A 144,179-nucleotide genomic window follows, 5' to 3' on the forward strand; every position below is an offset into this window, starting at 1 on the left:
TTGATTATATTTTTAGAGAGAACAATTGATCTAAGGTGAGTTTGCAATGATGCTGCTTTAGGATGTGCCACCTCAGCCCGAGGATGGAAACAAGCAGGGCTGCTGTGCAGGCTGAGGGTTTGGCAGTGAGGGGCTCTGAAGAGCTCACAGTGGAAATGGAAGGGAGAGACAAATGGATTTCCTCACACAGTGATTGTTTCACTTATCTGCTCTAATGTCCTGGCAGAAATTTAGGAGTGATGGTGGGTGACAAGAGCTGACACAACCAATGAATGTGACCAAAATCCTCTCCAGGAAGCCTGAGACCACCTTGACCAAATAGTAGAAATTATGAAAAACTGATAATCAGAGGTGTTCCTTGTGATTAAAAACAGTTATTCCTGTTATAAATGGAAGGCAAGAAGGGAGACCAGAGTCCCTCAGGCATCGACCACATCCATGTAACCATCAGGAATGTAGCATGCCTGTGCAAAAATCCAGCATGATGTTGGGAGGTGTCAGGTGAGGCATTTCCACCAGAGCTGGGGGGAAAGCTTTGGGGAGAAGCACACAGGAACAAGAAAAAAGGGGTTTTGAATTGCTTTGCTTAGAATTTGAGTGAGTCTGATGATGATGGAGATGTAGGAAGAAGTCAGGGAGTTGTGAAAGAGGAAGGGTTAGAGATGGGCCCTCTCATCCTTGTGTGCATTTACACTGGTCAGTCACACCACCCAGGGAAAAACAAACATTCAGCAACACATCACGTCTCTCCAGGAATTTCAACAGGTTTCACACTATCTCTACAGCTAATTACTTGGTACTTTAAGCAGTGTTTTGTCACCATGATATTTTATGAAAAATCCCTTTGCCAGGATTTCTTCTCCTGGGGAGCTGGGAAGCTTCAGCTTCTCCCTGTTTTGCTGCTTTGGAATGTGACTTGGAGAATTGCTTACCCAGCATGTGAATTGTTTTTAATTAATGGCCAATCCCAGTCCAGCTGTGTCAGGGCTCTGGTCAGGCACGGGTTTTTATTGTTCATTCTTGTCTAGCCTTTCTCTTTCTTTAGTATAGTTTTAGTATAGCATATAATGTAATATAGTGTAATATAATATAATATAATATAATATAATATAATATAATATAATATAATATAATATAATATAATATAATAATATAATATAATATAATATAATATAATATAATATAATATAATATAATATAATATAATATAATATAATATAATATAATATAATATAATATAATATAATATAATATAAATCATATCATAAAATGATAAATCAGCCTTCTGAGAACATGGACTCAAATTCTCATCTCTCACTCATCCTGGGGACCCAACACCACAGTGTTTATCTTGCACTTCCATGTCAGGAGAGGTTCCAGGGCTGACCCACAGCCTGACCTGTGGGTGTTGGGGCAGCAGGCAGGAGATGGGCAGAGGTCAGGGTGACTCTGAAATACCCATCCCCACCCAAGCTCTGGCACACCAGCCCAGGGGACAGGGGTTGGGCAGGAAAGAGCCCCAGGACAGATGTGCACACCTGGATGGGCTGTCCAGGGGGGGTGCCTGGGAACCCTCCCTTGTGGCTGGTGGTGTTTTTGGTGGCTGATGTGATGGGGGCAGAAGTGCAGCTGTGACCTCAGCCAGGGTGGGCTGCCCAGGCCAGCTCAGCCCCTGCCCAGGAGCATCAGCCCAGCACAGAGGGGTGCACAGGGCAGCCCCTGGAGGAGGGTCCAGTTTTGGGCAGTTCCTGCATGGACAGAGTGTACAGCTCAGAGCCAGAGCCCAGTTTCTTCCCAGTATGATGAAGGAACTTTTGCCTGGCCAAACTTGAAGCCCACACCCAGCTTTTCCCTCGTCCAGTGTGGTGCCCAATTCACTATTTCTTATAACAAATTTCCTTCAGTTCAAGAATCTGCTCTGTAATATATCCCCAGTTATTATTGAACTAAAACCTTCCATTTTTCCAGCTTCATTCCAGGTAAAGAAACTGACAATTAACCTGATCCAGTTGTGAGTTAATTCATTTAATCTCCAGGTGCCCTTCATCTTGAAATTAATACCCCTAAAACATGGCTAGGCAGCATTCAACCTTCTTCCTTTAATTATGTGTATAATGAAGCTCATTGAGAGAGCAGCCAGCAGTATGGAGACCACACTGCAGGTATTGCCCCTTTTTCCCACTACAATCCAAATCCCCTTTTCCAGGTGAGTATGACAGCCAGGACTTCACTCAGCACCAGCTGACAGCACTGGTCCCAGAGTGGCTCACCTGGCACAAGGGCCTGGTAAGTTTTGGTTCTGTGAAATAAGAAGAAGAATCAGTCTCAGTGGACCCAGCCTGTGGTGTGCCATGGTTTTTGCTGCCCTCTGACTGCAGCTAAAGAGGTTCCAGGGGCAGCAGTCTCCCCCTGCTCCTCCCACCTCTCCCTGTGCTGATCTGCTCTGCCACAGAGGACCCTGGCATCCCTCAAACGCCGCAACTGAGCAAGAAACTGGAGTAAAACGATTGTTTTCTACCTGATCTCCTGAATCTGGAGGAAAGGAGGCTCAGGAGAGACCTCATCACCCTGTACAGCCACCTGAGAGGAGGTCACAGCCGGGTGGGAGTTGTTCTTCTCCCGAGGAACAAGTGGTAGGACAAGGGAAGTGGCCTCCAGTTCAGCAGGGAAGATTTATTCTGGATTTTAGGGAAGAATTGCCTCACAGAGAGGGCTGTCAAGCACTGGAGCAGGCTGCCCATGGCAGTGGTGAAGTCCCCATCCCTGGAGGTTTTTATGAGACATGCAGTGTAGATGTGGCACCTGGGGACATGGCTTAGTGCTGGGTCACACCTGGACTCAGCATCTTGGGGGTCTTTTCCAACCAAAGCCATTCTGTGGCTCTGTGACACTTTGATTTACAGCAGGAGGAGGGCATGGCACAGGAGCGTGGCAGGAGAGCCCAGACTGCAGCAGGCTGCCTGTCCAGAGCTGCTGTTCATTCTGCTCCTGTCCAAAGACTGTTGGGAATACCAGGAGGAAAAAAAACCTTAAAAACCCTACCCAAACCACTGGTAATTAGTTCCTGTAAATGAGTTTCAGTCTGGTTACGTCTCTGGCTCAGTCTGGTGTAAGGTTTTTTCACGCCCTTTCCAAAATCACATGTTAAGACTGGTTCTCTGAGAATATCCTGGGACAATTGGTGTAAACAATGATGTAAAACTGCAACAAGGTGTTCTTTGGGTTTTTGGTTTTTTTTTTGTTTTTCCTTAGGGTGTTTCAAATCATGGCACAAGGACCATGCTCCTGTGGGAAACATGATTTTCTGTCCCTGCCCTCTGCTCCCTGGGCAGCTCACCCAGCACTGCACAGCTCCCAGCACACCAGGCACCTCTCCTGGCACTCCTGGGCTTGGCAGGAGCTGCCAAACCTCCAGCACAAGCAGCACCTCCTTCAAATCCCTCCTCCCCAGTTCCTGTGCCCACCCCACTGCCCCTCGTGGGTCCTTGTCCCTCCATCATCAAGGAGGAAGGGGAAGGTGAGCCCCACAAATGGATCTCTAACCCATAACAGGGCACAGGCTCTTCCTGGCTCCCTTCTGAGCTGGGTCCAGGCTCTCCCATCCCTGTCCCAGGTTGGGTAGAGGGTCAGGGAGGGACTGGGAGGTCCTGGGGAAGGATTTCTCAGGGAATTGCATCATGGATTGCTGGCCTGGGGATGGGCAAAGGTGTGGTTAAAGGATGTGCACCCGACTTATTTAATTTTATGAGGCTGAGAAAGAAGAAAAGCCCTTGTGCCTTCATGGCCAGCATGAGTTCTGGAAACCAGGGCCAAAAATATCACAGAGCTGGCAGCAGTCAATCACTGTGTCACACTGGCTCACCCTCCTTTGAAAAAGATTCACTCACCAGCAGAAGGCAACCTCAAAAGGAATCTGAGGGCTTTTGTGGCACTTGGCTTTCGTGTATCTTGTCATGGGTACCTTCACACCTCACCCAGGAAGCAACCCCAAATATCTTGTAAACAAACACCACCTTATGGAGAAGGTTCCCATCCACTGTGCTGCCCTCTCTGTGCTTTTAAATCAAACCCAGGAGATTTGATTAGGACATGCCAGCATTTTTTAAATTTGTTTTGATATTTCTGATGTTTCAAAAATGTTTGCCTTTGATACCTTGGCCCCCTGGCCTGTGAGGCCTCCTCAGCTTCCCTCAGGTCTCCTTCTGATCCTTGGGGTCAGCTTCACCTTCCCCCTCCTGCCAAGACCCTGGGATGGAGATCCAGGTTTGTTCCCCCATGGCCAAGGATCAGCTGCAGCAGCTGAATGCTCCCAAGTCCATGGGACCTGCTGGGATTCATCCTGGAGTTCTGAAGGAGCTGCCAGATGTTATGGCAGGACCCTTCACCTACCAAAAGTCCTGGAAGTCTCTCCTGATGGAGCTGCTCAGTAGGAAAAAGGTGTGTGAGGGAAGACCCAGGCAGCTACAGACTCTGAGATCACCACCAGTTCCTGGAAAAGTTATGGAGAAGTTATGAGTGCTACTGAAAGGCATTTAGGAATGATACAGACACCAGGCACCATCCCTGTGGGTTCACAAGGGGAAAGTCCTGCCCTCAGTGCTCGTGTTCTAGCAGGCAGTGAAGCTGGGAGAGCTGCTGGGCCACGCTGGCGACCAGGAGCTTGTGAGGGACTGATGTGGGTGGGAAGACAGAGGGCAAAACCATCATTTGCTGGGTTTGCTGGGTTTGCTGGGTTTGCTTGAGGGGTTTTTGGGTTCTTTTAGGGTATTTTTAGCCTTTGGGGGGTATTTATTGACACTATTTTAAATCACCTGCTTCATTAAAGTGCTGTGAGAGGAGGGGAAAGCGAGGATGCAGCTGCTGCCAGGTGTGAGGTGCTCAGAGGATGCTGCCTCTGGGCTCAGCAAGCTCTTATACCCTGCCTTGTGTGCCCACCCTGTCAGGACCCAGGACATTCATCTGGCTGTTTCTTGCATACTCAAAATATTTTGGGTTTGGTTTGTGTGGTTTTTTTTAAGGCTCCAGCACAATCCGTGAAGATGCAGGTTTACAACAGGAGCACCATAAGCTCCTTTCCTTTCCTTTCCTTTCCTTTCCTTTCCTTTCCTTTCCTTTCCTTTCCTTTCCTTTCCTTTCCTTTCCTTTCCTTTCCTTTCCTTTCCTTTCCTTTCCTTTCCTTTCCTTTCCTTTCCTTTCCTTTCCTTTCCCCTTTCCTTTCCCCTTTCCTTTCCCCTTTCCTTTCCCCTTTCCTTTCCCCTTTCCTTTCCCCTTTCCTTTCCCCTTTCCTTTCCCCTTTCCTTTCCCCTTTCCTTTCCCCTTTCCTTTCCCCTTTCCTTTCCCCTTTCCTTTCCCCTTTCCTTTCCCCTTTCCTTTCCCCTTTCCTTTCCCCTTTCCTTTCCCCTTTCCTTTCCCCTTTCCTTTCCCCTTTCCTTTCCCCTTTCCTTTCCCCTTTCCTTTCCCCTTCCCCTTCCTTTCTTTCCCTTTCCCCCTCTCCACCTTTCAAACAAATGCACTCATCATATTTGTTCCTTGCAATTGATTGGACAAGAACTGAAAAAAGCCAGGTGCTTTTAGATCTTAATGCACATCTCTGCAATAAGAGATTCTCTCACTTTGAAATAAAACAGGCTGAGAGACACTTGCCAGTTTTAATCAATAATGCAGGGAGTATCTTCACTCTGGACCCATCCCTGCAAGAAGTTGTGTCAGGTTTTGAACCCCTGGGAGCAGAAGGGCAGGAGGGATGTGCTGAGTCACTGAAGGACATCACATCACCCTGTGCAAGAAATCCCCGGAGCAGGATGTTGGCACGGGGCTCAAGCTGCCAAGATGTGCCACAAAACCGGCCAGAGAGGATCCTGCCCGCCCTGGGACAGCCCCTCCATCACAGCATGCACAGGGTGAGGGCCCATCTCACCTCCCTGAGAGGGGGTAATTATTCCTTGTCAGTCAGACTCAATCACTGAGCTCCCCACAGCTGGTGGCAGAGAACCATTTAGCCTCATTTACCACCCTGATGGCCTTTCAGCTCTCCCACATTTCACACGGGCTCTGCCATTCCGCCCGTAAATTCTCTTTAAAAAAAAAAAAAGAAATCATAAAAATTTATGAGGGGAAAAAAAAAAAAAGGCATAAAATGGAGGCAGCTAAGAGAAAAGGTACTAAAATTTTCAAATGAAGATGAGGTTATGTACCCCCAGCTGTTTCAAGTGCAGTGATTGAGGGGCTGGCTGATGAGGGATGATTACATTCCTCCTGCCCCTCACCCCCATTAAAAGCAGTGTGCATCCTCCCTCTGGATAGGGCTGATTAACAGCAGCACAGGGAAGGCTTGGAAACAACAACATCTTCCTCATTTTGATGCAATCCTTGAATTTTCCTGACCCAAATTAATGAACACAAGCCCTTTGCACAAAGCCAGCACCTTTAAACAGTCTGAAAGGTTTGAGGCAGGAAGAACCGTGGGTACCACTTGGCAGAGAGACCCTTTGTGGCAATATTTAAAGTGGAGAATATATAGAGAAATTATCTTCTCATCAGTTAATTGGGATTTGGCTTCCAGGACTGGTTTTGTCACACAAAAGTCCAGGCTAGAAACAGAAAAGGACATATTTACAATGCCAGGGTTCTCAAAATGCATCCAGTCCCCGTGACTCAGATTTTGCATCCAGCTGCTGTTTGCAGAAGTGTCAGTTTCAATAATAATGTTAATAATTATAGCAATAATTAATTTTTTAAATTAGCAAATCATAAAAAGTGATGAAGAATTGACTGAGGGCTGAAAGAGCAGCCAGGCATCCCAAACCCCTGAACACCTTTTGAGTCTTATCAAAACAAATGAAAGAGCTGCCTTCCACTTCTTTCCTTTGAAGTTTTTAGCTATTTCCCCATTTCTCAAGTCCTGCAGTGGGATCCATGCTGATGAAGGCTGTGGAAGGCACCTGACTCACTGCATAGATAAATGTAGGAGAAAGTCTCCCAAACCCCCCTCCCTCTGCTCTTGCTGGCTTTGCTGCAAGTAAAGACTGTGTGCTGCTGTACAGGAGCACCACAGTCACAGAAGGCACAGCCTCATTTGTTTGGGACCCTAGAAAACATTCTAGACCCTAGAAAACAGGATTGGAAAAGGCTGTGGGGCTACCCAGTCCATCCTCATGCAATCTAAAAATCCTTCTTATCAAATGAGAATCGTCTCATCAGTAATTTAATGAAAAGATTGTTAATTAGGTAACAATCAGCGGCATACAGGACTAGAATCAGAAGAAATAGAAATGCTCAACTCCCATGTTCTCCCCACAGCATCTCCACAGAACAATTTTCCTGGACAGCATCTTTAATTTTTCACCAGTTGAAGGCACACATTCCCCTGGGATCTTTTCAGAACAGCACACATGGGTGAAAGTATTTAATGTATATTCAGCAGTTACCAGAATTGACATCTGAAACCAAGGAGCAGTGGAACTGTGTGACCAGTCAATTCTCATTGAACACAACTAAGGATGTTTTCTGCAGCTTAAGCCCTGATCTTTGAAAGGCTGAATGGGTAGAGGAAAAGCAGAGGAAATCTTTGACAGATGAACCATTCAAAAAACCTTCCCAAAATAAATATTCACAGGCTGTTACTACTTAGGGCAGTAGGGAGGTGGTTGATTGGGCTGCAATTTTTGAAGTCCAGCATTAAATCTTCACACATACACATGCTAATAACTCAATTCTGGAAGTGCCTGATGCATACAGCCTAAAAAGGCAGTATCCTTTTTCCTCATAGATCACCCCATCTGTAGCTCAGATATCTGCAATTAATTCACTGCTCTTCCTCTTTTCCCAGTGACTCCTACAGCAAAAATCCTTATTTATTAATACCAGAGTGCATAGCTTTGCACTTTGCAAGATTAAATTTAATCTCACCTCTATTATTCTAATTCTCCAGCTCATCCAATTCCTCTAAGATACTCTGATCCTCCTCCTCAGCTGAGCCCTCCCTCATCTGTCTCCCAACACGCTTGGTGAGCACGCTCCAGCCCGTCCTGCCCAAATCATTACAAATTAATTAAGGTCAATCAAGACCAATTTCTGAAGCACACAACTAGGCATCTCAAGATTTGATTTTAAAGGTTTGTTTGCACCTCCCTTGGTCACTCCCTTTTCATCCCCTCAGTAACCATTTTTTAGCCACATTGATCTCATCCCTCTCTCCCTGGCTGTCAGCCTTCCAGCTCCCAAAGCACATCCCTGCATGAATCCTGCAGTCCTACAAAATTACAAATTAAACAGCAGAACATTTTGACTTCTGAGGACCAACAGACTTCTATGCCCAATCCTCACCTGCCCTCTGGTAAAGGGAGCTTGTTGTTCCCCTGTGCTGGGCAATGTTCAATCCAGTCAGTTAAGGGCAGGAGTGGACTGGAGTCAGTGCTCAGTGCTGCTTCAACTTCACTAAAACACAAATTCCTGCCCCAAGACTACAGACTGATAGGGGCAGAGAAAGGTGGTCCAAGGAAGTGAGGAGATAGGTCTCATTAAGTTTGGGTTTTGAGGGATTTTGGTGGGGTTTATTCAGGTTTGGAGCCTTGTCCAAAAGAGGAGATGTGGAAGATGTGATGCTGCAGTCAGATATTTAGTGTGCCCCTACTGTTAATACATGACAAAATCACTAAGCAGTAACTTTGCTCACAAAGGTGGCTATTTTTATGTATTTATTCTGGATACCCTATTTAAATCACTGAATCAGAGGCAATTTTTTAACCCTGCTGAGCCTTCTGAGGTCACTGTGTGGCTGGTGCCCTCCATCAGGCTAACTTGGGGTGTCATTAGTCTGCCCACATAACGAGGTTCTCCTGAGATGCACCCAGTGATATGTGACAAGCTAGCAATGCTTCCCTGGAAATGCATACACTGCATCACAAGTGCCACTTGCAGTGATGCCAGGATTTTTACATTTAACTTTGTGAATAATGTTAACAGACTATAAAAAACCCCTAGGAAGTGCAAAACAGCTGATTCTGACCTCTTTTCTTGATCTACAGCAGACCAGTGGAATTAGCCTCCATTTATGTTGATATAATTGTGTTTGGGAAGTAACTGCTGGTTACCAAATTCAGCTTGCCAAGAGCTCCTCTTTATGGCATGAATAAAGATAAGCAATATTTGAAAACAGATCTTTCATTAGACATGTCAGTATGGCTAAAAAGCAGCAGAAAAGCTTTAACACTCACAGGCTTTCCTCCTGTGTGTATGTTCTCTCTTTAAAAAGAGACCCCTCTTATTTTCCAGACCCTTTGAACCAGCCACAAAAGCACAAGTTCCTTTTACCCTCAGCCACTTTTGTTTCCATCTGGGGCACCTTTGCACAGCTGGTGAAGAACCCTGTGCTCCACTGCTGATGTAAAAGTAAGCCCAGAGATGATACCATAATAAAAATGGTAAAACAAATCCAGGTGTGTGAAGCCTTTTTTGACAAGTTTGAAGTTGTACATCACGCAACAACAAGCAGGAAATGATAAAGATCAGGTTTTATTGACATATTTTAGGTACAATAAATATATTTACATGTTCACATTTCAAACACGGAAATACATGTAAAAAAAACTTGTACATGACATCATCTTTGTGTTTCCATTTTTACATTCACCCAGACAGGTATGACAAAGTTCTCTTATGCACGTGGAGGATTTGGTATAGTCCAGTATTACACTCAAGCAGCCAGGAGTGCACACCTGGTGCAGATGATGCTGTAGGAAACATGAGGCAGGTGCACTCCCAGTGCAGTCAGTATGATACAGTCGGCTGCTGAATTTATATCCTGAACTGCTAATAAACAAACTCTGCAATCCAGATTAGAGCAGTACATTTGAAATGATTCTCAAAACACCCAGATACAGATAAATATGTATGTATATATATATACACACACACTGCTTAGGACTTTACAGGTTAGGAAGGATCACATTCAGTAATAGTAATAGGAGGTAGAATCATGTCGACAGTGTTGGTATTTCTACGTGGCAATAACAAAAAGTGCTATTACTATCACTGAATTCAAGAACAGAGCTCCTGGAAAAGTGAAAAGGATAAAACAGTTGTTAATCCTGTTTAGCCTGGCTAAGTGCTCAAGCATGTAAAGGAAATGTCTACATTCCCCAGCATGGGTAAAACTGCAAAGCAAAAGTGTTAAGTGGTGCTTCTCCGGGCAGCACAGCCTAAGGGGTGACACCTGTACCAAAGCAACCTCAACTTCAGGCACCAGAGTCTGCAAAGGAAAGTATGGTAGGGTGGATTTCAGGGCAGGACATCCTGGGCTCAAGTACCCACAAAAGAGCTGGAAGAACAGAAAACAGCAAAAGATTGAATGCAATGCACTCAGAAAAAAAAAGCAGAGAGATGAACAGGGAGTGAAAAGGGCAGAACATAACAAGGGTACAAATGGAAATGGAAAAATGGGGGCAAATGAGATGAAAATGAGAAGAAGCATAGCAGAGAGGCAAAGGGTACCACAGGAAAAAAAGAAGGCTGACTTAATCCAAGGGCTCCTTTATAAATAAAATTATATGCAATGGTACAGAAGATCAGCTGTGAATAAATAAGGGTTAGCATTTGGTCTCTGCTGGATCTGTAAGTAAAAATGTCTATTAATTAGAAGTTGAACTCCTGAAAGAAGTTTCATCATCTGAAAAAGAAAACCTGCAAACAAATGGTTTTGTTATTCTCAAAAATAGAGAAAAAACTGTACTGTTCCAATCTCAGCCTGACAGACACTAGGAAAAAAAATACCATGCATACTAAAATCCATTAGATGCACACAAAGAAAAACAAACACAACATCAGTACAGAAGGGTTTGAAACTGTGATCTTCCATGTGACTACACACAACATTGCAATACACCTACATTTAACTGTACACAGCTTCTTTTACAAAAGTATTTTTAACCTGCAATACTGTTTAAAGTTTAGATGCTAAAAATCACTGAACACAAGTGCTGTTACATAAAATAAAGGCAGTGGAACCTGTTGAAAAAGTGTATCTATAAAACCCATTTCCAGTTAGTTAGAAAAATCAGTGACCCAAGAAAGCAGAGAGCAACACAGGCACCTAAAAGACCCCGTGAGATAAACCTTTCCCTCAAGGTTTTCTTTAGTGCAATAAGGACCACACTTTCCACCAAAGTAGAGAAGCAGAAAAGGGAGTTTGTTTGTTTGTTTGAAATTAAAAAACCCAACCCTGCCAAAAGCAGCATTACAAAGAACAAAATGATCCTTCCCAACCATATGATACCAGAAGTTGGCATACGCAAGGATCCAATATGAATCTGGTTTTGTACACAAGCCCCTGTGCTCATGTGGACAGTAAGTGCTTAAAAATCAGGTTACAAAAAAACCTTACAGAAAATCCTTAGGATTTGATACTAATTTAAGATAAAATACTTTCAAGTATTATGTTTATGAATTAATTAGAGGACAAGGCATGATTTAAGGTAACATTGAAACAAAAGCTCTATGTTACCCTAAATGACCTTCATAATACAGCTAACTTTCTGAAATCTGTTTAGGATTTTTTTCCTTTACATTTAATTTCTCATCTGTCATGATGCTAAAAAAGAAACAAAAACAAAAGCACAAAAAATGCATTAAAAAAAAAAGGTTTATGTCTCTCTGAACAAAAATGCCTTTTTGACAGCGAACAGGTGACACAGATTTCTACCTTCAAGTACCTTGACTTGAATCACAGACACAGTACTACACAAAGGACAGGAAAATCACAATACTATGCTAGAGAACAAATCCAGGGTATCTCCCAAGCAGGAAAAAAAAAAAACCTCCAAAAAAACCCAAAAAAAACAAAAACAAAAAAAAACCCAGGCAAAAAAAACTCTCAAAAGAACCCCCAGAGGCTCCCACCCCCCTCTCAGGCCAGGTACAAGGGTGACACACCCACACACACATACAGCCACGCAGTTAATGAGTGCAGGAAGTGCCTGCAGCAGCTTCCAGGGAAACTGCACCATTTCAAGCTACACAGATAAAAAATACTATGCTTAAAAAAAGATAAAAAATACAGCACCAAGTAAAAGGTTTTTTCTTATCCCCAGTAGCTGATGTTAAATAAAACCAACTTTGAGGACCTCCAAGGTTATTCTGAAATAACCTTCAGTTTTACTCTCATCTGTGTCCTTGCAGAGGAAACCTAACATTAGTGAATTAAAATGCTCAGTCTGCTGGGCATTTTAAAGGCTAGAAGGACTTCTTTAGAGAAAATCAGAAACCTGAAGCAAATCTTCAGATTTAAATGGGGCGGGGGGCAGGGATAAACTAGACATTCCAAGGATACCATGCAGAGGGGGTGCCTGGATCCACTCCTCCTTCCCTAAGTCACACTGGACATGTGTGGGCTGAGGACAGCATCCCCCTGGCCATGGAAATGCTACAGAGCTGTCCTGGTGCCCCTGCCTGCAGCAAGGACCCTGAGTGTCCCCAGCACCACAGCAGAGGCTGGCGTGGCACCGATCAGGTGTGGCACTGATCACACTGGGATGCACCAACGTGCCACCAACCTGCCCCACGTGTGAAACCCAAACTGGGAACCCAAAACAGCCCCAACTTTTGAGGACAGTATTACACCACAGACCTAACTGGTACCTGCAAACAGCACAATGGAACAAACCCAGAGAGACCCCGTGCCTTGGTCTGACAGTGCTTCCCCTCAGGAGTTAAAGGACAGAGTTGTTTTAGGGTTTTTTTAATTTAAAAAAAAAAAAAAAAAAGTAGAGCATTCAACTAAAATACCACAGATCATATGGGTACTTCAATATTTTAGTCAAGGCAAAATATGAATAGTTATAAAGTGAATTTTCCAGTGGTACAAGATGGAAATGAAATAATTTGAAAAAAAAAAAAAGCTGACTTCATATAACCACCTACTGGAGTTGCCTATTTAAATAATTATAAAATTATGCTAATAAAAACTGAACAAATAATACACAGATCAGGATATATGTATTGACTTACTAGCATCTTTATAAAAATTTGAAGATATACACAAAAACACATCAACATTTATGGAACCAGATCCATTTAAATTTAGATAAGACAACACAAAAAACTAACAAATAGCTAAGATGTGGTTGACTGTAAGCACTCTGAGTAGCAATTTAATTTTAAAAGGTCAATATTTACATACTACATTAAATGCCTTCTCTTTTTTTTTCCATTTTGCATCGTATTGTGAATTCACTACAAAGAAAGAACAAGATAATGGTTGCAACAGATCTTCCAAGAAAGTTAACTTAAAATGCTCAGATTTAACTCTGTGCTGGAAGAGAACACATCAAGAACACGTCTGTCTAGCTTTACCTCTATTTCCTCTGGGTTTTTTTGGGAGGAGACAACAAATGGATCTAAAGGAGCTGTATCATCCAAACCAATCAATGCCAAGAGATCCACTTTTGTTATGATTTGAGAAATAAGAGAACACAAACATTTTAAAAAATAACTCACCTAATTGCTACTTTTGCTACCGAGTTTTTTAGGACATTAGAGAGATATGGTGACAACACAGGGTGTGAGTATGTATGTATGTGTATAATAAAACAAATATAGACATACATACATATGGTAGGTTTACATATAGGAAGGTACCCAGGTACTGCAGTAAACAGCTGAATTAATCCCCAGCAATCCACCCATACCCTGTCTATGCACAAGCATAAATCTCCTGCAACTGCTGTTAAAGGGATGCATCTACTCATTAAACAGGCATTGCTCACGTCACTCCTTCATTTAAATAGATATGAGGACATTTCGTGTCTTTATTCCAAAGCCACACATTTGTCTCAAAAAAAAAAAAAATTTAAAAACCCAAGTGAATAAAAATTTTTAAAACTTAAGTTGGCTGAACCTCAGGCTCTTTGGGATGGATTCAAAACCCAAAGCAGGAGCGTTTCTACAAACTTCTTTGACTTTTGAATCAAACCCATATTCTTAGGCTCCAAGAAACCCTCTAACCCCAATAATGTTTGCTTCTGACAGGACAGCTGATCAACTGCAGATGTTCCTACTGCTGAACTCAGCTGCTGGCCTGTCTGGAGTTTGCATCTATCCCACATTTCCAGGCACGCACTACTGGAACTCCAGAGATGTCTCCTTGTCCTGCTCACTGCAGAGAAGCTGCTCCCTGACAGTGGGATGAGCAACTGTTTAATGCCTTGTTTTAAAGATCACCAGTTATTTCTTAGGGATAAAAGTGACACCACCTGAGCAGGCAGTGCAGGGGTCCCAGAGCTAATGGTGTGAGCAGTTAAACAGCCTGGGGCTGATCACTCTGCAGGTCTTTGAGGTCGGTCCCACTGGGCACTTCCTACCTGCAGCTCTGTCCTGAGCTGGGCTCTACCCTGAAGCACTAACAGCCCTTCATGTACAGCAACTGTGGCTGTCATTAAACACTATGCATGCATTACACAGGTGGGTGTAAACCCCACCTCCATGAAAAGATTCTCATTCTGGTACTGTGTCTTGCCACTGAGTTTTAAATGGACTTAAAGAATATTTCCTAAGCACCATGTTACTCTATATTATTTAAATGAACAACAGGTCTACCTAGAAGTCTTTTGACAGTACTTATTCCCTCAATATTTTTGGTAACTTTTACTTAACTGAAAATCAGGATCAAAAGTGGAAGAAAGCCAATTAGGTATCTGTGCCATTAAATCGCCCAAAACCAAAAAGATACTATTTAAAAAAGGTACTATAAATTTGCTTAGATCATTCCTTCCAGCTTGGCATGCCTATTTTGGACCCCATTTGCAACTCTTTTATTTCATACCCATAGTGTTCTTCTGCAGTTACTCAGGTAACAAACCTACATTTCTGCAAGTCCCCCCCCCCCCTTCAAAAAGTAGGTGGACTACTTAAGAGTATTCCTAAAATAAAGCATGAAGCAAAACATCATGTTCTAAAAACTAAGGAAATGTTCATAAAAACTGGAATCCAATATAAAGGTGACATTTTAATAAGTTTATTCAGAAGTAACTGAAAAAATTGTTACTTTGGCAACCCCGTCTGGATGGTTCTAACCAAAAGGAAATATTACGAATTTTACTTTGAATAGAAGATAAGCTCCTTAATGTTTGCATGGCATTTTTGGGAACTGACACGTTCATCAGGAGATTCACAACGTCCTATAGTCCTTTATGTATCAGGAACACCACATCAAAACAAGTCCCTTCAGTTACGGGTTTCTTACGGTTCAGCATTCATGACAAAATAAATCTCAAAGAAAAAAAACCTGATCAAAATAAAACACGAGGCAACCATGAAACACTAGGCCAGAAAAACTATCAGGAATGCACCACTCTTCCTGCATAACATTTTTGAAGTGACCCACCAAATATTTCTTTTTCCTTGCATCTAGCAGAGTTATTTAAAACAACCTAATTACAACTTGGAGTTCACTACCCCACGATGCTACTGAAGGGCGAAGATCCTTGTTTTTAAAAAACAAGGGGAAATACAGCAGTGTTATTCCTCCTACACAGGGTTTTATGGAATAAGTGGAGTTGGAAAGAGAAAATGGAAGTCTATGTTGAAATAGAAAAATACACAGACTTATTTACAAAGATCAAAACTACAATTTTCCAGTGTCACCTCCAAAGCTTCTCAGCAAACTGCTATTCAGCAAAGCAGACCATGTTCAAATCTATGCAAGAATACCTTCTGTGCTCTCAGGTAAACAATGCAACTAATTTGTTTAGAAAAACGAGTTTTCATTCAAATACCTTGCATTGAAGATAAGAGCAACCATTATCAAATATTCTTTGCTATTCTTTGAAAGTTTTTCAAATCTTTCGCTGTAACCATTCTCTCTCAAGTCACTGTGGTCACACAGTAGGATCCTGAAGAACAATGTCTACATGCATCAAAAGCATTTTGGAAAAAAAAAAAAACCTCTATAATTCCATGTGGTTACAACAGAATGTGAAGAAACTGAACAGAAATTCCACCTTTGCAGATCCCTCTTGAATTCACCTCTCCTGGAGGTCACCTTGGTGCTTTCTGGAGTTCAACAGAGCAGTTACAGACTGAGCTGACAGGGGTCCCAACCCAATGGATTTTCCTCTGTGAGTCTGTAGCTCCACAGTACACTGAGGCTGGTGCAGGGGCTTCTCTGCAGACATCATTCCACAATCAGCGCCACGTTGATGTGGGACAGATCTATCATGTGCCTGTTAAAAGTTAAAAGAAAGTTAAATGTGGTGCTCAGAGTGATTCAGGCATGGAGCTTCCATGAAGGTCACTAATCAACAGATGCTTTATTGGATTAAAGAAACACTGAGCCAGAGGAGACTGATTTTATCTTCTGAAAGGAGGGAAGGAACCATGGTGGCAGCAGTGCTTAATTATTTACCTGTGGAATTTCTGTTGAAATGCTAAAGCATGTGCTGGCTCCTTGAACTTTGCTATGGCTTTCCGTTGCTGAGGAAGCATCTGTAAACTCTGCAGAGACAGAAAAGCCAAAATGTATTTTTAATATTCAAGATCTACTTCACAACAGCCCCTTATTTTGCATGAAACCGACCGAAATTTTGCTACATTCTTTATTCAGAAACACATTTCTGTTCTCTTATTTGTTGCAATAAAAGAATAGACTGGAAAGAGACTTCTGAGACTGCAGTCAGGGTCCCAACTGATGGTGTTTGACTTGGTGTTTTAAGCAACTGTACCACCTGGAAAACTCAGACTTGTTAAGCAAGGGTGACAACTCTTCAATCCACGCACATGAGCCAAACCCCACAGCCAAACTCCCACCAAGTAAGAAGCATTCAACTGGTCAGGGCTCAACTGCCCACACAAACACCTGGAGTCATTTACCTGATATACATTAAGGGATCAGGGCTTTCCTGATATATTTCCTATATATAATGTACAGGTTAAGCAGGGCAGAAACAGAAAAAAGTGACAAGTTCTCTCAGCTGCACATTCCCCTCGCTGTTTTTATAAAACAAGCGGCCAGCTTTTGGCAGACACCACCACAAAACCCCCCAGAGATGACTCAGGTCACCACATCACACAACACACATCTCCCCAGACAAGTCCATCCTTCCTCCCATACCATGAGAGCAGCAGTTCACAAAGCTTTGGCTATGACAAACCCCCTACACACTACTGAGCTCTCCAAAACTACAGCACACCTCAGCCAGGACTCTGGAGAACTCATGTCCTGATTCCCTGCTTGCAGCAGGTCAGGCTGACCCCAGAGAGCAGTCCTGTGGCCTTGCTTATGAGGTGTAATCACACTTAAGAAGATTAAAGCTTATGCTTTGAGTTAGCACTTCAGTTATAATAGAATAATTTTCCAAAAGACACTTGAGAAATTCAAGAAGATGAAGCTTTACACATTAAATAGCTACACATCCAACAACCAGGGAGAACATCCAGCAAGTATTCAGCATCACAGAACACTCAGGATGGAAATATGATCCTGAAATCCTGCTGCCTGTGAACACAGGCCAGAGTAATGAGCTTAAAACAGATCTGAAGGCTTCAATCGAAATTACACAGTACCACAGTGATTCCAACATCTCACAGAAAGTTCTGGATTTTTAATAGCCTATGCTGCAGCACATTAAAGACAGAATTTTTCTGATTCAACTTCCAGTTGTTCTTACAGCGTTGGATGCAGAATAAAGAATTATTAACATTCTACTTTTCTCTGAGTCTCTACATAATGGCAATACAGTTTTACACTGAGATATATATCACACACACAGAGACAAATGCATGTATATGAACACCTTAAAACTGTTCTAGATTATGACCTCCTGATGGATAATATAAACCTAATTCTTTGCTCCAGCCTTTTGCCTGGAACTCAGCTGCATCCCCCACAGTTGGATGATTCCAGCCCTCTGATGGTCAATCTTCAGGATTTTAAACTTTACCTTCAGAAATTCTGCATCACCATCTAGACTGTTAAAAAAGCACCACAGATCTTTGGAGAAATCAAGGATTCCTTGGGAAAAACCATACAACCCCACTCAACACATTTTGAGGGTGACACACTTTGGTATCTTAGTGAAAGAATTTTTAATCCCACTAATCTGTTCCCTGTTCATTCAATCTAATGGAGCATTTTAAGCAAGATGTCATATGCCTAGAGGAAATTTCTTATTAAAATTGTCTACTTTTATCTTTTTTGAACACGTAAGGCTCACTTGGTAAATGTGTATTTAACAAGAGCCATGGCACCTGATAAGTCCTATTTCTTTGTATGTAAGCCTGACAATTCAGCTTTGCCACTTTCTGTAACTTACCTATCTGTGATTTTGAAGCAATTAATTTTGCTCCTTCTTCTAACTGACAGGAAACTTTCCTCTCTCCAGGAAAATCACAGATGTTTAGTATTTCCACCAGCCTGTGATTTCAAAGTGAAAGCTGAGTAAAAGTTAAAGGATTCAGCAAATCTGATAAGCATCAGTAGGTTAATTTTAATTTTATAGTTTTTGGAAAGCTGCTATGATGAAAAGGTATAGCTAAGTCACTGCAACTTCCCCATTTCTGAGCTGGTAGAAATAGGATTTAGCTTAAAAAAAACACTCAACAGATGATCTTTATTTCTTTTTAAATCAGAATGCTCTTGACATAGTTAAGCACATTTTACCAACAAGAATGAAGTCATGTTGCAAAAAGCAGTGGTGAAAGACCCTGGATAAAGCTGAATTCACCTGCAGGTTTATCTGCAGGAATAAGTGACAGAGATGCTGAAGTCTGTGTTCTCCTCCCTTACTAATCTCACTTTTTTATGATTTATAGAACTAGACCTTAACACATGTTTTCTTGACACCACTTTTCTTGCTAAAAAAGAAAGAACCATGAACTAAGTAAGTCCTATCACTGAGGACTATGCTTTGAAGACTAAAATTTAAACACAGCCCTTAAATAAGGTTTGGAAAGAACAAATGTTAAGAGCTGCCAACAAAAGTATTTGATTTACAACTAAAAACAAACAAACAGAAAATCTGTCCTGTTCAAAGAAGTCAACCCTTTTAATAAGAGAAAAACCTGTTTGAATCACTGAAAGGATGAATATTTCAGTGAACAGTTCAACAAGAGGAGCTGTACAAGAACCCAGGGATGCATCCTTCCAGCTGCACCCTGCATGTCCTCTGCCAACTGATCCTCCCCACAATGCCAGGTCTCACTCAGCTACCACAGCAGATCCTCCCAATGCTTTATGCTCTTGTGATCAACTGAAGAAGAGAAGCTGCTTTTGGTGACTTTTCCCACAAGAACTGAGATATTATTGCATTAATATTCTTGAGAGACACAAAAGTAAAATTTGATTTTGCAGTTTATACAAGCACGATGATGAATTATTAACAAGTTTCTCAGTAATTAGCATGTAAAAAATTGACTAAAGGAAGACATTCTGGTGTAACACAGACTTATTACCAAAATTAGTCAAAGAATCTAAATATTATTATAGACAACTTATTTATACTTTCTTATGAATTAATAAGCTTATTAACTGACTCATTTGGGAACTGTGTTCTTACACTGTATTACTGCTTTATTTTCCAAAGCAAAAAAAACCCCAAACACTACATGCATTTTAATACTCAACTGCTTTTGCAACAGGGCATCAGTTCTTGGCTAAGTTTACTGAAAAGCATCTTTATCAGATTTAATTTCACTGGTCAATACAACTATGGAAACAAAAAAAACCACCCATCTGATCCTTCACTGAACTGCCTAAACATAACCCATCACCCAGCCTGAGGTAAGGTAGCATCTTCTCAACTGCTGCAGTTACACATGCCTAGATTTAAGACTGAGAATTAAGGACTGAAAAATAAGGGATAAACTAATAATAAATAATAAACAATACTGCTCCAGTTGGAAACTATGTGAAAAAAATAATTTAAATGGGTTTACTTCAAATTCTCAGCCTCTGCTGCACTCAGATTATGTCAGCAAAAATGATGCATAATCACTTCATGTTTGTTAAGGGATATGAGGTATATACACCTTCCTTGGGTATAGATAAAAAAAAAATCCTTCTGGTTCTGTTTTAACAAGAGAGAATTACTAATTTAAGGTACTCTGAGGATGTGACCAGAGTCTGAAATGCCACCATCTTTGCTGTGTTCTCAAACAAATCCTCATCTATCATGACTTGCAAGTGTGAACACTATGCATCTACCTAACACAGATTTATTTATGTTCTGATTTTGGGACAATACCTTCCTACTCACTTAACTACCTAAGCCCTGAGCTTTATGTTTTAAGAGCACTGATGAAAAGGCACACAACACATTTACCATAGGTGCAGGGCCTGAGCTGCTGCCATCCCATCCTGAGCAGACAGGCTATGGGCTGGGCATAGAAATTAACAGTTCCACTTCAGCAGAAACCTGAAGTACAATTTTTATTATTTTAATTATTGCATACTCATCCTACTGGATTATTTCTGTCTTTTTGAATTTGGGGTGATTTGCAGTTTAGAGCTGATCCTACATTTGGAAGATGTGAACAGCTACAGTCAGAAGAAAACATTCCTTGTGTACCCTGTGGTATTTTATTATCCCAAAATATTCAAGGCATTATCTCAAAGACTTCATCAGCTTTTGCTTTTGTTGATTCCAAACAAACAAGCTAGGAAAACACATCCAAAAATTAATCCATCTTACAAATCTTAATCATGTTACCTTGCTAGTTTAACACACTTAAACTTTGTCCTTTTTGAATAATTTGGCAGCTGGTTGTTTGTTTTTTTTTAAAGTTATAACATTCAATAGCCCCTCTCCCCTTCTAAAAACCCATTATTATTTGAAAACAGAGGCACAAACACCACTGCTGATGGGCTCAGCCTCAGCCAGTGGTGGGTCCGTCCTGGAGTTGGGTGGCATTGGCTCAATCAGACACAGGGGAACTTTCAGGCAGCTTCTCAAAGAATCCACCCCTGTAGCCCCCCACTACAAAAACACAGCCATGCAAATCCAACACCCATTTCTCAAAAAGTAATTCAGTGTGTTGTTCTTAGACCTGAGGCAGCACCACACACAACTAATGCCAGCTGCTCTCTCCTTTTCAAAGAACAAACATTCCTACAGCAATCCTTGGTCTTATGATCTCCATTGTAATGACAAAACACATGGTTCTGTGTTTCCCAAAGCATGATACCTCAATAGGAATTTGATCTGAGGTTGGTATTATTCTGTGACCTACAGATTTTGAAAGGCCAGTGGTGGGAGGCAGGGGAGGATGCAGCTCTGCCTCTGGAGAGCAGCTGGTTCCAGTGAGCATTGCTAGATTTACTGGGAGGGCCCCCACTCTTCCTCCACAGGAGACTTCCCTACTGCAACACCAGAACCTCCTATCATGAGCCCCTAAAGTGAAATACCACAATCCTCCCAAACGTCACAGCTCTGAGAAAACAACTTCATTCACATCTTCTCTTTAAGTTGACCTAGTCAGATGCTCACCAGAGGATGAAAACCTCTTCTGGGACCCACTCAGGTGGAAAGGATTGACAATACACACAATAACTTCCAAGGGATTTCAAATGACTGGTTACTTCACAGATTTGCCTGTACAGATCTACTGTGCAGCAGTTCCTGATAGCAGCCTGAGGTCACAGGTATTCTGAGCATGTTTGACTCTGGAGGACAGAGATTACATTCTGACATATTTCTAGCATTAAAAATAAGAAGCTCGTTTAGAGTGAGGAAGAGTATTTTACATGGAAGGGATTTAGGAAGCACAGAGCTCATATTGATCTTGATTGTCTTTTTCTGCTCAGAAGCTGCCATGGAAAGATGCAGCTCTTAGGCTGAATGGAAAATTCAAGAAGCTCAGTATTTCATAATCATACTTTTGATTGAGAGTTTGTTTACAAGCTGTTTTAAAGCATACTATTTGACTCAAAAATTTAAAAAATAATCAGCAGCTCCAGGTTTTTCTGCAACTGTGAAGTTTAGTCACTACCAGTGACTAAAGCATGAATATCATAAAAGGAGTATTCCTTCTCTGAAGGTATTTCCTTAAGCCTGAAGATCCACACTGCCCTCAAATTCCTCCTCTATCCAAGCTCTGTAATTAAACCTGCACTTACCTGTACAATACTGAAATAGCCACAGTATGACCAGAGCAGCACATTAATGTCTAGTAAAGCCTCACTGCAAAACCAAGGGCCTTGAGACAAACAGCAGGACATCCTCAGGTACAAAGCAAGAGACTGTTTGCAGAATGCAAACACCTTGGACACCAGAACTCCCAGAGGTTACACACAGAGAAGTAAAAAGGGAGAAACAGAGCACTGGGAGATAGAAACCAAGCAGGCAGGAATGAGACTGGAGCAAGCACTTGTTTCAACTACAGGAGACACATCGGAAATGAAAATTTCCTCCTTTACTTAATTTATCTCACTAAGGAAATGTACTGCCCACACATTCAGTTCACCAGTGGGTTTGGGATTAGGGGTGGGTGCCAGTTCATATAAAGCTGCTAAAAACCAGGTCTGTGCAAAGAGGAAGCAAACTTCCCCAACCAACATCATCTCTAGTGTGCGATCCGAGCTGTTCTGCAACAAGTGAAACAGCAGCACAGCAGGCACTTTCTGAACAGAACAACCAGATTCTATTTTTGCTTCCCTCCCATCAATAGATGAAGACATGTTTTTATTGTCCTCACAGTCTCCTGATACCTGAAGCATCCTTCCTGGCAGTGACACTTCCCAGCCACTACCAGCAGGCACAGAGGCTGGCACAGAATGTATTTATTTCACCCTCAGCTGTTGCCATTGATCTCTTCTACCTTCTGTTCCTCCTTTCTGCTTTTCTGACACCTTTAACTTCCTACTATCTGCCCTTAAAAGTACTCAGCTTTCTTTTTCCATATGCAAGGTGTCACGAGGGGAAAGGCTGTTCTGTCCCTGAGCTGGGCATCTGTCACTCCCACACAGCTCTACATCAAGGCTGAACTGGACAGGTTCATGATGGAGCTGCTCTTCTTTTCCCCCAGCCCCAAGGATGGAGCAGGACTGGCCACATCATCTCCCATAGCTTCTGCAACAGCTGAAAATGTTTTCACAAGCAGAAAGACACAGTGGTGCCTTGGACAGCCTGAGCACCTTCTCTCACAGCAGAACCCCCTGCTGCCCTGCAGGAGCACCCTTGTTCTGGGTGTGTGCACCCATGGCACTTCCCCTGATGCTTCTGGGAACTCAGATAAATCCTGGGAATGCAGGCAGGGCAGGGCTGGCTGGGGCTGCCTTTACAGCAGCCCAGCACTAGGTAGCACTGTCACTCCAAAAAAGCAAAACCAGGCACATCAGCACTGGAATTGCTTTTCCGGACCAGAAATGACAGTGTTAGCAGAGCAAAACCCTCATTTGTAGAACTACTCACAGTACACCTACAATCCCAACATTCTCCTCACCTCTGATACACAACAGTGTGTCTTCACAATTTCTCTTTTCTTAAGAATCAGAATTTATTATCTTAAATCTTCAAATACTGAGATTTTGCACTGATGCTTTATGTTTGCATCTATCTGATGTAAGGAAACATGATTAAAGATTATGATGATGATGGAATACCTCCATAAAACAATTCCCTCAGAACTCAAATTATCTGAAGATCTACAAAACAGTCTATTCTACCTGCCACCATCCCAAAAAAACTCAATTCATCTGAGGGTGGCAATAACTAGCTGAACACAACTCTCTCTAGACAATATAAACATTAAACCTGAATTCAAGAGCACAAAAAAAGAAAAATACAAGTGCTGTTTCTCATGACCTTTACAACTTATTAGTAATCTACTATATCAAGTTGTTCTGGATGGATGTGCATTGAATGTCACTGCTCCACCACCATCCTCAGGAGGCTTTAGTTTGGTGATGTGCACAGAAATCTCCTGTACTTTCCAATGCTTTGGAATTCATAATTTTATTGATAACACTTAATTATTTTAGAATCAGCAGTGAGATTTTACTGGAGGTACATTATTTGCTTCTGAAAACTCATCCTTCTCAGAAAGAGTATGACAGCAGAGTGTATGCTGGAAGGAATCACTTCTGCTAATTTCATTATGTTTGAGTTGTAAAAGGCAGCTGTTCCTGGAGCCCTAAAGATTTTCTTTTATTCAATGTCTTGAGAATCTTAATGGCATTTTTTTTTCCCTATGTGAATAACAGAGCACCTCTAGTGAAGCAGGGATGAGAATGAAAGAGTTTTCAGCGATTAGGCAACAGAAGGTATTTCAAAGGTTATACATGGGAAAAGATAATTTTCTCCATTTCTAGGGTATGGAAAAGGAAAAATGCCAAATTTCCAACTTCAGCTCTAAGCTTCCCCCATCCTGTCTTATGCATGCCCAGCTATTCCCAAACTGTGACTTACTGACACCTCAGTGAAAGCCGATGGCAAAGCTGGGAGCACTGGGCATCATAAACTGAGGGAAGTTTTCAACTTCCCTTCCCAAGGTTTGTGCAAGGTGCTTGTACCTCGAGAATGATACTGACAAGAAAAAGCTAAAAATAAAACCCCAAGAAAGCAAAGTAATCTCTTCCTCCCTGTTAACTCCATTGATAGATTACAGACTTTTTCCACAACTTAAAACTGTTATGCCAGCAAAGATTCACTTTCTGAGGAAAGGCACACAGGATGATCACATGAACAAATTCAGGATATTTGGAACCAAGAGCTGGTGTGGGCTCAGCTGCTTTATAGAGGTCCCAGCATGGAAGGTGAAGATGAAGCAGAGGTCATCTACCAGCTGGGACAAGAGCTCATGGTCTGTTCTTCTTGTAAAAAAGCAAGGAGCTCCTTGGATTTCTTCCCCCCTCTGTCTCAGCCACTCCCACCTTCAAATCTTGACTGCAGCAGAAATTGATACATGAGATACTCAGATTTCTGAGCTGTGTCTGCATGCTGCTTTAAAGCAAGGTTCTTGTTTAACATCAGAGGTGCTTGTTGAACTGTGTGCCACAGTTTGTGAATCCTTACCTTTAACCAGGCATTTGGGGGGTGGATATGTGTCATTTCAAGACACTATCCAGGCATGAAGAGAACTCCCCAAGTTTTGATTCAGATTTAAATTTCCTTTACAATTGCAAAAAATAAGCATGAGTTCCAACACACTTATTTCCCCTGGAGACAAATAAAATGAAAAATCTTGATCTCAAAAGAGTTCAGTTCCTTCAGCAAAATTTTGGTCAATAGAGTCAAAAGCCAAAGACAGGATATTCTACATCTTAAAGACTGAGTCAGACAGAACTGACTCTCCTTTCCCCTCCCTTACTATTTCTTCAGCTCCATCTGAAACCAGCTAAAAACCTGGGCATCTTGGTCTAATTTCAAAAAAAAAGCAGCTAGAATTTCACCCCTTGCTATTTTCTCACAACTGCCATCTCCCCAAATCCCTCCTATTTCACTTCAAGAAGCTGCAACACTTCATTTTAGAGGACCAGAACTCTGCACTACCCAAGATCTGTTTGCTGTGGTCCATGCCTGTCCTCACTGTCCTCACACAGGAACCCCCAAAGCCTGCATGGGAAGAGCTCTTCCAGCCAGTGCTGGGCTCCCTTCAGCACTCCTCCCTGCAATGTCCCTTACATGAAACACATATTAAAGGAAGAATGAGGAAATAATTGAGTCTCCCTTTGCTATCAGAGCCTCCTGACCCTCCCAGCTGCAGGGGATTTTGTGCAGCACTGAGCACAAGCAAGAGTTAAAATATTAATTTACAGCCAGGAGAAAATCTACTTTTGTAATTCAGGATATTGATCTCTTTGAAAATCTAGCACCACCTGTATAAAACTAATTGCTGTGGGCAGCAACAATGCAGATTTTCAAACATTCTGTTTTCCATTCTTGTCCTCCAAGTCACTTAAAATTGTTACTGCTTCTTCCTCATTTGGTGCATTAACACTTCTGTGGTGCCACTTGTCAGGGTACCATTGAAAAACAAAATCAAAAAGCTAAGTATTACAAATGGTGGAACCAGTCTCACATTCTTCCTACAAAAGCATTGCTTTTTTCCTGCATATCTCACCATTTGTACTTGTGAACCATCATTTAGTCTCACACAAGCCAGGAAATTTCTAGCCTTCTACAAGTCAGACTTGAAATTCAAGTGCAGAATTAGCACAAGAGAATTCTGCATCATTAGCTAAATTCAAGCATCTTGTTCAAGCACTACTTCTAGATTTCTTGTAAGGAAAATGGATGATGATTCAGAAAGCATCATTTCCAAAGGTACAGTTGATGCTGCTACAAGAATACAAGTTCTGGAGGGAACAGATATGCATCAAATCCCAATAGAAAATTAGTCATTGTTTTTTCTCCTGTAAGTACATCCTCCTAAATTGGTCTGTGACATTGAATTGAGAGACCAGGGTTGGGAGTCTGCTATGAAACAGCAAGTACTGAATAAATTTTTTAGCACATTCTCAATAACTTCTCTCAGTTGTGAGATTTCATTGCAGGGTTTCTATTAATCTCCTTCTAATATTCTCATGCAAGATTTAGCAAGTAAACACTGAATAAATGTGCTTTGGAACTGTATGAATAATTTCCTAGAGTACTACAGAACACAAAGGCACAAAGTATTTTGTGAGGGTAGTTTTGCTTTCCCAAACAAATTAAACCTCTCTGAATTGATGACGTAAATAATTCAGCATTATTGCATTTACTAAATTAGGAACAAGTGAGGCAGAGTGTTCATTTCTAGGAGAGCAGTCTGTTTTGCAACAGAGAGATGATCCCAGTAATAAAGAAATCTCACAGAACACCTCCAATACATGCATTGCATTTGTCTGAAAATGCTGCTCCTGTCAAAAGGAAAAAAACTTCTCACCTGTATTTTTCATTATTCATTGACTGATATTTTTAAATGCAGTAACAATAAGCCAGAGAGGGCCTCCTAAGCCTTTCACTGCTTTGAAAACCTCCTGCTTTCCTCAAGTCATTTAACTGACACATCAGTTCCAGGAGGCAGTTTGTGAACAGAAGCTGCACAGCAGATACAAGTGTGTGCATGTCATAACCTTGCCCACAGGCCACTACAAAGAGAACCTTCTAAAAAATTAAGGATCAGTAAATTCCTCCAAAGAAGACTGAAAAAGTAGAGGATGCTACACAGTATGAAATGTCCTCTGGGTCATTAGGTGCTTGGACCCCCAGGACTGCAGTGACAGGAGAAGGTAAATGTCAAAAAGGTGCAAGTCAACAATAAACAAGGACAGCACCCAAAATACATCTGCTCTGATATGACCATCTGGCTTTAACAACCTCACAGAATGGACAGGCTTGTATTGCCTACAAAAACAACACAGATAGCACAGGAACTCCAAAATGAAGGTGGATTTTGCAGCAGGAATGTGATGGTTAGCAAAATCCTACTGTGCCTCCTGTGCTGCAATATCATCACGTGCTTGCCTTTGCTACCAGGTGTAGCTTGGTGGGTGGGGTGCCTTCAGACATAAATTACCAATAAACACGCTCTGTATTTAGTGTCAGGGAATTAACTGAGCTTTCCAGAATGAAAGCCTTTTGGCACAAAAATGATAAACCAAGGTTGACCTACCTGAATGGGTCCCACTGACATCAGCAGGTTTTTCAGTTGGACATCAGTAGTTGATGAAGAAAGCCCTTCAACTGACACAATACAGGGCTGAGGTTTGCACTCCACCACTCGCAGGTTCTGTTTATTTGGCATCAAGCGTCCTCGGCCCATCTGGCCTGCTACTCCTCTGCCTCTGCCATGCATAATGACCTGCCAACAACAAAAGTAACAGTATTTTGATTTACTTACCCACTGACTCTGTGTGCTGCACTTGACAGAGGATAAAAAAGTTGGCTATTTACTTGAAGACTTGATTAAAGTCTTGATTTAAAACAGCTTGTTGCTGTTTGCCAGTTTGAAAGGCCACTTACTAACATATTCCTCCACTGCTTATGCAAACCTCTTCTAGCAGGATAACAAGTTATATATTGAGTTATATATACTGCATTTATCCTAGAAGCCTCAGCTCTAGCACAGATTGATCAATCACACAGTGGAGGATCTCAGACAAAAATATATAACCTAGTTTTCAACACTGATCACATCATTTAGCAGCATGTGTTCAGCTTCCACATTTTGAGTACGGACAAAAAAAACTCCAACAGGTGATCCCTCTCCTTCTTCTATTCTTAACCCATAGTTAAATTTAAGGTATTCACAAGATCAGCAAAGTGCTTCAAGCACCTTCAAATCTCTACTGCTACCAACTCTTGGTTTTATTTGCATAAGGCTAAATAACTTTAAAATAACTATTTTAAAAATTTCTCTCCCCTGTACTCTGGAGCAGGAAATGCATGGATTTAATTCTTGCAAATTAAATGCTGAACAGTGAGAGAGAGGAAAAATAACAATGAAACAGAGTAACAAACATTTAACAGAGTTAACACTGAACACTGAGTCAACATTCAACAGAGTTTCTTGATTCCTACTTGGAAAGCCTATGATGGGTAATAACTTTTCATACCCTTCAACATCTGCAACAAAACTTTATCCTTATATGAAGCAGAAAGATTATGGCCAACAGTTCAAAACCAAGAACTAACTTAAAAGACAAAATGCCAGCTACCTTCAAGGAGTGTGCCAGCTTGCAAATGTAGAGAAGTCACATGCTGCTGCCACCCTGACTCTTCCCTGCCTCCTACCAGTGCATGATCAGGGCAAAAATCAAGTTACAAGATCACCAACTGTTTTGAGTGATACCAACTTTGGGGATCCAGCAAAGAGCATCCTGAAACAGTTGCTGTGTGCTCCTACATAAGCAGGAAACTGCCAAAATAAAATCTCAAGCACAACTTCAAAAACCCACTTGGTTTTAAAGCTAAAAAGCACACTGGTTACCATCTCCTCCAGTAGCTGTCTCGGGACACATGCACTTCCCCAGGGAGTGCTGAGCTGGCCAGAACATCAGCAGATGAAGCAACCTGCAGGCACTGCCAGTCTGTGCTGGGTACAAACAAGTCTCTCTAGATTAAAAGCTTTATATGCAATTATGCATCTCCTGGGTCATGCAGCCCTGCGCTAGCAATTGACAAACAGAATGCCGGTTATTAATAGAGCAACACAGCTAGACAGTGAAACTTCTAGCACCAATATGCATCTAAAAATCACCTTTTTAGGCTGATGGATTCCCTGGATGTTTTTGACTCCTTGAGGAGCTGGTGAATGGATCTGTGCCTGCTGCTGTTGGTGCTGCTGCATTCCCTTTGTCAATGTGACCTTCCGCACTGGCGGCTGTTTCGGCTCCGGGGGTTGCTGAGGCCGCTGGGGTTGGCCCTCTGGGTGAAAAAAGCCAGCATCCTCTCCCCCCTGCTGAAATCAACAACACAACAGCGGCTCAGTGTCCAGGCACTGCACACCCTTGCCCTGAGCAGACTCCTGCCACATTCAGCTCATTCAGAGTGTCCAGGGCTTTGCCTGCTAAAGCAAACTGGTGGCTGTGGCGGGCGCGCGCAAAGGCTCAGCCTGGAAATTGCACCTCAGCCTAAAATAAATCCGTGCTAGCAGAAGAACGGTTTACTTTGTTCAGGTTTTGTTATAATTACAATGGTCAATCATGTCTTTTCATATACAAAGCAACAAGATGTTTTCACTTCCCAAATCATTCTTCCTTCCAGGTTACATGTGAACTGTGGAGTGTGTTATACTTTTATGACTTTTTTTTTTTTTAAACATAATTAGAGACACATTGCAGAAGGAGGAGCAAAGAACTGTGAAGAAGTTTCTGAACTGGAAGAATCAGGAAAATGCTCTGCTCATCTTTAAGCCTCCAACCCTCTTTAGTTAAAAAACTGGTACTTATTTTGAAGTGCATACTCATTCTCTCACTTCTATACCAGCAGCTTTTTAAGCAGTCCCTTTCCTTGGATACTGTCTGTACTTGGAACAGTTCCTCAAGGTGTTTTTTTGTTTGCCTTACAAAGATCTTATATTTGTAATAATAAACACAGTGAAACACCATCTCAGTGTCTCTCTCATCCAAGGTAACTCTTGCCACAATATCTCTTGGTGCAATCAGGCACAGTAAAACCATGAGCTTAAAGCACTGAAATTATCCCCTTCCACTGCCTCTACCCAACAGTTCATTTTTTTCCTAGAAACAGGTGATTCTTGAATTTGTGTCTGCCTGTCCAGATTAGAACAATCACTGAAAATTCCATGGAGCAAGAACCAGCAGAGTCTGACAAAGTATCAGGTACTTTTATATCCATGACCTGCATTGTATTACTGCATGGTTTCAACAGCAGTATCTATGCCTTGACAGGACTTCAACTTTAGACCTCAAATACTAATGAACATTTTATCTGCAGGAGGAAGGCTTTGACTAACTCCCTAACCAACCCCTGGTAACTGCATGAAAGCTCTCCAATATAATGCATATCTAAGGGGAAAAGTAAAATATTATGAAAACACCTTTATTTACACAGGATTTTCTTTTCCCCTTCCCTTAAATATTCACAAGCCAAAACTCTTTTTGCACCTGTAACACATCACAAACTAGAGGATTTCATGCTAACTGGCACATTTCTTGTGGATAAGGAGACAAAACACAAAGGTGCAGAAGAAACAGACTTATGGTCAAGATAATTTTTGTTGAGAATACAAATTAGTACCTCTCCATTAAAGAAAAGCAAAAGAAAAACCTAGTGAGGACTGGTTACTAAGCCTTGTAAGAAATAATCTATCGTATGTGGCCAGTCTTATGTTGGATGGTTCAGTAGTTCAGAATTTACACCTCAAAATCAAGGCCTCAGCATGATTAAGTATATGCAGGCTACAATTTCTCAAGAACTCAAATCCCAGACAAAGGAGCTTCAAACCTCCTTGCACTACAACTCAAAAGCAGTTTGCCACAGGGAAAATCCTAGAGCTCATCATGGCATTTGTCCACAGTGTCCAAAACAAGAAAGTAACAGAAATGTGCATCTGTCTCTTCCACCTCTAATGACAAACAGGTTTTTTTTCTCTGCTGAACTGAATGGCACCAAGTCTTCATGGGAAGTTTGGTATATAAACCTTTGAGAGCAGCAATTAGTGAGAAATTACAAAGCTTTCCCTTCAGTTTTTCTTCAACTTGTATTCAAAAATACAAAAGCAAGAGCACTCCTGAAAAACCCAAACATATGCATAAAACCTTACCAACATTAAATCCTTGTTTTAATATTAGTTCTGATATCAACATCACCATAAGCTCTATGGCTTGATCAGATAATTTCTTTTATTCAACCCTACAGCAGCTGGAAGATGATGAAACTAAAAAGAACAAAAAAAATTCTAGGAGGAATTTAAATGCAATAACTGGGAGTTAAAATCTAATCTCTGCTAAATGCCTGCTGTGAGAACCATAAATATTTGCAACCATTTCTTTCCAAACCAAAAAAGGATCCCAGCACATCGGAAGAGCATCTGAGAGCAAAGCCCTCAGGTACAAAACACATCCAACATGCTCATTACTGAAACTTCAAAAGCAAACAATCATTTCACATAAAAGTCTAGGATGGCCAACAACCACCCAATATTTAACTACCAAGTTCAATTATCACCAAATAAAACTGTATAAACGGAACAGAGTCAAAGGCATTAGCACACCACATTGGTTTGCACTGATGAAAAATCTGATGGGGTTTGCTCCCTGCTGGGGTCTCAAATGCCACCACTGGTCTTTGCTGCTACCAAGATTCTTCTGTGAGCCAGAAAAGGTGGAAAGCTCTGGACTTTTTAATGACTTGATCCATTTCAGAAATATGAAAACCTACAGAAAACAATAAAGAAAAGGGATGGAACGAGTTTTGCTTGTTCCTGAAAAAAGAATGAAAGGAAAGGCAACTGGATCAACCCACCCCTTTTTTAATATTACTGCTCTGAACATTTACTGGTTTTGAGACCACTTGAAGAGGGGAAGCAGAGACAAAAGTGCAGCACTGCTTCTCCAGAGAGGTCTGTGAGTCAGACATGGTGCCCCAGGTCTAAGAGAGCTGAGCAAGTCAGCGAGACATAATTCCTGTTCCAGGTAGTCTGGTTTCAACTGTAGATAAAAACCTGGTGGTTTTCTTAAGAAATAAAAACCAAATGTGAATGCTAAGTGACATGTACAACAAGCAAAATGACCCAGAAGAAGCATTTCAGCAGTAATTCCTTTTTCACTGGTTCAAGACACAACTGTGCAAGGACAAACACTGTCCAAGCCAAAATGAACAACCTGAGTAGTACCATGTAGTGGTGAATTACTCTCACCACGACCACCACCATTCTTTACACTTCTATGCAAGACAACAAGTGGCCTTTCCAGGTACAACAATGAAGAACCAAGTAAAGCAAAACACCTGAAAAAAGCTTTTTAACTTCTGGACTTAAAGCTACAAAACCTCAGAACGTTATGGACAGGTGACCTGCTGATAGGAGTACACTAACATTTTGGAGGAAAGGACACACAGCTGTAAAGATGACTGTACATATGCTAACTCCTGCTGTTCCCTCATCACACAGCAAATTACAGGCAAGCAGGTAAGTCCACTAAAGCTGTGCTGCAGTAGCTACCCCAAATGACATCTAAATCACAGAAACTAAATTGCTAACATCTCTTCTACTTAAAATGTCTCAGGTCTAGATTACATTAAATCAATTTTTGCTTTTCCTAAAGACAATTTCTGTATTGTTATTTTTTATCAGCTTACATTGCTGCCTTCCCCAGATTTAAATATGCAGCAACAGACGGAGGTATTAAAGTTTTAAGCCTTCTCATGTCAAAATACATTTTCTTTCCTAGAGTATTTCACAATGTGCAGGGCTGCACTAAATTTTTCAGAGATGCATCTATTCATCATCATGACCTGTCTCACACAATTTGATGTACAAAATGCTGAGCCCAGGTAGAAGACCTTAGTCGACCACAGAGACCAGGGACTGATTGATACAAGCTCTGATTTTATACTTCAAATTTCTTCTAAAGTCCTGAGCAGAAAATAAATTTTCATTCTTTGTTTGCAAATCAATGATGGAAGAATGCTTTCCTCTTATTGTTTACTCCTTAATTTCTAGATTAAAAATCATCCAGAGTTTTAAGCTCTAAATTCTGAACTTTACAAAGAGTCTGCCTTCCTAGGATCTGGCCAGGAAAGAGTTCTCTAAAAAGAAACTTTTCTATTATTCAATTAAAGCTGGAGTAATGAAAACACCTTTTTTTAGGTTGCAGGAGTTCTGTCCAGTGGAAAGTATAAAAAGTATCATTCAAATTTCAAGTACTGAAAGACTGTGAGCAGCGCCAAAACAAGTTAATTTCAAATACTGTGTATAAACAAAGCTCAAAAGATTGAGGTAAAAGGATTGGATTTACATGGTGAATGTTTTTCAAACCTCTGCTCTGGAAGAATCTGCAGTTTGACCTAAAGCTAGACTAACAAAAAGAACTGATGCCATTCAATGGCCATGACTTTTAGAACCAATCCACTGATACCTATCAAGGCTGTTTTTCATCAGCCTCTCAATATACAGACCTATATATAGTCAGTGTTGTGTTTTGAACAACTTAGAAAGAATTCTGTCAAATATGAGATCACAAATTCTAAAAGCAGAATTCTATGAAGGACTGCTTGAATTTAGCAAGCTGGAGCCTCTGTCATAATCATCATGACAGTTTTATGATGAAGTTGAAGTTTATTTGCCACCAACATTAGCAGGACAAATTTATTTATAACAAATGCTTTAAAATGTACTGATAAAAATGCCTATTGATACTGTCAGAGCTGCTTGCAATTTGACAGATCAAATCTTATTTTCATTCTTAAACCCCATGAAGGAATGGTATCACCAACTTGCATTCTGTAGTGAGCAAATTGATTAATCCCCCTCTATAGAAATCTCAACTCTTGATTACACCTATCAGACGTTAAGCAGCATTATTCTAGAGTGACAACACTTGACAAATTCCCAAACCATTTTTCTCAGCCTTTGTGGCCCTGCTAGCTTGTATTAACCCTGATGAAAAATTAATTTTCCTTATCTTCTGCTAAACCCCAAAATCCAAATCCGCCAAACTGGCAACTCTTTCTGTAAAGGTATTATGAAAACCTCTAAAAGATTAATTGCATGTCTTCAGGTGACATTAAATTAATTTCTGTACTCGTGACAGACATTTGATACTCCGTACTGAGAGGACAGATAACATTGTCAGGATACACAGAAGGACAGTGGTGCAGTGTCCCAGGGCAGCCTCTTATGAATTCTCCTTTCGATAAGGCCATACTTCACTGTCATTGGTACTGTTAGTGATCTTGCAGCCCACAGACCTCACTGCACAGGTTTCTATTAACCACCACAATGCTGGCTCTATCCATGTAATCTTTGTAAAGCTAATTCAAAATTGGCCAATAGCAAAGGGATGTGCATGCTGGATAAGGGAATAAATAAACTCTGGTTGATTTGTGTAAAAATAACACAGAGAAGCAAAACGTTGTCAGCTTTTCTAAGATGCTTTACAACTCAAATTCTCTGTAGCACGATGAAGACTTAAATCTAGTAGGGAAATCTCAGTCCAAAACTGTACTGTGACTGATTACTTGTAAGAAAGGAGAAACCCCTCATCTGTTACCAGTTTAAGTCAATATTTCTAGAAATTAGTACCTTTAAAGTATCACAGCAGTTGGGGAAGGAAAACATCCTTTTGGTTATTAAATTCATCTTTACTTTCAGGAGAAGAGAAATGACTATTCCTGAGCAATATAGGTTTGCAGAGGCAAACTTGTATTTTACTGATACTGCAACTGACTGTAGTGAAACAGACATCTACAAAGACAGCTGAGATCTCCACGTAACAAAGAGAAAGAAATGTAAGGCAAAAACCACATAGAACAACAGTGACTTTCATCTAATATATACAAGTATTTTTTCACTATAATTATCAGGAACACATATTAAAAGCAAACCCCTAATAATGAGCTATTTCTCTTTGACTGGTGCTCCAAATGCTTTACCACTTTGATACAGCTGGCTGACAGACTGGGGACCTGGGAATAGGAAGCCTAATCACTTGCCAAATATCCCACAACCGAGTGACATGACCAAGCACTGTTTCTGAACACTTGACGATCTGTTTTCAATCTGTCAAATGCCAATGAGAAACACCTGGAGACCTTTTTTTTTTCCCAGGCATTCTAGGACCTTTAAAAGGTTCTTTTTTTTTTAAGAATAGCAGTAGTTAAGAAAACTGCTCTCCCACCAGGCTAGAAAATGCCACTCTATCAATAGACAACTCATCATTAACAACTGGTTTAAGACATATTAATGGGCTAGTTTTGACTCGAAGTACACACAGCAATAAGCTACATCAGACTTCAAAAGTGATGAAAGAGCCAAATCATTCCCAGTTCACACCAGAGAAAAAAAGACACTTCTGATGCTGGTCAGCGATTCAGTTACTTTTCCCAGCCAGAAATTTTTGTATAGGCTGAACTTGACCCAAGCAAGAGCACCCAGACTAAGCAATAAATAAATATAATGCAGAAATAGTTCCCTTCCTGTGATAAAAAGACACTGCTACACTGTTTCAGTGAGCCATGATGTGAGGAGCATCTTCTGTGCCTAATGGTGTATGAAAAGCCAGAACAGGAAGAAGAAAACGTCCTGCAGAAAAAGCAGCTAATTCCATTTAATATCATGTACTAACACAATTCTTAACTGAAGCAGCTCCTCATCCACCTGAAAGGAGAACTAAGGCATGGAGAAGGACTGGCCAAAGAGAGACCCAGCCATACACCCATGCTGCGTGAAGTTTCACTGGGAGTGACAAAAGCACAGCTTTTGTAACATCGAATCAGTGTCGAATCACAACTACATGGTTTTTAGTTAAAGCACCCACCTGCTCATTATGGAAAAAAATGAAAAAACTGTATGTCAAATCTACAGCAAAATCAAGGTTCTGAATGGACATGTCTAATACTCTCAGAAATACCTTCATTTTTATGTGTCATCTGCAAGATATATAACCTAGCTAAACAATGCTTTAAGCAAAGTTTCCTGGTTCACTTTTCAGCTGCCAGTCTGAGAGGTTTTTGAACAGGGAATTTTAGCAAAGACTGGACATGCAGAGAAAGACCAAGAGAAAAAGCTCCTGTTGGAAAACATCAGCAGTACAAAACTTGTGATGGCCCTTGGAGCACTTCCCAGCTGCACAGCAGTTATGGCACAGAAAGCCAGTACTGGATATCAGAAACCTGTACAATTAGAACTTCCCTTCTTGTGCTGTGTCTGGCCTTTCTAGTTCATGTTCCTTGAAGCTTGAAACTACTGGCAAGTCAAATTCCTCGTGTCCTCCCTGAAGCTCCTGGTAAGTCTTTATTAAGACAACCCCCACTTCCTCCCACCCCAAACACTCCAGACTCTAGAGCCAAACTTCTGCCCTAAAGGCCTATTCCAAGTGGTCCAACTTCTCAACAGAGGATGTGACTTCTCAGAATATTAAACTCTACAGCTCTGCAAGCTTGCCTCCCACGTTAACAGACTGCATTTTCATACAAAATCTGACTTTCTCTTTGTAAAGCACTTTAGTGCTGTAACAGCTATCCTTACCAGGAAACCAGGCTCCAAGACAATCTGTAACACCAAAATCTCTGTAACACAGACAAGAATTCTGCACTGTAACATTTAGCATGGCAGAGAAACTCTCCTTTGAGACCTAAAAAGAGTGACAAGCAACAAAGCTCTGCTTTCTGGGTGTTCAGGAGCAAGCTGCACTCTTCTTCAACACACAATTTAAAAGTCTCCTGAGGAAAAGGAGAAACCTGCTCTGCAGTCAGTCTACAATAGAAAACACTTTACTGCACTTTAGATCCATGTTATCCATAGCAAAGTCAGATTCAATTTAGGTAAGCATCTCTTCCCCTTTTCACACGTTTTATGAGAAGCCCATAAAATGTATTACCTGTGTCTGGGTTGGCTGTCACCCTAATTCTCACGTTTTAAGTGTGCCCACACATGTCCCTTTATTTCCTTTCCCCAGTAACCGAATATGTGCTAAAGAGTTGAGCACAGCCCACCTCCTGACCCCAATGCATGAAATAAGAGATTCTGTTCTGTCTCTACAGGGACCATCTTCACTGGAGGTCTGGGAGGACACAGCTTATTACACATTTTCAAATCTTCCTGCCATGGGCAGGAACACCTTCCACTAGACCAAATTGCTCAAAGCCCTGTCCAATCTGGCCTTCAGCACTTCTAGGAAGGGGCATCCACAGCTTCTCTGGGAAACCTGTCCCAGTTCCTCACCACACTCACAGGAAAAAAATTCTTCCAAATATCCAATAGAAATCAACCTTTCTTCAGTGTGAAGTCATTGCCCTTGTCCTGTCACTCCATGCCCTTGTAAAGTCCCTCTTCAGCTCTCTTGTAGCCCCACTAGGAAGGTTCTGTAAGGTCTCCTTGGAGCCTTCTCTTCTCCAGGCAGAACAGCCCCAACTTTCTCAGCCTGTCTTCAGAGGGAAGGTGCTCCAGTCCCCTTACCAACTTTGTGGCCTCCTCTGGACACATTTCAACAATTTCATACAACCAAGAAAAATAATGTCCACTTGTGAAACATTTCCAGAGTGAAATCTTGCAGGTTATGGCAGGCAGAGTCCTTCTTCAACAGCACTGACATCAATGCTGCTTCAGAGGCCTTGCTCATTTTGCCATGGTACCTGGGCACTCAGATATGGCTCCTGCAGCTCCCCCAGCCCACTCCTAGGTGGGCTCCATCCATGCCTCCTTCAAACTCTGGGATACAAATGAACACCAAAGTCATTCTCCTGTTTCTTAAAAAGTTATAGGACCATACAGGGCAAGAGTTCCTTTGTCTAGGGTTGGGGAAAGGGCTTCATGTACTTCCCACACAAATGCCACAATTCTTGTGTTTGCAATTCCTGACATATTTAGATGAAAGGCGCTAAAGAGCTTTCAAGTCAAATATTTTTAATTAAACTTGAACACATACATGCAAGTAGAAACAAGTACAAACATTAAGCAAAGTTGGTTGATAAGGTTACATTATCAAACAACAATCAGCTCAATCAGTTTTTTTTTTTTCATATTTTTAACTCCATATTCATCTCACACTTCCCAGTTGCTTGAAATATGACCGAAGTTCTCTATCTTCCATTTCCATCTTGTTTTTGCAATCCAAGGACATTTTTTTGTGACAGGCTTTTCAAACAGAAGAACTTGCCAGCTCTTTTGTCAAGCTCTTCAATACGAAGCATTTCAGGTTTTCAGGAATTAGGATCACTTAAGGATACTGCTTGTAATGCAACAGGGAACACCAAGATTTTAATGTATTTTTATCTATATATGAAAAAACCCTCACTGTGCAGCTTTCCACAGAGACAAAGATTGGTGTGTTCTTGGTGCAGCATAAGAACCAGCATTTTCAGGCCTTTGGGACAGACACACAGCTCTCTGAGCATGGCAGGACATTTTCTGGCTAAGAGAGAAATCATCCAACAACAACATAAGATGACAATAACACACAGATTTTACGATATTGTAATTTACCACAGAACTTCCAACTAAATATAAAACATGTTCAGCACATATTTCATATGATCTTTAGATATCTATGCTTATAGCTGGTACAAACCTGTTCTTCCAGGACGAAAACAACTCTGAATATATTGACTTAAGGAATTCAATTACATTTGGTACTAGAGCTCTTAACAGACAGATTGATGGCAGAGAGCCCAAAGAGCACCACAAACAGCCAAGGTGTTAAAAAACATGACTCATCAAGAGAATGAAAGATATTAGAGCACAGAAACAGTTAAGATATCCTTAAAAGGAGAAAGAAATTCTCCCTCATCTCTCTTCATGTACAATACAAACAGTCAGAAATCCAAAATTATAGCAAGAAAATGTAATTTTGTTACTAAGAAAATTCTTCTAAATATACACATTTGATATTGGAATAGATGACCTAGGAAATCTGCAATAATAAGATCTCAGAAAAATGCTGGACAAATCTGTCAGGAATACTACAGAGTTCATCTCCTCCTTTCAAGACAAATTACTTCAACAGTCTTTTCATCCTTATTTTCTATAATTTTATTATCACATTTTCAAGTAATTTATTACGGTGTTTCTTTCCTACACTCTGACTTTATACTTACAAGTAACTTTAGGATTGACTTCAGGCTTCTCAGCAAGCCCAGCAATTCTCAGATGCTTTATTAGTAAAATTTACAAGTATGAATACTCAGTGAATACACTGAGCTCTTGTATCTGAAAAGGACAGCTCTGAGGAAATGCCACAAAAACAAAGCACAAATTGAAAAATATCTGGGCCTCCTTGGAAAAAATAAAACCAAGAACAAAACCAAAAACAAAGCAACAACAACAAAAAAAAACCCCCTCAAAAATCCCCAAAACCCACTCCCCTTCCCCCCCAAAAAACCCAATCCAAAACCAAACCAGCAACAAAAAAATTCTAAGTCCACGTGCTAAACACTGCCTTTTTTTCCAGGAGCATAACATTTACAGGAGTAATTAAAATTATTCACTTTACTGCCATTCCTGTATAAATTATATGTGTATTAGAAAGGGATGGGCAACGTATTGGGGGGAAGGTGAAGGGTGGGATTTATTTAAAAAATAAAAAAGCATCAACAGACAAAATCATTACTGACAGTACCTAATGTGTCACCTTGACACACAGACTTAGTCTGACACACTGAAAATGCTGAATCATTTTCTTTCATTTTCCTGAAGAACAGAAATTGTAAATTAAGGCATCTTATGTATCAGGAAAGCTGAACAAGTTAAAATATTCTTGGAATTTACATGGTAGTTCTTAAAATTCCAAAAGTAAAACCTTCTCACAAAAGAGTACTGTGGAAACAGATGAAAGACCATTTTGTCTTCTAAAGACCCAAGGGACATTTCTACCTGCAGGTCAGAGATCTTCAGTAGCACTGCTGTGCCCAGCAACACAAACACACAAAAGCTCAGCCTAGTAAAGACACTGCCCTCAGGAAAAGAAGCCATTCTCTTCTGACTGTGTCTGTACTCCACAGTTTTCACCAACACACCACACTGCCTAAATGTTGCACAAAAAACATCAGCAGCAACACCAAACCACTGAATCCTGGTTCTACAGATGGCCCTACTGAATTAACAACAGTCCTTTGGGCCAGCTTGGTCCAGAGAGAGTGAGAACAGCTGTGGGCTGAAGCAGCTCCTTCAGCTGAGAGCTCCCCAGTGGTGCTGGGCAGCAGGAGACACTTGAGCCCAGGAAGCTCCAAAAGGGAACCTGCATTCTGTCTGATCAGGAGCCATCTCACCTGTACAAATGTATTCAAAACATCTCTGCACAAAAGAGCCCAGGAAAGGAGAAGAGTACAAAGAATTAGACAGAGAGCAAGGCCAGGGATGCTGAGCTGCAGGATAGAGCCAGTGCATACAGATAAGAGATACCAGCAACCCTTTGGCCAAAGGCAAGGAGTAAGAGGAAGCACTATAACATGCTAAGGAGAATGGCTAGGGAAAATGAGATTTGGCTTTTGCATTTAGTGCTCAGGCAAAAGTTGTGAAAACAAATTAAGCATGTGGCAGGACTAAAGCAGTGGAAACTAAGCATGATCTCCAATCATGGTAGTATTTGGAGCCTAAGCACATTTTAACTCTTCTTTTAAATCCTGTCAAAAACGGACTAGATGACTGCCTGTCCTGCTGCTCACTTTATATTTTTTTTCCTTGTGTGGTCAAAGAAATAAAGTCACAGATTCAGTCTGTCACTAACTGATTAAAAATTAATCAATTATATTGATCAGTGTTAACAGCTAATTGCAATGCTTGCTTTCACTCTCCCACAGCTGGAAGGAAACTTAAGAAGTCCATGGCAACATGAAAATAGTGACAAACGCTACATGTAAAGAACCTGCTTCACCTCAGTATCTGAAAGTTAAGGAGGACAGAGTATACCTGCTTCTGTGCACAATTAAAGAGGAGTTACACATGCATTTAATTAAGCTAATTGCTCTTGCTTACCATGACACTTATCTGAAACAAATCATTAATGGTCTTCTGAAATAGAGCACGTGATAAAACCAATTTCATTGTGAATGCTGCTGTGGGCACTGATAACTATTTGTTATGAGGAGCTGTATACAGTTGTGACTGGCATTGTTTTGTTTCATCACATAATAAAAGAAGTTGTGCATGACTGCTTTATTCAATTATGCATGAATCACAAACCTGTCATACCTCTTGCAGGCCACTGGGATTCCTGCAGACATACTTTTATATAAATATTTTTAGCTCAACAGAATGAATTCCTTTCAGTTTCCTGTACTTTATTCTGCTGTACTTAAGTTACCATGTCTGAGGAATTAGAACTGACAACAACCTGACATACAGGATGTCTATGTAGTCAATAATGCCCTATATGTTACTGTTTGGAAAGACCATACTGTCATTATGCAATTCACAACTGAGTGCAATTAAGTTTTATGAACTGTAGAAAAACATTCATAAAAAGTAGTTAAGACTTTGGCATTTCAACTTCCTCCCCATTTCTACAGAGTAAAGGCTAGCCTCCAAGGCCTTGTTCAGTCCCTGTTACACATTACACACTGTTTTGTTTTCCCTATAAAATTCTTCAAATAATTTAAAAGCATTCTTCCAGAAAAACACCTCCAATGTGCTGCTACATCACATCATTCTTTCCTCCACAGCATAAACCCAAGGACAGACTTCAAACACTGACAACATGATCTCCATGTCCCCTCATCTTAGTTTCTTTAAAGCCCTAACAGTTAACTTGTCTTTTCATTAAGACAGAGGAAATTTGATCAAGAGACTTTCTCACCAAAACACCAGATTTTAAATAGGCACACTGTCCTCAAGACCATCATTGTGAGTCCTCCACACCAGTGCTCAAGGGACACACTGCAGATAAAAGACCCCTCATCAAGAGATAAGGAAATCTCATTTAGATGCAGAAGTGAAATGGTAACGTTTTAAATCCAGCCTGTAACAGAAAACACCCCCCTCCAACACACCGCTTAAATTAGTTTCAGAACATGCTTCCTCAGAAAATAAAAACCATCTTCCACTGAGTAGAAACCATACTAAGACCAACAACTGCACACAACTAAATTTGGTGGCGTCACTTACCAAATAAGCGGATCCTTTTTAACCAAACCTTAATAATTAATAGTTACGTCACCTAAATTCTTTTCTCTGAGCAATTATCAGACCTATCAACCTTAAGCAAAAGGAGCTCAACTGAGCAGTCTTTCAGATTTCAGACTCCAAGTCACAACTTAAAAGAAAGGAGTATTTCAATATGATTTCATTGGTAACTGCCTGGCAGTAAAGCATTACAGGAAACACTAACTGTTTAATAACTGCTAATAAATTACAGTTCTGAGAATATAATATATAGACTATTAGATATGCTAAACCTGCTACTTCCCTCACCAGCTCAGGCCCATCTTTTATTTGGGGATTACACAGAGTCAACCACACAGAAACAAACCACGAGGAGACACAGAGATGAGATGAGCCTTGTACACTTACCCCTCCTGACAACTTAATCACCCTGACTTTGCTGCTGCCATGGGGCCCATCACTAGCACTGTTTGTCCGCTGCATCACAGTCCTTTTCACGCCCGGCTTCTGCTCCTGGGGCCTGCCGGGGACCGAGGCCGCGCGCGCCGCCTGCGCCGTGGGCAGCGCCGCCGCGGCCGCTTTGCTCTGTAACACTTTCTGGGCTGCCTGAGGCTGACTCGCAGGGATCGTTCTAGTTTGCCTCAGCTGCTTCACTGGCTTCATCTGCTGTCCTTGGTACTGCCCGTCCCCTGCGCCCTGGGGGAAGTCTGTGGGTTTGGGGTGGATGTTTGCGACTACCGAGTCTTGCTTTCTAACAAGGAGTCTGCTTTTCACGTTGTGCCTGGTCTGCAAGCCGGAGTGGGGGATGTAGGGGCTGCCGTTGGTGGGGAACTCGGAGGAGTCCTCCTCGTGCTGCATGTAGGACTGCTGGGAGCAAGGCTGCTGCTGCTGCTGCTGCTGGGCAAGTCTCTCCAGCAACTCTCTCTTCCGGGCCCCAGCCTGCTGCTGCCGTCTCAGCTCCTTCTGCTTCAGGATCTCCTCTCTCAGGCGCTTCTGCTCTTCTATCTTCAAACGGTACAACCGAGTTTCTTCATCTTCGTCTGGGTACTACAAAGGAAAAACCAAATGAATTTATAAAATTCTAAACAGTTGCCCAGCTTGGTCAAAACAACGTGAGATTGTTTCAGACGGAGAGCTTTTTACATTTTCCCTGATACCAAAGCAAGGCTATTAGTAGAGTGTATCTGCTGCTAGGGTTTATTTGCTATTCATTACAGACAAACATCTCAAATCTGGTTTAGGACTTAGATATACTACTTCCTAGACAGAAAAGCTTTCATTCCACTTGAGAAATCTGATCAGAATACTAAAAAAAAATAATAATAATAAAAAAGTTTGACAAATTGGAATTAATTTAAAAGTTTCCAAAACCAATTAAACTATTAATATAATTCAAGATATCAAAATATGTTTCAAATAGAAGGTAACAATACAGAGGCAACCCACTGTCACACAGGTTTTATCTTGCTCTTTTCTGACAAAGTAACAAAAGGTAGGGTGGTAAATGACCTGAAAGGCCCTGATTAGAACTATTGATTTTTCTCACAGAATTTTAAGCCTGATCTCAAACTCATTTGTCACACAATAATTGGTTATAATGAACAGCACAAGTCAATCTCTCTGACCTTGAACTCATGCACTCTCTTCAGAATCAAAATGTTGCCAAATGCAGTGTTGGAATATTAATGGTATATAGAGAATGCCTTTAATATTCCAGCCCTGGGCCCCTCTGAAAGTACTACACACCATCAAATAACCTTCCTAAAGATTCTTCAACTCTGGCAGAACACATTCTTATGAAAAGCTGTATAAAAATGGACAAGAGTCAAGGAAATGCAGATTCTCATCACCCTGGAAAAGAAATCAAACGGCTCTTGCAATAAAATCACATATATTTTTCAAAATTAGGAAAGATACCTTTTTATTATTTCTCTCTTTTTAACCATTTGAAATATTAAGTTAGACTTATAGAGAACGCTTACTAATGGTAATGAGCACAACATTCTACTCAAGATGCATCAATCACTCCTAACAACAGACTCTTCAAGTAATGATACTTTGCATGCTGGTAAATTAATGCATAAAGAGTGCTAAAATATTTCTCAAAAACTGGGAATCTGTGCCAAACCTATATGTATCTTGCAGCAACTGGGTACAAACTGTTTTTGACACAACTGCCAGTTTTTGAACATATGTGACCCAAATGTGTGACTTGAAGTTTTGGGGTTTTTTAAGAGCTTTTAATTCTAGTGTACCCTAGAATCCTTCCCAACCCAAGAAAAAACCCAGCAGAACAGATTCAGCCATAATGTTGGTTCATGGATGTAAAAGCCCAGCAGAGTCAGATTTGCACTCACAGCACCCAGATGCACAAATCCTGAATGCTTGTTTCCTTCCGCTGTAGCTGATTCCTCCCTGAGCAGTTATTGACAGGGATTATTCTCACAGTTACTAAAAACCAGTTCATTGTCTCAAATTAGAAGTCCAATTACAAGCATCTAATTAGCACTCTAATTAGAAGTCAAAACAGTGGCTAAATAAGACTAATCAAATTGCATTTTTAAAATTTGTGTTTATTTTTTAAGTATAGGTTGTAGTTCAGGGATGAGATCTAACACAGTCCTTTGGATAGATGATGCTACAACCACCCCAAAGTTCTTATCTTTATCTATACTTTGTGGAACATGATGGTGGCGAATAATAATCACTGTGACAACTAAATTAGAGGTTTGTGTTGATAGATGGTACAGAAACATACTTCTACAGGAGGAAACCCAGATATTTCATCTTGTATTGATGACTGGAGATGCTGGATTGTAGAAAAAAAAAAATAGAATATTACCCTTATGAAATACAGGGAAAGATTAAGACCCTTAAGAATAGTTTGCACAGGATGAGAAAACACACAAGCTCCAGCTAGGAGGAGGATGTGCTGTTAGGCAGATCCTGATGCAATTAATAAAATTTTCAGTAATTTTCAGAGACACTAAGCATCACAATTACCACAATTGTTCAGAGGGAAAACTTGTTTCACTTAATGAATTAGTTTATTCACCTGCTTTGGTTTAGAAGGCAATATTCTACAATTTATCTAAACAAGCCTGATGAATGCCATAAGCCAATACCAAGTTAACTTTTGGAGGCAGTCCTGCAATTTTTTTTTTTCCTTTTTGTTCAATTGGAACATTGCAGCATGAGTCTTCAGGAGACCACCGCTTCTACCAGTGCCCTTTATTATGAGGGATTTGCCTGCTCATTTTATCACCTAACAAGTTCTGAAGGCCTTGGGAGACAGAGATCACGATGTGGCAGGCTCAGAACACCAACTCAAAGGTTGCACATAGCACAGAGATGTGTGCTTTGCAGCACACTCAAATGAGTCCTGCCAGCAGACAAGGAATGAACATCCCAAGGGACTCTGACTAATACATCCCTGCAACAGCCCTTGGACAGATACACTGATTCCAACTATGCCAGAATTAAACACAGAAAGAGGTCTGACATAAACTACACATAAACTCTATTATCAACACATATGCAGTTCAAAGAATGCTTAGTAGAATATTCAGGCATTTTGACCTCAAATATAATCTGAAACTTTCCTTTCTGGAACTAGACTAAGGAAATTAGTAATGATCCTAGGAAGTCAATCCCTTCCTAATAGTTAAAATCAAGCATCAAGAGCACTGAGGTTATATGACAACTGCAGATCAGTCTGTTAACAGGCTAGAGGTAGACCTAAATCCTTCAAAAGCAAGGAACTACTACTACTACTGTTAAATTCCAAACAAAATACCCACCCCCAGCCAGAGGAAGATAATATAAAGACCCTGTGATGATTAACAAAATATCTCCATTAGAAGTCAGCTTTAACTCAATTTAGTTGTACAATGGCCCAAGAGTACAGACTGAGAAGGACAGCAAACTCCTTATCAGGATGAAAAGAGGGGCAGTTAAATCCCCTTCTCCTCAGCTTTAAGAGCGCCTTGTATACACCATTCTAGAGAGTGGGGGTATATATGTGATGTATAGTACATATAAATGACCTAGAGTAATGACCTATAGTAGTAAGGACATTCAGCATATGGAACAGGCAAGACAGGGTCAAGATGAACACAGGACACAATGCCTATTGCTAATGACTTCCATCCCATTAGTTTAGTAAGCCCAGTATAGATTTCTCCAACCAGCAACAGCACTGCCAAGGAGAAAAAGAAAAAGGCAAGAAAGCAAGCATTTTGCCTACAGAATCAACTGGGAGAAAGTACACATCCTCCAAAGTTCAAACCACTGCAATTTTCACATCCTGTGTCTGAAAGCAACATTATCTGTAGGTAAAAAAGCAGAAAAACATGGAGCAGCCTTTTCCCTAGATAAACCATTAAGCTTCACATATTTTGAAACTCCCCAACATAAAGAAATGGTACACTGTGCACATATATGGCTCTTCCTTTTACAGGAGGCTGCAGAGTACAAAAAGGCACTTGGTTTTGTGGGGGTGGCTATTTTTCTGACAGGCTTTGAGTTTGTTTTCTTTTCTTTTTCTTTTCTTTTTAAAGTGGAAATTCTCATCCATCTTTGAACAGCTTTAACACAATGCATTTCACTGAGGTTTCAAGGAAGACTGAGCCTTAGCTGCAGGTTTTTCTTCTCCCTTAAGATCCAAGGCAGTTTTGATGGGAAGCACCAAAAGAAAACATTACAGGCTGCTTTCCTGAATCTAGGTGAAGAGCACCAGCAAAAAAGAGAAGCAGCAGTCCCACATCCTTCTTCTGGGGATCCTAGAATGACACTGTTGACTTAGGAACAGCAAGGACACACTCTAAATCCAGGGATTAAACTTTCTACTGAAATTTAAGTCCTAGTACCAGTAGCTTGCTTTTCATGTAGTGAATTAAAAAGAAATAAACCCAAACCTTTTCAGAAGTCTGCAGGATTAATTGCCAATTAATAGAACTAAATGCTGAGTCATAAGAACCAGACACTGTTAAAGTTCTGGTTGGCTCCCAAGGAACAAAAAAGGAATCATGCAACCAGGATCACTTATGTGTCTCAGTAGAATGGGTGCAAGAATAGAGCAATCAAAATGGTTTGATCTGTGGCATAAACAAACCTATTCAGCAGGCTTGTCTTTATTTTTTTAATCTGTAACATTAAAAACATAAGAAGCTAAGATAATTTGTCTAAAAATTCATACCAATTGTTTGCAAAAAGCACAGTCAGATTCAAATTGCATCATTTGGATGCTTGTGTTCAAACCTACAAAATACCTGAATTAAAGGGTACCTACATATACACACTGCACATTTCACATTGCTGATAACATCAGCTCCTGAACCCAAGGAAGGTTTGAGACACCCTACAAAGCAGAGGTGCTGTACATCTTGGACAAACAGGGAGAGGGTGAAGAACGAGGATACAAGTTACTCCAAGAAGCACACCACCCTCTTGCTAAATTCCAACTGGAAACAAAAACTGTGATAAGACTCTTACAAGCACAAGACAGGAAGCATCATTACAAAAATCTGGAAGAGAATATTGTAAGTCTTGTTAGAAAAGACAGCAACATAAAATCCAACAAAATTCACAATTTACTAGGTTTGGAAGAATGGAATACAAAGGTTTTCTTTCAGTACATCAAGGACATGATCCCCAGTGTAAGTGCTAACATCAACACACTGATGACTCCACAGTGCTCTACTAATTTCCCTCCTGTTCTGAGCTCCAATATCCATTTCTCCTACAGACACATCACCTTTCTCCATTCTTCCTCTTCTTTAAACTCAAAAATGCTTAATACTGCCTTAATTCCTCTAATCCTAAACTGACTTCAACAGGAGCAGAATTAGGCCCACATCATCCAGACTTTCCTATTTCAATGACAAAATGATGTTTCAGACTAAGGATATACAATTTAAATCCTGGAGAGTAAAAGCTATTCTGAACAGGCATTTAAGGTCAGTATTTTGCAGCCTCACAGGAACAGGAACACAAGCATTCCATTAATATACAGTTTTAAATCTTCTATTCACTCACATTGCAAACCTTTCAAATATCTATATTTAGGGTGAGCAAAACCTCTAACAGCCACTATTGCTATTTTTTTGGTGCATCCTGAATGATAGGCCACTCATAAATACAGCCACTGACTCTTTAGGAAGAAAGATGCAAAGAAAAGTCTTAATTTTCCAGTTGAAGACACTTGCAAAATAACCTGCCCAATTCAGTTATGTACCATACAGCTAGAAAAGGTGACAGAACTTAACTCTTTCTCATCATCATCAAAAGCAAAAGAACAGGATGAAGTCAGCTAATTACAAGAAAAACACACAAAAAAGATTGGAAAACATTACAATTTGCCTTAGGAGAGATATGCAATAACCACCATTACAGAAACAGTGAAGGAAATTATTAAATGCTTGTAAAAGAACATTTTTAGTGCAGCATTCCCATGTGTAAGAGTAACAATAAGCAGCAGCAGCCGTGACCAAGACCACTGCAGTGGCACAGCAGAAATGGGACAACTGCTACTACACTGTTTGCAGCACCAGGCTCTGTTCCAGGTGTGCTTTGGAAGGACAAAGCTCTGCCACACTCTCCTAATGTCTGCCAAATATAACTACAAGGGCTTTACTAGGAGACTTCATTTGCTCCAAGACAGCCCTGGTTTTTTATCCTGCTTTGCAAAAACTTGCATAAAACAGGGCTCCGATTTTTTTCAAAAACAGTTTTGAAAGAGAAATAAAACTTTATTTCTAATACACCAAGCATTCACACAGGTAAGATTAGGTGGTTTGATAACCAACTAGAATATGTTTAAAATGGAGACAACAAGTTGACTGCTTTGGGGTTGGTTGTTTGTTTAGTTTTCCATTTAATAAAAGAAATTTTTAAAATTCTTATCTTTTTTCTAAATACTGCCAGAAATACTTTGGAACTAATGCCTTAATTTTCATATGACTACACTACAGAATAACTTCAAGATGTTTTAGATGGGGAAGCCTGTGGCTGATTTTTCAAGACTTACCTTACTAATGGCCTGAAAGACAAGGCTTCTCTATGAAGCACTGCATTCTGCATTTTCTGTGACAGAGATTATTCCAAGAGACTGAACTGAGAGGAAAGAGATTACTTAAACTTTTTTTTTAAAGGTGAAAATTAAAAGCTAAAAAAGGATTTTTTTTATTTCCATTGAAAAGCAAGTGCACAGGTCAAACACTGATAGCTTTAGGTTTCTTTTGTGCCTCATTTATGGAAATTAGTTATGACCATCCCTAATTCCAGAACAAGATGAAAAGCTAATCATGAGCAGCTTAAAAGGAAGACAGCATTATCACAATTAAAGCTTTCAATGGTTGTTGAAGAAAACCTGGTCCTTGAGACAAGATTCATGGTTAACTGTAACTATGAAGATTTACAGTTCTCCACAGAATAGCCTGACAAAGCACACAGGGTGCATTTAGCCATCATGCTCAGGCTATAAAGAGCACCATCAGTCCAATCCTACCCACTCTCTCAAAGTAACAGAGCTCATGGAGAGTCTTCTCTAGCTTCCAGGAGATCTGTGCAGGGAAATAGTCATCTGTTCACATGATACGATCCAGTGGAGCTGAAAACACTGGCATCTGATTTTTTCAATTGTGCAGAATACCAGCAGAGCAAACAGCATCTTTCACCAAAATGGAAAACTTAAAAATACCTCCTCTTTTCCCTCACATGAAAAGATTTCATAAAAAAGAAATGCTCTTTTTCAAGAGCAAGAAGCTCCACGGACAGCACAGCTATGATCTCCTGCATGAATGCTCAAGGCCTAGTAGAAACTGAACAGCCTAAAGGAAAACAGCATGAGGAAGACAGCTCTCCAAATAGCCTTCTTTTCTTCCTTTGAGCCATACAGCATCATACAAAATGACAGAGAAGAGGCTTTCAGGCTTAGAAGAATATGATCACCTGAAAATAAATTATAATTCCCAAAGATAAAAATGGGCAAAATGAGTATTTCAGAGACTTGTATCACTGATCACCTTACTCAAATTCTGCCTTTTCCTAATAGAAATAACTCCTCCTCCTGCAAAACAAATTCACCACAGCCTTGCCAACCTTCCAGACCTTCTATGCCAATGGAAACTCTTTATGCTGTTACAATAAAAAAGAAAAGTGCAATTCAGAAGGGAGGCCTCTAGTGGCACCTGAAATATTTGGTGGATAATACATTAAGTGAGCTTTCAAGTCATAAATCAGACTAGAAAAGTCTTTTAAAGGTGGAAGCTTTGTGGTGGGAGCCTTGTTTCTCGTTGCTTGGTTTTTGATGTTTTGCGTAGGAGCGTCGGGGGGTAGGACAGTCAGGACGGATGGACACGAGAGATCCCTTAAGTCAGGTCGTGGAACTTGTGGTTTAGTGCAAAGGGTGTGGGTGCAGGGGCCCTGCTGGGAGCTGCCAGCCACAGCTTGGAGCAGGCCCGAGAGAAGAGAGGGGTAAAGAGGATAAGAGAGAGGATGAGAGAATAAGAGTGTAAGAGAGAGAGGTTCTCTTTACAATACAATAAATCATCTTCTGTGTTGAATATTTTAATTCTCACTAATTTAGTACAATATACAAATCTTACAGCATTTACATACAGCTTATAAGAATCATTACATTACTATACTGTGTTACATTTTAAACTCTAAAACTTACTCTTTGGACACCTTCTGCTAAGCTAGTAGGGTCTGCTCAGACCCTTGGACTTGTCTGCAAGCAGAGGGTGTTGTTTCATCAAAAGGGGATTACCTTCAGCCATCCACACCACTGTTTTCCAATCGTTCAGTAACTAAGGTATCTCAGAGCTTGCTTTCATGTCAATCTCGCTTATAGTTTCTGTATTCTCAAAATCTTTTGCCAGGCAATCATGTTTATAAGGCTTTCCTGTTTCATCTTCCCCAACACTTTTGTTTAAGCCAAACAAAAAATCCCTTACCTCTGGTTCACATTTTCCTTCGGACTTTGCCTGGCCCACCGGAGTGATTGCTTTAGCTTTCACCTCAGGCCTTCCCTGGGAGTTGGCAGCAGCAGTGCCAGGCTTGGTGGCAGGCAGGGTGCTGGGAATGGGTTTGACCTGGGCAGCAGGGGCAGAGCTGCGGCGGGTGCTGCCCATGTCCATGGCGTGGGCCGGGGCGATGGGCAGCTCGCGCAGGTTGCTGTTCCTGGGAGCGGCCGACTGCAGCTGCTGATTGGAACGCTTGACAATATTCTGGGATGGGGTACTCTGAAAAGAACAAAGGAAAAGAACTGCTGACTTCTGCCACAAACCAGGCTGAAGTGATTTTGGTTTCACGTTTTCCTGATTTAGCTCAGTTTGGGAAAATGAGCTTTGTGAAAAGGCACAATATTTTTAATGTCAGGGAAAAAATACAGAAATGAGAATATTTTAATAACCTTTCTATCTAATTAAAAGCAAAACTTAATCTCACTTGTTAAACACCATTCTCAGAAACTGGATTCACTGTGTGATTTCCTTTCCTAATCAAAGCAATTATGCTAAACTATAGTAATATTGTCTTGAGCACTGCTCCAGGCTGTTGTCCTACCCAACCTACCAAACAGCACAATATGCTGCATTGGAGGAAACTCACAAATCAGGAGAGGCATAATCTGAACCAGAAAACTGATCAGCAGAGGTACAGAGAGTCTTTCAAATCAAAAGAGTGTCACAAAAGTGGGCTCCCACACAATAACAGACTACCAGCAGTTGTAAAGCCTTATAAAGCAAACCTCTCCTTCACCACCCCTTCATTGCTAGTTCTTGGGCAACTGCAACATCTCCTATTGGACCCAAATCAAAAAGAACACTGCAGACCAGAGGAGAAAGATACACATCATATTTTTCAATGTAGATTATAAAATGATCAAGGCCGAAAATGAGCAAAAAATGGTAAAAGGAGAGGAAAGAGCAGGAAGGGAATAAAGAGAATTGAAAACCCACGCTGGTGAGTTTTGAAACCTGTGCTTACATGCCTGCTACTCATGGAGGACACTGTTGTATGTGGTACTTACATGCCTTGGCTTCATTGGACCCTGTCGTGGCTGACACTGCATCCTGTTGTTATTTGGCTGCTGCTGTGTGGCTTGCATGTGAGGCCTGAACTGTGGCTGGTTCATGGGCATCAAGGGCTGTGGAGGCCCTTGGAGATGGTGATGCTGCTGCTGCTGCTGGTGATGGTGCTGCTGTTGCTGCTGGTGATGCTGCTGATGAGGCTGAGGTTGTGGCTGAGGCTGTAATGGAGGATGCATGGGACCCTTCACATGGAAAAAAAAAATTTTAGTTTCAAGGTAATAATCTCTGGAAAAGCAGCTCCAGCCTCCTGAGTCCTCAGGTCAGTAAGCAGCTACAAAGCAGGTTACACTAAAATCATACAGAGGAAAGAACAGACCAACCAAAGAGGTGCATGGTCGTTCTACTCTTAAACCTGTGTAAGGCAACAGCTGAAGTAAAAAGAGAAAGACGAATTCAAGGGTTGCTGTCCTCTACCCCGTTTTCTAATGAGGTTTACCCCGGCCCTCTGCACACCCCCGAAGCGCCGCCCGCTTCCAGCGGCCGCAGCCCCACGGCCCCGCTGCGCGGCGGGAGGAGCCCGCGGCCGGCAGAGGGCGCTGCCGCCCCGCGCTGCCCCGGCACCGAGCAGGACCGGGCACGGCGGCGGGGAGAAGATGCAGAAGATCCATCGCTCCCCAGGCACAGCAGCGACGGCACGGCGGGGCCACCCATCCCCCTCGGAGCCGCCACGCTTCGGCTCCGTTGCTCCCCCAGCCCTGTACCTGCATGCTGGGCTGCGTGTGCGGGGACAGGAAGGGCTGTCCCGGCGCCTGCAGGAACTGCTGCCGCGGGGGGATGAAGGGCCGCGGGGTGGCAGAGCCCGGCTGGTTGAAGTGCAGGATCCCCACCGGGCCCTGGGGCTGCATGCTGGGCCGCACCGGCCGCTCCCGGGGATACACCGGCTGCTGTCCCTGCTGGTTAAAGGCGGGCCCAGGCGGGCTGAACGGCATCGGGCTCTGCGTAGGAACGGGATGGGCGCTGTTCAGAAGCGGGGGAGGCGGTGGCGGTGGGGGGCTGCGCTGCTCAAACAAGGGGTGACCCGGGAACCTCGGATCTGTGGGAATGAGAGAATTCATTCAATTATCCAACCTGGTCTCAAGAATCTTCCTCAATATTAATTCCTTGCCCAACCTTCCTGAGACACAAACATATTTCAGAAACATAAAGCTCTAGTCTGATTCGGAAAATAACCTGAAATTTGCAGAATGCAAAACTCTACGGGATGTTTTAATTATAAGAGCTACCCTCAAGGTTATGTTTCTCTTGTTCCTGTCTTTTGTGTATAAAAGGAATTGATCCTTGAAAGACCGGCACAACCGGTACTCTGCTGGAATCAGCAATACCTTTTGGAAATTCTCCTTCAATAAAATCAATGAAGGATTCCAGTGATTACAGTTTAAACCACAGAAGAACTCATAAAGCACTGACACCATTTGCTGACCAGGTATTTAGCTTATTTTTACATCTTGTACGTGTGTAAAATATTTGCAAAATATTGTATATATACACATTAAATATATGTGGTATAAATATAAACATGCACTTATCCTCTCTTTTGTTTGCTAGACTGTATCATTTTATCTAACCTTAACGAATTTCTTACACTACACACACATGGTCCAGATAGTTTAAAGAGTTACAAGAAACCCAAGTGTATGGAGAGTACTTGTTATCCAAATTATAACAAAGTGCAACAACCTCACTGCAACAATGACATAGATATTATTTTTGTGTCTGTATAAATATCTGGATTTATGGCAGTTACAGGTGAAGATGTATTAAAAAAGTAAAAATCCACATCAAAAAGAAGTAAAAATATACTAGACAACCAGAATTTCTAGCATGGTCCAGCCTGACTACATCAAATGGGATCTCCCAGCCTTCAGGTTCTTCTGAACACTTCATGTTGTGGGATATGCAGGGACAGTGCAGTCACTTTACAACAGGTGGGTATTAATTGTTAATGGGATTGAAAATGCTCACCTGCTAAGAAGAAAGGATCTCTGTCCTGAGGAGGTGGAGGAGGGAGTGGTGGAGGTGGTGGGGGTGGCCCTCTCCACTGGTCCTGGATTGGCAGCCTCGGGGCTTGGGAGAAGTTGGTAGGAACTGGTCCAGGTGTATGCTGCTGGAAGTCTGGAGGGCCCTATTTAATAAAGCAGAATTAAAATTAAGGCTACCATCCAGAAATTTATGTATTGTCTGCTATAACTTTTTTTCTCACAAAAATACAATTGCTGTATGAATTATCTCCCATCACCTGTACAAATTGACAGCCCTTACTGAGTCATTCCTGCACAATGGAAGATATATTAAACCCGAGTAGAGTATCTTGAAATGAATTCACAATGTTTTAATAATCACTAGCACCACAGGAATGCCATTTCTTCTCAAGCTTATTGAAATCCATGCAATTATTGACCTTCTTTCCCATTAATCCAAAAAAATCTGAATGTCTACTTTAGAAGACATTCCTGACATTTATCTTCATAAAACATACTATTCTTCATCGTCAATTTAGCACAATGTAAGCTACAGGAGGGAGCAGCTTTACTTAAAAAAGAAGGGGGGGAAGGAAAATTTATGACATCCAGATAATTAAAGAAATCATCTTTCTAAAAGAATTAAGAGGAGAGTAACATTTCTGGCTATCCACAGTTTAGCATCTGAAGCATTTTAAGAAAGAAAATTTTGTACTCTTTCTTCCAGTAAGGCATTGGATTTTTTCCTTTTTTTAATGTCTTTGCATATTGCAGGAAGCAGTATGTTAATACAAAACCAGAACTCTGCAGAAGACACATTTAATTGCGTAATTCACGCTATAATTTTTTTTCCTTTTATATCAAAAGTTGACAAAATACATTGGCAACCTCTGATATACAGAGTAAGCTTTGCTTCACATAAATTATATTCTCAACAATTTCCTTATTATGTGAGTAAATCAAGTAAGTAATGAAAATCATCTGTGAACATCCTTGCTTTCTATAAAGATTCTGAAATCAGTGGTGAGATCTGTTCTGTCTACATGTGATGCTCACCTTGAGGCTTTAAACTTGCATTGCTAAAGACAAGCTTTTCAAAACAGATTCCAGACCAAAAGCTCCCTGCTAGACTGAAGTATTGTCATCAGGAAAGGACCAAACAACTAAAGCTGCAGTAGCTTATCTTTTATCTCTTGAGTTGACCTCACCAAGGGTATGCACAGTCTCACCCTATGACATTTGTATTGCACAAAGACTGGAATTTTAGGATAAGAATTTCTCACACAGCAACAATGGCCCTGGAGCATACTCACTATCAAAGCAGCACAAGACAGAGCTGCTTTTACAGCCTTCTACCAGCACAATACAACTGGGATTGGCAAGGCCCAAATAAGTAGATGAGAAGCACCAAGGATCAGATCCATTATTAAATCTGTGGCCTCCTGGAACACCTGAATGGGGATATGTGAGATACTGAAACCTCTTATTTGGGACCAAGACTGTGACTACTTATGTCATTATACAGCCATCAACTGTAAATACATTATCACTCCTAGAGATTAAAGGGTCTATATCCCCTTGCTTCCAGTCAGCCAGTCTCCTGTGGGTATTTCATTCAGTGAAAAGACATTATATTACACTCAAGCATGACAGTCCTCATAACATACACACTATTTGTAGGAGGAGCTCTACACTTCTGCAAGTGAACAGTCACAGCACACAATATTCCTGCCACCTTAGAACTGACTACTGCCTTTGAATTTCACAGGCTGTCTGCAAACAACAGCAGCTGGAGCAAGATAGAGCTGTTTGGGATGGAAAAAGGTAACATTTATTTGTTCCATAAAAACCTTTTCAGGTTTAGCTGAACAAGGATGTTGAACTGCTTTGCCCTTCCCTCATGTTGAGCAGGGCAGCACTGGCTGCCTGCCAAAAGACCAGCTGAACACAAACCTTGAGGATCCTGACCCTTCACTCCCAAACCACACCTCCAGCATCACTGCACACAGGAGCTGCCAGAGCTACTTTCAAAATAAGGTTAGATGCACACCCTCAGCTCAGAAACTTTGGTGACAAAAGCCTATTTCTCAAAGTATAGAGAAATTTCGCTCCTGCAGCAATACACACACAGCCCTTCTACATGCTACACATCCTTGAGGGAGGCACCCAGCAGACCCACTCATTTTTAGCTATTTATATTTTAGCTGTTTAGTTATTAGTTTACCAGTGGATAATGCCAAAGGTCATTGCAACAGGAGCAAGGCAGAACCCAGTCCAACAGGGCACTTGCACACAAGATGGTTTTAACCTTACATCTGATTTACAGCACACTCATCTTGCATCTCGGGACAGAGCATGGTCTTGACAACCTTTTTTCCCCATTTTCAGAGAGCTTGACTCAGAAGCTCTCAAATTCCTCATAGTTTTCCCTAGACATATGCCTACACATATCTTAGTAATTTGTAAATCAGCCAGCAAAAAACAAATTACGTGGAAACTTACTGAAACCTGGGCTAATAAATCTTAAGTGTCACATATCTGCCACCCGAGCTGAAGAACTGCAGCAGCAATGATGTGTCTGGGCTTGGTTCCAAGCACCAAATGGCAGGGCAGTGATCATGGTCTCCTCTACCTGCTTCTTCCAAACTCCATGTATTCCTGCCCTGGCTGAGGTAACAGATCCTTATCAGTCTCTCCTCTCACTCCCAGACTTTGGTTTTAGTGCTAGGCTGAAAGGAAAGAGGCTTTGGCTACAAACTAAGCAGCCATCTCTGCTTCTCAACCACATTTGTAACCTGGCCTCAAGCATTTCCTCAACATTAATTCCTTGTCCAATTTGCTTTTTTGTTCTCTTGGCCCTGCTCACTCCTTCAGATATATTCTATCATCCCCATCATGTCTTTCACTCTGGACACTGGTTCCTAATCCCAGCATGGATCCAGATTCCAGCTTCCAGACTCCAAGCTGGTGGTCTTGTGTTGTGGCAGCTGGTCAAGAGCTCCTGCTTGCCCCCCTCAGCCCCTGATTTCCTTGTCTGTACACTTACACCAGGCCATCTCCCCTCTTTTTCCTGCCAGGGAAGCAGCAGGCACAGGTTGAAAAAAACCCAGTATGTTTATTTTAAATAAACAATTCTGTACCAGCCTTCCCTCTCCGGCCAACCTGTACCCTCATTATTATGCCCAGATTTGTCTCCTCCTAAGGCAGCCCTGAATTGCAAATGCATGGAAAGTCCTGCTGAATTTCACACAACTCTTATGTACTGAAACATCCTCAGTGCAGCAAAACTCAGTTTTCTTCCCTGGAAAATGAGCAACAATAAAACATTTCTAAATAACTCACTTGGGCAAAAAAGTATTTTTCCACCATTTCAGTTTTGGAATGAAAGTATATTTGGAAAACTTCAACCAAAAGGATTCAAAATGAGGCCAGCAACCAACACAACATCTTGGTTTAAGCCAACAAAGTCTGTTAGTATTACACACACTGAGAGTGGCTTTATATTTCCCATTATAAAGAAACAAAGAAAAAGCTTATTTATGAAATAAGCTTTAGGTAAGTTTTAGAACTGAGTAATACAAGGTCATTTTAAGTCCAAGAAAGCTCACACTTAAAAACAACAACAAAAAACCACCAAAAAAAAAAAAAACCACCCAAAAACAAACAAACCAACACCCCCTCGCCCCCACAAACCAATAACCAGCAAGACATTTTACTATTAAAAATAGTAGCAATGCTGATTTCAAGCTCCCTGTGATCTTCTGTACCAAAGGTGTCCAGCCTTTGGTACAGAAAAAGATCCCAGGGAGCTTGAAATCTGCTTTGATTCTTGTTTAAGAATCAAAACATTTAGTGTTCTCTAAATATCTACATTGATTTAACACAAAATACGTATCCAACTGTTATCCAAAAGCTGGTGTCAAAAGATCTCAACAAATGCTAAGATACATTAAGAATTTTTTTTCTCTAGTTAGCAGTATATGTCATGTAAGTACATGCCACAACCCAAGTTAGGGTCAAAATAACTCTTAAAACAGTCCAAGAAAGAACAAGAAGGAAATATGGAACTCTTCCTATTGGCCTCTCTTTTTTCTGTCCCTAGCAATGAAGAACTCTGGGTTTTTTTCCACTTTTTAAGATTCCAGATTCACTAACAAATATCTACTTATTTGACTGCTGAGCAGATTTTAACTTTGTGTCTGACATTTCGAAAAACTATTAAATTATGACTGATCACATTTCTTGGCTGATAACCAAAGGCCAATCACGAAAAATTAATTGCAAAGACATTTGTTATTTGCTGAAAAACGAATTACTAATGTTTGCTTCTTAAAAAAAATAAAAATTAGGTTGATTCTTTCCCTTCTTACAGACATAAGATTGACCTCCACTTCTTTCCTAAACCAGCTTTGCTTCCATATCCCTAAAGATAAAAACTTCTCTGCTAAATAACAGTATAAACAGGGAGGGGGAAGCTTATATTTTCATATCTTACATTGCTGAGATTTTTCTTCTGAAAAAGCTCCCAGGATAATTCCAATAGGAATTCAGTTGTGCAATTGATTCATATCACACACTCCATGTGAAAACTCTAACATTCAACTACTTCCAGACACACTTTACTCTTTTTAAAAAAGACAATACATAAACTGTGATGGGTATTTTTCTAATTATGAGGTCTTTGTCTATTATTCTCACATGGCATTATGTTTTTTTCCAATTCAATAGAAATACAACACTACTACCACTTCCACTTCTACTTATGTCAAATTCAAATTGTCCTAAAAAGAAATATAACAGTTCTCCATTGCTTAAAGCTTTTGAGTGTGGGCTTATTTTTGGCCTTTTTTTTTTTTTTTGGTGTGTGTTTAACAGTAGTTAAACTATAATTTTAGTAGTGGATTATTTTACCATTAATGTTAAACTCTACATTCAGCAAGTATTTGTTGCTAATAACCCCCAAGTGCCCTCTGGTATTTGGTGGAAAAGACCACTCAGAGCTATTTAACTTCAAAAATTAATGAAGAGCAGGTGCAAAAGCCAGGTTTCATAATGGTCTATTTTTGATAAAATAAGCATACTGTAACATAGATGCATAATAAATCTTTATATGCACAGTAGTTACTCCCATTTTTCATGGTTTTGCTATCCGGACAGTTTCAAATTACACCCAACTATTCAGTACACACATCAGCAGGAGTCCCTGCAAAAAACATTTTAACTATTGCTTCACCATTATTACATCCTTCAGGAAACTTCCTTACTCAGTGTTCAGAGCACCTATTTTTAAGCTAAGAGATTCCAACTTAGAAAAGAAAATTGCAAATTCATATGATCAGCCAGTTCTACATCTCAGTCCAACATTGGGGCCAACTCTAACACGGAGGGAAAGGACAAAAATTTATGTGCCTTCCCAGTGAGATCCCACAAGGCTGGTTCACATTCATACAGAAATGGTTACCATGACAGCTACCAAATGTCCATAAGAATGACCCAGCAGACAACAGCATCTTCTCCTGTTTCTAAGGAAAGCTCTGAACTCCATAATTTAATTTATCCTCATGCAATTTTATTTTGAAAATTCAAGAAGAAAAAAAAAGATGGTGCTTAAGAATACAAGACCTGAGGTCTAGAAGGAAATTACACTGGAAATAGGATTCTGTATGGATTTTTTTAAGAGAACACCATCCCAGACATTTCAGAAATACTTCAAAAGAGAAGGTAACACCACAGTGAAGCACTACTGACAGATATTTTGTCTTAAATCTTTGATTTGGTGATGTTTACTCTTCCTCCCACACACACCATAATTTACTGCACTTCAGACTGACATTTTTATACAGTTCTGAATAACTGCATGTTGTACAATTTCCCCTTTTACTAATTTCAATTACTCAGTATAGCTAAGGCATGACCTACACCTTATCAATCACTTTTGGAAAAAAAAAAAGGCAATGCAAACTTGTGTCTACAATTCATTAGAGTTGTGAATAGCTCATTGAACATGACTTTCACACACTCATGCAATCCCACCTTCTGAAAGAACATGAGATAAGGTTACTTTAATCCTTTCAAAGAACTGCACTATTTTGCCTTCCTTTTATCCCTTTAAATATCCTTCCTAGTTAAGAAATTAACATTTTCTCTCATACAATTCTTACACAAATTGTACTTTTACTTTTCTGCATCTCTTGTTAATTACATGATGTTATCTCCAATAATCTATTCATGAAGCACAGATAACTTTGGTTACCAATAAAAGAGAAAACTTAGCATAAATTGCTTAGCACAAAGTTAATCTTATAAAGCGAGGAATAAAGAGGATCTAACAGCTATTATATGATTTATCAGCTTCTCTAAAAGGGTCAGTCCACTTTCTTCATGAGACTAATTAAATACCTTAACAATGTCATTGAAACGTCATGAATCTTTCAATAAAATACACCCTGCCTGTACAACATGTTTTCACTTATTAATCTCACTTAAAATGCAAAGAACTAGGAGAACCCCATTGACAGTTAAGCAGGGCCACAGTTAATTCTTCTTATATGGCTTAAATGCAAAGAATAATGACCACTATAACCTATGACAATTAAAACTATAGCCATCTGTCACAAGATGTTAATCCTCTTATTTCAGCAGCCCCCAGACTTTTCAAAAAGCTTTCCTAAACTGCCTAACTCCTGTGCAATAAACTGACTTTTCATCCTCTTGTGTAGGAAACCCTGCTCATATATCTTGGATATGGTTCAAAAATTTCCAAGTAGAAATATGTATCTGTATCTTCCATGAAATATGGGTCTTCAAATTTCCCAGTATTTTTTTTAGTTTGTACAGCACACAGAAAGGAATGACTGATGGAAAATTTATTATAAAATTAATTTTGATACTTTTAAAATACAGTTTCAATGATTCAGTATTGCTCTTCTGATGTCTATAACAATCATATAAGTCCATCAAGGTGAAATAAAACCTAGCAAGCACCAACGGTTTTCTCAAATGATTTGGGAAAAGATCACCTAATATAAAAGACACACCTTGAATTCATGCTAATCATGGACAAAAAAGTTCAGAACGCCCATAGAAGTCCAGACAACAGTTTTATGCTACCCACATATGAGTCTTTTCAAAGTTTCTGGAATATATTTTCTGAGGGGAAAACATATAGAGATAGCCAGGCACTGGTTCCAGTCTATGGACTGCACAGATCCTGGCACTACAGGCAGACTGAGTCACAGAGAATGGGTTGATATTTTCAACTGAGCTGAAAGTACTTTTTAATATTAAAATGTACCACACAACTTGGATAAGCTCCTCTCTGACTCTACACAACTCCAAGAGATAAGAAAGAGTGTTGGGAGGCTTATGTAGAAGTCCAGGTCATCTGCAGGAGAAATCACCAATGCCCAATTTCACTGCTTAGGGCCTCAAAGTAGAATTCAGCCAACATGGTAAACCAGTACAAGCAAGGAGGGAAAGACATGGAATCCCCTGTTATTTAAGCCAACTCATGATGATCAAATAGTTAAAATAAGTTACACAGGCAATGCAGACAAAGATTGCTATTCCCAGCAGAATGACAATCCCTAATAGTTCAGGAGACTAAAGCTAAAAATTTTAACTGCTGTATACTAAAAGTGTCCCTTTTCAGCAAGTTTCAGGGCATCCCTGCAATACATCCAGCAGAAAGAGATTCATGTTGCAAATGGAGACAAAACCACTCCCAGCTTCAGTGTGTTTCTAAGAGAAGTACCAAAGCAGATGGGCCCATAAGCAACCATATCTCCACAGGAGAACTTCTGCTTCAGAGTCCTTAATGAAATACAGACATAGAAAATGTACTGGCAACAAGATCTCAACTCTAGATTTTCATTCCTAATTTAAAGTGCTGATGTGCAAAAAAACCACACTCCCATCCACCTACTTGGTATGGATGAAGGAAGAGTGCCCCCAGCAGAGACAGGCCATAATGAGAAATTGTGTGACAGACAAGCCTGTTGCAACTTGCACAGACTGAGGGGAAGAGTAAACCCAAACTTCTCAAACCACAAACCTAAGGAAGTTCTTTAACACTAAATTCTTAAACTAATTCTTCTGGAAGATTCAGTTGCACTTAAGTTTGCATCCTGTGCAGGAGTGGGGTGTAGAAGAGTGCATGATCATTTTTGTTTTGTGCCATCTAACTTTTACGGTTAAGTACAACACAAACTGGGAAAAGAGTGTAAGAGACATTAATGTCATTTAGAACAATGAACCCTCCCTTGAAAGATGAGGATTTCATCGTCATTTAATCAGAGATTAAAATCCTTCTGCATACATTTTGTGCTGACAGCCAACAATTTTATGGATGTGTAAAAAATTAGGAACCCCTCCTGCTGTCAGAACGAAAGAGATATGGTCTTTCCCTTGGACTTTGCAGAAACTAAGCCACAGAAATACTATCATGGTGTTTATGTGTATCTTGGTGGCTTGCAAGTCACTAACAACTAGAACAACTTGAGGCTACAATTAAAATGGATCATGAATATCAAATTCAAGAGTTCTACATTACACTCCAAGGTTGAAGTTGCAGTTACAGTTTATTTAAAAACAATCTCAGAACCTCAATGGGACCTGGGGAAGATGCTTCTTTCTTTAACAAGAAATGGTCAGATTGATACAAAAAAAGTCAAGAAGCAGCCAACTTTACAGAAAATAAAAATGAGAATTTCTGCTACCCTGGACTTTGAAAAGGCCCTGATTACTTAGTAATCAAATTACTGGATTGATGGTTTTTAGTTCTGTTAGGAAATTTCATTTCCGAGATGTTTTGCACATCTCTGACCTTACAAACACACAGATGTGAGAACTTCATATACTCAAGAGTTCCCAGTATGTCTGCAAGTACTATTCATGCATTGGGTAAGAAGGCCTGAACATTTTCAAAATTTTTGAGTACCCTACAGTCAACCCATAATATCTCTCTGAATTGCCTTATTTTATTGTAACAGTAGTGACTTACTGCTTCATAATAAAACAAAGCACTTTAACATTCTAAAGAAGTAGCAAGAAATGAAGGCACAGAAGGTGAACAAACACCAGTTTATAGATTTACTCTTTTTCATATTGTGATGACACAAATGTACTGTTATCTTTTAAAAGGACATTTACTCATCTCAGTGAAATAGCTTAAGATAACTATACTAACATCTAATACTCTCTTGTATTACAATAGACACATTTTTGTTCTCTATTCAGTGTTTAAGCTCTAGATTACTCTTACTGTACTGTACTCACCAGACTGTATATTTTAATTGGATTTCTTTATAAGTCTTGATTTCTGCAAAGTAACTCTTTAATAGTGCTTAATTAATGGCAAAATAGCACATGCATAACACTTTTCCCTCTTTGCACTGATAAAAGTTTGTGCTTTGTTTACAATGGCTTTTTTTAAAGCTTCACATTTCATTCACAGAAATACACAAAAACCAAAGTACAACCTACATATCTAGATAAACAAAAACTTTATTACTGTAAGGGTGCCTAAGCACTTGCACCATCCTTGGAGACATTAAAAAACCGTCCACACATGATCCTGGGCAACTGGCTTCAGGTGGCCCTGCAGACCAGGGGGGGACAGACCAGGTGACCTCCAGAGGTCCCTGTCAACCTCAGCCATTCTGTGACTGTGTTTAACAGGTATTAAAGCTGAGATTGAAGAAAATCTACCATCATTAACACAGGGGAAAAAAAATCAACAACACTGCTTTTTCTTGGCTGTGCTAAACAGCAATCACCTTACAGAAAGATAAATGACAGTAAAATATAAATGCACAAGTTTTCTGCTCCACTTTACTGCCTACAGAGCATGTGCACAGTGGAGCCAACATGACAAGTTAAAGGGTTACTGCATTTAGAAACCAGCTATTTCTCTCTTATTTAATAGCTGTTACCATCATGTTTAGCTGCTGCTGCTCCTCCTGCAGATGGGAATTCATTGATATGATTAAATTTGATGGTATGATAATGTATGGTAATCGTGATTAATCAGAAGCCCACTAGCAAATGGAGGATGTTGGGTATTATGTCACCTGCATTTTAAACTGCTTTCCCTCCATGGCAGCCTGACAATACTTGACAGCTGGAGAGATCTCATGCTGCATTTGCTTGCTACTACTTATAGATCTGATAAGAGAAAGTGCCCATCATTCCTTCACTATCTTAAGTGCTGTAATTACAGAGCTTTGCAGTCAAGTTGTGAAAACTGTACCTGTTAAAAACCAAAGCCTTTTGCTAGCTGCTGAACAAGCTCTGTCTCACATCTGCAAGGGCTATAATCTGAAAGAAATGTAATTTGATGCAGCAGTCTCATTCAAACATGATTTGCATGAAATGCTGTGTAAAGCAGTATCCAAGAAATGTCAATCAACGCCACCTGATACCATGTATTCTGTTAAATGGAAACAAAATGCTTTCTACACTACCTGTGATCTGCCACTACTACACAGCAATAGAGGGAAAATTTCATTTACTGTTACTCATTATAGTGAAGCCATAGCTAAAGCAAAATAATTGTGAGGAAGTAAGAGAATCATTTACACAAGTGGGTTTTTATTTCCATTAACAGTTTGTCTCCTACACATGTACTGCTGCAAACGTGTACTAAATATCAGTTAAATGACTGCCTGTGGTTAGAGGCAGGACTCTAAAATTTGTCCTTCTATGAGACTATGAGTCCACATTAATAACAGTTGCTAAAAAACCCTTACCCACATGTAGCAACTCATGACTGAATTTGAAAAAATGGGGGGAAATTCCGTCCCTATTTGCATTTCCTACAACACACAACAAACACTTTTTCAAGGAGTTTTGTTTTCAAAAGCACTGCAAATTTCTGCCTCCAAATCCTGTAAGAGGTGGTGCAGCCACAGACCCAGGCCCACTGTAATATAATTAAGCCAACCCATGTTTGCTAAAATGATGGTGGGATGATCCATGTCAGTCCCAGAATCACCTGAGAAAAAATAAGTAATGTACCTTTTATAATTAATTTGTATAGCACTAATATATTGTTTTTTTAAAAGAAATGTTTCAAACAATTGACCATGAAGGACAGCAACTTCTGTTTTGAGCAATGACTAGTCACTTGTTTAAAAACATCTCAAAATGAAATCAATAAAGAAGTGTTTAAAAACAGTGTCTGGAACACAAACAACACTTGAAAACTCAGAAATAAAACTACTGATTCCAGAAATGATGGGAAAATTAACCAAAACTACCTTCACAGCAAGGAAGTTCAACTACCCTTCACAGCATCCATTTGAGACACCACCTGATGTGCTGGAGATCAAATGGAAGCAAGCTGAATGAGAACATGAAGAAAGTTTACTAAGGTTTTTGCTGTTTAAGGAAAAAAATGTATTCTTTGAGATAAAGATTATTTTAAAAATAATTTCCAAGTTCCAAAAGCAAATAATGTCAAAAACCCCTAGGAATAAAGAAGACATACAACATAGGCTATTCACAAGGGCCTGAGGGAAAGTCACCTGATAAAATCTTAAAAATACTAAATAAAACATTTATGTTTTACAATTCAGCTTCTTCAGACATGAATCCAAGAGTTATCTGAAAGACACCCACCCAGTGCACTAAGGGGTTTTATCAAAAGAGGAAAGCTTTGTGCATTAAAAAACAGCAAAGCCTTCCTGGCACAAAATAGTCAGGTAGACACTGGTGCCACTTCATCTTGTGCTTGGTGCCTCTTCAGACTGTTCCCAACTTCAGCTCTGAAACTCAAGCTGACCAAAGTGGACCAAAGGTGTCTGTAGGCTGAGCACCTGCCCAGCTCATCCCACACCCAGGGTGACAGCTTAAGGACAACAGCTGAATGAGAATTCGTCCCAAGTTCCTGAGAGCTTGCCTGGCCAAAGGCACACAGCTCCATTAACAGGCTCTGCTCTCTCTGCAGCTGCGGCAAAGGAGGATCCAGGTCCTGGACAGAGGGGGATGGCCTCAGACCTGAGGAATCCCTGTCTTCTGCCTTTAGCAGTGAGAGGAAGGTTCTCCCCAGCTCCCTCTTCCCTCCAAATGCCCCACACTCCAGCCACAAATCTGGATGCTAGGGGTACCTCACAATTTCTGGCTGAAGACTGACACCCTCCTTCTGCCACGTTTCATCCCAAAGTGACATGACAACACTTCTTTCACTTCTGTGTCCATAAAGTACTGCACACATGTGTCAAGTAGTATTATTACTTTGGTGTCCATAAGTTAAATAATTGGTGTTTGAAGCCAAAAACTTCTATACATTTTTCTTCAGGCAAACACTGAAATATTTCAGACATGGAATGTGCTGGTGGACTCAGATAAGCTGACGGTCCAGATTTTTACATCCCTTAACTTCCAGCTTCACACTCACTAATGCTCTGGCCTCTGTAACAGTCAGTGCCTTTATATAACAAAAAGTGTTTTGAAATACCTCTTTCATTTTCTATTTAATCTCCTCTTCCCCTGTTTTACCCCATCTTTCTTCACAGAACACAGGAATTGAAAGAGAAATTAGCCAAGATAACAAACACTGGATGAAGGACAGAAATATGTGTAATATAAAACCCCCCAGTTCCTTCCCCTGCACTGGGGCATCCACAAAAATTAGTAAATTGGTCAGAAAACACATGAAAAGTTCAGAAGAGCCATATGAGCAGTATGTGAATAAAGTCTTCTGTGACCTTCCTGTAAATGGACCAGTCTGCAAAGCAGACTGCTGTTTGTGACATACCAACTGTGACACAGGGACAGGAGCTCTGGAAAAGGCCTCAATCACTTTAGAGCAAAGGCAGAAGATAAAGCCAGATCTTCAGAAGGACTCTGCCAAAGAGGTTATTTAATCTATTCTTTAAACTCTTGAAAGAAAACATGCAATCGGCATTTGCACAGGTCCAGGTTAATTCAAACCAGGCTTTTAGACTGGATTACTATGAACTACAGCCACAAGAACAGTACAATTCAGACAAACAGAATTCACATCCTTAACTCCAGATCCCACAAGTGCACTGTGTTTCTCAGCTGTGACACACCTCAGATCCACCATTATTCAGTCCTTGTCAGTTACAAATAGCTCTCAAACACCATTCACACCAAGTCACCTCAAATGCTTAGAGAGTAACAGGGGAGACAACTTGATTACTTGATTGAAGATTACTGTAAGTGTTAAAGTAACTCTGTGCACACCACACAGATTCATTCCCCTGTATCTTTTCCAGTACGCCCTCTCTAAACATTCCAGGAGTTAAGTTTTAAGAAAGAAATAACTGAACAATTACTTCAGTACTAAAATTGAGATTTAAAATTAAGGGAATTTAATCAGCCCCCACTCTAAGCAGGTTCAGTCCTGATCAACACTAGCCTGACATAGCACTACATTATTTCCTACAATTTAGGTCTCACACCATATGTTAACACGCTCATTACGACTTTGTTCAACCCTTCAATTACATCCTCCTGCAGAAGGTTGTAAGAATTAACCATTACATGGTTACAAAGTCATTTCATCAGCCCTGAATTAACAACACCTGGTTTCCAATAGATTTAGGACTGGCAATTGATTAGCTCTGATTGAAGCTCTTCCCATATTTGGAGCACACAGGCTCTCTGCACTGAGAGGTTTCTCTCCTAGATAAGATAGAAACTCAGAGACAAATTTTTCCTTCAGTCATGGCATTGCCCATTTCTGGTCTCTTCTTGCAAGAATTTAATTACTCTTCATGTTTCCACCTCTGTCACATTCAATGAAAAGAAACCATCCAGTTCGAAGTTCAAGGGGAAAGCAGACTGCAAATATTTAATTCTAACCCCACTATCTTTTAGAAGCAAAGCAATCAGAAAAATCAGTTAACTATTATCCTTTGATTATGCAATCTTAAAAACAAAAGCAGACTCAAGTTATTACATATCCAGAGATTCTTCATACAATGAAGAAAAGGCTGAATGAACTGTACATAGTCTGGAGTAAGTCTTTGATCTTTTTCAAATGGCTTGTCAAAATTGTCTAACCACTGCTGCATTGCTTTAAGTCAACATTTATACATAAACAAGTGAATTATAACAGCACAAAGGCATCTGACATGTAACAGCAAAAAAGGTAGTTCTGCAAGATAAAACGTTAGTCAGAAAGTAAATTTGTCTTCAGCTCAAGAGCTAACATACTACATTTAATAAAACAAACATGAGATATGTACACAATGACACTTAATTCCTAATCCTAATATGACTGATAACCCATGCAAAATTCATAAAGTACTTCATAGGGGAAGTCCACTTCATAACTCAGTGAGCCATGGAAAGATGAAGCAACTTTCTCAGGGTCATGCAGCATGTTACTGCTGAAGTCAGAGCAACCAAATGACAGTGCCAGACCCTTGCAGTTAAGTCAGCCCTCCTCCTCCTCCTCATGAAAATTTAATTATACTGACTCTTTTCTGGTGCACTGCTTATATAAATAAAAAGACAGCAAGCAGCCAAGTTTTTCCTGCAGGCTAAAGGAGCAAGAGTCCAACCAAAAAATGTTCAGTTTACTTTATTCCCTTTTAAAAACTGCTGCATTTAGATTAGTTGGGTTTGTAATACTTCTCAACTTGCAACCCCAAAAGTGAACAGAACTAAAATCTAATTTCACACTCAATTTAAATAAAAATTAATTTCCAATTTTTCTACACTGATGTAAACACACTTCAAAGATGCCAATTACAATGCCTTTACAGATATTCCTTATCCTCCAATTTATTTTCCATCCCAAATTGAGTTTACTGGCAAATCAACTTAGTATCAAAGAAAAACAAATGCAAGACACTTGTTTTCATAAAAAATAACAATTAAAACTACTTTCAAAATGTAAATAAGGTCTCCCCATAATACTAAAGACTGCTGAAGAAACTATTTCCTCTGAAAACCACAATATTTTTTAAAAAGCTCAAAAATATTTTCTTGAAGATATAACATGAATATACTTAATGAAACAGTGGGTTTACAACTTAATTTTTTAAGACTTCATAGAAGAAATGCAGCAATGTAAGACTGTTTCTCTGCAAAACACAGATATCACAATTCCTCAGCCATAAGCTCTGTATGAAAAGTATTCTGCATTAAAAACAACCAGGTCTGCACTGGGCAATCAAAAGTCACAGCAGGTTTCTGAAATTTGCTTCTTTCCAGCACATCTGATCTCTATGCCAGAGATACAACACAGATGTTCAGACATCTATTTTCCTCCTTCAGCACTGCACACATCAACACATTTTTTGTGTGTTTTATATATTTAGGAAGTATAATATACAGATGTTTACTTGAAAATACTTTAGGTAATATTGCAACCTAGGTCTTTTCCTTATTTTGATACCATGCTAACCATTTCAACTAGAAATTTAGTATAACAAAACTGAAATGATGAGAAAAGTTCTAGAAGCATATACTCTTTCCAATCATAGAGCTTAAAAAAATTATGAAGTGTAATTAGCCGAGTGAAGCAGCTAAGTGTCTGATTTGTTTTCAAAATTAGAAACATAAAAGAAAGCAAGGTCATGCAATGCCAGTTCTATTTTTTTATATAAAAAACATGAGAGTGTTGAAATACCTTTAGTAATGATAAAAATGATTGCTGCATTTTACAATAAATACATATTACTGCTTTTTAAGCTTAGGGATTATTTCAAATAGCCTTTTATTATATCAAATAAAATAAGGATTCTATTTATACAGAAAGAGTCGAGTAATAAAATGAAGCCCATATTCCTTAAGACAAGATGCATTCATGCCTTTCCCACTGGAGAGACTGGTTCAACAATTTTACAGTTAAACAGAATTAATTCTACTCTCAAAAATCCATTGACCTTAAGCTTTTAACAAACATTTTCAACTGCAGAGTGTATTGTCAATATTTACAAATCCTTAAAATTATATTTCACTAGAACAGCTTTTATTTGCTGTATTAATATTTCCTTGCAAATGTATGCTTATCCATATCAGAGAAGAAGAAACAGCTGCTACTCACAGGAAATCTCTGGGGTCCCACAGCAGGTCTTGGCTGGGCAGGAACTGGCAGCAAGGGCACTGAAACAAGAAGCACCTTTTAACACCATTTGTTTTACCTAACAGTTGTTGTAGTTATTTCCAAAAGCATTTGCAATAAAAAGCCATGATTTTACTCTCACATGTCACAGTTCCTACAATTAACTTTAACCAACCGTTCCCTCCCCTACAACATGCAACAGGGCAATTAGGATTCTCCTAGTTAATTTACATAATTTAGTTCTGCTTTTTCCAGAATTAAATTGCTCCTTGTTGCAGGAAGGCAAACTAGAATAGTTATTCAGCCAAAGACATCCCTTAGACAAAGCTGACAGAGACACTAACAATAATTTCACGTTTCAAATAGAAGGGTACATGATTAATTTGCCTTCTCAACTTCATGCCACTCAACATTTCCTAGGCATCTCCCAGTCTCACCACCAAACTACCACAAGAAACATGGACATGAGAGACACTTAACTGGTAAAAATCACTGCTCATGAGGGTAAAATTAGGCAGGCAGCTGCAATTAACAGCACACAAAAACTACTTAGTCTGTCTGGCCTTGCCACCACAGTGGTGTGTGCAACTGTGATCACAGAACTGCTGATCTCAGATGAAAGACAGTGATTGCATAGGGATACCAAGAAGAATCAGGAGACCTTTTGCTGAAAAAATAACCTCTAAAACTAGTATTTCAGGGGGATTAACATGGATGATTTGTCCTTACAACTGCACTTTGAAATGCTAGTCACAAAAAGCTATTTCCCAAAACATTTACTTAATGTTATGGCAAAATGCACGAAGTGCTACAGCTGGATCACCTTGGGAACTGAACCTATATTCCGATCTCAACGCAAAGTGTAACAACAGTTTTCCTATTTTCCAGAGCATTTTTTATTTCCTCTCGCAGTTGTGTAAGTGGTTAAAGATACAAACATTTCCATGTTAATGAAAGGCCTAGAGAAGTTCAATAAACCATTTCCAACCACACAATGTGTTTGCTCATTTACCAAAAGCTTCTAGTAAGATTCTTCTCCAGTTTGTTTTTAGCACTTCTGAAAGTGAGAGGAAACCATTTCCCAGGCACGGTTAAACACTGACTTTGCAGACAGCTACTGTGTCACACTTCAGAGCAGGAAAGATATTAAGAAATGCTTCTAGTTTGAGAGAGAAGTTGGGTGCATTTCCCAACACAGAAGTTGGCTAAGATGCCTCAAAAATCCCTTTTCCCTTGGCAAGCAAGGCACAAGAACTAATGCATTAGTGGTTTTTTTTTTAGTTATGTCCATGTCTGGCTTCTATCCACTTTCATTAAGAACTTGTGGTTTGCTGGTTTAGAGACTGATGGGGTAAACTAATTGCAGCAGTCTTTCAGCACAGGAGGACTGTGTGCAAGCTTTGTATCACATTACACCAGAAAATGACTGGAATATTTTCATCCTGGCTTCTAATGAACATCTGTCGGTATCAAACAGCCATGGCCACACAGAAAAAAACTGGTAAGATGCTCTTGACAGACCTAGTCCTAAAATAGTTCAGGTATTACAGGTCAAAGAGGCACTGAGAAAAATAGCATAAGGTGGGAAATGTAGAGAAATGTCAACTGAACTAGAGTCTATTTCAGTATCCTGCCTCCAGCAGTAGCATATAAATTCATATATTTATATATTTTCAACAAATTAATTTAATACTCATGAAAGATAGCAGTTCAAACTCTGTGCCCTTTCAATCCTTGGACACTTGCTTAAGCAGCAAAGAAGTCTCAAGCCCTCATTTTCTTGATGTCAAATATTCCATAGGTGTGAAAAGTATGTTTCAAAAATAATACACAGCATGTTGTAAGACACTATTTTAAGAAGATTAAATTGCTTCTTGCTATAAATTCCAACACTATACTGGAAAAGATGAAGAAGCAATTCCCACACTGATTATTCAGGAGAATTACAATGTGATTGTTCCCAAGACACCAAACAGTTTTCAAAAGGTAAATGGCATAGTGAGCTGCCATAAACTGCTCATTAGTTCATGTCAATTTTGGCAGCACCACAGGATCCCTGAAATAGTTACTTGTGGTATAAACATTTAAGGGGAAAAATGCAACACCTATTATCACAGGTTAAATCAGTACTTCACAATGCATCTAAGTACAGTTCTCCTGCACTAATAAATTGATCATACTCAAGCTTGGACACAAATTCAGCAAAAATTACTACCTACAACTCAAAAGTAATTTGCAGAATAAGACACAAAGAAAAGATAAAACTATGAGACAAGCTAACAGATACGGGATTTAAATGCCACAGGAGGCACAGCTGAACACCAACTGCACAGTACCTGCAGCAGGTATCCACAGAGAATCATCTCCTAGGGGTTTGATAGACCAAGTCTTTAATCATTTATGAAGCTTCAAAGACTAAAAATAGTACCAATCCATTTGAAACAAAACTGACTTGAAAGTAACTATTTTTTTTGAATCAGGATTCAAGGCTGGGCAGGGAGATGGTGGCCACTGTAAAGAAATTTGCCTTTGAAACATCAAAGGAATAAGCCAATGATAGGATTCTTCAACAGTGTTTCTATTCCTTTTCAGGCTGAAGTAGCTGTCTACTCAGAGCTTTATACATGGTATTTTATTCACATGAAAATTTTGTAACAATTTACAGGAGGTTTAAAAAATACTGATACAGTCGATGCATTTCAAGACTAACTCAAACCAAAAAGATATTTAAAAAGTGTATTTCTATGATCTGCAGTTAGGAAAAGTGTCCCTGGTGCTGACAATTAGAAGTGTGTGAGCTTTATCCTGCCATAAAATTAGAGAGGAAAAAATGCCAGTCTACACTAAAACATGACAGCACACCATTAAAATTACCAGAACCTAAGTGTGCATATCATGCACTTCCAGACATGGCATTTTTAGCTTCTAGGCATCACATTTTCAACAAGAGAATCCCAATAAACTTTGCACCTATCTGACTGTATTCTGCAATGTATAAAGCCCCTCACGTATCTACAAATATGTTCAGCCAAGAAGGGGCAGGCCATCATCAAGAACACAAAGTCAATCTGATCTCATCTTTCCTATGAGCCTGAAAGAAATAAGGCTGCAAGTGAAACACATCCTTTTGTTGCCAACCACCAGTTGAAGCCTACTGGGGCTTCAAGTAGATGGATTAAAGGAAGACTTTTTAAGAGGAAGCTTGAACAGCACTTCTTACACTGGAATTTCCATCTACCACTTGCCTGCAGTGACTGCTTTAAAATTCACCTTAAATGCAAAAACCATGAAGATGTTAGAATTATGCTCATTTATCTACAGAAAGATCCTAATTTCCAACACATTTTCACATTTTCCTTACGTGTGCAAGTGTTTACTTTCATGAAACTAACTGTACTGCTACAGATGAAGACTGAGATGGCCACTACTCTCAGTCACTGCAGGAAACTCAGCTTCCAACACATGTTCTCTAATCAAGAAGATGAAATTTCTACAGTGACTTAAAAGATTGTATTTAATAGTATGCTGCATACCTATTAGCAGCAAAATTCAGCAGTCTTGCCAAGGACTCTTTCAGTAAAATGAATGGCACAAAGGGATTTCATATGAAGCAGCTGCCATCAATACACAGAGCAAAGAATGTCCTTGCTGAATGCAGCTTTTAACACCATTCAACAACTGATCACCCACTCTCCAGGGCTGCTCAGTCTAAGAGAACACCTGAACTTTTACAAGCCAAGTAATGAATGTGCACATAAAATCAGTAGATGTAAGACCTAAAAAAACCTAAGAACACCCTCCCCTTTACAAATCCAATACTACGATCTCCTAACCTGCAGGAGGTACACAACTTTCTGGAAATGAGGATGTACATAAAGACTGAAAAACAGACTGTGAACAAGATCAAGCAAGAGACCTGCAAGCTACAGTGCCACAGACATAGTGGTAAAGCTGAGAAGAGCCTGAAGCTGCCCAGCAATGTCAAAAAATACTCCTCAGACAAAGGGAAGAAAATACACTGGGATACTTCTGACATTAGGCAAAAGCACAAACCCTCAGTAGCCATTCCCAGGATTATGATCACATTATTGCTTACCTAGATAGGAAAGATTTGGTATTGTTTCATAGGGACAGAGAAAAGGTATCTAGAATAGTCTAAAAGCAATTTTTGGTTCTCATTAAACAGTAACTTACTTTGGTAGTGCTAGAAAAATGCACAGAAGGCACAAATCCACAAGATTCTTTTGGAGTGTTTCCAGATAATCTGTCCTGATGCATAATTTTGTGGGAAGCACCACAGGGAAAAGCAAAATAAATTCTCTGACAAAGCCATATGTGAGCAGCAAAACAGACCTCCATACACTAGCAATATTCTTCCCTACCAAATTCCTGCTTTTCATTGGTCAAATCAATGAAGCAAAGATAGCACTGGCTTGGAGTTCTGCTGATGCAAAGGAGGGGAAATACAGAAAACCTAATGGCAAATATGTATAAATATTTATATATTTCTTTAGTCTGTCTTGTCCCAACATAATCAGAAATCAGTGCTATGCAGGTATCTTTTTTAACCCTCTTTGGGATTAAAGACTACCTAAATAAGCAATACCATGAACAGCTTTGCTGAGAGCTGCCCTAAGAAGCATAGCCCAAATGTTTGTGTTAACTTAGAGAAAACACCTGTCTGCAAATCAAAACAATTACAGATGTGCTTCTGTGAAAGGAGAATTGCGGGCATGTATCTTGTCAAGAAAGGACAGCAACTGGTACCTTTCACAGACCAATTACATTGCAAGGAGTGCCTCAGTACCCTCTCACCGAGGTACGCAGTCCTGGGAAATTTACAAATTGCAGTACTTTCCTAGTTTTGAAAAATGACATTTATTGTTTTTTGAAAAGCACATTCTCTTTTCAGTTTCCATTTTTCCTGCTCTTCTCAGGCTTTACATTAGAATAGCAAACATGGTAAAAGCTGAAAAGGCTTTGCTTGTTCAGTTGGCCACAGTCCAACAACATTATGTCTTACTTCAGGCAAAACATTTGTTTCAAGCTTCAAGAAAAAAACTAGCAGCCTGAAGCACATTTCCATGAAGTGATAAACAAACAAATTGTTCCATCTCTGGCAAAGAATGAGATGAGTCACGCTTGCATGACTGGCAAGGCGTTCAGAAAGCTCACCTTGTACAGGCGTCACCACCGTCCCCTTGAAATGCGGATTGATGTGGATGTTCTTCGGCTGCTGAGGGGTCACTGGAGGGGGAGTCATCATTATTCGAGGTGTTTCTATCTGAGGGGGCATATGTAGCCCTGGAGGAGGAGAAGAATGATGCTGATGCTGCAAAGGAAGCAGAGATTGTAACTGTTGCTGCTGCTGCTGTTGTTGCTGCTGCTGTTGCTGTTGTTGTTGCTGCTGCTGCTGTTGCTGCTGGAACAGACTCATAACAGGTTGCTGGTGTGTTGGAATTAACCTCTGTGAGTGAGTCTAAAGTCAGACAAAAGAACAAAGTCACTAGGTTTTAAAGTTAAAATATCCTGACATAAATGAGCACAAAACCAAGACATCTCTGGAGAACAATTAAGGCCAATTATGAACAGAGAAACTTCTTTTCCCTATAATCAACTGGATCCACTAAAAACCATCAGCACAGGAAAGCAAAGGAGCAATCAAAAACATTCATGTGAAAGAGAAGGGCAACAAAGAGCAAAGAAGCACAGGGAATGCAGACACATTCACTCATTTTGAACAGTGAAACTGACTAGTTTCATATATAGTCAGGGCTCTGCATATGTCAGTGTTATTAACTGCAATAAGGTTTATGTGGCAATCACTAGAAATCTGAGTCCTAGTACCAAAACAAATCCACTACCTCTTGTATACAACAGCCTCTCTCAGATAACAGACCTAAAACTAGCAACAAAAGTCAAAACACAAATTCAGATATCAGTGCAGCACAAATTCAAATACTGCTCAATATCAGTGCAGCACACCTATCCATACTGATTGAAGAAAAAATTCATTTGAAAATATCTTTCAAAGGTATCCTTCCAAACATAGAAGAAAGTCTCTGGCTGCTCAACTCTCAGAAAGAAATGGCCAAAATCAGTGCTAATAAAAAAAACAGTGTCTCTTTTCAGAGACATTCTTCTGCCTCTCAAGTCACTGTACTAGATCTCAGTCCTAGACCAGCAACATCCAAGTGGCAGTGCAAGAGACCCAGAGAGGCAACCTTTTAGCAACAAAGGTGTGACAGACTGTTTCTTCTTTCTTTCAGTATACATAAAGCAAAGCAGCTACATAGTATGCACAAAAAGACACTGTGATGAACACAAAAATATTTAAAATCAAAAGAGCTTGCCAAGGACTGCAGCAAAACAGAAAAAAAATATTCAACTTTCACTGCTTAAAAAGCACAAAATTTACTACTGCAGGGCTCTCAAGCACTGAGATATCCACTGACTCCTGCCGGTGACCAGCACCTACTTACTGCTGTTGGAAAAAATCACCTTTAACACAGATAACCTTGTCCTGCAAAAATATATAAAGACCTTGTTCTACAATCCTAGCTTCCAGTATATTTTATGATAGTGAACAAAAATAAGTGTTGACCTCTTGATCACTTGCTGGAGATGGTTTTGGGTTTTGTAAGTTTTTTTGATGGAAAAAGTAAAGTCTTGTAATACAAAGCACAGCAGAGAAAAAGAAAGTAGTGACAAAGCTAAATTTCATTTGAAATCCCAAAATAGTAACTTATCTAGTAGTCAAGTGCAGATTACTGTCCTAGGGTTATTTACCTCCATAGTAGCATAGCTTATATGCAAATAGATTTTTTTAAAGAAGTATCAGCAAAAATATTACCTTGACAGAACCCAGAAAGTATTTTATAAAATGATATTTTTTAAACTACATTATTATAAAGAATGGGGGACTGAACATGTTTCCACGTTGCATACAGACTCCCCAGAAGAATTCAGTTTCTTCTCCATCCTCATGCAAACCAACAGATAAGTCTGACTTTGATTCATCAGTCAAAATGCACTTTTCATTTGGAGGTCTTGAGATTGCTCAAGGTGAAGGCAGTAACAGGACTAAGCACATATTTTACAATCATCATGTCACACAAAGCCCATACTGCCTAAGAGTGCCCTGAAAGAGCAGAAGATCTACACTGGAATATATATTCCATCTGTGCAAAGATTCATGATTTAAAATTATTTCTCAACAACTCCTGCAAGGATGCTCAAAGAATACTAAGGATTGAAAGGTACCATTGATGGCTGGTTTGGCAGCAGTGCAGGCCTGTGATCCTTCATTCTTCCCCTATCATTATTGTCTCTCCTTTGTTCTCCCATTCCGTGGCACATAACTGAGCCTCCTCTTCTCCCTCCTCTCCTGGAGCCGTATCGCCCCTGCTTAAGCTGCCTTTCCCTCTCTTCAAACTCACGTAGTGCTGCTTGGGCTTCTGCAGAAAGCTCTGTCAAGAAAGAAATGGGGAAAATTATTTTAGCTTTGTGTTGAAAAGGTGGAAAACACAATGACAAATAAAACACTGGAGAGCTACAGAAGAATCCCTGCAACAATTTGCAGGCACTTTGATCTCCTTTAGGTGGCATGTTAACATTTTGTTAAAGACATCTTTAAAAGGAAAAAGCACAGATACTTCTGTCCTCTGCACAGGTAAAAAAGCAGCAGATAAATTAAACAAACAAGAACAAAAAGGTTTGGTTGTTTTCTTTTTCAAGATGGTATTGAAGTCTGCCTTATGCTCTAAGAGGAGGCTGTAGCTCCCCTCAAACTATTGATATCTTTAACATCTCACTTATCTGCAGATGTCAGGCAAGATAATGAATCTGCAGCAAACTTTACAGTAAAGGATCTGTTGAGTCTTACATATAAAGAGATTTTATGCACCAGACTCTTCTGCACATTGGCCTATTCCAAAGAAGGAATTTCTGCTTGCTGAAGTGTTTATAGCACATAACTACTTAATTTTTGTTTTACTGCATGTGGTTTAAGAACCAACTGTACTTCACAAGTAGGAATTCCACTGAAGAGAGAGCACACATTAAAATGTGTGCTCAGGTCTAGTCAAACACATGGCTGCTGGTAACACCCACCCAACTCACATCATGGGTAAACACCAGAAAACACATGGTACTCAGCAAAGATGACAAATTTGTCCAAATTTGCTTGGACAGTGCTGACAACATTAGGCAAGAAATGATGCAGTAATAGACCCAGGTAATGAAATCACTTGAAAATACAGAAAAGATCTACAACAGATTTCAGAAAACACACCATGAAAGTATAAGCAGAACCCTTCACCAGGTTTCCCTCACTTACAAGGGGTAATAAACTTTAAATCAAACATGCAGCTGAATCTTTTGCCATGTGCTAGTCAGATCCTTTGTTATCCCTGGTACTGACTGCTGCCTCTAACAAAGCAAAACTAAACTACTAAAAAAAACCCACACTCGTGACAAATAAAAGCATACTTTGAATTAATGTGGTATTTGCTTGTCAATACTACACACAGTGGCCATAATATCAGAATTGAAATAATTAGTACCTGGCAGGAGACATTACTACTCTGTCTCCACGAGATATCCTCTCCCAAGAATACATAACTAAATCAATTAGACAACTAACAGTTTCTTGTGAGTCTAAAGGCCAAAGCTACTTAAACCACCACCATCTTAAACATCTTCATAAGTAATCTCTCTTAGTCTTTGAAGTCGAGGATTGACAGAAGGGCAGAAAAGGGTGAGCACTGAGCATTCCCTCTGCAGCAGTTGTTCTTACTTTGCTACAAAAACTACCTGCATGACTGAGCTGCAAAGACTGTAAATTTGCATGTCCCAGTTTTCAGAAGTATTTAGTACCTCCACAAAGCAGGAGCTTTTCAATTTTTAAAAGTTCTGAACTTGCCTGTAAGAACACAGCAAACATGACAGAGTTCTAAAAGCCCAGGATCTGCCTGAGTTTCCTATTTCATTTTTGCACATTGGTGATGAGACAAGTTTCTCTGCCTCCTTTTCTCTCCACTCTGACACCACCACTGAATGGCATAAAGCCTTAACAAACACTCTTATGAAATGCTACCTTTGCCCTCAAGGCACAGCGCAGCCCAAGACAATCAGGCTTTATCAGGAAAATCTTACAGAATGAGGGAAGGAACCATAGTCCCTCAAATCTTAGTATGAAATGTGCATTTCTGGCAAAAATTAAGAGAAATGTACTCTTGCCCAAAGCAATTAAAAGCATTAGATTCAAGTAAAACAATTGCCACAGCCATCTTTGGCTGCCAGGGATCAAAAATGCTGGTTAAATGGGAAAAACCATCTAGGCTTTTATTTCAAGTCTTCTTCCTCTCCACACCTGAAGCAAGTTGTGTTTCTTCAGAAACCCACAAACATTGAAGGGCAAATGTGGGCCTTGACCTGACCTGCCTGGAAGAGAGACCCCTACTCTCCATACACCCAAAGGGGAAAATAGTGCCACTATGCTGCAAAAGATTAACACTCTACCCCTTATCCAGAAATGATCCAAGTCCTGCAGGGCATCCTGGGTGTTCTGCTGCTTGGACAGTTGTTTTGTTTTCCCAGGAATAGGACAGGCAGGGCAATTTCTCTGACATCTTCCACACTACAACCCTGAACTCAGCAAGGCTGTAGTCTGGAAAATAGAGTTCAGTCAGTGCAACAAGTACCTACCAATGATGGTCAAGCAAGATAAGAAGCAAGTCCCTATTAAATAGCTTAGAAATCACATGCAGGGAAAGCAATTTTTAATGAACCCAAGAACACAGCTAGGCTTCATAAAAAGCAAGACTATGGCCAAGTCTCTCAGCCTCTTGAGCACACAGTGAAGGTCACTGAATAGAAACAACTCTGGAAGAAAGGATGGGCTGCCCCAAACATAATTACGTCAAAGCACTGTGCTGATTAAACTTGGGGAAGGGATGACAGCATCCATGCAAAGTCAAGTCTGTCAATCTTGGATGAGCAGCATCACTCTCTTTAAAATACCTAAATTGTTTTCCTCCTCACTTTACTCACTTTCACTCCTCAAATTTTTAAGGCCATGTCCTTAAAGGCACAATCCACACTCTCAGTTTTTCAGCCACAGTGGGGACCAACTTCGGGGAAAAAAATCCCAAACAAACCCACACACAAATTCACATTCATCCTACATCTATGACCACAGAAGTACAAGATAACCATTGGATTTTAAAAATAAGATTATATCAACATCAAGCATACTTCCTCCACAGCATTCCTATGAGGGCAACTGTCCAACCTGTGAAGAATTTTGCTTAGACACATAAGTGCAGGTTCAGAACCCTCTTGCAGAAGTTAAGACTGATGCCATGAGCACCTCAAGTGCTGCACGTAGCTACACATCACCACACAGCAAAATATAATCAGCTCTACTATGAGGAGGCCTGCATATTGAATTTGAGAGCACTGTGTCCCACACACAGAGATCAAGCAGAGAAGAAGGCATGGGAGATGGCTTTGCAAGGAGGGAAGCAACAGAAACAGTCCCTGCTTCCCTGAAAAATACCTCAGACTGCTCAAAAAAAGAGGGGATGAGCAGAGGAAGAAGAGATTCTCTTTCCTTCCCTGGGCTCTTCCAAGCAGAGCCAGGTATTCAGTCATGAATACAGCTCCTCCCTGGCTAAGAACTCGTGCACAACTACAAACACATTCATTTTCATATATATGCAGTATGCTGCCATTTCTCCTCACCATCCAGATCTGCAAACTGATTTTACTCTGCTTCTGGACACAGAGCAAGTGGACCTATTTAGAACACTCACTTTAATTTCCCAGCCCTGCCTGAAATCTCAGACATGAGGCATCACAGTGAACATAAGCCAACTAAACAGGGCATAACAAGAACTACTGCCACAGCCAACTGACCTTTGTTAGCACTTTGCAATTGGTTCTGCACAAGTCTAAGGGTTTGAGTTGTGTATTTTTGAATAGACAGAAAGGGAATACTTTAGTTTGGTAATACCAAAGAAATTTTTCCTCCACATTCCTTAAGATCTAACTACATCCAGAGAATAATAACAATTCCCACTCTGAGAAGGCTTCACCTACAGGCACTGAAAGAAGGTATGCACTTCTTATCAAAGGTGACAAACTTGGTATTGCTAAAAATCAACTCAGAGCTGTCCTGCAATACCCATCTTCTGAACTTTGAAAATCCATCCTTTACATTATCTTGGATGAAGAAAATGTTTAGGAAATATTTTAGCTACATTACTGAGAACACTGTATTTTTACATCTTTTTAACCAGCACAAACTTGGTCTCATCTTGACTGTACAGTTCTCACACACACAGTTAATGCAGTGAATCAGCAATTATTTTTCTAGTGTCTCTAAGTGTCAAGATTAATTTCACTATTGCTGGTAATAAAATGGTTTCAAATGACATCTTTAATCAGTAAGTAAGAATGCACTCCTCCAATAGAGACAAGCTGTCACAAAAGGTCACCAAAATGTGACAGGATGGAAATTACGTTTGTAACTTCAACTGAAATGTTAATTCCTCTTTAAGTGTTTTCTGAACTACTGTTCATATTTTAGAGTAAGGAGATGTAGGTCTGCAATGAAATTTCATTTTTAAACCATAGCAGCTGCAAAAATTTGCTCTATAATCTTCAAAGGAATCAGATATTTATAGACGCAAACAGAATTTTTTGTGGTTTAACCTTCTACCACATGGTCAGTTATCTGTCTCTATCAACAAATTATTAAGAAAAATTAGTATGAATAGAAACCATTTCACAACAGCAATATTGTGGTTTTGCCAAACATTAGTTTAAAAACCTCTTGATAGAATCATCCACATGTGCACTCATCTTTTCCTTATATCTCAGAGCTGCATCCCAGATCACTCAGAATTACATTTAAAAGTCTAATTCAAATCACTGTTCCTTTAACAGTCAAGCTCCACTATAAGGTTCTCTCCTTATTGGCTGGTCTTGTTTTTATATTAAACTAAAGAATAAACCCACAGATACATAAAAACAAATGCAACTGTCCTTTACCTTGCAATTATGTGCAGAAATTTAGTTATTCCAGCGCACTCTTGTTTTTAAAATATTCTGTTTTGTCAAGCCACCTTTTGTAAAAACACAATTCAGTCTCTATGTGGTTTGTAGAAATATGGTCTCATGGTTGCAAACCCATTTGGAACGCACCTCAGCTAAAACACCCTTTGCTTTCCCTATCATTCATTACAGCTCTGCAAAACAATCCATTGCCACAAAGCCTCACCCAAAGTTTCTGGAATGTTTCTCCTTTCTCTTGTCACATCTGAGAGCCTGATGATCGTTCCTTCTTTCCGTTCAGTTTTGAAACGTAATCGTCCAGACTCTTCATCATCATCCTCCTCCTCATCAGACTCTTCTTTTGTTTCTTCTTGAAGTTCCAGAGACCCAATAGCTGCCTAAATCACAAAAACCAGAGGACATGCAGCCTCAAAAAACCAAGTCTCTTGTAAACAGTATCAAAAGCAAAGCTTTCTTTAAAAGGCCCCTTTTACAAACTTTGCTGGCATTATACATTGTGCTCATATATAATTCTCTGAACATTTAAGAGTGGGTGATTTTTTTGAAAATAAAAATATATGTACTACATAATAAGCAATAAAGTAAAATATATTTAGAAAATAAATCTGCTGTAATATTTAAGGGATTATTCAAACTCTAGTTAAAACCTCCATCTGATTAGTAGGTACTTCTGCACACAGACTTTTATCACTGAATTGACTATGATGCAAACCTTGGTTACTACCAAATTCAAATAACAGAAACAGTAAAATCCTATATTTTTTTCATCTTTTAACAACTGTCAGTACCATGCTGTTAAAAAAAACCTAACCAACCAACAGCAAAGACAACCTCTCAATCCCATTCCTCTAGGTATGTACGCCTTTACTCCTCAAATACTTCTCTGTTTCAATTCAGTAACTGATGGGTAGAATAAGAATAGGATTGGATAAATTTGAAAATACTAAATTTGTATTCTGGATGCTATTGGAATGCTTCTAGAATTTATTTTCCAGTTCTCTCTAAAACAGAGAACATTTATTTAAACAAAACAATGATCCAAATGAAAATGGGTCCCTCTCCTTCAAATGAGAAGAAACTAAAAAAAAAAAAATTCATTTTCACATGGAGGCCTGATGAAAATGTCCAGAGTGTTACACAAGTTATAGTGGATTTCCACAGTATTAGAAGTGTTCTAATATCATGTGATTCTCCATTAAAAATTTTGGTTATTGTGTATTTGATTATTTCTTGTACAAGCCTACTTGTTAATTTCTTAGAGCCTGTTAAATTAGAATGCACATGCATTTTAATTCTATGCAAAGCCACTAAATCCATCATAAATTTAATGCTGCTTGAGGACAGTTAAAAAATGAGCCAAATCTAACATGCAGAAATCATTTAATCTTCTAATTAACCAGATCAGTGCAGAAATTTTTATGAGAAAGGCACAGCAAGTGTGACAGTCAGGTGGACAGATATTAAATCACAAATCAAGAAAGAATTAATGCCATAATTGTGCAAGAGATTGCAAATTTCCCTATCCAGCAGCCAAACTTCATCCATAACCAAAATAAAAATGTGTGAAGCAAGATCAGAGACAGGGTGACCTGGCAAAACAGTTTCTGCTTTATAAAAGACAGCAAACCTGATGAACTCAAGCTCCAATCTACTCCAGCTTTGGTCTGGTGAATAAATGATCTGTATACTTAGTTACAGGGCTTTAATGGGCTACTGATCCCAAGTTGTGTGTTATCCATTCCAGACAAATTTTTAAGCACTCCATCTCCTGACCTCACTAAACTGCTTTAAGATATACAGCTAAAAGTACAGTCAAATTTTACAAAAGGTTTCAAGGCTTTCACGTTATAAGTACATTTATTTTGGTGTAACAACTTGATCATATTAAAAAAAACAAGTAAAAACAACAGGGAAACCAGGAGGAAAAAACCACCTTCAACAAGACTGAAAGAAATCCAAACCTCAAAAGCAAACCCAACTGAGCACAACTGGTCTAATTAACATATCCACATATAATCAAAATACCTTTGAGGGCAAGCATTTGATACTCGTGGAACAGAGGAGGGATGTTAGCAAGAAAAGAGATGCTAACATGGTTTAATGAAAACAAACAACACCAAGAGAAAGACAGGGTTGGCATTTTACTTTGAAAAGAGGGACTCCCAAAAGAGCAAGGAGTAGCAATATCTCTATTAAATCTGTGTTTGCATAAATATCACAAACCCCACAATTTTACTGTCTCCCTTCTTTTTTTAGAAACTTTTCCATCAGGATTTTGAAGTCAGAACTGCAGCAGCTGTTTTTCAAGACATGCTTACTCTACAATGAGCCTCCTTATTTACTCTAAAGCACAAAACCCCAGACACATCCAGGGCCCTTAAAATTTACATTGGAATTCTGGTTTTTATTAATCAAAGACTGGTCTCAGTCATGTAATCTCATCTGTGAGTGCTAAACTTAATCGTGCAAGGCTCTATGTGTAGCTCAAACTTCAGAATCAGAACTAGAAAGGGTCATGACAACTTTCACTGTCCTGGAAATTTCTGCTGTTTTAATTAAATGCTGTTAAAAAACCCCTGAAACTCTGTTGCATTTTGACAATTATTCATTCTGGGAAAAAAAAATCTATTCTAAAAAGAAAACATCCCAATTTCTGACAGACTATCAGACAACTACTTACTTACAGAACAATAAAAAAATTCCAAACTTTTCTAGACTAGCATTATTCTACTCTTACCCACTTACACTAATTCTGAAGTCTTGGTCTGACTCACTTTATTCATCAGCATAATGCTCCTGCCACCCATTAACCAGCAACAGCCATACAAGCATTAAATATCAAAGACAAAAAAAATATCAAAGGAGCCAATGAAAAAGGGGGCACCAAGACAAGGCAGTGCTGGAGAATGGTAACTGACCCATGTCCAAATCTGATTACACCTTTTATTGAGGGATTTATGCAATGGAGACACAAACATGTCTGACAGTCACCCATATGTTCTCTCCACAGAGCTCCAGGAAAGGTTGGCTGAGCAGGGTAGGAGCACACATCCTTCCCCTGCAGTTTGTTCTGCAATTGGAAAATGCAAGATTCCTACATGATCTTTTCTATCTTCCAGCTGAACAGAAGATGTTTTGCCAAGATTCTAAAAGACACAACTGCAGACACAGAATTAAGCCATATTATTACTTACAGGATTTGCCTTAATACCTGCTAATGATGAATATCTCTGCACAGATATTAAGAGTCCCTGAATGGCTACTCGAGGTCACTGGACTGGACTCAACAGCCCAGGCTTCCCAAAGGGAGCTTTACATTTCCCACTATGACACCTTGCACAAAGCTACCAAAGAACTTTGCTGCCCCTTACACAGAAACAGAATGACCTTTCTGACCATGAGGTCAGGGGCTCCTGCCATCCTCATTCAGTAACTATGCCTTAAATCCCAGCCACTGAGCAGGACTCCTCACACTGGGTTATGATCTGCTGTGGAGAAGGGCTGAGTGCTCCTGCCCTGAGCAGCTTACAGGCAGCTGCAGGAATGGTAACAGACACAGGCCAAGGCAAGCTGCAGAAACACTGACAGCATGATCTCCCCAGACACGGGATCCCCCCAGACACAGGACCCTCCCAAAGTGTTCAGGAGAGCTTTGTGCCAGACATTCAGAAGATGTGCAAAACCAACTAAATTAAAGGTGAAACAAAGAACTTAAATTAACAAGCCATAAAAAAAGGAAGCGGAGACATCTGCTACAGGTTAACACTGAAGAAGCTGCAATTGTTCAATCCCAGGGATCAAGAAATAACAGAGCAGATAAGAGGAGATTATACCTATTCCAAGGGCACCTCAATTCCACAGATGAAAAATGGAACCAAAAAACAAATTTAAGTGCTTAAAAATATGTTTAAAAATTGGCTGTTTTGATTTGCACTCTTTTCACCACTTTCTTCCAGGCTGGTAGGTCGTGTTTTAAAACTTGAACAACAGAACTAAAATGCAGAAGTTCTGGCTAAGCAAGGATGCAACATATCAGACAGACTGGTCTTTTTTTCCCAAGCCTTTATTCTGTCCAAAGAATGCAGCACTTCTTCATGAAATGCTTTCTTGACTAAAGTACTCTTCATTTCTTATCAGCATAACCCAAGACACAGTTTAAATAATGCAATGATAAATCCTCTATCATTGACTTCACAGATTACTTTCATTATAAAACAAAGACATTATGAATTCTAATTTCATGAGATTTAATTTTTATGAACACTTAACAGAAATAATTAGTTATATTTTCCCTCTAATATATTTAGGACATAATACATCATGTGGCTGTTCTGTCACACCTATTTGCTGCTGAAACTTCTGGGTGTTGGGTTTTGCTTTGTACCTCAGGAAGGCAAAAATCTTTTCTGAAGCACTGCTACAGTTTTCAAGGGAGCCACACAGAGTGTTGTTTACTTATTAATCCAAGTTCTCAAATTTTAAGCACTGTTTCAAAACCAAACTTTAGCTGCCTATTCCTCCCACCTGAGTGTCCCTTGTAACAATTGTCTCACCTCCCTTATTCACTTGTTTCCTCCCATCATGTCCCAATTCCCCAGCAAGTCAGATTTTCTCTTGGTTTACAAGAAGATTTCTTCAGGCAATATAGTAAAAGGCTTTAGCTGGTTTTACTGTGGTAACTGTTTAAAATAAAACACCACCCAACATCCTTCTTTGTTATTCAGATGCCAAATTTCAACCAAGAGATAATAATGCTCCTTCTTTGTACCACACCCATTACTGCTCCACTGTTGTGTTGCAGGAGAATGACAACCCTTACCCCTGTTTGCAAGCCCTGAATGTTATGAGATTTAGGGAAAAGTGCTGTTAAATAACACTCAAATGAAGAACAAAACTCTTCAGAGCTGGAGGCAGGTATCTAACCATGCAATGAACAGGAGTGAATACTCTACAAAGGCTCTCTCCCATGGTGGTATTGTTTGGAGAGTGCAACTGTGAGCCTACTGCCAAATGGAAGTAAGATCCATACAAAATAATGATGGAACAAAAAGATGGTACTGTTTTGGAAAATCTACCAACCATCAGAATAAAGCCAAAATGTAGAGTAACTGCAGGTATGACCAAAACTTTCACCATATATGATGAACAAATTCCATAACAGCTTCCTTTACAAAACTTGCATCGATGGTACCTTTCGAATGAAACAAATTTAATTCTGAATTAGACAAATTTAGACAATTTGATTTTTAGAGAATTCTCACTCTGAAGTTCATACTCCCAAAATGAAGCTGTGATTTTTTACAGCAATAAGTTTGGCAGGGAGTCCCAGTTATGTATTTAATTTTACATGATGTGCATTGTGCCCATTATCTCACACTGTGGCTGCAGACACCACAAATGCATCAGTTCACCTCCAAAACAACAAAACAAAGTGTGTATCATGAATCCAGTGAAGGAATAAAAAGTGTTCAAGGATTTCACAGTTCTTTTGAAGGCAGATTTTAACACCTGGGAAGTAGGAAATTAATGACATGAATGTGTATTTGGTACAAGATGTACACTTGCAGCAGTGGAGGCTGAAGGATGCAGGTGGTCCCTTTCAATGGAGATCTCCACCTATCAAAAAATGTTGTTTTACCAAGATAGGTTTCATACAACTGGAGCATCACAGCACACCCAGTTGTGAGAACTTCATACAGTAATGCTGCTCTGTCTTTGAGGAATTAATTTCCTGATGAGTTAAAGCTCCAAAGAGGAAATACACTCTGACTACACTTCTCAGCAGGTAATCCATTCAATCCTACTTAATTAAGAACTGGAATAAAAGTAATATTAAAGCAGATTCCTGGTGGGGAAAGGAAAAAAAATCTTACATCAAAAACTTGCTGCAAATTAAAAATGGTTGTGATACTCTTGCCTAATAACAAAAGGAAAAACCTTGCCACACAGTTGAAGTGGTAAGATTAAAAAGCAATTCTTTTATGAAAGCTTGCAGGTGCACAAAATATGACACTGCACATGCATGATACAGGATTTCTGTAATTTTTGTAAGGTTAATTAATCAGTTTACCTAGCCAGTACATCCGATAGGAAATCAGTTATGCCAGTAACCCAGCCCTGGGTTCACTTGGTCCAGGCACTTCTTTCCCTTTTTTTTGTTATGTCTCTTAGGTTCTGGTAGAACATAAGATAACTTTGTCAGGAATTCTCTTCTTAAGAATTAGACTAAATAGAATTTCAAGAACGTATAGTAAAGGTTTGTTCAACTGGGAGAGAGGGCAGGAAAAATACTAGAACCTACACAAATATGTATTAAAAATCTACAAGTCTGTAGATATATGAAAAATATATAAAAAGCTAAAAAACTTTTAGGCATCACTACTGGGCTATAATTAGCGAATGCATACTTGGCAGATTTCAACATAAGCTTTCTTATTGCAAATGAAGGAACTCTCAATTTTCCTCATTGAAGAAGATAAAATCTCACAGGAATTTCAGTCTCAACACAACTTTCAAAACAACCATCTCTGTGTCTGTCTAAAATACCAAACCTTCCATGCTGACACTCCTCCTCAAAGGGTGATACCCAAGAACTGCATGTACATCCCAACAGCAACAACGACCCATCTGGAAAGGGAAGCACCACAGCTCTTGGAGATTTAACAGACTGTGCAGTATTACCATCATTTCCTACCCAAATGGGCCCCAGAATTTCTAATGTTGAAGCCAAAACTAAATATGCACATTTTTGCCATTTCCTTATGATTCTAATCCGAAGGGGGACAGGGGATCTGATGTATCTGACAATATAGATGCTATCACAAGTAATTTTATTCATAGAGTACTACCATAATACCACCAATAATTCAACACTGGAAAAGCTGCATCAATTCTTACCCAGCAGTATGTACAATTCTACAAAATCAAACTGTTACAGAACTAGTTATTTAAAATTTCCATTAAATTAATGACATACCTCTTCTGATTCATTAGCCATTGTCTGGGATTCTTCCAACTCCTCATCAGCTGCATACTCTCCTTGTTCTTCCATTGCTTGCTCATTATATGATTGCATGTAATCTTCATCCTAAAGCAGTAAACAGGAAGGTGAAAAGACACAAGGCCAATGATTAGGTGGGGTCTGACTGCATTGCTGCAGCTTCCAGAGTGGAAGAGAAGTATTGCATCTCTGGGAACAGTCAACTACACGTAATATGGCACACATACGGCATGATTAGCAGGGCTTTTAACTAGACAGTGATTTCAAAATTATCAAAACCAAAACAGTTTCCATTCATCCCAGCAATGTCATCATAAAGATGCAATTTAATACTGTTTGTCCCAACTACTTCTATACATCTGCATCCACTGATTACAAATTCATGAAGCAAACACTGCAGGACTTTCTGGCCATAGCATATAAACACTAACATCAGATTTCACCCCCTTAAACATAAACATTCTTAAAGCATTCTGCAAGGGCTTACATATGAGTGGGTTCAACTCTGAAAAATTATGAACATAAAACAAAAGCAAAACCTTGCTTAAGTTTGCTTGTATTTTCAAACACCTCACTGATCACATACAGTTTTGATTAAGATTAAATCATTTCATTAACAATTAAAGTCAGTGCATGTTCTCTAATATGCTGCTTAAATTATATTGAATTATGCAGGTGACATTTTCTGAACTAACCTCCAATCTCTTTATTCAGGTTTAGACAGCTCTCAGTTACAAAAAGGATGAACAAGCAGGACATCAATCACTTTGGGATATTAGCACCTTAAAGATGTCTTTAGCAGGTCAATAATCTTTTCACCTTGGAAGGACTTTATCAGATCTTGTCTAAAGCCTGGATAAAAGCTTTTGCATTAAGTACTTCTAACAATTGGCAGTGTATCTCCACCACACAAAGCAGTTTTCTTCCTTAAGGATACAACCCTCAAGGTCATGATTCTCAACTGCTTTCCAGCATGACAAAGGAGCATTACCTACCGCCAAACAAGCTGTCAACACAAACTTTGTCACAGCCTAGATAAAGAAACTGGCAGACAGTGATAATAGGTCTAATTTCCCCTCCTCCCCAGGGAGGTAACCAGATTTTAAATCAGTCTAAAACCCTATGCACGTGAAGCAATGTTATCTTTGAAGATACAATAGAAGGAAACTCACTGGAAATTCATCTAGGGGTTCATTGATTTCAAGGTCTAGCACTTCATCTTCTTCTCCAGGCTCTTCCCCATATTCTATTTGGTCTTCTGTCAGTTCAGGATCATTGCCTTCATAATGTCCTTCCTCTGCATACTCTGAGGCATATTCTTCAGGTGCTTCAGATTTGTCATAACCAATTTCATCTTCCCCTTGGTCATACTCAGACTCGTGTTCCAGTGAGGGATCGTTGATGGACTCGTATGGTGTCAGGATGCCAGATGTGGCATTGAGGCTCACTGTGACACCTGGAGAGCTGTGGGACAAGGGGACAATTCAGAGGCTGAAGTCTAACTGGCAACTACTCACAAAGATTCAGCAAAACAAAGCTAACAAACGTAAAATCTCCAAGTTGGTGGATAGAATTATACCCCATATACTATTTGACTCCATGCCATGTTCTCATAATGCATACTAAAATGCAGCTTATCACCAGCTGCAGGCTATTTGACCAGGGGAATCAAACCAACCAGATGGTTTAGCAGGTCAAACTGGCAAAAGTCCTGCTTGGTAACCAAAGCAGACCAGATTCAATTTTAATTCCAAGACTAACAAAAAAAACACACAAAATGACTATAACTGCATCTGTTTTCCCAATCTTTAGAATACACTAGTAAAATACTTTTTACTAAATGTATTAACATTGTTCATTCTTGATTATCTTGAATTCAAACTTGCATTTTCATGATAGATTTAATGTTCTACTTAATATAAAACAAATAGTCAAAACTGTAATGTAAATGATTAAGACATTCTCAAGTAGCACAGACACTGGAAAAAACCAATCAATAGAAAAACTGGCAAGTTTATAATCTGCAGGCAGGCAAAGCAAAGCTCAGGGTTTACTGTTTACAAAAGCCAGTGCCATCAACATAAAAAAGCAACTAACCAACAGCAGACTAGTTCTTGATTTGAGAGCTCTATGTATAAGGAACACAAAGAATTTTTTTATTTAAATAACATTCCTATTATTCTCCATTTTCCTAAGTTTGAGGGAACAAGACCCAGGCAGCTTTGAGCTATTTGCATCTGCAAGAGAGAGAAGATTTAACACGAAAGTGAAGACATTATGCAGGATTATCATTATCCTTCCAACTACAGAAACACGAGGTCGACTGGAAACATAAGGGGAAGGGAAAGGCTCTCGCTGGCAAGAAAACGGCTAAAAATGCAAAATTTGTCTACAGGAAACCTGCTTCCCCTGAGCAATATCCTCACATTTGAGATGTTTTATCAGCATTGTGTTTGGTCACACAGCCATCCCTGCTACCCAGGTGTCTCAAGGAGGACATACAGCAAAAAACAGCCACGGACTGTAACTGGGATTCCCCTTCTTGAAGGGAACAGTCCAACCCTCACTCTTGCCGGGAAGAAAATGACAGCAAATGAAGAGATTGATGGTGGAGCATTTTATCACACCCTCATCAGTCCAACATAATGACAGGAGTCCTTATCCTAATTACAGCTAATACAGGAGATCTCAGAGATGGAGATACACCTATGTATGTTATACATATATTCATAGCCCTTCAGAAGACATGCTCTGCACAGCATGCAATAACGGAAAGCTGGAAAAACAGGCCAGTAAAAGCAGCAATGGCACTGCATCACTTTGGCATTATAAACATCTTCTCTCCTACTTCAGTCCAGCTTGAAAAGTAAAAACAACAAGACACTCATTTTGACTTGCAATGCCCATAATTCAGCTGAGAAACTGTATTACCACAGGGTATTCACAGGGCAGGATCCTCAGTAAACTCTCATGGAAATATCTTAATCCTATTAAGTCTGTTCAAAATTTTCTGCTATGTAATTGTAGACAAATATTTAAGTCACAAATTCCCCTCCTCGGAGTCTTAGGCGGTAAGACAGATTTTTAGAAGAAAGATGGCAAAAAGGAATATATGGAGTGATGCCTATAGGACTGATACCCTTGGTCCTAAAAATTAAGAGCCAGAAGACACAGTTAAGGGATAAAGGGTCTTTACCTTGGTATTTAATAAGGATCCTTATTAAATGCACCACTTCAGCAAGGTGGAATGTACCAAAATGCACACAACACATGATAGGTCTAGAAATTGTATATGGGATCTTACAAATCAGTATATCTAACAAAGATGCCCCAATGAGAGGCCTGAATGAATAGTGTGATATCCTCCCACCCCAAGGAATTCCACCCCTGGCTGGGCCAAACCTCCAATTTACAGGATGAATTCTAGAGAGGACCTTGGCTTTCCAAGATAGTGTAGGGTTTTCCAGCCTCCCACTACAAGGCCTTTAGGATGTTTGGTCTCCTGGCCTAACACAACACTAGGACTATGATAAATTATCAGACTTAAGGAATTACAATTATGCATGCTAAGTGTACTGAGGATACATAAAAGTGATATGATATGTAAAAGAAAAGGCAAAAAATCATCTGACATCAGGAGAAGGAAGCTTACCACAGTAAGCAATACTGAGGCAATAAAGAAAGCTCTGTAAGTACTTATAATTAATTCTATATGCACAGCATCTGACACTATTTCTTCTTGTAAGCTTTTTATAAGAAGATTTGAATAAATTCATTAGATCAAAATCAACAAAAAATCATTTTACTGAAATGTTAACAATGCTACCAATCACTAGGTAAAAAGCAAAACTATTTTAAGTATATACCAATAACTTTAGGTTAGTAGTTATTAGTTATCAGTAATAGGAGTCATTTATAGCTTTGAGTTATCCAAGACAAGATTCAAAAAAAGAAATACCGAAATTCTTGTTCCTCTTCATTGTCACTTTGCAGAAGATCATCATTCAGCTCTTCATCTGACAAGTCTGACTGATTCTAGGTTTCAAAAAAAGTCAATCATGAACAAAAGATACAAACTTAACGAAGTATTGAAGGCTAAATATTTTTCATGGAGAATACCTCCCAAATTAAGACCATATCTTCAAAAAAATTACGTAATTCAATGAGAAAAACCACACAACACAAGATCACAAATCTTAAAATACATCTTTGACAATCCTAAGGAAATTTAGAGAACTCAAATTTGCCTATCAACACTGCTCTTTCACTGATGCATTCCCAATGGCCAAAGGTGACCTCACTTGAGACAAACCAGGAAGGAACAAAGGTTAGCTCTTGTACACAGCCTTGTGACCTTGATGCATTAGACAAGTCAAGAAAACATATAAATTGCAATTTCTAGAGAGAAGATAGGAGACTAGGAAAGGATATGATAAAGAAAACTGAAAAATCATGATTACTTTGTAAGAGAAAAAAAAAACATAAGAAAATACTGAAATACTGTGTCACCTCCTAGTTTGTCTCTCAAATTAAACAACTTTTAGCTGTTTCTTTTTTTTTTTTTTAATAATTACACCATAGAGAGAGATAACTGCAGTTCTGCTGAGCAACATTTCCAACTTCTAAAGTAATAGGGCCAGAAAGGTTAAACAAAGATAGATTTATCTGAAAGTACTGGGATGAGATTAGGTAGAAGGAAGTTTAGCCTAAACTCAGGAAGAACTTTCTGAGAAATGCATTATTACCCCATCACATGAGTCCATACACACAGATACTGCTCTATAACATGGCAAATTAAAAAGAATAGAAAAAACACAAAAAACTATAATACACTGGAGAATCAAATACTGGTTAGTATTCACATACATAATTTTTTAATATAAGTAAGTAGCTTTATGACCTCCATTCAATGTTAACTTCTTCTGGTTTTGGTAACTGTGTAACAAACATCTGCAATCGTTATCCTCCTGGAATTTTACTCTCTTTAAACCAGCACATAAGAATAAGGAACTTCCTATCTTTAATAGGAAATGGCTACAGAAGCTGTAATAATTTCAAGAAGCTTAATTTCCAACACTTAGAGGATGGTTATAAAAAACTACCACAAATAAAACTCAACTCTTAATAGAGCTAGGTTTTTTAACAACCTATTGATCTCCAACTAAAACTTCAAAAACTACTTTCAAAATTAGTTCATTTAAAAGATAAAATATAGAAAAAGGTGGCCAGTCAATTTGACTTCTCAAACTCAAGCCATTTAGCTCTTTTCCCAGAGTTCACTCCTGGAAATAGGTACCAGCAGGAAGAGTCTATAGCAGACATGGGGAAAACTTGTTTAGGTTCCCTAGTTTTAGCTGCTGCCATATTTTTCCCCTCACTTTAAAAGGGGAAATCCTCTGTTTACTCATCAACAACGAGGTAGCAGATCATGCACACTGAGTGTGAACTTTCACAGACAACAATGACTGCTTTTTTATTTCCTCTCTGATAAATACTGCTGGTATTTTGACAAGTGATTTTTAATAGCCAGGAAACTGGCACTTGGATTAAATTCTCCATCATGCTAATTAGCATTCAGGAGACTTAACTGGGTTGAAAATAAATTTTTCTTTAAGTTTTATTTTTAAAAGCCATATTTGGAGGTATTTCACAAAAGGAAACAAAGCATTGGGTGCAGAATGCCCTGACAGTAAGGCAGACCTCAGGAACCTGTGGCTGTCAGGCTTTGGGGAGGTGACTGTAAAATACATGATGTCAAACCAAACACCTGAACTGTCTAAGCTGAGCAACATTTACATTTTAATATTTGCAACAATTCACTTTAATGCACATCTCTTACCTTTTTTCCAGTTAGCAAATCCTCTCCAAGCAAGTCATCATCAAGTTCACTGTAAAACAGTAACAAATTTAAGAAACTGAACTTTACAAAACAAAACCAAAAACCTTACAGGGCATATGCCTTAAAAAAACTGCCTCAAGGAGAATTGTTGCCAAGCCAGCACAAAGCCTATTTTAGCAAAGCATTCAGGGAATAAAAGGTTTTTACTTTTCAGTGAAACAACAAATCATACATATTAAATAAGTCTGCTATTGTACAGGCATTTAATTCCTATATTCTCTCCTTTCCATATCCCCTCAACTAAACATAACATAGGAACCTAGCCAAGCACAGCTACAGCCAGCCAAAACACAGCCATTCTAGATCCTTCACTCCAAGGCCATTTAGACACATTGTCCAAACTCCAAACTGCTGATTTCCAGCTCCCCAGGGAGGACACGAGACAGGAATGTCCTGTGGGCAAGACTCAGTCTGCAGGTCCCCATGTGGCCTGAGCTGCAGTCAGCAAGGAGCTGGGAGGCTGGGAAGCTGGCTGGTTTGGGAGCCTGGACCTAGCCTGAAAGCCAGACTTAGGCCTTGATCTTTTATAAATACTTTATTTCCTCCTCCTCAAGTTGAGGTTAAGGTCAAACACACATTTCTTGGGTGACAAAATCAAATGCATGTTTCATCAGTTCTGTATTTGTGCCCAAGAATTCAGGAAGCACAGAAATATTGGCTTACAACACTTCTGCCATCACAGTGCAACTGCCCCATAAATACAATTCAGTGCAAGGAACTACATTCAAGGTGAGCTAAACTTCAGAAAAACTGCTCAGTTCCATTCCTCCTTCAGAGAAAGAATGATCCAGTGACAGAGATGACCAGATTCCCTTTCAGTAACAAATACTTGTTACTGACAAAAACATGTATTAGAATATGCATATCAATACTAAAATGAGATGCCAGTGATTTGAAATATGAGCTGTACTTTCAGAGGAGACTATTTCTACCTGCACACCTTAAATAAAACAAAGAGAAACAAAACCCACCACACCTTAGGGAGTACATAAAAACCCAATCATCCCAAGTGAGAATAGCCTACATGAACTGAAAAGGAATTTGTGTAAGAGTTCCTTAGAACTACATGGCAAATGCTTGAAAATGGGGAGACAATCTCAAAATGTAAATCAGTTGGTTTTCAGATGGATCAATCTCTTTCAGAGCCAATTACTGTACAGATAACATAGGAGGGAAGGGGTAGTGAGGGCTGTAAAACTCTTGTGGGCTAGGAAAGAACAAATGATACACCAAATAAGCCCTAAATAGGACATTAACACCAGGATACAGAATTTATCCACTGTTACTGATCACAAATAGTTCCAGGAATGACAGAACATTAACAAATAGCAATTGTTTTGTGCTCAATGTAATATGAAAAAAAAATTGGGAGATAAGACATATCACACATTCCAAAAAGCAAACTGACTCGAATTTTAGCCTTTTCTTTCAGAGACAGGAGACTCTATGGAACAGAAACGGTTGCAGAAGAATTTCCTACTTCAATTTTGCCTCTAAAAAAAAAATAAAAAAAACCCCACTAATCTTTTCAACTGTCAGTAATCTGACAAATGCATCAAAATATTTGAAAATATTTCCAGCACTATGGCCTACCACTGACAGCTTTTAATAAAACTGCACTAGAGAAATTCCAAGAGTTGGCAAGAGCATATGTTGCAGCAGCAGTCAGAGATAAAAACCAAGTTTGGTAGCAAGAAATTCAGATTAAGGAAAGGAATGCAAAAGAAAGTGAAAGATTAATTTAATTATCTAAACATACCTAGGCCTATTTACCACATTACTAAAAAGCATCCTTGATGTGATTGTTTAGGAAAAAAATTAACATCTGATCTGTAGAATGAACTGCAAACATACTCTAGATTTTCAGAAACAGACCTACTGCTTGACAGTCAAAAAAATTAACACTTAGATATTAATGAAGTTTGTAACAGAAGTAAAAAGTAGTTCAGAGGGTGCCCTTCAAAACCTCTTAAAATATTCAACATAATTCAGTATTTTCATTGATATATTAGATGAAAAATGACCATAAGTAACTTTTTGAGTAAACAAAGTAACAGTGAAAAACCTGCACAGTAAAGCGGAACCATCTCAAGCTCCTTTATAAGCAGCCAGATCTGAAGCTGTCTATAGAAAAAAGAGGGACCACAAGGACTAAATCTGACCATTAAGGAATAAAGCAAGCAAACAAAAGCAAACAACCATCAAGAAAGCAAAGAGAAAACCCTCTAACACTAACAGATCTTAGAGAGAAATAGACAAAAATGAATGGCTGCAATTTGATATCACACAAATCCACAAAAAATAAACTGAAATAAAAGTACACACCTATTCTAGTTCCAAAAGCATCTCGCCCTTGCTATCATCAAGACACAAAAGTCTTTCCAAAACCACAATACCAGGAAATTTTGGGTTAAGATAACTTTGGGTTGCTGCTCTCACAAGAAAGAGACAGATTTTCCTCCCCTTCCTCAAGTCCCAATACCCAACATTTTCCTCACTGAATACATTTAGCCTTCTCAAATAAGAAAAAAATAACCAAAAAAAAAAAAAAAAAAAAAAAAAAAAAAAAAAAAAAAAGCAGACAATAAAAAGTGGAAAGTTTTCAGCCAGGAGAGAGAAATCAGTAATCTCAAAGAAGGGTCTGAACAAGTGAATTTCAGCAAAAATCAGCTACTAAATCTGCCCTGTCATCTTGAAGGAGAGCACCAGAAATGCAGGTTTTTCTCAAACCCAAGCTTTGGGCTACTTAATGAGATAAATGTACAAATTAACGTGATAAAGACATCAGACTGGCCCTTTCAAGTCTCCAATTTCATAAGCATGCCTCATTAAACATGAGCAGTAGCAAGAACACAAATGTTTCAGGAAAAGAACTTGGAAAAAATGGGGGAAAGTCTCCAAGAACAATGTAACATTTGTATTCCCAAATAACTGGGGCCTTCCAGCTCTCAGTTAACACCCTCCAGGGTTGGAGAAAGGACAGAGATCTGAAAATTCAACATTTAATTATATATAAAATAAATATACTACTAATATATTACTTCTATATTCAAAAATATTATTTTCATTATTTAAATGACTGGGGGATGGGACTCAGTCAAGTAACAACACAGTAGGAGCTGATGGTTGATGAAGATGTGTGACTAACAGAACTACTCCATTTCCCCCTCCCAACTGATGCTTCAGTTGAAAACAACACACGAAGGATTAAAACCAAGATTACTGTGTTCATCATCCAGCCTTTTTTCCATCTTCAAGAAACTATGTCCCAAACTGAATTAGGCCAGTAGGTAAAACCCCCAAGCAATTACATCAGGCAACAAATCCGTGTACAACATCTATAATTGCCAAGACACCCACAGAACTCAACACTTACAAAGTGGGCTTTGCAATTCGAATAGAATACTATTAACCAAAAAAATATTCCAACACATACAAATAGTATTTTATTAGATACAGTTGTAAAATAAGATTTCTGAAATTATCAGCAAGATGAAACTTTAGAATATTCTGCTCTGCAACTGAAACCACTTCCCTCACAATTTCACTACTGAATTTTTGATCATCTCTCTTTAATAACATACAGCCAATAACAAACACATAAATTGAAACTTTTTTCTAAAACTAAATCCTTTTATACTTCAAAGTCTCAGCTCAGTGAAGATATTCTAAAACTACTGTCAAACCCTATTAAAATCAGCTTTGCACAAGCATTTTACCACGGGGCAAAAGCTTCCAACTTCTGATGTAACAGCTGCTTGACTCTTTCAGATCTTATCAAGTGATGAGAAGGGCAGCTAAACCTGAATGTGACCAGTCAGCAGCTAAGAGCCCACCCAGTTATGCAACAAAGGCCAAAAGTTCAGAAAATATTCTAATACAAAACATTCTGCCTGCAATACTGATTTTAAGGTTTCTGAATAGCCAATCCTGGGGACAGGAGGCAGCCCAGGAGGGACCCAGGCTGAGCAAGTTACTTTAATTACGCTCTTAAAGCACAGCAGCTCCTTGGTGCACCTCAGCACCCAACCCTCTAACAGCTGCACTGGCCTGACAGAGAGCAGACACTGCTCATCAGCAAACAGCAGAACACCCTGTGTACACCAGAGCTACTGCCCAAATTCCTCAGTCACATACTCCTGCAGCAATGAAAACTACCCACTCAACCTAGCAGAACACCAAGGAAGAAGAAACTAATGCCTCTGGAGTAACAATAAATGTAGAGCAGTTGATTTACCTCAAGGGCTCAGCTCAGTGGAAAACTACTTACAGTAAAATTTGTTTACTACAATCACTTGAGTGATTATTAGAGAAGACAGAAGTCTACTTGGAATATTTTATTCTCCCCTTTAGAGTGGAAAACCATTGGCAAAGTCTGAACAAGTCTATTACTAAAAAGGAATCATAGAAAAATAACAGAAATAAGTGAAATGTTTTCTCCCAGAAAGAGCATATCAGTGTAGCTAGCAGCTTGATTCCTGTCTCATAAAAGAACACACATTCTCCCCCAAAATAACCCAGAGCACACACACTTCTCTATCTTTAAAACAGTCATATTGTTGAAGAAGCCCATGCCGAAGCTCTCCTCCTCTTCCCCAATTTAAAATTGAAGTAGAACATTGAGGATAGAAATTTAAACATCAAGTTAAAGTAAAAAATATTTTTAAAATTAAGTTGGGCAAATTCAAGCCCTAGCAAATTATATTTAAACCACCTAGGTCTACTAAATATTTAAAAGGAAAACCAAAACATTAATTGCAAAATTACACACCACAAATACTTTGTATTTATCCAATTTTAAAAGGCATCTCTTCACAATGCTCTATATTCCTCAAGGCAAGTGCACGTTTGGCACGATCCAGCATTGGCTGACACATGCAAAACAACCAACATCTTCATTAGAATCTAAATGTGCACTGCTCTAAATGTTAGAGTACAAAATGCCAGAATGGGAAAACAGAACAACGCAATTCAGCATACAGAACTGAACATGGAAATATTGTATCTACCTGTCCCAGTCGTCATCTCCAGCTCTTCTTCTCCAAGACCTTTCTGCACCAGGCTTATCAAACTGATCAAAGTCATCATCTGTAAAGAAAAAAAGTGACTACATTAAACAATTCTTACTGAAATTGAAGCACAGAACAGAACTCTCCAACTAGTTCAAGTTAGAAAGTGGTGTGTTCATTGACAGCACTGGGCTCTCTGGCTCTCCATTCATTCACAAGTCTTACAAATTCATGTAATTGCTCAATACACCAATACAAATACATTACCCAACCCCCCAACCCCCCTACCCCTGCTTCCTATTAAAATGGATTAAAAGGAGTCCAAGGTTCTTTTTACACCTGCAGAGTCTCTTAGTTGAATTAAGTCAGTGGGCTTCCAAATGGGTCTGTGGTCTTCCGAGATCACAGTGACCTTTTACTTCTGCCTTGTTGGCAGGTTTTGGACCCCTTGGCTATAGCTCAAGTTTCAGGGCCCAGCTGCAGGATCACAGTTTCTTCATTTTCACAATAGCTCCAAATATTTATCCTGCTTCTTCAAACACACTAGGACAAGTAAGTGATTTATATCTTAGCCTTAACTACTCTATCTGCTAATAGTTAACTATTTCCCATTAATTTTACTCTTCTTGGTATCATTATAAATTGTTTTTATCCTCCTAACTAAATCCAACTAAACTCTTAACTCTTTCAGTTTCTTTAAACCTTTGATTCAAAATGAAAGGTTGCCAAAGCAACCACACAGATGGGATTTTCTGGGTGGGTGTAGGAGTGTGCACGTTATTTAGAAGATACAAAAATACCTTTTTCCACTTTTCAATTAGCATGAAGAAAACAGACCACCACAGAATTATGGAATCATTAAGGTTGGAAAAGACCTGTAAGATTGACAAGTTCAACCACCAACTCAGCTCCACCACCACGTTCACCATTAAACCATGTCCTCAAGTGCCATATCCAAATATTTTTGGAACCCTTCCAGGGAGGATGACTGTCTGGGTTTGGGTTGTTATTTGTCTCTGTTTAGACAAGGGTGAGATGGGCTTGTTTTTCGGGTTTTAAAAAACAAGGCTGGACTCTCAGGTTCGGTTTTTAAGGTTGTTTATTATTTCTTATTTACAAAAATTTTCTTTCTGTTTAGCTGGGGTCTGACTAGTAAGGTAGCTAAAGGCACTTTGACCGCCCACAGGGCGGCTACTTCTTTTTATAACAAAGTTTACGTAGACTATATTTATCTTTTGTTTCTAATACTTATAATTTTTATTACTAAGTGTACCTTTACTATAAACTTATCAAAAATACTTACGTCACTTGGAAAATGGAAGACAAGAAGAAGGAGGAAAAGCTATGTGGTAGGCTTTAACTCCTTCTATCTTGTTCTTTTCTAACTTTTTTGTACTAAATTTTAAAAACTGTGTTTAAGCTTATAAATGTTCTATTTCTATATCTTTTACACGCTAGTGATTCTTATGTCTTTACATATAGGTGGAACATCTTTTGCAGGGTTAAAGTTGAGCTACTAGGTACTTTTTGCAACATTTTAAGGCTTTCGAGCTCTTCAAGGGTTCTTTCGGTAGCTTTGGCTTTCAGGAGAAGTGCGCTGAGTTCTCACAGATGACTTCACTTCTGCCTGTTCCAAAGCTTTACAATCCTTTCAAACATGCAGTCTAAACCTCCCTTGGCAAAACTTTAGGCCTTTTCCTCTCATCCTGTCCTTTGTTACCTGGGGGAAGAGACAGACCCACCTGGCTACAGCCTCCTCTAAGAGAGATAAGGTCCCCCTGAGTCTCCTTTTCTCCAGGCTGACTCCCCCAGCTCCCTCAGCTGATCCTTGACAGACTTGTGCTCCAGACCCTGCACCAACTTCCCTGCCTTCCTCTGGACACACTCCAGCATCTCAGTGTCTTTCCTGTAGTCAGAGGCCCAAAACTGAGCACTGGATTTGAGGTATGGCCTCACCAGTATCAAGGGAAAAGGGATGATCACAGCCTTAGCCTTGCTGGCCACATGCACAAACCAAGATGGCCTTCTTGGCCCCCTGGGCACACTTCTGGCTCGTGGTCAGCCACTATCAACTGACATCTCCATGCTTCAACAACAAAAATCCCCAGAATGTACTACACAGCTTTGCCTCTTCTCACTGTTGTGACAAGGATCACCCGAGGGAAACAGAGCATAAGCTAAATCACTGGCAAAATCTGCCAGTGAAGGTCATTCCAGAAACAGCAGCTCCCCAGAAATGCACGGAACTGGAGGTAACATCATCTGCGAAATCTTTGCTTGCCTTGGAGGCCACAAGCTCAACTACTAACACTGAGCCTGCAAAGGCACTCTGAAAATAGGAGTTAACATCAGGACAGCACAGGGCAGGTCAGCAGCAGCAATGCAGCACAAGAGAGAAGTCAGGTGGAAAAACCATCACTCCTCAACTGGGGCAGTAAAACCACCAGAAGCCACTGAAGCAGATTACACTCTGTACCTAAATGTGCACTTGCCTGCCAAGAAACAACTGCTGCTCCTTATTTCTCTCAATAAATACTCTAATTTAGCCCACCACTTCCTCTTGCATAGCTTAGTTTGCAAATGACAATTTTGCTATTGAAATATGAAAAACTTCCATTTTTCTGCAAGAATATGCAAAGGTCATTTGCTCTGTTCAGACATTATGTCTTGTCACCAGTAAACTGGAAGCACATACCCTCACGTACACTCAACCTCCTCTCTCCCCTTCTCTGACTACAGCCCAACAGAGAATGCACACCTGGACTCACTCTCTGTTCACACATTTTAACAACTTGGGTAAGAATCAAACAACTGGACAAAAGTTATGCTCAACATGGAGGAAAACCTGCTGCAGTTGAATGGCCTGCAAAACACAGGAGGTCAAGCAATCAGTCCTTGCAGTCTGACACCGAATTAGGATTGCTAAAATGCCATAAATCAACTTACCCTTCTAAGTCTATTTGCATTCAACCCTTTCAACAAGTTCACTGCCAAGGAACAACTGTTTTATTCAACTGTGGTTTTTTGTTTGGTTGTTTTCTTTAATAAATCTCCAAAAGCAAACCTGTCTTCAGCTCTTTAAATGCAGCCCATATCCTTAAGTGAATATTTCCCATATGCAATGACAAACCTATTCATTCCTCCCTTCATTTTATCAAAATATCAGTATTAGCAACTGATGGAAGTTTAAAGGAAGGTCAAACCATTAAAGAGAAAATCCAGATCTTCCAACATCACTATATTAAGAATATTCAAACCTGAAATTTCAAGCACAAATAGCTATGAAAGAAAGAGGGCTCAGTAAGAATTATGATGCAACATTAGGCAAGTGTAGCAACTCTTTTATTTTGAAACAGTAGCTAGAAATAATTCTCCTTGATGATGTTCTCTCCTTTACTATCAACAGATGTGTGTATTTTAATATTTTATATTTTAACTGACTTGCATAAGCTAAAGCCATTGAAAACAGTTGTTTTACATTTCTCTGCTCAAACATCTACATATTGCAACCGCTTATTCCAATTCCTATGTCACTCACAGAGGCAAACTAAACAAATACACAAGTATTTCCCATCTTCCTCTTAAACACTAAATTAACTAATTCTGTGGTCTCTGGGGGAAAAGAAAAAAGCTCACATTGCTCTCTTTATGGTCATTCAAAACCATGCAGCAGTGCCTGTCTTAGTGCACTGACATTTTAAAGGCACAAATATCCTACACTAACACTATTCTTACAGCTGGATTACAGTAACCCACTGACCTGATGTAAGCACCACCAAAGATTATTTTTTAAGGTAAAATAAATGGTTTGGCAGCAACCCAAATAACAAGTGTCCACATATTGCCTAACACAGCTCAAGAAAATGACCACCATCAGGAAGACTGTAAATTCTTTTTAAGCTATGCCTGCTTGCTAGATATATTTTTTCATTTTGGGCACCCCTTTACACTAGATTTGCATTATAAACCAGGAGCACTTGAAGATCTGAGCTCTTAGCACACAATCCTTCCAGAGATGGACCTTCACATCAGCCAGGTTTAAATCTAGACAGCACAAAATTACACACTAAACCCTTCCTCTCTCCACATATAATCTCTCCACAGTACAGTGAAACACTTTTTGATACAACTCATGGTTGACTTTTCCAACCCAGATATCAAAGTTTCACAGCCATAAAAATGTTTCATCCTATTACTGCTGCTAGTGAAGAAATTATAGCAAAGGATAGTCCAAGATCTGCCAAGTTTCTGAACCTAGAAAGTGTGGACCAGAACTCTCACCACTCAGAACATCATGAACCTCCATGCTCCAGGTCTTCCAACCCCTCCAAATTTCTCACATCTTATTTCTTATTTATGAGCAACTTCTACCAAAATTCAGAGCTGAATCACATCCAGCAAAGCTCTTTTCCCAAGTGCCCTCTGGCAGGATGCACACAAAATCCTTAAAAAGACTGGTCCATTTGCCTGTAGTGACCGCACCTTGCAAGAACTGCTCCACACCTCCCCTTCACCTCCCTGTTCTCATCTCTTCTCTCCCCATCTCAACACACATGATATAAAGATCTTTGGGACAGAAGGAGATACCTTTTCTTTTTTATGCTTATTTGTTCTGTGACAGCTGACACTGACAATGACTGCTACAAATTATGCCATTTTGACATTAAGGACTGTCAGAGCCCAGAGCAGGCTGCAGCTTTCCTTTAGAAAAGGAGGTCACAAAAGTTACACACCTACAAACAGCCTTCTGCGCCAGCTTTATTTGTGAGACAGCAGCTCTGAAATGGACTCAGGCCTAGCACCTGCAATGTGCTGTGATACCTAACAGTCCTCATGAGCCATCATTTTCTCTCCATTTCTGAAACTTCACAGACATTTATTTTTCTTTGACCTGTGTAAGCAATAACATCATAAAATACCAGTAAATAACAATCAATATCACATTTATAGCTGCTTCTCCTTGAGAAACCTGTAAGTCAATGTTTGCATCACAGGTGGTTAAATGCCTGTAAAACATTAACTTGTACAGGAATAAAACCACTCAGCATCAGCAGAGTTCACAACCACTGAGAACAACAACCAAAGTTTATGTTTTTTTTAATAATTCTCAATATTACTGTGTGGAAGATAGTAGGAAAAAATGGATGGTGGATATACATGAAAATAAGGTTTTAAAGCATTCAAATGCCTATGGCAATGAAGAAGTTCTGTATCTCTTCCAGCAGTCATCCACAGCAACTGTTGCTAAGACACACCAGGCACTGGCCACAGTTCCTCCTCCAGCAAAGCTCACCAAGATGATGTTTGTGCATCAGCTGGGTACCAGCTGGAAGATGCTGATAGGTGATCTCTAAACACATTAAGCCCCCTCTGATTTCCAGGCAAAACCAGTAAGTAAAACAAAAAAGAACCCACAGCAAACCAAAGGAGACCTATAGGCCTATCAAACACCAAAAAAAGCAGTAACTGAATAAGGAAGCAGAACAGACCAGTTATAGAGGGAAAACAAAAGCAATCCACCACTTGGCTCTTCCTAAAGAGGCAGGGAAGTTTCAGGATGCTGCAGAGAAGGACTAATGCTGGCTGATTTGTCAGACCAGCCTGCCATGCAAGGCTCTGGCCAGCTGTGAAGCACAATAAACACAGACATACTTGGGTCCCTATGGCATTCAGTCTCTGAAAAATTCGTTTGCCCAGGATTTTTCTCCTGGAAAGCTGAGGAGTCTCAGAGAAAAGGAAAACAATTCTTATCTCATTTGCTTCTCCTGTGTTGTGCTCACATGTGGAATGTGTTTGGAGATTGTTTACCCACAGATGATTGTTCCATTGCATTCTGCTGTGAGTTGTTTTCACTCTTTGGCCAATCAGGGCCAAGCTGTGTCAAAACTCTGGAAGGAGTCACGAGTTTTCATTATTAACATGGAGTCAAATGCTCCATTCCTGCCTTCACTGAGGCATCTCCCAGCAAATACAACAGGCCCTACGCTAAAAGGTTCCTATTCTATTGATATTTACCCTGGTGCTGCACCAGCAGTGATGCCAAGTTGTTCTATACAGCTTATGTTCTGGTTTTATGATATATGGTCAAATCTGGTATCTTTTTTCCTGTTCTATGAGAACAGATCATCCACACCAGAAATCCACAAAATACAAGCCTCGTTTCTTCTCTGGCAGTGCTGATGACAGTTTCTAACTCTGTGGACACCCCTTCAATAAAGTCCTCACTAATTTCTTTGTGTAAAATGGAAGTCTTAAGCTGCACAGTCAAGTCTCACAAGCGTAGGAGGTGAATCAGCAGAACACTGCAGAGCTCTTAACATCTTAAAATGGTACTAAGAGCCTAAAAAGGTAGTCACACATAGCAACTGTTGCTACGATGGAGTATTTTACTGCAGTGACATGGCCAAGACTCCTGGAGTAAGGAAAACATTTGACAACTGCATTTTTAGTCCTCCCAGACCTACACCTAAAAGCTTTCTGGAACATTAACCAGGTGCTGTCTCACAAACCTGAACACTTCAAAATTCTGTGTTCTGGTTTGCTTCAGCATTACACTTTCATGACCACAAAGCTTATTATTGTAGTTTTAGGCACTCAAGACTTCTCCTGATTGAAAACAAGATGGAGATGCCACAATGATCCTATAATTCAATGGATAAAAAAGTCCTACGTTCTCTTTACCCAACAGGTCTCTCAATGAAGTAACTAAAACTCACTGCTTTGGGACAAAACAAAAATAAACCCGGGATTCTTTGACAGGTAAGGGAGCCAGTAAAAGGGAAAAAAAAAAAGAAAATAATAGAAAATTAGAGGAGAAAAGGTCATTTACCACATGAAAAACACCATTTCTCTGTTCTTCAAATAATACTGAATACAACAAGCCCATCTTGCTCTATCCCATTCAAAACACAAGACATGACAACTCGGCAGCATTTCAAGAGCAAGACTCCAGTTTAAAAACATTTTACCAGATTGTCTTAACATATTTCTACAAAATATTTTTCTTCATATTTCATTGTTAAAGGTTACACAACACATAGGAATTGTGAAAACTTGATTTTCTGCATCTGAGTACACCATGTAAAAACAGCTAAACAGTGAAGTGACTTTTGGTATCTCTCGCCATGCAACACAAAATAACAGGTTTCATGAGCAATGTCTGTGCTTGTAGCACAGGCTGCCAATGTAACTGTACTATTAAAAACAGTTTAACAAAAACTTCTGGTAACAAATCCTGACAGCATCTGGCAGGAAAAAAACCATGAGGTCAACAGGAATTTCTGAATCCAAGTCTATGCCACAAACCCAACACTTCATGAAGCCCACTACAAATCCAGTCCCACTTATTACAAAATAATCAACCTTTCTACACCATCACAAAAACCACGTTCAGTCTTACTATCACATTATGCACAAATACACCACACTCAAACACAAACAGTTTAGTTTATCTGTTCAGGGACAGACTCCAGACAGCCTTGATATTGGTAAACAATTACTCACAGAAGCCTTAAGTACTTGGTGACTAAGTATAACAACCTAATAACTGCCTAACACGTTCCTCAATTAGTGTATTTCGTGTCTTGTTTCCAAATTATTTCTGTAGACAAAGTTTAGCTTCCTCAAAGAAATGAACCAAAAAGTAAGTTCTACAAGAGAGAAATTATTTTTATCTTCTTATAACCAACTTTTTTTTAGAGTTTGTATGCAAAGCAAGTCACTAGCAGTATGCAAGATGAGAAATAATTATGCTATGCTGTCTGGAATTGAAATTTTCTAATCAATGCTTGAAAGAAAGAGGGCCTCTTCCTTTTCTTTTTTAATTAATAAACTACATCTAAACGCAAAACCACCAAGTCACAGAAAAAAAAATTACTTTTAAAGTCTGAAAAAATATATTTGCTTTGGAAAACCAAAAGTGCCATAGTCTTTGTATTAAAAATGCTGAACAGTGAAGGAAAACAGAGTTCAAATGAAATCCACATGAGCTTGGTTCCCAAATGGATTTGGACACTGATGAGAAACTGCATCTCTCCAGAAACTCTCCAGTATCTTTCCGAGCAAGCAAAAGTCATAGCATGTCACTTGGAGTTTTTTTGGTCAAGCCTGTGACAGCCATGATCTTAAATTATTCTGACAACAAATTCTATGTGATCTAAAATCTGAAGTTTAGTATTTGATACAAAAAAATTTGGCCTGGCCTTTGTAAAAACAACTGATACTAAGGCTATGTTTATTTCAGATGACCTGAAAAGAGAAGACATTCAGAAGAGTGAGACCTTGTCAAAAAAGCAGAGATTAAACATTGATGTGTTTTAAGGACATCTCCCTGCCTCAAGCACACTGAAGCAGGACTGGTTTTTGGCACTAGTTCTTAGTACAATGCTACATACAACACAAGTGCACTGGTTCATGGTACACCCTCAGCATATTATTTCATGAACTGTAAATTCTTTAGACCTCTAAGACTTGGAGGAGTGTGCATCACCCAGGCACAAATGCAGAATCTATTTCCAGTCCCTGGAGGACACTGCTGAACAGCCTGAAGCACAAGTTCAACTGAATTTGTCACCCTGGACAATTTCTACTGCATCCTTGGAAGAGACCACAACACACAGAATGTAGCACACGTGCTATTCTAGCAGAATCAGCTTTGCTCCACTTTTTATCACCTGCTTCACAAGAGGCTTTTAGAGCCCTGACATTGCTGAGTGCAACAGCAAACCTCAGACATGCTCAAATGGAATGAAGCTGCTGACAGCCTCAGAGGTAAAGAAACACCCATTCTGCTACTCTCCACGCAGGACTTCCAGCAGGAAGGGACACATCTGTCAGTGGGACCCTCTCCAACTCCTCCTCCACCCCATCCCATGTCATGACTCACAACCCCAAGACATCTCCACCCAAAGTATTCCAGGCTACTGACATTGATCAGAAGTAAACTAATCTGAAAAGAAAATTTACAATAATTTTCCCTTACTACAGAATGGCAGACAATGAAAAGATTCTCCTTGCTTTGTTTTGAACATGGTTTGTTGTTTAACCTGTAACCATCTCTCCCTAAATGAGACTAATATCTAGCTGCACAATGACTCCAGAAATATCAAGATAAATATCAAGAAAAAGGTTGTCACCTTATATGATCATTAAATCAAGTAATAGTCCAGGTCTGAAGGCAACCTCCAACACCACCTGGTCTCCCATGAAAAAGGGAGTCTAGATGAGATAATTTATCTAGCATCCTGTCCAAACATGTCCTGAAAGTCTCCAGTAACAGAGGTTCCATCATGTCCCTGAGAAAATTCTTCCAGTGACTGATTATCGTCCCTGTTTAAGAGTCTTTCTTGTAGCAAGTGAAGCCTCCCCCAGTGCAATTTGTAGCCACTGTCCCTTTGTCCCTTGCCTGCTCTGCATGGATCCTTGTGAAGAGAAAGCCTCCATCCTCTCTGTACTCACCTTCTAAGATTGTTACTCAATATTCAGCGTTTCCTCTGGTTCTGTTTTTGTATGTAAAATTGGAACAAAGTTTGGAATCAGTGCCTTATCAATGAGCAACTAGGAACCCTCAAGGTCCCTCATCATTAGCACACCCACCTCGACTTTTCAGGTTTCAACATGCAGCCATTCTACAACTTCAAGCAGGTTGGATCAGGCTGATTAGCTAAAGAATTTGCAAACTCTTATGCAACTGTGAATTACACCCAGAGAACTCACAGACCATCACTTCAAAACTTTCTAGTTTGTGAAACCCAACACCAGAAGAGCCTGAAACTTCATCCTTAGAAAGCTTTGCTGCACCAACACATCTGGTCACAAAAGTACTTGTGAATGATTTATTCTAAAGAATGACACCAGTATTTCCCCAAAGCTTTGAAAACTATAAATGAGCAATGAGCCCATACATGCTGTCCAACAGACACATCACCTTCCTTCCATCAAAAACATTTAAATGTTCAGCCAATGCAGACATTCCACATTTCATTCTCAGTCCTGTAACATACCCCTGCAGAGAACTTAAACTTCAATCTGCATCCTCAAAGCCAAAACAATCTAATTTTGTCAGCTGTTATGCTACAATGTCATCAAATTTACACTCATTTACAGCCCTAATACTTATTTTGTACTATTTTACCAATCATTAGCCTTTTTTTTTCTTTTTAAGAAAACAGTAGGGTGCTGTTATGCCCATATTTTAAAGTCTTTTCCTCACCCCAAAAATTCAAAAACTAAATCCCAAACATTAATTTCTACAGTTAAAATTTTAAATGGCCAAAACCACTTAGTTCAGAGCTTCTTTCACATGCTAACACTACTGACTTTAGATAGCAGTCCCCTCCCAAAAACACCTGCATATTCCATTTCTCTAAGTTCTAAGCTTTCTTGACAGGACTTTAAAAGTGTATTCAACAACCCCAACCAGGAATTTCCCCTGAGTAGTCACATGGACCACATAAGTGTGTGACCTGTGGGTTCCTCCATTCAGCAAGTGTTGCACCAAGAGTAAACAAACACTGTCTATATGGGGCAGGATCATATTTAAGTGGCCACCATTTACTGAGAAGCACAGTGTGAACGCTGAACAAACAACTGCTTGTGCCCACTTAAAAACAAAGGGATCCCAATTCACGCTTGGACACAAATGGAACTCCACAACAACCACAAAAATCGACCTTGAAATGGCAGTTTCACCACTTTGTTGAAGGCTGTCTGCTGCAGCACATGAAAGCACTTGAAGCAGTTTAAAACATGAGAACCAAAATGCTCCAAAAGTTAAATTTTCCTTAAATTACTTCATCCTCACAATACCACAATAACTTCCACCTAGTACATGAATGGCAACCTTACTTCCACATCACAAGTGGAACCACAGACCTGGACCACAGAAATTAGTACAAAGACTTTAGAAAAGTAACTTCAACATTGCAGTATATTTAAATACTATTATAACAATGCTCTAGGTATTAAACTATTTGCTGTTTTACCAGTAGTGCTGTCCTTCCTAGCCTTCTTCCCAAACTCAACTCCTAAATTTGGGAATTTCTTTTTAACATTTACTTTTATGTATGGCAAGACTTCCCATAAAAATGTAATTATGGATAAAAATGTAATTATGGTTATATGCCTTGTTACCCATCAAAACAACCATGGAGCACAGTCAGACCCCTCAGCTGAGTACTGAATCAACCACCCCCCCTCCCCCTCGACAGCAACTTACAGAGACTAAATCACCAAAAACTTTTGTACAGACAAGGACAAGTGGGTCAACTGACCACTCTGATCCATCTTTATCAAAAACTGCTACGCCTAATGAAAGCAAGCACAGAAACACACTACTTCTCTTAACTGCATCTCTCCTGAAGACTCCAGAGACCCCTGAAAAACTTACTTTTAATCACCCAACACAATATTCTCATTTTAAAGTTTACTTAATCAGAACTACAGAGCTGTCTATTAAAATGCTGCCTGTAGAGGTATCTGTATTGATGCAGAAGCACAGTGGAACAAACACCTGAAGTCTTGGAGTCAAACGCTGACTTCATTTTACACTCTTCAAGTGAGATCCTCTACTTCTAGATAAATAAATTATAACTACACCGCAGATTAAAGACGCATTACTCAAGCCACACACCTGTACCTGTAAAAACTATGTGGAAAAACACCAACCATCCCTAGAGGTGTTTAGAGAAAGACTGGACGTGGCACTTAGTACCGTGGTTCAGTTGATACGGTGCTGTTCGGCCATAGGTTAGACTGGATGGTCTCGGAGATGTTTTCCAACCTAACTGATCCTGCGAATGTCTTTCAATACAACCCAACCACGTCCCCCGAAGCCCCCGCACCCGCGGCGAGGCCGCTGTCCCTGCGGGCCCTGCCCCGCCGAGCGGCCGCAGCCCCTCCCTCCCCCGGCCGGCCCCCAGGACCGGAGCGGCGCTCCCGGGCCTCCGCGGTGCCGGGGCCGCTCCTGCCGCCCCGATCCGCGCCCCCCAGCCCCGACCACGCGGGACGCGCCGCCCCCAGCCGGGCCCGCGGCAGCGGCGGCGCCTCCGCCCCGGGCGGGCCCCGCAGGAGCCGGCGGTCCCCGCACCCCGCCGGCCGCGCCGCCCCGAGCCGGCCCCGCTCCCCCGGGCGCGGCCCGAGCACCCACCTGCGCCTCCTCCCAGCGCGGCAGCCATGGCTCTTCGCCCGGCCCAGGAGGCGGCGGGTCGCGGCAGCGCCGCGGTGCCGCCCGCCGGAGCGGCGGGTGCCGGTGCCGCGGCGAAGGACACGGGCGAGGGGCCGGGAAGGGCTCGGATTCAGCGCCCGGCGGGGCCCGCTCCCGCCGCCGGAGAACAACAAACTAGCACGACATGGCGGCCGCCACCGCTGCCGACGCCGCGCTGCATGCCGGGACGGCGGCGGACCTCGGGCCCTCCCTCCGCAGCGGGGGCGGGCGGGCGGCGCGCGCCGCTGGTTGGTCACGCCGGCGCCCCCCGCGCGTGCGCGGAGCGGGAGGGCGGCGCGCGTGCGCGGCGGCGGGGCGGGCGGGGCGCGTGCGCGGGGGCGGTGTGAGGGCGGAATGGCGGCCGGGGCGGGGCACGGGGCAACACGGGACGGGTTTGCTGTCCCGGCTGCGTGCGGGGCCGCGGAGCCGCTGCTGGTGCAGGCTCCCCTGGCCTGCGCAAACAGGGGGAGTGGGAGGGAGAGGCTCCCTCCTGGGGGTCTGTACGTGTCTCCTGCGGACGCGGGTGACTCCTCGTACCACCGCTGAAATGCGCGGCCCGCACTGAATCACGCGCTCAGTTAGGTTGGGAAAGACTTCTGAGATCATCGAGGCCAGACCGTGACCGAGCAGCAGCACAGCAATTACAGCCCGGCACCGAGTGCCACGTCCAGTCTTTCCTTAAAAGTTTCCAGGAACGGTGACTCCTCCACTCCTCCACCATCCTGGGCAGCCCATTCCAATCTCTAATGTTGCATTTTGTCTTCCTGGGCAGCCCATTCCAATCTCTAATCGCACATTTTGTCTTCCTGGGCAGCCCATTCCAATCTCTAACAGTGCATTTTGTCCCACCTGAACTCGGTGCAGCTCAAGGCTACTTCCTCCTGTCCTATCGCAAGATTGCTTTAGAAATGAGATCAGCACTCTGCTGATCACACCCTCCTTCAGGGGGTTTTAAAGAGTTATAAGGTTCCCCTAAGTCTCCTTTTCTCCAGGCTGAACACCCCCAGCTCCCTCAGCTGTTCCTCATCATTCTTGTTCTCCAGACCCTGCACCGGCTCCATTTCCTTTCTGTGAAGCCGCTCCAGCAGATCCAATGTCCTTCCTGAATGGAAGGTCCCAGAGCTGCACACATGGGGCTGTATTGAGGCTTTGGGAGTCACAGGTCCAGCTTGAACCACCGAGTTCAGCTGCCTGTTGGGTGACAAAAAAACATCTCAAGTCAATTCATAAAATACACCATGAAGGGGATGGCTCCAGGTGTGTTAAGTAGATCTGTGGTTCCCCCATCTTTCAAGGCTTGAGCATGCAGGGAAGTTAACCCGTGTATTAACTGAAGTGAAGAAGTTCAGATCATGTGGTTCGTGCTTCCCCACTCAAATCTCACCTGAGTTCATCTCCCTTTATGGTTCAGAGTTTCAACGCGCTCAGTTTAGTTTACTGCAAGCTGCAAATCCCTTCCTGCTGGAATTCCAAGCATTGCCCTCCTGGCTGCTTGGCTACTTGCCCCCCTCTCATTTTGAAAGGACCCAACGTGGCTGCTGAGTATATCAGCTTAGATCACTGATCAGAAAAGTAATTACCAAAAAGTTTTCCTTTTGACTTTCCTTCCTGACTTCTCCAAGTTTAAACTGGGAAATCCAGACTTCTGCACAGGCCAGGTTAAATGCAATATAAAATTATGCCATGATATAAAACAAACTTCTAGGTTATACTACTCGTAAGGAAACCAACTCTGACCTAAAACAATTTAATGGAGCCTACTATAACAAGACTAGCTCAAGTAAACGGCAAAACTTTCCCAGGTGGACAAGTCCTCATGGAAATAATTAACAATGTTAGTATTTAAATTATCAGCATTATCTGATTAAACCCTCGCTAGGAGAATAGGGAAGTTCTCATGTCACTTTGTTCTGTGCTCCCTGCAGACTTGTCTCTACATTGCATTTGATCTCATTTTTCAGGTTTTCTTCGCTACCATACAGCCAGAGGTTTATTCTTTATGTATTCCTACAAACTCACAGCCAGATTCTGCTTTAATGTGGGAAACTGGCCATCAATAGGTGATGGTTGCTGATAATTGAATGTGTCGTTCGTCAGTCCAGCTCTGACTGCCTGACATGGGGGGTGATAAGTGAATACAACAACTACCAATGGTAAAAACCCACGAGGATTTCAGTGGGGGGTTCAGGAGTTCACCAATTGCATCTTGGTACTGATCTTTCTTTCCTGAAGCTGGTTTGTAGTACAAAAGGGTTTCCTGGCAAGGGAAGGAGTTTCCTGGACCCTTTAAAGGTTGTGTGGGGCAAGACTCAGCCAGGCTCAGCTGCAGCGTGTTATAATTCACAGCTCTCCTGTCAAAATTCTCTGTATATCTTTTGTTTGATGGGGGGAAATTGTTAAACATTAACAGTGTTCACAATGGGCAGCTTTGTGGAATTCAGATATGTAGAAGAGTGCACTTTATGGATATTTTATGCTCTATATTTTTGCCCATTTTAATAGCAAATGTTTTTGACTGACAGTCCAAACAAAAACCAATTTACTGTTTTCTTAACAGACCAGTCCAATGTTAAAGAAGAATAACAGGACACTTAACTATTATTTTGTTCATATATAAACACTTTAGTCACTTTGCACAGCTCTGGTACAACAAAGTGGCCATTCCCAGGTGTCTGAACTTCAGCAGGTGTGAAACAGGGACCTAAATAGTAATGACAGAGACAGGTGTGGTAACTCTACTCACCTTCACTCAGAACTTTGTATGAATTTTCAAATTCCAGGAACTATCTGGATTCTGTATAAAAACTCCCAGCTTTTTCTCTGCACTACCTACACCATGCTATAAATGCAAATGTGCTCGTGTCTTTTCATTAACATACAGCTTCTGGAACTCATGAATTAAAATTATTGTATGTGAATTAATCATCATCAGTTTAAAAAATACTTTTGGAAGTTCTGCATAAATAACATATTTGCCTGTGCATCTTTCAAACAAATCCTGTTGCAGTCAGGAATGCAACAGCTTGTCTTGCAAGGGGATGAAGTAAATGACAGAGAGAGAATTCAAGATCCAATAATCCTGGTTCTGCATTCACTGCATTACTGGAGGTTGCTTTGCATTTCCTGCCTCAGATTTCTTCTTTTAAACCTCTTAGTAAACATTGTTGTGTCCTAACTTCTCTACATTAATCTATTGCTGCAGTAATAGTCATTATCACTTTTATTTACAGTGGGTTTGGATGTTAGCATTTTCTTTTAAAAAAATTTGTTACTTATTTCTGGAGTAGAAATAATCTTTTAAAAATCTTTTTTATACTTAAATCATTATTTATTTTTGCACTTTAGAATGGTTAAAAATCAGTCAGAAATCCAGTGCAGCAACCTTCCAAGTTTAATTCCAAGTTAATGAAACACTTGGAATTAATATGAGGGTGTTTAGAACAGTGTTATCAACAGCAAATGGTTCATAATTCCATAGACAAAATATACTTTTTACTTACTTTTGAACCACAATTACCTCTTTGTGTGCTTGCTTTCTAGTCTGGCAAAACCAGACTGAGTTTTCACAGCGTGGCAGGCTGTGCCAGATGGATGATCCAGTCTGGGTTTGGCTCATAACCTCCTTGTGCTGAACCTCTCAGTGACACCTGACATCTTCCATCCAAAGTTAAACCTGTCTCTGGGTAAAGTCCTCCAAACCAGACACTTAACAGTTCTTGGGTTATTTCAGCAATATCCTATGATGCAGCAAACGTTGTTGCACCTGACAGGAAATTTTGGATTTAAAATGCACAAATGAGGGGTGCAAAAGCAAATTTGCTCTCTTCTGGTGTCACTGGGCCTGATCTATGACCTGTTGGCAGTGACAGCAATCGTAGGAGGCAGCAGTACCTCTTGAAAGAGAGACGCAGGTGAAAGATGCTTTCCCTTTGGGCCAATCCCTGGAAGGGCAGAGGCAGATTAGGAAATTACAAAGAATTAAAAACTAATAAATGTCTTACTTGAGGGAAGAGAGCAGTGTGAGGATTAAAACAAAGTATATGAAAAACACTGGTGATAAACCTTGAACAGCAACATTTCTGAGTGTGTTACAGCCCCATGACTTACTGTAGTTTTAGAGCTGTGGGCAGTATTCATGTGTATCCAATTTTGGTTTCACTGTAATTTTTCTTTCTGTTTCCTCCTGCCTTCTTGGTACATAGTTATCCCCTTGTTGCAGTTTATCTGCCTTGTATTCTGCAATCCACTTAATGCATCTTATTTCAACAGTAATTTCTTCAGAGCAACGTGACCCTGGGACACCTTAAGCAGCTGCAAGGGTGGAGAACAGGAGAGCTTGTGGGCTGAGAAATGGCCTGAGCAAGCGATGTGTCAAGTTCAAGTGTGCTATTGATATGTTATGTGTGGAGTCCCTAGAAAGCCAGTCAACCACCAAAGATCAAAATCTCAACAGAACACATACCTTGTTGTAGTGTAAAATATATACATTTTTACCAGCTCCAACTGGCTGCAGGGAGGTTTGGGCTGTACTTTGGGTTCTGAACAGAGAACAGCACTCAGAAAAGAAATCAAGAAACACCAAGGAAATCCAAGTGTTGAATGTTTCACAGTGTTTTATTTCTAATTGGGTTTTTTTTCAGTCTGGATGCTGGAAATCTTACTAAGCTTTGCTTCATTTCACCAGGATTCCATCTGGTGTCAGGAATGGCGTGTGAACCAGGGTGAAGTTGACAAATATAAGGCAGTCCTTCCTTTCAAGAATGACTCGATGTAGTGGGTAATGTCTAAGATCTCCCATTCTTAGGTAAAGGGAGTGGTACCCCATGATAAACACATCAGAATAAATAAAGGTTAGGAGTGTTTCCCAGGACTTCCTGACAAGGAGCCAATGAACAGCATTGTTGGCCTTGCCCAAGTACTGAGCTTTGGGAAGAGCTTGCTTTCTCTGGACACAGGCCAGGCTGTAAAAGAGCAGAAGGACATGTGATGGCTCTAGGCAAACCTCAGGGCATCACAAAGAGCTCCTGTGGCTCAGGTTGCTGTGACCCATACCTGTGAGCAAAGCACAGTGCTCTGTGGAGCCCCACTGAACATTGTGCACAGGTACCAAATGTCAGCAGTCGTGTACGAACTTCCAGATACGAGCTCATGTTCCTCAGAACTCCTCGTGCCAGAAGGCTATAATCCCGTTAAAAGCCTCTGGGAACTGCTGCAATGCAAATAATAGTAGCAATAATTAGCTCTGCTTTAATTGATACTGTGTATTCCTCAAATGTCAGTGAAAATTTGCTTTGCTAAGCCAACAACTTCTCCCCTGGAACTCTGCTGTCTTTACCAGAATTACACGAGGGGTGAGTTTGGATCATTGTAGGTTCCTGGCATAAATTATCAGCTGTTGATTCTTTGCCCTTTAAAACTTGGCAAGCATACAAGAAGAGTTTGCCAGACATGCAAGAACTAGGTCTATGCATTTATGGGTAAATCCTCTGGGACTATGCACAGAAAGGAGTACAATTTGCTAGAAGTAGCCAGCTGTGAAATCCAGGAACTCCTGCACACAGCTCAAGCAACTTAGAGCATATTTAGCCTGGCGTCAATACCAGCGGTTCCTGGAGGCAGTTTGTGCACCCTCAGCTTTATGAAAGCAGAATGTGATAGCAATAAACCTTGTAAATGTGTGAAGATGCTAAATTTACAGAATAATCCTAATAGGGGTGATTTGGAGTGGCATAATCTAGAGTCGGTTTATGGTCTAGCCCAGTGGCTAGGAATTGTCTCTGCTTAACATTAAAAGTGCAGGTCTGAGCACATCATTGACATAAATTAGTAAAGATAACACACTTCTAAGCTCTCAGCATCTTCAGCATGAACCACATGCTCATCTGGACCTTGTATTTTACTGTGCACCTGAGAATTTTCATGTCCCGTCCTTCATGAACACACATCTTGCCTTGTAGGCCTGGTACAGCTCCATGATCAGATGCTCCTCAGGGCTTTTTTCTAAGGGGAGGATAAATGTTCTCTGCCTCTGGTTGTGTAAAGGTCAGAGCTAAGCTCGTTGTGTAACCTCCTTCACTCAGTTACATTACATGGGCTGAATGGTGCCTCTTAGCTATGGGAGACCTCTCTTGGTCTCAGTGAAGGGGAATAAATCACAGCCACAGAGTCTCTGTTTTTAAAAACTGAGCAAGGTTAGTGCTGTAGCAGATTTTCCACATTTACCAGGGCAAGGCTCCTGGCTTGGAGAGCTTCAGTGTATTATAGAACCAAGCCATTTCTGTGTTTGCTGGGCCTAATGGGTAATGGGTTTAGGCTATAATGGGGTCTTTTAAAGTCTCAGAGATACAATGCACCTGATTTGATGGGTTTCTATATGTACAAAAGTGTTGTTGCCAAGCAGACTCAGGAACAGATCACTCTAGCACATTACTAATAAGCCAATTAGTGAAATGAAGCATTGCAAGTATTAGACTGCTTTATGCAAATATGTTTGTGTGGAAAATAGAATCATTTGAACTGGCTTTTACATTCAGGAAGACCTTGCCAGTGTGATATGTGGTGATAGTTGCTATAGCTGTTATTGATCAGTTTCTCTTTTCATCCTGATATGTGTGGATTCAAATGTAATGAGTGATGTGAGCCTTAATGAACACAAAGATGCTCAGGATTTAGACCTTATCATGTTTCAGTAGCTACATTTGGTCCACAGGTTTTGCAACACCTTCTAACATTAACTTTGGTTATACTATTTTTCCAATACAGTCATTAGCAGAACCAGTATTTTATTTGATCCAAAATCCACAAATTTTTTTACATTCAGCTGAATTCCTTACAAGGAAGAATGATAGAATTAGAGCTTATCAATTTGATTTGGGAACTTTAATTTATCTAGTTGATCCAACAGATTTATTTATCACAGCCTGTCCACATTAAGCTGGGTGCCCTTTTTGTAATGAATTCCTGGCAGCCCAGGAGCAGGTTAAGGAACATGACCCATTACAGTGGGCTGAGGTACAGGGAACCTGTAGAGATGCATTATCCAATGCACATGTTGAAGTGCTATCTTGTATAACAAATTATTGACTTCATTGTACATTGTACTAGGATTTAATTAAGCGATAAGACCCATCATAGTGGCCCTTTATCTAGCAGATAAGGATTTACCAAGCTTACCCAAGAGGTCTTTATCTGAAAGATAAGAAAAAGGTACATAAGGTAGGTGCCTTCTGCTTTTAAATCTTTAATTGAAAAGACCTTATTTTTTTTAAGTTCTAGGTTGTTTTTCTTCATTACTTAGTATTAAAGATTCAGATGGATTTTTGTAAGGGAGGTTGTAGTAGGGAGGAATGTTACCAGTTGCCTTCACTGTGTGAAATTAATAGGATTTATGTCATTTTTATTCACTGGGTACCAGCTCTCAGATGAAGTAGAAATTCAGCCTCTGATTTCCAGGAGATTTTCCAGTGACTTCATGATCCCATGGCCATAAAAAATATTAATTCATTGACAATTTCAGAGAGTTGTAATTGTGATTATGTTGAGAAGTTTAGAAAAAATTGTGATTTCATAATAGACAAAAATGGAAGAAAAACAGTTTAAAGACAGTTCTTTTAATGACCATGTTGTCATGATGCCTAGTCCTTTATCTATGTGATGTGAAGATATATAAGCAGAAAACATATAAAGAAATTAAAGCTAATGCAAAGAACCAGCATTGGAAACACACGAATAATACTACTGGAAAATAACACACTGGAGAACACAAAATAATACTACTGCTAATGCTCAGTAGAGAAAAACACAAAGTAAATTCCAGAGAAAGGAGAGAGGAGCATATGTTTTTTATGAGAAAGGCACACATAAGGGCCACTGCATGGTTGAAAACAGGACAGGATCTTTGGATTTAGCTGATTTAATCCCTAATGTTACAGACACTTTTTAAATAGAATTGTTTAATAAAGGCTCAAGCTCTTTTTGAGAGTAGCTGGGCTGTTGCCTCCCCAGCCCCCCTTGCAGGAAGGCTGTTGTGCAACATCCGTACACTCATAATGACCTGGCACCTTCCAGTTTACAGTATGACTGTATCCCTGGCCAGTCCATACCTGTTTTTTCTTCCCTGCTGATGCTATCTTTTAGCCTAGTGACATTTCTTCCTTCCCAGTGTTTTTCATTCCCATCCCCATGTAAGCCCAGACATCAGTCAGCCTTTACTACAGTACATGAACAGAGCCCTCCTTGGACCATTCTGTCCTTGCTGGTCCAGAAGTGACAACCACCAATTGACTCTGTGCCCCTTCTGGGACCAGGGACATATCAGACCCACTGTTCATTCCACCTCAAGTTGCTTTGTGTATGCTCTGTGAAATTCTCCTGAATTTCCAGGCATCCAAGAACCTAAGCTGCCACATACTGGAAATCCAGTAGGTTACTGCCCAAAGCAGTTGTCTACCACATAAATTGATAGTGTTGGCAGCTCTGCTTGTGAAAGACCCCCTGTTCCCCAGATTGTTAATCATCCTGCTCTGCACCTGTTCCAGCTTGAATTCTTCATGCTTGAACAAGGGCAGTAAAGCAGAGTCTGAAGGGATCAGATTGTATTAGAAGAGCTTGGAGCAATTCAAGCCAGGACCGAGTAGCAATTATAATGAGAGATACCCTCCAGGTTACACGAGAGGCAAATTGCCTCAGTGCTGAGCAGAAGTTTGTAGTGCTGCTTTGGCCTGTTTGTTCAGGAACCAGGGGATTTCATTTCCATTGTTGACAATATGACACCTTTTATGGGCAATTGATTCCCATTCTTAAAAACTATCTGGAACAGAGGCAATAAGTGAGTGGAAAGGTGTGAATTAAAATATGCACATGGCTAAATATGATCACTCAGGTATTTGCTTAGATCTGAAATTCCAGCTGCAAAGCTCTCGCTCCAACTACCCTCCAGTAATTGCCCCATGAGCAATTCTGCTGTGTCTTTTTATTTATTTATTTATTTGCAGCTTTGAAAACTGATTGAGCTTTCTGCCTCTGAGAAAGCTATAAGTAGGGTCCCTTCATTTTAATATACCCCACATGGAGTTCCTTCACATTGGTGTAACCTCTCATGCCTGCAAGTCTTTGAAACAGGTTTTTGCTGCCTCATACTCCAGAGAAGCCAATGAAGCTGCATCCACTGGCTTCAGCAGAATAACTTTCCCACCACAGACTTCATGTTTATTTCATTCAGAAAAAGATTTTGTCTGAGTGTTGCTCATAGGCACTTCTGCTGTCCTCTTCTTCCCTGACAACGTGGGAACAAATTCAACACCCCTTCACTTACATGTATTTAAAAATGAAAATTATTTTGCTTAGCACATTTCACTGGTATCTTATAAAAAATGGATATTTCTTCCTTGAAATCACACTCCAGCGGGAGCTGCCCCAGTCAGCAATGTGTGCTCTCTTTCTCTCTGTAGTTGTTCCATTAAAGTAGTGTGAAAGCTACAACTGTGTGTCCACTGTCATTCTGTGTTAGAAGTCAGGGTAAGGTAATGATATGCAAGGTTGATCCATCTGTAATACTTTCCTTGGAAGTACAGTTCTGCTGTTTCTGCTGTCAGCCTGTATTTAGAGTGCAGAGAGTGCTGCATGACTTGAAAGCAGCAGTAGGCAATTCCCAGTTTAAGCCTTAGATATTTACATATTTATGCTCACTTCAGTGGAGTAAATATGCTATGAATAAATCCTATTATGTTTGAAACTGTACTTACAGTATAATAAAACCACAGTACTGTGGTGCAATCTCAGGTTTTATTTTGGTGTCAATATGGGCATAAATTTTGTAAATTTTATATTGTTAACTTTACAGTCATCAACCAACAGTAATGAGAATACCTTGTATAATGTGAGAAAATAAGGAAGAAAAAGTCCTTTAATCTTTATACAAGAATTGAAGGAAAAACATTGCCTGCAGGTAAAACAGTTCTGATAGAAATGTCCAGTCCACCAGGGGTGACTCTATAGCTGTTACCTTTGTTATTACTGGTTTTTAAGTTGTGTGCATCTGAATGGGCCATCTAATGCCAGAGATTTTTTTCAAAGAGCATTGCCAGGTATTGCTGATACAATGCCATGATACACATACAATGCACGTGTCACAACCATATGCTGGTGCTGAGTTCTGGGGAAGAGATCATTTCAAACCTACAAAAATTTCTTAAGTTTATGTTCTGGAAAAGATGGCTGGCTGCTGCTTGTGTTTGTGGGATCCCTGCAGCAGTTACTGCAGCATTATGCTAAGATGTGGGATCCCTATCAGAAGAGAGGCAGTCTTTTCTTGTAACAAACACCCCAGCCAGAACATCTCCTTTGTGTTCTGAGTCTTGCTACCAGCCTTTTCCATGATCTTCCTCAAGACATGACACCTTCCTCTGCTTTTATTTCCTTCCCATCCCCCATGTGTATGTTGTATACTCTTCATAATATTACCATCCAAAGGAATTTAAAATGCTTTCATTATTTCAAAGCACTGATTTGTGTGTATGTTCGTGTGTGTGTGCACAAGTCTTTAGCACCAACACCTCACCTGGTAGACTCCTGAGGAAACCAACGAGCTGCTCCCTGTAGGAAGCTCTGTGGTGGGCTCCACATGGTTGCTTGACCCCAGATCCACTGAAGTAGAAGAGTTTCACTTTATCTCAGCACAGACAATCCCCTAATGTTTGCTAAGAGCCTTTTAGTAAATTCAAAGATCACGTCTTGCTCCATCTGCTAGATGGGTGTATGAAAACTACCCATTTAATTGGAATAGTCATAGGATTTTCCATGGAGTGTTTGACAGCATCCATCTAGGCTAAAGCTTTCACATTCAGAGATGACCTGTATTGCAGAGGGAACTTCCAGGCTCAGAAGCAGGCTCAGAGAAGCTGAAAGTGTAACACTTTTGTGTATGTCCTAGTGCAGGGCATGAGAAGTCTCCTACAGAGAACCTGAATGAAGGAAAAGGAGTTGAAGGAGTTGTGGAGTAAGGAGTTGAAAAATTAAAAAGGTGAGGAACTATAAAACCTGTAAAAAGAAGAAAATGTATCTCCAGCTAAGCACCTCAGAACTTAAACAATAGATAGTCATGTCAGGTTGCTGATGATAATTCAGGCTTTTCTGGACACAGGGATTTGGGCTGAATCCAGTAATGTCTACTTGTCAGAGAAAATATAAGAATATCAATGCAACCTTTTGAAATTTGCCATTAAGACTGAAATATTCTTCTTAACTTTGAGGGAAGAATGAAAAAATCCATCTCCAAAAGGCATTTGATGATTTTTTTAGACAAAGTATTATCTCTGAAATTTACAGGGTGAATACTTTTTAAGAAAGGCCAGTTTGAATAGGAGTTGCAAAAAAAAAGGCTCGTGCCAGTGCAGTCTGCAGCCTTGGACTGCGTGTTGAGTGCGTGAGAGGTAAAGAGTTGCTGTGCTTATCTCAGAGCACCTTCATGCAATGCTCAGGTGGCTGTGCCTACTGTAGGACATTAACCATACAACTGGCTTTCTGTGGAGCTGGTGTGCTGTGACAGTGGCCATTTCACTTCCCATAGTTGCCCCTCTGTTCCTTTATGATCCTCTGTGTTTTCAATATATTGTTCTTATTACTTTGTATGTTTAGTCTGTGAGTTCTTTGAGGTAGGTACACTCCCAAAAGCTAGAGAAGGCAGATCCTAATCTCAATAGGAGAAAGAAACACAAAGATCTCCAAAGAGCATCACTTCGGTCAGAACTTGAGGAAGATTAGGAATCAGTATGCAGTTCTACTTTGAGCAGCTACAGGCAAAATTAGCTCAAGGAACAGAAATATTTTGTGCACTGCCTTTTATTGAAGTCTGGATCCAATTTGCTTATATTTCTTTGCAGTTTGGTTTAGGGAAACTACAGATTTCCTTCTGTTAGACATCAGTACTGTGTTATTGTGACATATTCCCAGGCCATTTATTCAGTCAGCACAATCTCAGGTCACACCACTCACCACAGGACCATTATTTAAAAAGCAAATGAGTCCTTCTATTAAGAGAATGGCTACACCTGTGTCAGTAAAGAGAGGACATCAGAAGTCACCCTCTGGTCCCCAGGATGAATGGTTCAGCTCACTGAACTATTGCTACCCCAGAAGAGGGTGGCCAGGCTCTCCTCACTACTATCATTACCATTTCAAAATTAAGAATAAAATGCTACAGGAGAATGAAGGGTCTATAGAGACATAAGAGCTACGTCAGAAATTGCTGAAGCCTTATGTCACAGGAATCAAAGCTCATTTTCTAGACTTCTGGGGTCTGTGACCACAGATACTCCCAGGGCTACCATGCAGTCAGTGTAGGGATGCCAGCATGGCTGTTTGGACCTGCCTCAGGAGCCAGGAGCAGAGCAGTGACGTGCAGCTCCAGATACACCAATTCATCACAGTCACGCTGCTTCCCAGGCACAGCAGCATGGACCTTCACAAGGATGTTGTCCAAGATCACACAAGAAGTTTGATGTTATGGCAAAACTGAATTCCTCTGCCCTAATTCTCAGCCTCGTACAGGACTATTGGGTCATTGTTCCCCTCTTAGGAGGTTAGATTTCATTTCTGTGGCGAATCAAACACAAATCTCCAGAAGATTGTTGTTCCACAGAACACAGACTGCTGGCAGTTGTTCCCAGACTCAAAGGCCCATAAAACAAATTATGGGGTTATTTACTGAGAGAACAGAAAGATACTTTTAAATTGTAGCAAATACATTTCTAAATTGAGTCTATTAGAATCGTGGTGGGTAGGATTTTTGGCATTGCTTTCAGTGAATAGAGCCCTGAGAAATTTGAAAGCACGAGGACTCTAGTTGGTTTTATTTTAGAAAACATGAGAAATGGTATGTGGAGAAAACTTTTGTACAAACCACAGTAACTTGACAGATCTTCTGCTGAGGATAGAGTGCACCAGAGCAAACCAGTATGTCTTAATTAATAACCCTGTCTACTCAGTACAACTGCAGTAATACTAATCATTTCCCAAGTAGTCTTGGCTGAACACAAAGGCTTTTTATACTTCTGTTTGATTTGTTTTTTCAGAACTGTAGTGTTTTGAAGATAAATAAAAACTGCTAATGAATATGTATATGTTTCCTGATGCAGAGTATCTCAGTGAATATTCTAGGACAGTTTTGTAGTCTGCAATGAACATGTTCCTTTGAAGTTTTTACAGATCTAAAAAGGAAGTCATTATGTTTGGGTCACACATTAGTTTACTGATCTATTTAGACAAAGAAACTAAGCTTAGACAAAATATTTCAAGACAGGAACACTTTTCAACCTCAAACCACAAAATACCATGAAAATTCTTCTCAGTAGCTCCCAGACAATTAAAAATCGGCTTAACAATATGAAACAAGCTTTAGTTCTGCCTCTTAGGAAAAACCCATTTTCCACCATTTTCTCATTGCTTAAAACAAGAAAAGGGAATGAATTGAGAGGCTCCAGAGGACTAGAGATGTCCATATGAAGGTTGTAGGGATACTGTCCTGTGAAGCACCTGCTGTCCAGACTGGTGACTTCATGTCCTGCTCTCCAGGGAGAACAGTGGCAGGAGATTAGTGGCAGCTGGGTCTTGGGAGGCAAGTGTCCCTGCTCCACATCCCTGGGCAATTCCAGGGACAAGAGCAGAACTGGCTGAATGGCTCTTTGCTTGTTGACTGTTCAGGTGGTCTGATTTCAGAATGACAGCTGTGGGAGCATCCTTCGATTTGGCTTTAATGGGAAGTGAAGCTCTTGATGGAAATGAAGTCTTAATTTCCAGCCTTTCCAAAGCAGGGGTGAAAAAATGAAATTTCCATTTCCTCTTTGTGTTTTCAACCTTCCAGTGTCAGTCAAAAGACTGAAGCAAGAGCATTGTCCTATTGCATAAGGTACTGCAAAAGCTCCAGACAGCCCAGCCACATTCAACCTGCTGCATTTAAGGTTGTTTTGGAAGCATCATTCACCTTTGCCATGAGATGAGGGGACTATGCTTATTATGAGAGCATTTATAAGGATTATAAGAATTTATAAGAGCTTAGCAAAACTGAGATTAGCACCCTTGGTTAGAGCATGGTGCTAACAAGGTCACTGACTCGATCCCTGTGAGGGCCATTCACTTAAGAGTGGGACTCAATGATCCTTCTGGGTCCTTTCAACTCAGACTGTTCTGTGATTCTGTGACTGCAGCAACCAATGCTAAAGCCATCACAAGCTGCCACCCAAACCTCCTCACAGCCCCCAAATCCTTGCTCTAGATCTCTCTGGAGAAGACACTCTCTGTGTCTCTCTGTGTGTGTGTGTGTGTGTGTGTAACACTCCTGTGACACAAACAACTGGGAATCAGCGAAATCCTGCTTTAACTGATGACTTGAAGCAGGATGCAAATTCCCTGAAGGGGAGGGGACAGATCCTGCAACCATCGATGCTCAGCTCCTGTAAGACAATTAGCATTACAATCAGCTTTACTGCATCATCCAGAAATCCTGTACTAAGTCTCCAGTGAGGTCATTTTGCCCGAGGTGCTTTGCCACAAGAACCCCAATTCCAGCCTCACCATGATTCTACCTGGCCAGAGCCCCATGGCAGGCATGGCAGGGGGCTCTGCTGCCGAGGCTCCCTGGTTCTCCTGGCTGCTGTTGTCACCTCCCAGGGTGGTGGCAGTAGCAGAGAGCCCTTGGAGCAGACCTGTGACATACCAGCATAGTGCTGTGTCTTTTCAGATGGCAGATGCCAGTGGAAGGAAACACATTTATCCATCAGCCTTGGGCTGAGTGAGTCCAGCCTGAACTCAACTTGGGCTGCCTGCTTCCAGATGGAGGTGGTGAGTTTGGGGAAAGTGTCAAATCCAGCTGATTAAGCTGAAAGGTGTCAGGCTGCAGCTGCAGAGCAAAGGCTGCTCTTTGATGGGACCTGCTGACCTTGTTAATCTGGGGAGATCTGTGTCCAAGTGCTCTCTGCAGGCAGAAATTTGCAGGGGAAAATGCAGCATCTTTCACGTCATGTTTGGCAGTCATTTAAAAAGCAGATTGATTTTGTTGGGTTTTTTGTTGACAAGTATTTTGTGTTTAGTTAGCCAGAGGCCAAGGACTGATGGTTGCATTCCTCTCTTTCCAGCAGGAGCTGTGCTGAAATGCACGTTTGCTGCCTGTCATGGGCCTGTGCTGCCTGCTCTGGTACCAGTGGTGCTGACTTTGCATTGTACCTCCCAGAACCTGTTCACCTTTATATTTACACTGACAATACAAATCAGCTCAAGAGCAAATGTCAGTGATTGCACAAGTACCAGCCCATGGTGTATCCTTAAGTGTGCACAGCAGCTGTGGAGTTGTGTTGAACAGATTATTCCAGAAAGTGCTTTTGCACCATGCCAGGCATCCTACAAAGAGAATAGTCAACAATGCTATTTAGTGCCTAAATTTAGCAAAAGGCATCTTCTGCAGCAAGCTACAGGAACCCTGCTATCAAACTTCTCTGAGTTTGAAAGCCAGGCTTTGTTGGCCTAAACTTCCTGCCTACCAGCTTGGTCTTGTTCCAGCAGTTATTCCAAGAGCTGACGTCCATGTGGAATTTGTTGTGGTCCTGACTGTAAGAGGAGCTCTCTGACCCACATTGGTCCAATTCTGTGGGCTGGATGTGTCTGGGTGTGGAAGCTCTGGCTGGCAGAGATCAAGAAGGACACCAGTGCCAGGTTTTGTCTCGTGCCTCCCAGGAGGCTCAGCACAAGACAAGGGAGGAAAACAGCTTCATGATGTCTTTGCATTTCTGGGCTTGGGGACTGATCCAAGGGCTGGCACAGCTGCCACTGTCACCCCAAGCGTTGCTATAGCTCATGGATGCTGCCCACAGTGCCCATCAGCTGCTATGCAACCCAAAATAGGCTCAGCACAAAGCACTCCAGGAAGCTCCCTCTTCTTTTCCCTCCATGTCCCCTTCATCCGCCACTCTGATGCAGAGAGGTTACACTGAAATGAAGAGGTTACTTCATGAATGAATGGGATTAATTTAATTAATATTTCATACATTTTAAAAATAGCCGATTTTCTCTTGCAGATTTGAAATGAAGCAGCATTTTGTTTTAGCTAATCATTTTTAGCATTTCTTTGCACTTCTTAAGATAAATTTAATACTTATTTCATCTCTTTTTGACTTGTGGGAAATAAAATTAGTGGCTAGGGATTTCTTTCTTTTCCTTTGTTTTTCTTTTTGTCACCCTGTAACTACTTAATACTTTCCTGCTTATTATCAATAGTGCAGGGGATAATAATATTAATAATAGTAACACCACCAAAACATACAATTGTTACTAGATTGATGGCATTCCTTTTGCTTTTCCTTTTCTATTTTTCAATGCTTCCAAACCTGGAAGATTTTGGAAAGCTAGGTCTTGGTCCTACAACCATGTAAGTTTTGCACTAGGTCAGAACAAAAGTCCATCTGACACAGTATTTCTCTCCAGGAAAGACCAGTAAGAGATATTTAAAGCCAAGACTGAAGAAGGAAGAATATGAATATGTACTCAATAGGTTTTCCGTTCATTTGTGACTAAGGAACTAAAAGTTATACCTTTGTGAGTAAAACTGTTTCACTCATGTCATTGCTATTTTGCTCCTCAGTACAAGACCAAGATTGAGAGACAAGGTTGCAGAATTTAAGTAATGAATGACTACAAGTGACCTCTGAATTTGGGGGCTATCCCTGAAATTTCAGGTCTTACACATTGAAGTTTTTGTAGGCACTCTTGGTTTCTAAATCCATTGTGGCTATTCAGCCCAGACTTGCATGAAGGTGTTAAATACAGCCATGGTGTGGGATGAAAATATTTGTAAATACTAGTTCTAGGAGGTTGCTAGAATCATTGAGTGAGAAATTAATCTTATCAGAGACAATAGAAAATGGAGAGGATATATACTGAGAAAAATATGTTTAGAAATTTTCAGTTAAGCCTCTTAGGAAGTGTTGGAGAAGATCAAAAGCCATTTGTTTGCTTGTTCCTTTTCTTTCCCCATGGTATTGTATTTCTTCCTGAATAAAGTAATTTCTGTCTAAAAGGTTTTACAGAATTTTACCCTTTATAAAGGAGTGCTGTAAATCAAGGTCTAGCTTAAACACCCCATCCCAACATTCCTTGCCTTTCACTGTGGAGAAGGTCATCCCTACTCACCTCAAAGCAGTGTCTCATGAGCTTTGTTATCCTCTCTAAAAATTTACTGAAATAAGAAACCATTACCATCATTCCACTGATCAACTCAGGAACACAGGGTGCTGATGGGTGTGCTGAGGGGACAACAAGGTCCCCTGGCCTCCCAGCCTTGAGCATGTTACATTGTGATCATGAAGATGCCCTGCTCATGGGGCAAGATTCTCACTCCTTTGCCTGTTCAGCTTCTGACGGTTTTTCTCCCTTGTTGAACAAGACATCCTGCATCACACAAAAGGGGTGTTTTTAGGGATGTGTTTGAGGTGTGCAAATTATAAGCAGGATTTGCTGCCTTGCTTCATTCCCTGCCATGAAGACAAGCACGGGATGAATCCTGAGTGTCACCCTACCAAACACATTTGCCACAGCTTTAAACTTACTTTTGAGATAGAAGGGCTGGAGAGCCTGGAGTGTTACTTCTCCTCATACCTCAGGTGTATTGCTTTGGTTTTGCCATCCTCACCAGGACTTCCATAGCTTTGCCATGAACCAGAGTTTTGCTGTGATGCCATGTGATGCTTTCACCCCTTGATTTGGAGTGGAACATCAGGGTTTGGATACTTTAGAGAAAGAGGCTGTCAGGGAGAAGATGGGGAGGAAGAAGGGCAATCCAGGCGAGTTTACCAAGGATATCTGGTCAGCTTTAAGGAGAAAAAAGCTGCTTTAACACTTGGGTTTGTTGCTGACTTTTAGGCTTGGAAAAATGCCCATTTGGCTGCTGAGGCAGCAGCCTGAATTGTTGTGCAACTTGGCTGTGAAGGGAATGCAAAGGGATTTCTTCCCCTTCAGGTTCACGCATCGCTAACCATGCCAGGCGTGTTGCTCCGTACTGTACACCCTGAATGAATAAACTGCTCCTAATAAAGAACTGATGTTGCTAATATCTTCGTGTAATTTAAACCAAGGCTTTTTGAATTTAGCTCATTTGGGGAAGAAAAAAAACCACTGATGTTGCAAATGCTTATGCATCTGATTAACTTCTCCGCTTAGCTTAATTTGCAGGATCAGGGCCTTAGCTATCAAGAGGCTACGTGGCATTACAGCCCTTCTATACATCTTCATTAGAGCCTCTTTCTTACGAATTTGCTTTCATGCGTATTTTTACAACCTCTGTGATAAACTGGGTTGTATCTGCCAGCAGCAGTGTTTAACTATGTCAGCTCCTCAGTGCCTGAGCTAATCCCCTGTCCTCCTTGACAGGAGTCGGGGGAGAGAGCTGTTTCCTAAGGATCGATGTGTAAAAGTTGTCATGTTGCTGGTCATTTGCCTAAAAAATTGAGGTGATCATGAGATTTTTATTAGGGCCAGCATTTTTGCCCACTTAGAGTTCTTTGTTTGGGTTTTGCTTTAAAATTTTGTAAGAGCAAATTGTTATTTTTCTCCAAAAGTACTCATTTTCAGGACTGAAAGTGATGGGGGTTTTTCCTGTTTTTTGTTGCTTCTGCTCCTCTCCTTTTTACCCTGGGCTGTCTGCAGCTTTTATTCTTCCTTTTCTGGTTTTTGGGGTTTTTTTTCTCCACTTTAATTCCATCTTCTTTTCCATTTCCAATATTTTTCTTGAATGACATGATGGAAAAATAGTTCCTCACAGCTTCCTCCAGCTGCTGTGGCTGCTGCACCTCATGCTATCAGATTTTAGGCCTGGCAGCCCTTGTGAATGTCCATCTGGGGAATTATACAGGTGCAGAAAGGAGCAAGTGTTTCTTTTCTCAAAGGTCTGTGTTGTTTCTGTCCTGCCTGGTGTCCAAGGACATGCTCCCTTAACCTGCAGATCCCTCCAAGGTGCAATGACCCTGGCCTGCCCACCCCCAGAGCACTGGGAGAAAAGTTTGACAGAGGCTGAGATGAGAATGCAGATATTAAAACACAAAGACTTCATTTGTTTTAAGGGTTATGCCTAATCCTTTCCCTCCCAGGGCTCTCTTTTTTGGAGTCCAAGTACTTGTTACAGGACTCAGCTTCTAGAAGCAGATGTAGCACTGGCAGATTCCCAGTGTAAGAGACCTGCAGGAAAATTTTGACTGTGTGGGTCCCCACAAAAATGCTGGTGAGCTTGGTCCATGGCTGGGGCATCCCCAGGCCAGGGGACCCTGCCAGCTGTCCCCTTGCCATGCCATCAGACATTCAGGTGCAGTATGGGGCACTCAGAATGAATGTGTGCAGTCAGACCCTGCCCAGGGCTCAGGGCAGGCAGAGTTCTTCTGGAAGCTGCTTTAAATACAGAGATTCACATGCCTCAGAGATGCATGTCCATAACCTATCTGTTTTTCTGAAAAGAGTTTTAAGAGTCCTTAGGGTTGTTTCACAGGCATGTGTGAACTTAAATTATAGCAGAAGTAAATTAATGGAGGAAGCAGAGAAGAGATCTGCAAATTAAGTTATCCTTTCCTCTAGTCAGATATTCTATATAAGGGGTTTCATTTTTTTTCATTTAGTTACACCACTTGGTAAATTAATTCCTGATTCTGCTGGATGAGATGGGAGGAAGGAGCCTTAACTACACACAGACTTTAAAGGTGAAATCTCTGCATGGATGAACTGGGCATCAGTCAAAAGCTGCATTTGTCTGGAAAAATCTAGATTGAGAAGTGCTGGTCCTTTGGGGCCTCTGAGGCACCTCAGGCTCTCCCCACGTCCCTCATTACTCCTGAGGTTCCCACCCCATCCCCAGAGTGGCACATCTGAAGCAGGGACCCCCTCAGCTGCCTTTGCAGATGCACAGAGCCTGGTCAGAGCAGGGCTGAGCAGCAAGAGCCCTTGAGGCTCTGCCAGGGTGGAAGGTTTGGTTGAGCTCTGTGTTCACTGAGTCCTGCTTGGCTTTTGTCAGAAGTGACAGATGCAAACATCTGCTGGCACCCCAAAATGCTGCCTCCCATGGGAGCATCTGAGCTTACAAAGCAGGTTTGCAGAAGAGCTGAGCACCTCTGGCTGCTGGGAGCAGGGCTGGGGATGAAGCAGGGAAGATATTTCTAACACTGGTGTAAAAAATGATATTTTTGGATTCATTTTCAGAAGGCCTTCCTGGCATGCCCCCCTCAGAAAGGCATCCTCATAGGCAAATGCTTTGCTGTTCCTGCTGCTGTATTGTGTCTTCACACAGGACAGCAGAGGTGCTTGCACTGGGAAATGCCACTGGCTGCTGTCACTTTTGGGATGGGAGAAGTGCTGTGAGAGCAGGACAAACATTTGCTTTCTACTAAAAATAAATACAATGTCAGTTTCTATTCTGCTTGGGTGAAATACCTGTTCCAAAGGGATCAGAAGTGAGAGCGATCTGAGTGGGCTGGCTCCTTCTGTAAAACTTTCCATCCCAACCAACATCCCCTTTTCATAAGTCTTCCAATTTTGAATTTCACTTCCCGTTATGGTCTCCTGTCTGTAAAGTCTCCCTTTAAAACTTCCAACCCACAGGCTCAGAAATGGGCCCAATTACACTGGAAAAGTGCCAGCTCAATATTAAAAGGTGTGATATGCAGCCCTGGAAGAAAGGAGCATTATTGGTGAAGTCAGGGGCTGCTTATGGCCATGGGGGACCTGGTGCTCACTCTGTTTTCTTTTTCCCTGCAGGACTCGCTGGGTCAGTCAGCAGAGCAGGTTTCCTGTGCAGGCTGGGGCACTGGGGATGCTGTGTTCACTAAAGCTCACACCAAGCCTCCCCTGAGAGCTGAGGCCTCTCCACGGAGGGAGCAGTTGAGGCTTTGCATTTTTTTCTGTGTCTGAGGTTCACACTGCTATTGCCAGACAGTGATTTGGGGCAAGCACATCCACAGCCAGCCAACAGGAGGGTCAAATCTGCAGTGGGGCTGCATGCATTGCCTGGAGCCTCACAACCTCCTCCTTGAGCTCCTCTGCTGGAGGTTTTGCTCAGTGTCCTGCAAGGCAGAGGTGTTTTGGGGACCTGCCCTCGCTGCTGCAGGCGAGCTCTGTTCATTCAGCTCCCTGCACGCCGTGAGCCAAGGCTCTTGGGCAGGCCCGTGCAGCAGCACCCTTCATCCCAGGCGTGCTCGTCGTGGTGGTGATTCCACCTGGCTCCAGCTTGGAAGGCTTTGGCATGTATTGACAGTAATGCACACAGGGGGAAAAACTCCCCATCTGTGGCCACGGAGCGGAGAGACGAGTGGCTCCTTCCTTAACAGATGGCACAACAAACTACACGGAACTCGCGGCCCCCGGGGACGCAGAACCTGACATCAGATAGTTTCAAGAACATATTGAAGGAAGTCCTCCCTGAATCCCCTGACAAAGCCTTGGGTGATGGAGGCACAGCAGTTTTGAGGGGTCCCACCCTGCTGCCTGTGCCTGCAGCAGGATTTGGGGGGGCAGGCTGAGCACTGACTGAGACAGCCCCCAGATGCTGGGGACTGGAGCAGCGGGGAGCTAAGACATCAGCACTTCTCTGTAGGCAGTAAGTCTTTTCAAGCTGAATAAGCTCTTTGTTCTGAGAAATTCTAACTTTAAACATCTGTGGTAGGAGTTGTAGTGTTTTACTTTAGGGATGATAGACTTGGGCTTGTCTAAATGGAAGGGGAGCAGATGCACTTTGAGGAAAAATCGTGTTCTGAAGTTGCTTTTGCTGTTGGGAAGTTCTGTGTAGTGGAATGCTGCCCTAAAACTGGGCAGTGGTCATGTCATCCTGGCCCTAAGAATACTCTGGACATGTGAAGCAATGCTCAAATATGAGCAAATTTGAAAATTTGGGAGCTCAAAATCATAGTGGTCAGCAGCTCAGATAGAACCATCAGCACCACAGATGCCTGGAGTGTCTGTAGGAGGTGGAGCAGGACTCCCATTCCAGGGCTTGGGATGCTTTGTGCCAGTACAGCTGTGTCCTCAGTGATAGTGATGAATGAGAAAGAGGAAAAAGCAACCTAGCAAATAGCATCAGCATCAGATGGGGTTGGAGCTGGTAGAGAAACAAACATTAAATTAATTTAGTTCACAACTCTCCTGTAGGGTATGGGATCTCCCTGTTTTCCCAGGAAGAAGTCTAGAGAGATTAATGTCAAAAAGATCCACTAATTTTGATGACCCAATTTGCATGCCTAATGACCTGATTTTTCTGAACACTTCATGTTCTTTAGCATTTTATGTGCTGGAAGGACAATGCCCTTATTTTCTTTCACAGCAATGAGTGCTTAGCAGTTTAGTGAATCAGAACTTGGGGTATTAATTTATGCATTCAAAAAACAAAACCCCACACAATTACTGAGACACAGCTTTCAATGTATGGTTTGGATGACTTGGCAGTATCTCAGAAAAAGTCTTCAGCAGGGACAGAGCTAACAGCCAGTGCCCCAGGACACCATTCATCTGCCTTCACCATGTCTCCTTCCTCCTCAGATTTCCTGCCTTGTTCACTGGGCAGTTTCCAATTTCAGCCACAAATGAGAGGGGAATTGAGTGGATACAGGGCTCTTTCCCAACTGATTCTAGGGCAGTGTTTACAAACTTCTGACATCCTGACAACCTTAATATATTTGTGTGATTACTTCTGTAGAGCATAGCATCCTCTTTTTTGCTCTTTTATTGTTTATTTTATCCTATTCTGAAGAACTTACAATCCATTTTAACATGTGGCAGAATCACAGAATTATTTGGGTTGGAAGGGACCTCTGGAAGTCATCCAATCCAACCTCCCTGCCAAGGCAGGGTCACCTGGAGCAGGTTACACAGGAATGTGTCCAGGTAGGCTTGGAATGTCTCCAAAGAGGGAGACTCCATGACCTCCCTGGGCAGCTGTTCCAGTGCTCTGCCACCCTCAGTGTTAAGAAGTTCTTCATGCTAGGGTGGAACATCCTGTGTTTTAGTTGATGGCCATTGCTCCTTGTCCTGTTGCTGGGCACCACTGAAAAGAGTCCAGCACCATCATCTTGACACCCACCTTGGAGATATTTATATGCATTAATGAGTTCCCCTCTCAGTCTTGTCTTCTGCAGGCTAAACTGGCCCAGCTCCCTCGTAATTTTTTCCCCTTAGTGAATCCATGCTGACTACTCCTGACCTTCTTTTCTTCTACACGCCTGGTGATGACCTCCAGAGTGACCTGTTCCACACCTTTACTGCGATGGAGCTGTGGCTGACTGGCCAGTCATTTCCTGGGTGTTCCTGCTTTAAAGTCCTGGGTGCTCCCTTTTTTAAAGTTGAGAGTAATATTGCCTTCCTCCAGCCATTGGGGACCTCTCCCATTCTCCTGACTTTTCAAAGATGGTGGAGAGTGGCTTAGCAACATCTGCCAGCTCCCTCAACACCTGTGTGTGCATCAGAGAGGTGTGTACAGCAGGTCTCTAATCCACTCCTCTGTGACCAAGGGAAGCCTTCCTTTCTCCTGACTTCTTTTCTTACCTCGAGGTCTGGGACTCCTGACATCAGCAGTAAAGGCTGAGGCAAAGAAGGCATTCGGTGATTCCACCTTTTCCATATTTTCCATTACCAGGACACCCAACTGGTTCATCAGCAGCCCCACATTTACTCTAATCTTCCTTTTGCTGCTGGTGGAGCATCTCTGTAGCTTCCTCCTTGGGTTCTGCAGTTTCATGTGTGGATTTGAGTATGAGGTGTTTCCCACAGGCCACCACTGTGGTCCTGCAAGGAGCACTGCCACCAAGAGTGACAACTTTGCCCTTCCCCCCTCCACCACTGTGCCACCATGGCAGGTATGTGACTGGGTCCAGACCAGAGCAATGACCCCAGATAAGCCCTAAGGCTTTTACCCATGGAGCTGAAACAGAAAATGCATTGGATTTGGACAGGCTGCTGAAAAGGAACAATATTACTTCTCTTCAGCCTCCTGCTATTGGTCATACCTGTTGGGTGCTGGTCTGACCCCACTGTGGGGCAGTGTAGGGAACAAGCTATTCAAAATATCTCCCTGGGTATTTGCAGGGTGTTTGCTTTGTTGCTGACCCCAGCACAACTCATTCTTTGGTGCAAGGAAAGCTCATCCTGTGCCAGCAGGTTCAGTTCTGCTGCATGTACGTGTGCCAAATGCAGACCGTGCTACCTGCACAGGACAGAAATCCTCAGTGGGCAGTGTTCCAGGGCTGATCTGTGCCTGGCTGATCTGTGTCACCCACAGAGAACTTCAGGAGAAGTGGGGTGGCCTTTTGACTGTGACATGTTACACATAGATTTGAGGCAGACGGTGAAGGAGAAATTCTGGCGGCTTGCTTGAAATCAAATGTCAAATAAAATCAACACGATTTAATTAAAAGGAAAAAAAGCCTTTCAAAGAAATCTTTGAATTAGGTTGAAGACTCTATCTCTTAAGAACATACTGCAAGCTTAATTTTTGATGTTACAGTTAAATAAAGACATACTTATCTGATTAGCTGTAATCCTCTCATGTTTATTCCTTGAGTCAGAGACCCTATAAAAATGTATCTGAGATTTAGAAGTGGGACCCAAGGACAGTCTGCACCTGGTCTCTGAGTCTGATTGCAAGAAGATATCTCTGCAATGTTACCAACAGAAAATTTCTCAGCTGTTTTGATAATCTGTGTTGCGCTCAAAACTGAAATGTAAAACAAATATATTTGTCCATCTCCTTCCATGGTTACCAGTCCTCACCAAAGCTATTTGGACTTTCTCTCCTTGTAAACAGAAGCAGAGCACACACTTGACCAAAATCCCAAGACCCCATGACAAGGGGGTTGAAAGTCTCCCCATCCATAAGCAAGAACCTCCATCCCATGGCCCTGATCCCACAGTCTGGGCTCCCTAGAAGGGAGTCCTACATAGTGCCCTCATTTCAGCCGTGGTTTTCCTCACTGGCTGAGCACAAAGATGGTGTTTTCTGTGTGACATCACCTTGCAGTCATGCTGGGGTCATCTCCATCATCTGTCTGGACCAGTTGCCCCAACTCCGTGTGTAGTCAAGACAGCAGTTAGTAGGAAAATCGAATTAATGATTCTGCCCATGCCTGAAATAGGTCAGACCATCAATGGGAATCACACCCTGCATCTTGCTCCCTTGTATCTCTAGAAGTCTCCATTGCAGCTGCCTGATGGTGAGATAAAACCCATCCAAGGAGACTAATATTCAGATTATTTTCTGTCATGCTCATATTCTGACAACAGAAAAAAAAAATAATGAAAGTCTAGTTGGTAACTGTACTACTAGACGTTTAAAACCAAACACCAAAGTGGGTTGAAGAAGGGTTTGCAGAGGGTTTTTTTCTGTCTGCTCCTTTGGGAGTGCCCGAGCTTTCCCTTGCTGCCATTAGTGGGAGCCATCGCACAGGGCAGGGCAGGACTCGTGTCTGCCTGGGGCTCGCTCCACTTCGATACTGGTTGGGATTGTCTGCTGCAAATGTTATGGGAACCAAAGCCTCAGAGAATGTCTCAGGTGGGGTTGTTTTGGAGTTTTTCCCTTATCAATTATTGCATTTTTTTTGGGGAAAAAAATGCATTTTCTAATGACCAAATTTCCAAAAATTAATTGTTCCTGTGCCCACTTCATGGTAAATCTTTAATATATTCAAAATTAATTAGTTTGCATTTTCAGTTTAAAGTGATCTTTTGAGCCAGAAGGTTGTCAGTGTCTGCCATTGGCTGTTATTTCCCATTACACTTGTGTACTCACAGCTCCCTTGCCTGTGAGCAAATGTTCCCTACTACTACTGAAAAATGGTTAGGTTTATAAATCTCAACAAGTGGCAGGCTGAGCAGTCTTCATATCCATCAGCTAGCCATTTTCTCAAGTTTTATATTTCTCTCATGGTAAGAGCCCCATAACACATTACATCAGACATCACAGTCTCACAGGATTGCATCGTGGCTGTAGCTGAAGCACACGTGGTAGGAGTGGAAAATTGAATCTGGAAAATATTTTTAAAGCACAGAGCCAGAGGTCCTTCAGTTATCTTTCCCCTTTGCACCATAATGGCATATGCAATGGAGCTGCTCCTTTCCATGGGGAAATGGCTCTGGTTGTGCTCCCTGCCCCTGCAAGCTGCTGCACTGTGATGCAAAGGTGCTGCTCCTCCTTGGAAAGACCCTCAGCCACAAAACTCTTCCTCAAGTCCATTTCCCAGGGGCTTGGGGAGCAGTCCAACCTTCACTGGAGCTGGTGACAGTGCTGTTGCTTTTGGAGGGGGCACAGTCAAGTCCTCCATCAGAGCTTTATTGTGAAACCTCTGCCTGTTCTTTGTAAGCCACACAGGCGAACAATCATAAAAAGCTTTCCTGACTGATTTGAGAGCGCAGCTGTGATAGAGGTGTGATAAAAGGACCAGCTCCAAACCCCGTGTGGATCATGGTGGTCCTAGTGTGAGTTACAGCAACATTTCACATCTCTGTTTATTTTAGTTAAAGAAGAAAAGTTTCAGTTACTGTAGACTTAACAGATTTTTATCTCATATGAAATATGCCTAGCAGAGGACACACTTCAGCATGGTTTCATTGTTAGCAGACCTTCGGCAGTTCGTGTCAAATATCAGTGTAATGGACTTACACACACTATTGATTTAATGACAGCTATCACTGCGAGGAATTGATCTAATGTTTTCATTAGACTTAAAAAATGTTTCAACAACAAGTTCATTCAGAACTGGATAATTGCAAAGCCCTACATGGCCAAAGATCACATTCCCTATTGAAGTGTAGTTTAGACGATCTTTTTAGAAGATAAGTAGATTAACAATAATAGAGGCACAGTTGAGGGAAATTAAAGCTAGTCTTCATGCCTTAAAAACATAAATAAATTGAATTATCACCCATTATGTTACTGGAGGGAATTTTCTGAACTTTTGAACAAATCTTAATGAATATGCATTGGTATTTTACTTGCTCTTGTAGGCACAATGTAACTGGTTTTGTTGCCCTCTTCTATTTGTCTGTCCTTTTTGTTCCTTGCCCCCTGGACATTAGCAGAGGTTGGTCTCATCTGCTTGGACATACAGTTTTATTAATTTTCAGCAGTAATGGCATCTTTCACCCTTGAATGTGAACAGGGCAGGGAAGGGCATTTTGTGGGAGGTTTCAGGACATGCTGTCCTCACAGCCATGATGTTGGACTGCCCTCCAAGGAAAGTTTTGCATTCCTGGAGCAATGCTGGACTGATCAGTGGCTCTGCATGAGGGCATTGCCTAAATACAAGTGAAGAAGGAAGTTTCCTGTGCTGACATGGAAGGTGCAGACGCACTTCCCCTATGACTCCAGGTGACAGTGGTTTTCTTGTCAAACTATCTTCAACTTCTGCTTTGCCTTGTAGAAAGGCTCCTCCTTCCCCAGTACAATGATCAATATTCCATTTTTTTCCTGACACTGGACCCATATGTCAGTGCTCACTGAGATGGGTCATGGCTTGCTCATGGATTTTACTTGGCATTGTGGGTTTCTTGATAAAGGTAAAGGACTGCTCTTGGTAAAGAACTGCAACTTTCAAATACTTCTACAGAGCCCACCCAGTGTCTCTGTGCTCCTTGGCTCTGATTGCCTGCAGTCTGCTGTGCTCAGATCTTTAAACCAAATCTTGGTTATCTTGGATGTTTGAAAAGAAGAGAAGACAACAATAGGGCTGTTTTGAATATGATGGTCTGGGAGTAAAATCTGGGTCTTCCCTCCCACCTATGGAAAGAATTACTTGTCCCTAAATTACAGGAATTTTTTCCTACCAGCTTTGCAGTGGTCCACATTCTGGGGGATGTTATAGCTCAGGAAAGTCTAGAATAAAGAGTATGTCTGGTTATCTAGACTGGTTATCAAACAGAGCAATTCTGATCCAACATGCCTATATCCTATCTCAGAGAAATCAGAAGCTCCTCTTTCAAGGAATTTTCTGACCTTTCTAATAAGTCATGCAGCTTTACTGAACTCAGGGCTCTGTCTGACTGAATACATTTCCAGTATAACCACTGGGATCTGACTGGGGCAAACATTGGACCTATATGGACTCCTACCACAGAACAAATCTGGGAAGTAAGGCAGACCCACCAAAAAATCCTACCAGAATATGTGATATATTATTAGCTGTCCTCTGGTAGAATTGTATTTTGTAAGAAATACCATAATTGACTATTCTGATGGTCAGAAGGTGCTTAAAGTGAATAAGAACAATGCAGTGAACACACCCATCCTCTTGCAGCAAAGGTACAACCTCCAGCTGCCACTCCATTTCTGCCACCAACAAGCTGCTTGCAGGCAGGTGAACTGCATGGCTGAACTGCTGAGGAGTTACCCCAGCACAGCCACACAACTAAAACCCTCTGGCAGCAGAGCTGTGGTGATCTGCAGTGTGGCAGACAAACCTCGTGTGATGTGGGGAGCAGCGAGACCAGAGGGGCACTGTGGGCGTCCATGGGATTGCCCTGGAACTGGGCTTGGGCTTCTGAACAACACCACATTTGCTTTAAATAACTTCCACAGAAATTCAGCCACTGTGGGAGCTAGAAGTCTCCATGTGTCCTTTGGGGCCAGGGTTTTGTGTGCTTCAAGGTATAATGAAGATTAAAGGCAATATTCTTAAATGAGCAGGGAGATGCTTATGCCAAAATATACATGAGTAATCTAGAGCATGATACAGAAATGCAAATGCAAGAATAGAAGGAAATCAGGACACTGTAATGCACATTGCTTTAATTTGAGGAGCAAAGGGATTTGAGTGGATTTCTAGGGTATAATGCAATACAGAATAATACAGTGTTTATGTCAGATAGAGCTGACGAAATCTCCCAACAGATCAATGCAGGAAAAGGGTATAAATCAGAAGTATTGGAAAGTGTCACTTGAGACCAAACCTATTCTCAAGCTGAGGTAATATTTTCTGATACTCCCTGTAGTTGAATATAGCTAATGTGAAACAATGTGGGAGAGGAAAAAAAAACCAATCCAAATGGCACCTGAAGGGAAAATGAAAGTTAAAATATCATCTTCAGGATCCATCTTCTGTGCAGATGGGTCTGGGTGGAAAAGAGCACCCATCATCATGAGGATGAAGTTGGAGCAGTCAACTTTGCTTCTGGGACAGAGCTGAACTCTGACGAGGGCAGGGGAGCAGCACCCTGCCTCAAGGTGTTGCTCAGGGCTTGGCTCTGTGCACAAACCTCTCTTCTAACAGAGTGACAGACACAGCCCAGCTGAAATAATGGACCTACCCCTTATTATGAAGTGCCACACATTTCTTTCACATTGCATTTTTTCATTCTTTTTGACTGTGTTAAATCACTTTAAGTTAATGTGCTGGATACAAATAATCAGGTTTCTGTTGAGACTTTATTGAAAATCAAAAAAAATTCATGAACTTGACTAAGAGAACTACTATTGCTTTCTCCAATAATTTCTTCTCCTTCATCATCTGTTGAGTGTTAATATGTAACTGAATGGAGAAAGCCTTCTGGCTTTGCAGTCTCTGTGAGAGAAAGTTCTCAGTGACAAATACCATTTTGGAGGAAAAGGGAATTTGCTGTGAGGTAGGCCCAAGCTAGGACTCATTTATACTGGTTCTAAGCCACCAGGCTCATTTGCTGTCATGACTGATATGAAGTCAGACCCAGGGAGCACCAGCTGAGCACCTCATCTTCTGCTTGGGCTGGGCTCTTCCTGCCTCTTCTGCACCTTCCTAACCCAGCTCCCCCTGGGTTGCTGTGTTATTCCTAGATTAAAGGCACAGAGAAAGATGAATAGGTCATGAGGGGTAGAAGGAGAGCTGGCTGCAGTGGGGATGTGTGCCATCCTGCCATCCCAGTCCTCGTGGGTTGCTGTGTTATTCCTAAATTAAAGGCACAGAGAAGGATGAGTAGGTCATGAGGGGTAGAAGGAGAGCTGGCTGCAGTGGGGATGTGCCATCCTGCCATCCCAGTCCCCTGGGGCACGTTTTCCTCTCCCAGCTGAGTGGGTCACTTCACTGCTGGGGCCATGCAGGTAAGGACAGGAGGCATGGGCTGGGTAATTGCCACTTTTTCCCCCAAAACTCAATTTAGCAGTACTTCTAGGGATGTCCTGTTCTGCCTTCAGAAATCATTTTACATGTGTCTGCCCGCTTTAGCTTCTGTTTGATTTCTTTATCTACCTAAAGCTTGGAGTTTAATAGATGGATAGATAGTTTCAAGTTATCCTCTTGTGCATGAATGCCTGTTTTTTTTCAGATAAAATTTTCTGACATCTCAAACTTTTATCTTGAACATGCATTAGACAAGTTGCTTTATATATATATTTGCAGTGTTCACAAAGTGATGGCTCTGTCAAAGTTTCTGTTAGAAAATACTTTTTTTCTGCACGGGCTGGAGGTGAGGGGAGGAGATGGGTTTGTAAATCACCCTCACAACCTCACTCTGACCTGGGGTTCAGCTCCCTCCAGGGTGGATTCTCAAATGCAGAGAGATAGAGAAAATAGCCTTGTTCTTGGGCCACCTGTTTGAGCTGCATGGTTTCCACTGCCTCACCATGTGCCTGTGCCCTCCTGTGCTTCCTGTGTCCCCTTTTTGGGGGGAGAAAAGAGAACCTGCCCTTCCATCCATGCCACAATTCCTTTGCAGAGCTTCTCAGGGGCTCTCCTGCTCCATCCCCTGCTGGCAGTGCTGGGCTGCTCTCCTGGAGGCAGTTTCACAGCAGTGGGAGGTGGTGAGCCCTCCTCCTTCCCAGCTGCCTCTCACAGATTTTCCCCAGGTTTCACAGCAGCCGCTTTGCCTGGTTCCAGCGCAGCCTGCATGGAAGTTCTCCAGCATTCCTCATGTGGTGAGGAGTTATTTCATGTCCAGCCACTCCAACTGCCCAAGAGCACTTGATGAGTGAGGCAGGTCACCCCACATCCATGGCTGTCCTTTTGCTGTTAATCACAGAATGTTTTGGGTTGGAAGGGACCTTAAAGATAATGTGGTGCCAGCTCTCCTGCCATGGGCAGGGATGCCCCCCACTAGATGGGGCTGCTCAGGGCTCCATCCAATCACACAACACATGTCTGTGCCTTCTGATGATCTGATTTTTTTTTCTCCAGATGCAAAACATGAAAGACCAAGGAGTTAGAATCAGGGCTTTTTCAAAATTACCTTCAATTACTGGTGGTTTTCTTTTGCAGTTACCATTAAAGGTGTGTTTTTTAAATATTTTCCTTTCACATGGGATATACCAGGTTAATTTTGGTTGAATTCAGTACCAAACCTGTCACATACTCTGGAGAAAAACACCAGCCTCTAAGTTAACAACCTTCATGAATTCACACTGCATTTTGTATAGTATTTTTTATATCTATTATGAATTGAATTCTAAACCAGCACACCATCCTTCCCATGGGAAGGAATCACAGCCTGGGATTTGGCCAGGTCGCTTCACTTCTGAAAATCACTGTTGTGTTGACAGTTGTCCAGCCCTCTGCAACTTCCAGGGCTTACTGAGTATTCATATTAATATTCCAATGTTAAGGTTTTTGAGTAGGTTCTCTTATATTTCTGTAAATTAAAGTTGAACAGAGCTAAAACAGAGACTAGCTCTGAGGTGGGAAGGCAGCAAAGCATGAGCAGGGTGGACAGGACTGCTCAGGACTTCACTAGCCAAGAGCCTTGT

General features: G+C 40.7%; 1 protein-coding gene across 4 annotated transcripts; it reads right to left on the reverse strand.

Annotated features, from left to right (window-relative positions):
* Positions 1-9,615: 9,615 nt before the first annotated feature.
* On the reverse strand, positions 9,616-112,632 carry RBM33 (RNA binding motif protein 33). Of its 4 annotated transcripts, none has more exons than XM_084203918.1 (19): positions 112,415-112,632; positions 100,270-100,348; positions 95,201-95,249; positions 93,320-93,396; positions 90,534-90,825; positions 89,338-89,448; positions 82,567-82,738; positions 77,544-77,749; positions 75,456-75,612; positions 70,263-70,321; positions 54,243-54,402; positions 52,982-53,313; positions 52,220-52,462; positions 51,144-51,431; positions 42,595-43,233; positions 29,167-29,367; positions 27,580-27,768; positions 16,397-16,485; positions 9,616-16,214 (listed from the first exon to the last, which is right to left on the reverse strand). In XM_084203918.1, exons 1-19 carry the CDS (start codon positions 112,440-112,442, stop codon positions 16,166-16,168), a joined length of 3,420 nt encoding a protein of 1,139 aa, XP_084060044.1. In that variant the 5' UTR covers positions 112,443-112,632; the 3' UTR covers positions 9,616-16,165. The 4 variants fall into 4 exon arrangements, with proteins under 4 accessions (XP_084060044.1, XP_084060043.1, XP_084060045.1 ...); XM_084203917.1 differs by having other exon boundaries at positions 75,456-75,759; XM_084203919.1 differs by lacking the exon at positions 29,167-29,367 and having other exon boundaries at positions 75,456-75,759.
* Between the last annotated feature and the right edge of the window lie 31,547 nt (positions 112,633-144,179).

This window comes from Fringilla coelebs, assembly GCF_963513975.1.
Source record: "Fringilla coelebs genome assembly, chromosome: 1".
NCBI classification, from domain to species: domain Eukaryota; kingdom Metazoa; phylum Chordata; class Aves; order Passeriformes; family Fringillidae; genus Fringilla; species Fringilla coelebs.

Bases quoted from the DNA above. Each gene is read 5' to 3' on its own strand.
- RBM33 (XM_084203917.1), bottom strand. From the start codon at position 112,442: ATGGCTGCCGCGCTGGGAGGAGGCGCAG. The intron at 100,349-112,414 runs GTGGGTGCTCGG...TTTTCTTTACAG, and splicing joins CGCGCTGGGAGGAGGCGCAG to ATGATGACTTTGATCAGTTT. The intron at 16,486-27,579 runs GTAGGTCAACCT...CTGTCTCTGCAG, and splicing joins TGTCAGTGGGACCCATTCAG to AGTTTACAGATGCTTCCTCA.